General features: G+C 55.3%; 4 protein-coding genes across 28 annotated transcripts; 2 read left to right on the plus strand and 2 right to left on the minus strand.

Annotated features, from left to right (window-relative positions):
- The first annotated feature begins 8,972 nt into the window (after positions 1–8,972).
- NR1H3 (nuclear receptor subfamily 1 group H member 3) lies at positions 8,973–20,036 on the plus strand. 4 transcript variants are annotated; one of them, XM_055142538.1, is made up of 11 exons: positions 8,989–9,029; positions 9,273–9,400; positions 10,057–10,136; positions 10,575–10,760; positions 11,135–11,401; positions 12,303–12,508; positions 12,604–12,783; positions 12,983–13,082; positions 18,350–18,463; positions 18,677–18,771; positions 19,065–20,036. In XM_055142538.1, the coding sequence occupies exons 3-11, from the start codon at positions 10,094–10,096 to the stop codon at positions 19,209–19,211; spliced, it is 1,338 nt and encodes a 445-aa protein (XP_054998513.1). In that variant the 5' UTR covers positions 8,989–9,029; positions 9,273–9,400; positions 10,057–10,093; the 3' UTR covers positions 19,212–20,036. The 4 variants fall into 4 exon arrangements, with proteins under 4 accessions (XP_004619133.2, XP_054998513.1, XP_054998512.1 ...); XM_055142537.1 differs by having other exon boundaries at positions 9,273–9,391; XM_004619076.2 differs by lacking the exon at positions 9,273–9,400 and having other exon boundaries at positions 8,973–9,029.
- A 201-nt stretch (positions 20,037–20,237) lies between these two features.
- MADD (MAP kinase activating death domain) lies at positions 20,238–71,478 on the plus strand. Of its 19 annotated transcripts, none has more exons than XM_055143954.1 (36): positions 20,238–20,357; positions 23,803–23,927; positions 24,641–25,243; positions 25,570–25,873; positions 26,539–26,670; positions 27,226–27,339; positions 29,561–29,641; positions 32,726–32,904; positions 33,210–33,445; positions 34,004–34,163; positions 34,403–34,506; positions 34,592–34,785; positions 35,123–35,247; positions 35,981–36,120; positions 37,510–37,611; positions 38,869–38,928; positions 39,252–39,354; positions 39,676–39,862; positions 39,978–40,128; positions 40,395–40,601; positions 42,267–42,320; positions 43,313–43,413; positions 45,132–45,215; positions 45,478–45,636; positions 50,148–50,256; positions 50,474–50,536; positions 50,920–51,040; positions 51,131–51,236; positions 54,042–54,152; positions 57,454–57,561; positions 65,493–65,657; positions 66,518–66,590; positions 66,677–66,783; positions 68,670–68,739; positions 70,433–70,479; positions 70,697–71,478. In XM_055143954.1, exons 2-36 carry the CDS (start codon positions 23,866–23,868, stop codon positions 70,799–70,801), a joined length of 4,827 nt encoding a protein of 1,608 aa, XP_054999929.1. In that variant the 5' UTR covers positions 20,238–20,357; positions 23,803–23,865; the 3' UTR covers positions 70,802–71,478. The 19 variants fall into 19 exon arrangements, with proteins under 19 accessions (XP_054999929.1, XP_054999928.1, XP_054999927.1 ...); XM_055143953.1 differs by lacking the exon at positions 20,238–20,357 and adding an exon at positions 20,438–20,578; XM_055143952.1 differs by lacking the exon at positions 20,238–20,357 and adding an exon at positions 20,627–20,766.
- A 1,430-nt stretch (positions 71,479–72,908) lies between these two features.
- Positions 72,909–90,457, minus strand: MYBPC3 (myosin binding protein C3). The gene is made up of 34 exons (XM_055142315.1): positions 90,367–90,457; positions 89,204–89,470; positions 87,855–87,971; positions 87,635–87,781; positions 87,390–87,538; positions 86,090–86,207; positions 85,691–85,739; positions 85,515–85,544; positions 85,316–85,369; positions 84,851–84,871; positions 84,447–84,610; positions 83,839–83,971; positions 83,652–83,654; positions 83,430–83,554; positions 83,245–83,350; positions 82,548–82,714; positions 82,101–82,266; positions 81,198–81,304; positions 81,085–81,114; positions 79,812–79,951; positions 79,616–79,696; positions 78,999–79,158; positions 77,634–77,738; positions 77,357–77,545; positions 75,794–75,928; positions 75,512–75,679; positions 74,841–74,929; positions 74,522–74,717; positions 74,284–74,423; positions 73,920–74,079; positions 73,695–73,831; positions 73,364–73,550; positions 73,199–73,229; positions 72,909–73,058 (listed from the first exon to the last, which is right to left on the minus strand). Exons 1-33 carry the CDS (start codon positions 90,389–90,391, stop codon positions 73,219–73,221), a joined length of 3,876 nt encoding a protein of 1,291 aa, XP_054998290.1. The 5' UTR covers positions 90,392–90,457; the 3' UTR covers positions 72,909–73,058; positions 73,199–73,218.
- Positions 90,458–93,369: 2,912 nt separating this feature from the next.
- Positions 93,370–113,690, minus strand: SPI1 (Spi-1 proto-oncogene). Of its 4 annotated transcripts, none has more exons than XM_055142530.1 (5): positions 113,470–113,690; positions 111,206–111,299; positions 95,723–95,910; positions 95,081–95,240; positions 93,370–93,959 (listed from the first exon to the last, which is right to left on the minus strand). In XM_055142530.1, exons 1-5 carry the CDS (start codon positions 113,512–113,514, stop codon positions 93,640–93,642), a joined length of 807 nt encoding a protein of 268 aa, XP_054998505.1. In that variant the 5' UTR covers positions 113,515–113,690; the 3' UTR covers positions 93,370–93,639. The 4 variants fall into 4 exon arrangements, with proteins under 4 accessions (XP_054998505.1, XP_054998503.1, XP_054998504.1 ...); XM_055142528.1 differs by having other exon boundaries at positions 95,723–95,946; XM_055142529.1 differs by having other exon boundaries at positions 111,206–111,302.
- Between the last annotated feature and the right edge of the window lie 1,026 nt (positions 113,691–114,716).

A 114,716-nucleotide genomic window follows, 5' to 3' on the forward strand; every position in this document is an offset into this window, starting at 1 on the left:
ATGGAATTTGGGAGGAGGAGGGGTCCCGACCCGGCTGCCTTCGGATGGAATTTGAGCCGCAGCCCTGGCCCTGTCCTTGCCGGGAGAGGTCTTGTTTAGGGAGGAGCGCGGCGTGTCAACAGCCCTTTGGACTCCCTCTGTCCTTGAGGTCCATCCCAGCCTAGCCTGCCGCCCAGGCCCCGCACAGAACCCTCTTCCCGCCCTTGACCTGCTCTCGCCACCTTTTAGAGGGGGCTTTTATGAGGATCGAGACCTCCCTGCGTCTTCCCATCGAAAGTTGGGTTGCACGGGATGTGATGGGACTTTGCAAGACCACACTGGTGGTCAATCCCTAGGCGAGGGGATTGGGACCCTGGGGGCGGGGGGAAGACAGGGTTAAGGAAAAGTTGAGTGTTGCCAAACATGAGTATTGGCAGGCAGGGTGTCCCCAGGACCAGAGGACCACATAGCTTTGGCCAATAGAGCACAGGTGCACCCAGTTTGACCTGGGGACTCTGTAAGAGTCTGAGAGCTTAGCATGACTCAGAGCTGCAGGAGGTCGGCTCACTGGTCCTTAGGATGCTTTCATCTGCCCCTTTGAAGCAGATGGCCTGAGAGCTTCATGGAAATAAAACCAGATTAGGACTCTGGGAGAAAGCAGGGCCATTATCTTAATTATCTCAGCAGCCCAGATTCAATTGTTGGCAGGTTTCTCAGGATCTAAACTTCGCTTTCAGAATTGAGAGCGTAAGATTTCGGATATGAAAACCCAAAGTCCAGTAACCAAACAGTTCAGAGCCTTTCTGCTTTGTTAAAAGGCTCTTTATGAGTCAATGGATGGAAAGTTAGTGCTTTCTCCCCCAAGTTAAAAAAAAAAAAAAAGAAATCGAAAATGATGGCAAGTTAGTGCTTCCCCACCCCAACCCTCTAAAAAAAAAAAAGGCCCACACGTGCAAATAGAGTTTTGCATATACCAGTGATTCCAAAGACTGTCCATAGGTTTCATAAATAAGTACTTCTGAGTGCCAGGTATGACTTAGTCCCATTACTTCACAGAGAAGAGTGGAAATGACGGGACTGGAGCCAGTGCATTGTGTTTCCTTTGCACATGGCCAACCTGTGCCACATCCCTGGCACACCGTATGGTCCTCCAGCCTGCCAGTAATGATCCCTGTGTGTAAGGCCAGGAGTAAACCCTGAGCACTGGCGGGTGTTACCCAAAACCAAATATGTAATATATGGCTTTCTCAAAGATTGCACCAGGGGCTGGCGCGATAGCACAGCGGGTAGGGCGTTTATCCTTGCACTCGGCCGACCCGGGTTCGAATCCCAGCATCCCATATGGTCCCCTGAGCACCGCCAGGGGTAATTCCTAAGTGAAGAGTCAGAAGTACCCTTGTGCATCACCGGATGTGATCCAAAAAGAAAAAAAAAGGTTGCACCAACTACATTGCAAAATTATTCAATGATCGTCAACAACAACAAAACCCTCCAATAAGAGATTTCCAACAGGGCTAGAGCGATAGTACAGCGGGTAGGGCATTTGCCTTGCGCGAGGCTGACCCAGGTTCGATCTCCAGCATCCCATATGGTCCCCCAAGAACTGCCAAGAGTGATTCTTGAGTGCAGAGCCAGGAGTAACACCTGAGCATCACTGGGTGTGACTCAAAAAGCAAAAAAAAAAAAAAAAGATTTACAACAAAGGTGACTTTTTTTCCCCCACATTAGTGGTGTTAGGGCATGATTAATTGGCCAAATAAGAGTGTTTCATGGGAGTTTTAGAGTATGGTTGTTTGGTTTTTAAAATACTATTACTTTTATTTTATTCTTTTTTTTTTTTTGGCTTTTTGGGTCACAATCTGCGATGCTCAGGGGTTGCTCCTGGCTTTGCACTCAGGAATCACTCCTGGCTGTGCTCAGAGGACCATATGGGATGCTGGGGGTTGAACTTGTGTCAGTCACCTGCAGGTAAACACCCTCCCTGCGGTACTGTTGCTCTGGCCCCTATGTTGGATATACATATATATTTTTATTTATTTATTTATTTATTTTGCTTTTTGGGCCGCACCCGGCGATGCACAGGGGTCACTCCTGGCTCATGCACTCAGGAATTACTCCTGCCGGTGCTCGGGGGACCATATAGGATGCTGGGATTCGAACCCAGGTCGGAGTTGTGCAAGGCAAACGCCCTACCCACTGTGCTATTGCTCCAGCCCCTGTTTTATATTTTTGTTTGTGTTTTTTGCCATGCCTAGCAATGGTTGCAGGCTTGGGAATCATTCCTGGCACAGTGCTTAGGGGACCATGTGGTGCTGGGGATTTTGCGTGGGGCTCCAGCATGCACAGTACGTGCTCCCTCCAGCCTTTTGGACTAGCTCCTTAGACCTATCTCCTTGGACCATGAAAACCTTTTGTTTTCATGTCTCCCTGAACTTGAAACCAGACCATTGTGATTTCACAGTATAAAATCTTGGATTTCACTAATTTTCAGCATATAGAACTAAAAAATTCCTCAAATTTATCTTTTGCTTTTCTTTCCGCTTGTATAAGTATGTCTGTATCTTTGATGCCCACATACATCCTAGGTAGAAGGGACCAGTGAAGCAGATATGATTTATTCTCTCTCTCCCTCTCTTTCTCTCTCTCTCTCTCTCTCTCTGGTGGGGGTACCCTATGCACTACTGGGGATTAAACCAGGTTGGCAGAGTGCAAGGCAAACACCTTATCCCCTCTACTACTCTCTGCCCCAGCAATATGATTTCTGTGTTTCTAGTGAAAATATCAGAGTGCCTGGAGAGACAGAATGCAGAGGTTAAGGTGTTGCCTTGCATGCCGCCAGCCCCAATTTGATCCCTTATCCCATATGCAGTGTCAGAAGTGACTCTCGAGAACATCAGTATGGCCCAACACCACTAAGTGTGGCCCAAACCTCTCTCCTCCAAATTTAGATGGATAAAGGGTTTACCCCAGAAAAGGGATAAATTAGACTCTAAAATTGTGGCCTAAAAAACAACAACAACAAAAATTAGTATCTGCCCCTTGCCAGTACCTTTAGATCTTCTTGGATTCTATAACGGGATAAATAAAAGAATATATAGGAAAGTTATGTATTGGGCCTAAGTAAGTGGTGCTTTTCCACCTTCTGTATCTTTGAGCTCATAAGTTTGGGAAGTCAATATTCCCAGCTTCTCTTTTGTGGTTGGGAGAGTTGGTACACATTCCTTGAGTGGCCTACAGATGACCTGCCACACATTTTGAACCTTTCTGGAATTGTCAAGGGGAAACAGCTACCTCCACCCATTCCTGCAAATCGTGCCTTGCAGCCCGAATCCTGGGAATTTGCATGCTTTCTGGAGCATTCCTAGTAGTCCAGTTGGCCATAGACTGGGGCATGATCCTGGAGTGGCCTCAAGGTAGCCCTTGTCGTGAGAAGCTTCCAGAAATTTGCACGTCGGAAAGGTGCTTTGGAAGGTCCCTGCAGCTGTCTCAAGACCTGGTGCCTCCCTCAGAGCCAAGGGGTGTAGGAAAGGCTAAAAGGATGTCTTTGCATCTGACTACACCTCCCTGCCAACACCCCCAGGCTGGGGTTGCGGGAGACAGAGCTGTTGACCACCTACTCTGTCCCTGTGCCCAGCTCTAGACCCAGGAACTGTTGCCCCCAGTGTGGGTCCTCCCATCTCCCCTCCTCACCCATCCTTGTGAGGGGCTGCTGAACCCCTGAAATCTAGGGGAATTGCTCTGGTAGCGAGTACTGGTAATGCTGCATCCGCTGCCGAAAACGAGGCTGGCTCATCCCCAAGAGGGGTCGGGGAGAGGGTGCCCTGACCTACTTTCTCATTGGGGGACTCTTCTGGGACCTAGGGCTGCTGGCGGAAATTATGGGGGCGAGTCCTGACTCCTGGGAAGACTCCCCTGGGGAGAGGAGGGAGTCAGGGTCAGGGTGGATGAGGGACTCTCCCCAGCTCTCCGAAAAGCAGTTGGTCATCGATCCTTGGGCCCCAAGCCAGGGTCACCTCTATTGTCAGTGGGGTCTTCCGTGACCTGAGAAGGGGGCTGGGTCCTGAGCGGGCTGGGACAGAGCAGTGTGGGGTCCCTGGGTCCATAGTGCTTCCTGCTTCAACTTTCCCAGGACAGCTGGTCCCTGTGAAAGTCGGAGGAGGAACACACGCAGGGTGGATGGCAGACCATGTGTGCAGTGACTCAGCGGTCCGGGCGGGCTGGGGGCCATGCGAGCAGATGACCTTGTGATGCGACGGAACAAGCCCAGAAGCTGGAGGCAGAACTTTGAGATGGGGGTGGGGTGGGTGGTGGGGTTGGAAGGGGCTTTTCTGAAATGTGCCAAGGGCTCCAGGGCCGATTTTGCAATCCCACCCAGCCGGCCGCCTCAGCCTCACTTCCCATCCCCGCCTGTTCCCCCCTGCCCTGCCCTGCGCTTCCTCCCATCTTTCACCGAGATCCTTCTCTGTTTCTGTTCTCCCATCTTCTTCCCCCATTCACGCCCCCACCCACCCCTTCCCAGCTCCATTCCCTCCCTTCTCCTCTTCCCTGGTGCCCTGGTCATCTCCGTGTCCGTCCTTCTGGCGGCCTGCCCTGGGCCCCTGTCCCTCATCGCTTTCATGTGCGTCCCATGGGAACGGGAGTTCACAGCAAAACAGGAAGAGCCGGGGAGCAGGAAGCTGGGAGTGGGGCGGGCGGGGGATAGCCAGCAGTAACCTCAGCGCCCCGCCGTCCACATCTGTACCCAAGCATTCCCCACGGGGGTCGCTGCTGTCCTCCACAGCCCACCATCCAGGGCTCTGGGCTCGGCACAGGAGGAGAGGAAGAGGGGGCTCGCTGGATATTCCAATCCCAGCTTGGCCCCGGCTGTGTGTGGTCTTGGAAGCGGACCCCCGTGAACTCCGTCTGCTTTCCCAGCATGATGGTGCTGCTGTTCTCTACCCTCCGTCCTGGGGTTCTCTGGAAGAGCACAAACCAACAGCGAGGAGTGTGTGTATGGAAAATGAGCCCCACAGGAGAAAAAGAAAGAAAGAGAGAAAAAGCCTTCACCTTAAAAACAAAACAGAACGGGGCTGGAGCAATAGCACATCGGGTAGGGCGTTTGCCTTGCACGTGGCCAACCCCGGTTCCATTCCCAGCATCCCATATGGTCCCCTGAGCACAGCTAGGAGTAATTCCTGAGTGCAGAGCCAGGAGTAACCCCTGTGCATTGCCGGGTGTGACCCAAAAGGCAAACAAGACAAAACAAAACAAATCCTTACTTGCTGCTTTAGGCCTACAATATCACTGTCATCCCATTGTTCATCGATTTGCTCGAGCGGGCACCAGTAATGTCTCCATTGTGAGACTCGTTGTTACTGTTTTCGGCATATTGAATATGCCACGGGTAGCTTCCCGTGTGGGCGAGGTTCTCTCGGTAGCTTGCCGGGCTCTCCGAGAGGGACGGAGGAATTGAACCTATAGTATGTAAAGAGAAAAAAATCTAATCCCAAAGAGTTGAATATCTGCTGTTCAAAAGAGACCTAGATAACCGGTTAGTAGATACAATGTGTATGTATTTTCTTCCAGGAAGTATATAAATTGAGATTCTAAAATTTCTAAAACTTCAGTGACTCCAAACCAGACATTTAATTCTATTTTTCTCAAACTTAAAAATACAAATAGATGAGTATCACAAGACTTAAAAGTGATTCTCTTTTTTTCAAGATTTTATATTGCTCCTGGCATATCTGACTCTTATAAAACTGCACAAAGTGATTCCAGTAAATGTCATTGTCTTAGACGGTATCAATTTTGAGGAGAAATATCTGTCTTTCAAAACTTACTTTGAAGCCTTGGGGCCGGCGCGATAGTCCAGCGGGTAGGTCGTTTGCCTTGCATGCTGCTGACCCGGGTTTGACTCCCGGCATCCCATATGGCACCGCCAGGAGTAATTCCTGAGTGCAGAGTCAGGAGTAAGCACTGAGCACCAATGGGTGTGACCCAAAAACAAAAACAAAAACAAAAACAAAAAAAAACCTTACTTTGAAGCCTTATAGCCCAATATGATGTTATTCCAAAATATGACACTTTGGCATATTGATTACTTGAGGCTGTTGAAGAACAGATGCACAGAGAAGCTTTCTCTGAAGACAAGGGGCTATTTTGGAGGGTTTGTCTCCTGGAAAATGAAGAAACTGAAGTCCCTTCCTCAAAGGGCCTTGAGGATTACTTCCTTGCATATTTAGTGTTTCCCTGTGCTTTGGTCCTCTTTACCTCAAGTTCTTGGAGAAGCCCTTGGTTTCTACATTACAGACTGCAGAGAAACTAGACATTTTTCTGGTAATATAAACCAAACTCTTTAGAAGTTCTTTATTTCTGCTTCTCAGTTTTTCTTTCTCATTTCACCTTCCTCTGGATTGTCCCATTGCCTATTGTCACCACAGTGTCTCTTCTAGAAAAATCCCTCAGGTTAGCTCTAGGGACTTTCTCCAGTGTATCTTACGTTAGGATTTCTAAGAAGGAACCAAAAGTGATTGTTTCAGAATAAGTTTCAGGCGCCCAGGCAACATTCGCTTACATTAGTATATCTGAATGCAGGGCCAAAGAGAGAGATACCAGTACAACAGGCATTTGCCTTGCATACAGCCAATGTGGATTCAATTCCCCAAGTGATCTGCTGAGCCAGAGTAAGCCCTGAGTTCTTCCAGGTGTGAATAATAATATCTTTGCAAGAAATGAGAAAAAGAAGAAAATGCATAGGAGGCAGAGAATGATAGGGATGTTAAATGATGTCCTTATTAAGTAAGGCTAGTTTCAAAAGCTTGAGTCTACTGATGGAAGTGTGGACACTTTGCTGTGTAAGTAACGGTAAAACTATGGGATAAAAAGCAACACACCAGGGGCTGGAGCGATAGCACAGCGGGTAGGGCATTTGCCTTGCACGCGGCTGGCCCGGGTTCGATTCCCAGCATCCCATATGGTCCCCTGAGCACTGCCAGGAGTAATTCCTGAGTGCAGAGCCAGGAGTAACCCCTGTGCATTGCCGGGTGTGACCCAAAAAGCAAAAAAAAAAAAAAAAAAGCAACACACCTATTATATTACATGGGGTGTCCCTTGGCAGTTAAAAAACCTTACTTTTTTAGAATTGGGGTATCTAGCATTTTTTTTTTCAGGATTTTGGAAGCATCCAGTGTGAGATTTGTTGGGCTGAGAATGCAATTTACTCAGAGAGGATGCTGAATGCAATTTACTCAAGAGAGGAAATAGTGATTCTGAAGGAGAGGCTATAGCAGAGACAATGGAGGTTGTGGCATTGGACATTGTGTTCCTAAAACCCTGTCAAAACAGTTGTAAATCAAGGAGAAAAGAGTGGTCTTCAGGGTAAAGTGAATTACCAAGAGCAGAGCAGTAGTGACTAAAATACAGAATTTGTTACCTACAGTTTATTTTCTATTTACTTGAGAATAGCATTTTTGAAGCCTGACCAATTTGGGCTTAAATTCTAGCACTGATTTTTATTGGGTATGTGATAATCAGCAGTCAGCTGTGTTTCCATTGTCTTACCAGTAAATATGATAAAGTACCATATTTACTAAACTCCTACTATACATTTTACTTTGTACTTGTAAAACTTCTGATATTCTGTATCTATTTTTGTGATCCTTATGTTATTGTGTGTTGTAAAAATGATTTTTAAAATGCCCACAATATGTTCTGAATAAATCTGATTTCGCTAGTTAAAAAAAAAAAACTGAGAGGTTGGAACAATAGCACAGCAGCAGGTAGGGCGTTTGCCTTGCACGAGGCAGTGGACCCAGGTTCGATTCCCAGCATCCCATATGGTCCCCTGAGCACCTCCAGGAGTAATTCCTGAGTGCAGAGCCAGGAGTAACCCCTGTGCATCGATGGGTGTGACCTAAAAAGCAAAAAAAAAACAAAAACAAACAAACAAACAAAAAAACCCTGAGCCTCCAAAGGGTTAATGGGGCTCCGATCCAGGTTCCAGATGATGTGAAGGTCCCCAGCTGGGAGGCTGGGGTAAGTCCTGTTCCTGAAATACCTAGGGCATTGAGGTGTTTCCTTCTACCTGCAGGAGTCTTGATGATGTTTCCTATTTTTAAAATAGAGAAGCAGAGGTTCAGAGACGTCTTAAGTAACTTGCTTAATCAAGATCACAGCAGGTAAGTGGCGAGGCCAGGATTGGAACTGAAAATCCCAGCCCCAAGCCAATTGCCAAATCTACCGGCCAAGCTGAAACTGATGGGCAGGACCAGCAAGAGACCAAACTGACAGCGTGTTGCTTGTTCCCCCGCTCTCTGAGCTGAGCGCACAGTACCTGCCCAGAGCCCGCGTGAGCTGGACCCAGCCCAGGGACTCTGGGGGAGAGAAAACCAAGAAAACAGCTCTCTGGCGGGCTGGGAAGACAGGATGCGAGCCCATGCTTTGCAAGTCACTGACCTGGGTTCAACCCCCAGCACCGCAGAGGGTCCCCTGAGCACTGCCAGGAGTAAGCCCTGAGCATAGCCAGGTGTGACCCAAAAAGAAAAGAAAAGATAGCAGGTCTCTACCTTCAGGGGTGAAGCTCGTGTTCCTGGCAACGGGGCCCGCAGTTGAGAAAGGTGCAGCGCACGCCGGCTAGACCGTGCCTGGCTGCGGCTCCAGATGAGGGGACCTGCTGACCGCCCCGGGTCCACCTTGAGCTGGCACCTGGGTGCCACCCCCTCCCCCACCCGAGCTCTGCATGACCCCGCTGGTTCCCCCCACCCACCCCAGCTCCCACACACCGTGTTCAGAACCGGCGGCTGGCCCAGCACCTGCCTCTCCTCCCCGGGGACTCCTCCGGGGTGAGCTAGCGGGGAGAGCGCTTGGCCCCTGCCCAGGGGAGGAGGAGGAGGAGGAGGAGGCAGGCTGGGAAGGAGGCTGAGGCCAGTGTCGCAATCCTGGGCTGTGCCGGGACCTTTGCTCCGCGAGGTGTCTATGGACGGGAGGGCCCCGCCTCTGGAGGCTGCCGGGAGCGGGGTGGGGGTGTCCGGGAGGCCGTCCTTCTGGAAGAGCAGCTAAGAGTCGCAGGGGTGAGGAGAGGAAGGGGGGAGAGAGAGGGGAAATGTGACTGCCGTGGTGGGGGCTGGGGGCCCCCCCTGGGTGGCGCCAGGCTGAGGGGGGGCCCCGCTGGGGAGGAGCCAGGACTGGGGAAGCTGCCTGGGGGCGGGGGCCCAGAGGCCAGGGCTCGTCCATCTGCAGGACCGGCAGGAAGAGGAGGTGGCCCGACCCCTGGGCAGTCCCTCCCCTCATCCCTTCCCCACCTTCCTTCCCAGGCCCCCTCTCCTGCTCTGACTCCTCACTGGCCCCGGCTCTGCATCCTCCTGCTCTCCCAGCCAGGGGGCTCCAGAGACTGCCCGGCCCAGGCGGGGATCCTGGCGGGCCGGGGCGAGCGGTGGGTCCGGTGGGTCCATCCTCAGCACCGGCAGGGGCAGCAGTCGGGGCGGGGGGGGGGGGTGGCTGTTGAGGAGGGGGGCTCCCTGGGGACCGGGGAGAAGGGAGGGAGGATGACAGGAGGGCAGTGATGGGGAGGTTCAGGCCCTGTGGGAGCCGGGGCAGGAAGTGTGTGCCCCGGATTCACTGGACTTGGGAGGTTTGTGCTGGGACCTGGGACATGGCGCGGCAGTGCGAATGCGTCTCTGGGTGGGGTGTCCTGGGGCCTGTGCCCCAGTCCTGCCCAGCTGTGGCTGCCTCCAGCGCCTCTCGCTGACAGGAGAGGGGGAAGGTATGCCCAGATGCTCCCCTGATAAGCCTGGGCAGAAAAGGGGCGTGGGGAGGGCGGCACAGGGGAGACCCTGCAGTCACAGAGACTCGAGTCAGTGGCCCGGCTTGACACGGCCTAAATTGTGTGGTTGGAGGCAACAGACACGCACTCTGAGCCTCAGTTTCCCCAGCCCATAAGGCGACAGTGAAGGAGGCACGCAAAGTCTTCGCAGAGGTCACTGGGCAAGTAGGCATTTGTGGGTACTGGGGTGCCGAGGAAGGCAGGGTTAGAAGAAAGGAGCAGAGGCCGGGAACGGAGTATGTTTTGGGAGTGGGTGACCTGGGTTGTCGCTGCAGGACAGTCCCTGGGTAATGTCCAGGGCGCCAGGAAGAGATGTCCTTGTGGCTGCAGGCCTCCGTGCCCGCCGTTTCTCCTGGTAAGCTTCCCGCCAGCATCCCCAGCCCTCTCCCCAGCATACACCCTCGCTCCTCTCCTCCCTCTGCCCCGTCCCTACCCGCCTCTGCCCTGCCCTGCCCTGGAGAGCAGCGTCCAGAGCCGGCCGTGTGGCCCTGTGCCCGGCCCACCTCAGTCCCGGCTCCTGGCACCCGGGGGAGTGGGCAGGTCCAGCCGCTTGGAGCAGTTCGATCCGGGCTCTGAAATGGAGCCACTGTATCCGCACCCCCACTCTGGGGGTCAAAGGTTAAGATCCCGGTTCAAGGTGTCCAGGTGCGAGGGGCTAACCAGCCCACGCCAGCTCAAGCCCAGGCCTGTGCCGGGGCTCTGCTGCCCTCTGCGGGCGGAGAGGAGTTTGCAGTTTCCCGGGAGGAGCCCGAGCCGCCCTGAGATGCCCTGGGGTCTCTCTTTGGGGGTCCAGACTCAGCGGCGGCGCTGTGGGAGTCGGAGGCTCCAGATGCGAGGGGGCCAGTGCCAGGAGGCGGCAGCTGTGTGCTCGGGGAGACCGACTCACCCCTCTCCATGGGGGGCCCCGTGCAGGGGTGCCTGGAGGCCCCAGGGCCCACGGCCCCACTCCCCAGGGTGGAAACGCCTCCAGATTCCACAGGTGAGGAGCTTCTGGATGTGATGTGTGTGTGTGTGTGTGTGTGTGTGTGTGTGTGTGTGTGTGTGGCGGGGGGGGTAGTCCCTGGACCCGAGATCCCTTGGCGCTCTCCATCCTAGAGGTTCGAGGTGAAGTCAAAGGCTGTGGAGCCCGGGAGACGCATTTCTTGTCTGTAGACTGGGGGAGCAGGCCCGTTCTCTCGAGCACGGGGTGAGGCACGCCATGGACACAGCGATGATCCCTGGGATACCCACGAGGGCCACCAGACGGGCCGGCCTGCATGTCATCAAGGCCCCTCGGGGTGGCTAGGGCAGGGGCCGATGGGGCACCACGCTTTTTCCTCAGAGAGGAACGTGCTGCTCCTTCCCTTTATCCAGAGTTCCGTCCACAGAAACGGAAAAAGGGGCCCGCCCCAAAAATGCTGGGCAACGAGCTGTGCAGCGTGTGCGGGGACAAGGCCTCCGGGTTCCACTACAATGTGCTGAGCTGTGAGGGCTGCAAGGGCTTCTTCCGGCGCAGCGTCATCAAGGGGGCCCGCTACCTGTGCCACAGCGGGGGCCACTGCCCCATGGACACCTACATGCGGCGCAAGTGCCAGGAGTGTCGCCTGCGCAAATGCCGCCAGGCCGGCATGCGGGAAGAGTGTGAGTGTCGGGCAACAGAGCCTGGGGGTAGGTTGGGGGGGGCGTCCGAGCACGGGGCAGGGGTGCCAGCAGCTGAGCCCATGGGCACTCCTGGTCAGCCCATGCATGCAGGTTAAAATCTCCATCTGTGGGGCTGGAGCAATAGCACAGCGGGTAGGGCGTTTGCCTTGCACGCGGCCGACCCAGGTTCGATTCCCAGCATCCCATATGGTCCCCTGAGCACTGCTAGGAGTAATTCCTGAATGCAGAGCCAGGAGTAACCCCTGTGCATTGCCGGGTGTGACCAAAAAAGAAAAGAAAAATCTCTGTCTGGGATGGGAATGTTGTAGGGGAAATAACATTCAAGGCTGGCATTGGCACTTCACATGCAGGAGCCTTGGGTTCGATCCCAGCACTGCATGGTCCCAAGTGCCACCAGGAGCATTATGGGCCTTAAGCACTCCCCAAAGGAACAATGGCAGAGTCTGGAGTGATAGTATAGGGATTAAATTGCTTGCCTTGTACCTGCAGCTGACCCGGGTTCGATCTCTAGCACCCTGTATGGTTTCCCTGAGTCCCTCCAGGAATGATCCCTGTGTGCAGTCAGGAGTAAACCCTGAGCACTATTGGATGTGCCTCCCTCACCCCCATCCCCCCAAAATCAACAATAACAACAACCAAAATCTCCGCTGGGGGCAGGGGAGGGTGAGGGAATGGCTCAAGGAGCTCACACCTGTGCTTCACATGTGATAGCTCCGGGTTCAGTCCCTGCCACCACATCATCCCCAAGCAACGCCAAATGTCACCCCCAAATCGAGAAAATTCCTAATTCAATCAGGTCCTCTCTCTGCCTTCCCTTCCCGTGTATGCTTGGCTCTCCCGGGGCCCCGGCCTCCCCACCTCACTGTGGGCCTGAATGCAGGTGTCTTGTCGGAAGAACAGATCCGCCTGAAGAAACTGAAGCGCCAAGAGGAGGAGCAGGCTCAGGGCTCTGCACCCCCCCAAACTTCCTCCCCGCCTCCAGCGCTGCCCCAGCTCAGCCCAGAGCAGCTGGGCATGATCGAGAAGCTGGTGGCCGCCCAGCAGCTGTGCAACCGCCGCTCCTTCTCTGATCAGCTTCGTGTCACGGTAGCTGCGGGACCCGGGGGACCGGAGGCTGTGCCCAGAGTGCCCTGCTCCGGGTCTGACTCAGACCCATCTGGTTTCCCCGCCCTTCACGGTAGCCTTGGCCCATGGCACCCGACCCCCAGAGCCGGGAGGTCCGGCAGCAGCGTTTTGCCCACTTCACCGAGTTGGCCATCGTCTCAGTGCAGGAGATTGTGGATTTCGCCAAACAGCTGCCTGGCTTCCTGCAGCTGAGCCGGGAGGACCAGATCGCCCTGCTGAAGACTTCGGCGATCGAGGTGGCTGGCAGAGGCCACGGGGGAAGGGAGACTCCGGGAGGGGGTGGATCGTTGGGGAGGGAGGCGGTGGCCCTAGCCCACTCGCTGGGGGACTCAAGGCCCGAGGAAATAGGGCTGAGGGGCTGGAGCCTTTCTCTGCGCTGCCCTGTGCCAAGACCGATCCCCGAGTCCCTGACCCACGGCTGCTGCTGGTGTGCAGGTGATGCTCCTGGAGACGTCTCGGCGCTACAACCCTGGCAGCGAGAGCATCACGTTCCTCAAGGACTTCAGTTACAACCGGGAAGATTTTGCCAAAGCAGGTGAGAACGGGCTTCCCAAAGGGATGGATGCTTCTCACGAGGCCACAGTGGTTCCAGAGCTGCAGGAGCAAGGTTTACTGTGGCAGGAAGGGAGGGATCAGGGCCGGAGCGATATAGTACAGTGGGTAGGGCATTTGCCTCGCATAAGGCCGACCCGGGTTCGATCCCAGACATCCCTAATGGTCCCCCGAACACTGCCAGGACTAATTCCTGAGGGCAGAGCCAGGAGTAACTCCTGATCCCCACTGGGCTCCTGTCTTCTGTTGTATTGGAACAGTGGTCTGCAAACCGTGTTCCAAGGAACTGGAGGGGGTTCCAGTGATGTGTTACCTTTGAAGACAGACTGTAGGTTACAGTTTCTGCATTAGAGAGGGTGCTGCGGCTGAAGGAAACAATTTTTATTTTATCATTTTATTTGTTTTATGGAGCCAGGGACCAAAACCAGAACCTCACCACGTGCAGAGCAAGCTGTTTACTGCTGAGCTTCACCCCCAGTCCTCTAGGAAAAGATTTTATAGCTAGGAAATAAAATTTGACAACCACCACACTGAACCTTCCAGTGGCGGATGGTTGGTGAACAAATCAAATGTGCTCTTTAAGGATCACAAGAGGGCTGGAGCCATAGCACAGCGGGTAGGGTGTTTGCCTTGCACACGGCCCACCCGGGTTCAATCCCCAGCATCCCATATGGTCCCCTGAGCACCATCAGGGGTGAGTCCTGAGCGCACAGCCAGGAGTAACCCCTGTGCATCTCCAGGTGTGACCTAAAAAGAAAAAAAAAAAGGATCACAAGAACTGGTCCCCCGCCCCCTTTGTTTGTTTTTGTGCCATGCGCCCCCAACCCTCATGATGCTCTGGGGCTACACCCAGCTCAGTGATCAGAGGTCACTCTAGCTGGTGCTCAGGGGACCATGCGGTGCCAGGGATGGAATCTGGACCCCCTACTTACAAAGCATGTGCTCCAACCTTTTGGCTTCAGTTGTGTTTTATGATGAGCCCTGGAAGCCAGTGCTGAAATATGGCAAATATGCCCTCCCAGGCTCTTAGGACGATGCTGTGGGTTTCTTTACAGGTAGCTGCTGTTCAGGTTTGTTATGTGAGTGGGGGTGGCAGGTTAAGGCGGGTGTGGAAGGAGGTGAACGGAGGATTGAAGGGATTGAAGGAGTTTATCACCTTCAGAGGCAGGTCTGTGAAATGGGCTGGATGCTCAGACTTCTTTCTCAGGGCTGGTTTCCAAGTCAGGGTCTATGAGATCTTTGATTTCTGGTAACTCGATTCAGCTCACAGGCCCTTTACTGTTCCATCTCGGGGCACTCTGTGAGTTCTCTAGGAGAGAGGACCTTTTTTTTTTTTTTTCTTTTTGGGTCACACCCGGCGATGCACAGGGGTAACTCCTGGCTCTGCACTCAGGAATTACTCCTGGCGGTGCCCAGGGGACCATATGGGATGCTGGCAGTGCTCAGTACTTCTCCTGGCTCTGTGCTTAGGGATCACTCCTGGAAGGACTCAGGGAACCATTTGGGGTGCCGGGATCGAGCTTGTATGGCCTACTCACTGTATTATCTCAAGAAAGCTTTTTCAATTTTATTTTTGGCTTCTTGGTTTCTGAGCAGCCCATCTGTTGCTCAGGTATTACTCACAGCTCAGTGTTTGGGGTTTTTTCTGGGAGGGGCACATATGGGATGCTGGGAATCGAACCCGGGTCAGCTGCGTGCAAGGCAAACGCCCTACCCGCTGTGCTATCACTCCAGCCCCGAGGACCTTTTTCTGATGGGGAGAGAGGGCTCCTAAACAGTGCTCAGTGTGGCTGGGGGCCACTCCCAGTGGTGCTTGAGGACCTCCAGGGCTAAACGTGGTGCTCAGGACCATGTGGTACCAGGGATTGGATTTGGGACTTCAGGCCTATGTCCGAGCCTTTTGAACTCTCTTCCTGGATTGTCAGGGAAGATTTTGTTTTTTGTTTGGGGGAGGGGGTGGGCACACACCTGGCAGTGCTCAGTACTTCTCCTGGCTCTGTGCTTAGGGATCACTCCTGGAAGGACTCAGGGAACCATTTGGGGTGCCGGGGATCAACCTTGTATGGCCTACTCACTGTATTATCTCGAGAAATCTTTTTCAATTTTATTTTTGGCTTCTTGGTTTCTGAGCAGCCCATCTGTTGCTCAGGTGTTACTCACGGCTCAGTGTTTGGGGGTTTTTCTGGGAGGGGCACATGCATTTGCCCTTCAAGTCAGCTTTCAGACCCCTTTATTTTTACTCCTAGAGTTTTATTTAGGAGAAAGAGACAGAAGGAATAGAGATGGAGAGATAGGGAAAAAGGCAGGGCGGGGGAGAGGGAGGAGCCATAAATTACGCACCTGCAGGCTGGCATCTGGTTGACTCCAGAGTGGGACAGCCAGGAAAGCTTTTATTGTTTGTTTTGGGGCCACACCTGGCAGTGTTTAGGGCTTACTCCTGGCTCTGTGCTCAGGGGTCACTCCTGGCGGACTTGGGAGGTGCTGAACTCCCGTCTGCCATGTACGAGGCAAGAGCCCCACCCGCAGTACCGTGGCTCCAGCCCTAGAAAGCTTTGTTAAAACTGAAGGGCCTGACAGGACCGTGATGTCCTCTTTCGCCTTCTGTGGTGCCTGGACAATGCCTGAATCCAGAGGTTTTTCCATTGGTCAACTTCATGACTTTTTCCCCCAGTTTTAAAAGCCCAGCTTTGGGGGCCAGGGCGGTAACTCAAAGGGCTGGAGCATATGACTTGCCTGTGGAGGCTCCAAGTTCAATCCCCGGCACCACAGGGTGCCCAAAGCACCTCTAGGATGACGCTGGTGGCCCCCAGCATCGCTGGCCTGAACAGCGCTGCATTTTGAGGCAGCCCCAAACTTTCAGGCAGAGTACCACTGGTAGCAGTCCTCTGGGAACCTCTGTGTTGGGAAACTCCCCCCAAAATAGCACTGTAGCACTGTTGTCCCATTGTTCATCAATTTGCTCAAGTGGGCACTAATAACGTCTCCATTGTGAGACTTGTTACTGTTTTTAGCATATCGAATATGCCATGGGTAGCTTGCCAGGCTCTGCTGAGCGAGCAGGATACTCTCGGTAGCTTACCAGGACCTCTGAGAGGGACAGAGGAATTGAATCTGGGTCGGCTGCATGCAAGGCAAACGCCCTACTCGCTGTGCTATCGCTTCAGTCCACTCCCCCAAATAAATAAAAATAAAGATCCATCACTGCCCCCTTTGTCTGCCAGCCCACCTTCCCTGGCGGCATGACCCTGTTCATCTTCACCGTGGCTCTCTTCCCATTCCATCCTCCTGCCCACCCAGCCCCAGCCCCCCCCCCCACTCCCACCCCGCCTCCTAGCTACCTTATATCTTGTCTGCCTGCTCCTGCAGCTCAGGCATGCCGGGCCCTTGAGTCTGCCTCTCTATGGGTTTGTTTCTAGAAGCACTTTGACACCACCATATTTGCCTCTCATTTCTCATGTCGTCAGTGAGGAGAAAGGGGGCTTGCTTTTGTGGGGTGCACTTCCTTCATGCCAGCTCCTGCCACCCACTGCGCCTATGCGTGACTGATGACACGAAAGTGGCTGGAGAGGCATCCATTCAGGGAGCAAAAGCTGACTTCACAGGTAGGGGCAGATGCCAACTCTGAAACTAGCTTGTCCCACATACGAAGGGGCCCTTCAGATCCATCCAAGGATCACCGAGAAATGCCCTCTTAAGCAAGGCCTGTACATTGATAAACACGCTTGATAAACATTAGGGTGAAAGTACAGGAAGTGACTAATGAAGAAACCTCGAATGGAAAAGTTAGCAGATGGTTGCTAAAAAGAAATCGAGAAAGCCTAGGGGACAGTGTGGGCTGGGAGGCTTGGCCAGCATTCTTTAGAAGCTTGCTTGCTTTCGCTGCCCCTACTCCAGGCCTGCAGCTGCTCCGCAAGAAGGCGGGTTCTTGTTTTTACTTTAATGCATGCATTTCACAAATGCTTCTTTAGCAGGTATCATTTGTGCTATGTGTTATTTTAGGGACTCTTTCTGAGGTAGCTCCTATTCTTATCTCCATTTTACAGAGGGGGAAACCGAGGCCCAGAGAGCTAAAATAACTTAGCCCAGACCACACAACCTAGTGAAAGGTAGAGCTAAGACTCAGGCTGTCTGGCACCAGCGTCCACCCCCTCAACCACACTGGGTTGTGAAACTTGCATCCTCTCTCTGGTATTTGAGTCCGTAAAGGGACTTGCTAGAGAAAGGCATCTTTATAAACAGAACCAGATTGACTCCATTTCTAGTAATGCGGGGCACAAGAACTCTGAGAAGAAAAACAGAATTGGGGGCCAGGGAGAGAGCTCAAATGGTTGAACCTGGCATGTGTTTGATACCATACGGCATGACAGGAAGTGACCCCTAGTTAAAAGGATGAGTTATGGGACTGGAGCGATAGCACAGCAGGTAGGGCCTTTGCCTTGCATGCGGCCGATCCCGGTTCGATTCCCAGCATCCCATATGGTCCCCTGAGCACCGCCAGGAGTAATTCCTGAGTGCAGAGCCAGGAGTAACCCCTGTGCATCGCCAGGTGTGACCCAAAAAGCAAAAAAAAAAAAAAAAAAAAAAAAGGATGAGTTATTATGATTTAATTCAGAACCTCCTGTGCGCTGGATACAATGCTGAGGATTCTATGTGATCCATCATTTAAACATCACAGATCTTTTTTAGTGGTACTTGGATTTTCTTGAGGAGGGGTGATTTGGGGCTATTCCTGGCAGTGTTCAGGGGACTATATGCAGTGCTGGGGATTAAACTGGGGTCAGTGCATGCATTTTATCCCTGTATTCTCTCTCCAGCCCTTCTGATGGCACTTGGGATCAAATCCCTGCCTGCCATGATTGAGCTCTGCCACTGAGCTACATGCCTGGTCTCACAATAAACTTACACATTTAGAAACTTACATCTCACAGCTGAGATTAAAAAAACTGTCCAAGGGGGACCAAGGAGATAGCTCACAGGGCTAGAGTGCATGCTTTGCTTGTGGGAAGTCCTGTGTTTGATCCCTGGCACCACATGGTCCCCCAAGCACCAAACTGGGAGTAGCCCCTGACCACGATTGGGTGTGGTCTCAATAAAAAGAAAAAACAGAGAAAAGAAAATAAACTTGCCTAAGGTTACACAGAAAAGCCTGTAGATGCTTTTAGAGTTTCTCATATTTTCTTGAGTTGAGGGCTAGGAAGCCAATTCCTCCCGCTCAGGCCACATGTTCCAGCTTCCCTTCTGCCTCCCCAGGGCTGCAGGTGGAGTTCATCAACCCCATCTTCGAGTTTTCCAGAGCCATGAATGAACTTCAGCTCAATGATGCCGAGTTTGCTTTGCTCATTGCCATCAGCATCTTCTCTGCAGGTGCGGAGGAAGGGGCCTGAGGGAACCGGAACAAGAGACTTGCAACGAGGCAGCCGGAAGGCCCTCTGGGGGCAGGAATCGTGGTGGGGTCCCGCGCAAGCTCTCTGGGGCTGGAAGAGGTTGGGTGGGACTTGGTGGTTGTGATCTGGGGGATGGAACCGAGTGAGACTTCAGCCAGACCTGCTACACCTCAACTCTGTTGGTGACCCGTAGATCGGCCCAACGTGCAGGACCAGCTCCAGGTAGAGAGGCTACAACACACATATGTGGAGGCTCTGCATGCCTATGTCTCCATCCACCACCCCCACGTGAGTCTCCTCCCTCCTCTCCACAGGATGCTTCCCTGATGCACCAGTTCCTCCAAGAACCCTTCTTTTTTTTCAGGGTGGGGGGTGTGGGCCACACCCAGCTATGCTCAGAGATCACTCCTGGCTCTGTGCTCAGGAGTGCTGGCGATCGAACCAGGGTTGGCTGCCTGTAAGGCAAATGCCTTACCCACTGTATTATCACTCTGGCCCAAGAATCCTTCTGACCACAGCCTGCACTGACAGTATGCTTCCTTGGGGAGACAAAGGCTGGACTTGCTCCTCTCCTTCCCCAGGATCGACTGATGTTCCCACGGATGCTCATGAAACTGGTGAGCCTCCGGACCCTGAGCAGTGTCCACTCTGAGCAAGTATTTGCATTGCGCCTGCAAGACAAAAAGCTGCCCCCGCTGCTCTCCGAGATCTGGGATGTGCACGAATGACTCTCCTCCCTGCTGCAGAGCAGAGGCTTGGCTGCCTCCTGGAGGTGGTGCCCACAGAGAAGGGCAGACATTGCTGGCAAAAGGCAAAGGAGATGTTCACGTGACATTAAAGGAGCGTCAATAAGGCTGGGAGCTCTGTGGCTGCTGGGTACTGGAAATCCTGCTAAAGCTCCGTTCGACGAACTATACTGACCCCGCCAAAAAGCTGAACCCAGGCTTTGCACAAGTTTCTTCAAGATCCCACCCATCCCGCCCCCACCACTTCCTGTTTCTTCCCCCAACCCGGGCGAGACCCGTGAGAACTTCACTGTCACGCTGCGGCTTGGCCATAAATGTCTCGGGCTGCTTTGCTGACAGTTCTGGCACTGTTTGTATAGCAAGATCAAGATGAATAACAGAGGAGGGGCAGGGCCACGGAGGAGGGCAGCGAGTGTCCTTTGGCTTGGGGAGGGAGTGGGGTGCGTCATTTACAGCCCCCTGGGCGCCATAAGAGTCAAGTGAAACAGGTTTAGAAGCCCCGTCGTTCCCCTTTAAAGATCCAGGTAGGATCCCTTAGTCTTGGGGGAGGGACGCATTGGATTTTCACAGCGCCCCCAGCCATTCTCTTACGCTCACGTTCACGTACATATGAGACCTTCATTTTCCCATTGGTGTTGGGCGGGGAGGCTGCCCAGCTCCGGGTTGGGCCACACGGTAGGGCGGGACTCCATCTCCCGTCCCTTTTCCTGGGCCCGCGCCCTGTAGGTGAGGCCGCAGCCTTCCGGCGCAAGAGGCCCCGCCCTGACCCAGGACGCCCCGCCCTCCGGCACAGAAGCCCCACCTTCTGGCTCCCGAGACCCCGTCTTCCGACGCAGGAGGCCCCGCCTCCCAGCCGGGCGGCCCCGCCCCGGGCCCTGGAGGCCCGCCTTCCGGCTCCGGAGGCTCCGCCCACCCGCCAGGCGGCCCCGCCCTCCGACTCGGCCCACCCCCGCCCCGGCGTTGGTAGGTTCCATCGCCAGGGCGCCGGCTGCCAGCCCAGGTGGCCGGGCGCTTCCAAACGACCGAGCGGGGGGGGTGGAGGCCAGGTGTCAGTGTGCAGGTCTGGGAGACACCCGGAAGGTCTCAGGGGCCGTTTCTCTGGAGAAGTCGCTTCCCGAGGACTCTCTGGTGCGTGGAAACGGGCTCGTCTTCCACGCCGAATTACCGTCTCTGCTGAGGCCGACCCCGCAGCCGGCCCGCGGGGAGCCTCCCCCGGGCGCGCAGTGGCGCCTTCCCGCTCCCGCACGGCTTAGGTGTGCGCGTAGGCGCCCGGCTCCCTCCTCACGTCGGCTCCACCCTGCGGCGCGCGGCGCGGGCTCGCCCCGGCGCCCCCATCCCGAGGGTGAATGGTACGGCCCCCGTCGCCCTCGGCCTCGCTCCCTCAGCCTGTCAGACCGTGTGGTACGAGCACCCCCCGGTGTAGACGCGGAACTGACGCGCGCCCTGCGCGGCGCCCGCGCTCGGGAGCCCCTGCCGCTCCGCAGCGGCTGCCGCGGGCTGTCGGGCGACGCCTGGCCGGTCCCGCGAGGCCGGCGAGGTAGGGAGACCGGGGTCCCCCGGGGGTGCCCCGGAGGGGTGTTAGCCCCACGGAGGGCCGTAGCCGGGAGCAGGGGCTCGGCGGAAGGGCTGGCCCGGAGGCCGGAAAGGAGTGTGAGGGGGCGTGGGGGTCTCGCGGGGAAGGGGGCGGGCCTGGGAAGAGGGGGCGCCCCGAGCCGCCGCGGGGGTGCGGGCTGCGCGTCTGGGCTGGATTCTTGCCGGGCCGCGCCGGTTCCGGGGCGCAGGGGCGGGGGGAGCTGTCCAGCAGGTGGGGAGGCGGGGAGGGGGGTGGCGGCGGCGGGGACGGGCAGAGCCGGACCAGCCGGCGGGCCGCGCCAGGTAAGCGTCTGCGTGTGCCTGTGCCTGCCGCGGTTTTGCTCCCACGTTGGGAGGGGTGGTGCCTTAGACTCAAAGCATTTGTTGTTGGTTTTAAAATTCGGGGTTTCACAGTTGGCTTGCTGGGGAGAGCGGGGACACCATGTCATCGTCCGTGCCACAAGCTCTTTCCCTCTTTCCTCCCCACCCCCCACCGCCCTCCTCCTCCTCCTCCTCTCTCTCCTCGCCAGCCCTGCACGGGGCCTGCCCCTCTGCCCTGCATCTCCCCCACGCTGGACCAGTCTGGGCCGTGGCGCCTGCAAGGTCACTGCCTGGGGAGAGGGAGGAGGGCAGGAGAGCGCGCGCGCGTCAGCAGAGATGTCACATCGCTGTTGGGGTTCCGGTGGTTTTACGCTGACATCCTGCCCCCAGCGAGGGACCAACCCATGGGGCTGGGTAGTGTGGCCGTGGTCAGGCCGAAAAAGATGTATCACGTTGGGAGGCTTGTGGCCGCTAAGTCTGCAGCTGGGTGGAGTGGCTGGTGCGGTAGGACTTGAGCAGATGGGGGCCAAGGCCTTTGGGATACTGGAAACTGGGCACCAGGGGTGGGGTGGGGTGTCTGCTTAGTTAAACAGTTGAGTCTGCATCTGGGGGAGTAGCAAGGCCGAGTGTGTGTTAGAGGAGGACTTTGGGATCTTGATGGGGAGGGGAGAGAAGAGGAGAGAAAACTGTGCCTAGCTTTGCTGCGCAACTAACCAAAGGCAGTTGGTTAGTTGCAGTTCTAGCTTCATCCCTAGTAGCTAGAACAGACCTGCAGTCTGGATCCCCTAGGCAGACGGGCACTGTCCAGCATGCCAATGATCTGAGCTCTAGCAAATGATTCTCAGTGGAGGGGGACTGGGGTCCCACCCCGGTGAGAGGCCTGCTGACTGAAATAGGGTAGTAGAAGACACCTCCGGTGTGAGTTTTGAGATCTGGGCAGGATAGGGCTCCTGGTTTGCCGTGTGAACTGAAATTCGGAGCTTGCATCTGGAGCCTGGGGTCTGTACATTGTTTGAAGGTACAGTGGTGCTTAGCCCTGGGCCTTTTCCGCAGACTCTTTGATGGAGTGAATGATGCTTTCACCATGTCTCTGTTTTCCTTTCCCATGTCATTGTGCTTGGGAGAAGCTCCTTCCTCTCAGGTCTCTGCTTTCTGCGGTTGGCTGCTGGCTCTGAGGCAGAACAGTGAACTAGAACACTTTTTGCAAGGGCTGTGATGCCAAGAAATAAGTATATGGCTTGTTGGGGGAACTTTGTTTTGATTCTACAGAGATATTTCTGTCAAAATCTAGAGCTAGGACAAAGTGCCAGCTAGAGACAGATGGGATGGGGGGAGATAACCTGATAGTAGGTGCTACCAATGGGCGCACAGCCTCTAGATTCAAGACCAGTGAATTGTTCTGGTCCTGGCCGACTCTGGAGTAGCAGCTGCGAGCACTGTTTGGTCACCAGGCAGGGGAGGGACTGTGGTTCTGCTATAAATAGTGCTGGGAGCCAGAGTCGCTATGGAGACAAAACCGAATCCGATTACCTGCAGGTCCTCCATTGGGAGCAAGGGAAGAGGGGACCATATTTTGAGGAGTTGAGAGGTGCTCTAAATAGGTCTTTTTAAATTACTAGTGAAGGAAAAAAAGCTTGTACTCGTGGCCTGAGTCCGATAGGGCCTTCAACGTGCAGGGAGGGTGCCTGTGTATGGGAGTTCACACAGCAGCAAAGAAGAGAGTGGCGTGAGACTACGTGCCGTGTCATGGGATTCTGTGTGTGCATCATGAATAATGTCATCATAAGGCCTTGGCTGGAATCCTGGACATGCTGGGAATATCCCGGGAGGGGTGGGAAGGGCATTTTGTTGAGAGAAGTATAAGGATACCCGATAGAAAGTAAATGACAGAAAGTAAATGACAGTGGCATGTCAGCTTTTCCTGATTTGGGGCTATGGATTCGTCTCCCTGCCCATATAGAAATGTGTTATTTCTGCATCTCATTGCTAATCTCTGTGAGACAGAGAAGGATAAGGCCTCCTGTGGGTGTACTGGTTGAAACCCCGGCAGAGGAGGAAAGACCATGATTCAGCACCAAGGGCAGAGCCCGTGGTGCCGATGGGGTCCCTTCTCTTGTTGAAGAGCGGAGAGAAATGTCTCAGAGGATGCACTTGAGGCCCAGATGTTCTTCATTTGCAGTCACATGGGGCAGAGTAGCCAGCTGCTGTTCCTGTCTGAGTGCAATGAAACTATACAGTCTATATGCTAGAATTCATGTGGCGCCGAAAGTGAAATGCAGGAACAGCGAGTAATTAGGTCGCCTTCTTGGAGCTTGGAGTGTGGGTGAGTGCTGATTAGAGAGCCTGGCTTGATTCGAGCCATCCTGACAGTGCCCTGGCACAGTCCTGCCAGTGACTTTGGTGTTTGTTAGATTAACCCGGTCTCTGTCAGAAACAGAGCCTCAGGGGCAAGACTGGGAAAGCAGTCTGGTGTCTGGGTGGGGAAGGGGCCCATGGCCCTTCTCCTTGACATTTGACTCTAAGCCTACGCAGAGCTGGGGGCTGGGAAAGGTGTCGGGTTCCCTCCGGTCTGCAGCCCTGAACTGGAGGGCTTGTGACCTCAGCTTGCCCCAGAACAAGTGCCTTAGGCTGAGCAGGCACTTATCGGGTGCTTATCAGGACTTTTCCTTTGGACTTGCAGAATTCTTCCCTCAAACACTTGCTGCCTTGCTGTGTCTCTGAGATGAACGGATGAGTCGGAACCATGGTGCAGAAGAAGAAGTTCTGCCCTCGGCTGCTGGACTATCTAGTGATCGTGGGGGCTAGGTAACCAAGGGTTACTTCTTTGGTCTTGTCATCGCACCATTTCTTCCCTCTCCCCTTCCCCTGGTCTCCTCCTTCCTCTAGTGTGGTACCCTGGGAGGGACCCTGATGCTTGGGTAAGAGCAGCCCAGAGAAGCAGGGTGAGAGAGTCTGGGCCTGGAAGAACAAGACCAGGAAGCTCCCTCACACAGTGTTCTGCCCTGGCTCAGAACTCTACTTCATTTGGTAAACAGGAAAAACCGAAGGGCCTCTTTGATAATTGACCAACAGATAAGGCCTGGAAGGTGCTAATCATCTTAAGGTGTTGGTGATTTTACGGTCTCTGGTGTTGTCTTTTGGCCTCGCCCACAGGCTGAAGGTGGCCAGCAGTGCCTCTGTTTCCCAGCGCCTCACAGTTAGTCTATAGCATGGCTCTGTGCCAGCCGTGGTTAAGATGGTTAACATTAGAAAGAGCAGTCTCGGGGCCGGAGCGATAGCACAGCGGGTAGGGCGTTTGCCTTGCACGCGGCCGACCTGGGTTCAATCCCCGGCATCCCATATGGTCCCCCAAGCACCGCCAGGAGTAATTCCTGAGTGCAAAGCCAGGAGTAACCCCTGAGCATCGCTGGGTGTGACCCAAAAAGCAAAAAAAAAAAAAGAAAGAGCAGTCTCTCTTCACGGGGTGGGGCTTGGGGGTAGTGGTGAGTGGGGGCCACATCCAGCTTCCTGCTCCTCAGGCACCCGAGCAGTGACAGTGTGGCTCAGACCCCGGAGCTGCTGCGGCGGTACCCACTGGAGGATCATGCGGAGTTTCCCCTGCCCCCCGATGTCGTGTTCTTCTGCCAGCCAGAGGGCTGCCTGAGCGTGCGGCAGCGGCGCCTGAGCTTACGGGATGATACCTCCTTTGTCTTCACCCTCACGGACAAGGACACTGGCGTCACGCGTTACGGCATCTGCGTCAACTTCTACCGCTCCTTCCAGAAACGCCTGCCTAAGGAGAAAGGGGATGGTGGGACAGGGCCCCGGGGGAAGGAAGGCCCTCGGGCCCCCGGTTCAGAAGAGGCAGGCACTGGGGGCCATGAGAGCTCAGAGAGTGGCTCATCCCTGCAGCCGCCCAGTGCCGACTCCACCCCAGATGTCAACCAGTCTCCTCGGGCCAGACGCCGGGCCAAGGGTGGCAGCCGGTCCCGGAACAGTACCCTGACGTCGCTGTGTGTGCTCAGTCACTACCCCTTCTTCTCCACCTTCCGGGAGTGTCTCTACACCCTCAAGCGTCTGGTGGACTGCTGCAGTGAGCGGCTGTTGGCCAAGAAGCCGGGCATTCCTCGAGGCATACAGAGGTAGGGTGACTGAGGCCATTGTGGGGATGCAGGGGGGTGGCAGCTGGAGAGCCAAGGGCTGTTTGGTCTGTGAGGGCAGATCATGTTTCCTCTGAGGCCCGAGCCTTAAAAAGTCTGATCTCTTCCTAAACTGACTTAGTGAGTCCTCGCTAAGTGCCAGGCGTTGGGCGTCAGGCTGCCACGGCTCCCCTGGGGGCAGGCCAGGGAGCTCTTTCTTCTGCACCTACCTGTGCTCATCTCACCCCCCACTCCCCCTCGGGCACCTGCAGGTCCTCACTGAGCCCAGAGAGCGCTCACAGGTCTGCCCCCTGCTGTCCACCCTTCAGGGACACTATGTGGCGCATCTTCACTGGGTCACTGCTCGTGGAGGAGAAGCCAAGTGCCCTGCTGCACGACCTCCGCGAGATTGAGGCCTGGATCTACCGGCTGCTGCGCTCCCCTGTCCCTGTCTCTGGGCAGAAGCGAGTAGACATTGAAGTTCTGCCCCAGGACCTCCAGCAGGCCCTGACCTTCGCCCTCCCAGATCCCTCTCGGTTCTCCCTTGTGGATTTCCCGCTGCACCTTCCCTTGGAACTCCTCGGCGTGGAGGCCTGCCTTCAGGTGCTCACCTGCATCCTATTAGAGCACAAGGTGAGAGGCCTGACTTTCTAGACCTTTCTCGGGTGAGGGCCATAAAATAAGGCAGAGGCTGGACTGAGAGCTTTCTGAGGACAGCCTCATCTTAGCCGTCTTTTTTTTTTTTTAATTTTTTTTTTGCTTTTGCGATGATGCACAGGGGTTACTCGTGGCTCATGCACTCAGGAATTACTCCTGGCTGTGCTCAGGGGACCATATGGGATGTGCTAGAAATCGAACTCGGGTTGGCTGCATGCAAGGCATATGCCCTACTCGCTGTGCTATCACTCCAGCCCATCTTGGCCGTCTTTCTATCTGCAGGAGTTAGCACAATTAGCTAGGTATCCAGCAGGAGCCCAATAGGTGTGTTCGATCAAGGTCCTGGCACTGTAGGGGCTGTACTCAGGCCCTGGCCACTCAGTGGACTTTTCCTGAACTGTACCAACCTAATGCACTGGGAGTACCGGTAGTTTCACTCCTGGGTGTGGGTTTGGCTTGGGGCAAAAGAACTAGGCAGGGAAGGGGTGGCTGGAGGGAAGATCACTACAGTGTAGGCGAAGGGGGTGGGGGGCATCGAGAACTATGGGGGTGAGGCCCCAGGGGCCATAAGCATGATGAAACAAACGCGTTTCTCTCTCCTAAACACTCTCGCTGCTGCCCATTCTGGAATGCCGTGGCAGGTGGTGCTTCAGTCCCGTGACTACAATGCACTCTCCATGTCCGTGATGGCCTTCGTGGCCATGATTTACCCACTGGAGTACATGTTTCCTGTCATCCCCCTGCTGCCCACGTGCATGGCGTCCGCTGAGCAGGTGAGGTGCCAGGTGGCTTCCCACATTGCCAGTCCTGAGGGAGAAGGCTCAGTGCCAAAAGAAAGTATCCCTTGGTACTGTCCCTCCAAGGTCTGTCTCTTTGTGTTTGGGCCACATCTGTTCATACTCAGAGCTTACTCCTGGCTCTGCTCGGGGCTTGGGGGACTATTTGGAATGCCAGGGATCAAACCCAGGTCAGTCACATGCAAGACCAGCACCTTACCTGCTGTACTGTCTCTCTGCCCCCTCTGATTTTAACTTGTTTGTCTGCACAGTTTAATTTGACTTAAACTGACCTGGTGATAAAACCTGTGCTGAGGATGGTTCTTATTTCTTGTAGCCAGTGAATCTCGGCTTTTGGCAGTTCCCTAATGGGTGTCACCTAACAATAGCATCTCCCCTTTCTAAAGCCTGTAAAGCACTCAGCATTGAAACACATCTCCCTTTACGAGTTTGGGGATGTGAACCTGTGTTCCGTAGCCAGACTGTGTTGCCTCAGTCAGTGACTGTGATTGGTGTTGTTTTTTTGTTTCTTATCCTCTTTGCCTTCCACAGCTGTTGTTGGCTCCAACCCCCTACATCATTGGGGTCCCTGCCAGCTTCTTCCTCTACAAGCTGGACTTCAAAATGCCAGATGATGTTTGGCTCGTGGATCTGGACAGCAATAGGGTAAGTCTCTTTACTGACGCCTACAGAGTTCTAGAAGAAAATTGGGGGACTGGAGCAATAGCACAGTGGGTAGGGTGTTTGCCTTGCACGCGGCTGACCCGGGTTCAATTCCCAGCATCCCATATGGTCCCCTGAGCACCGCCAGGGGTGACTCCTGAGTGCAGAGCCAGGAGTAACCCCTGTGCATTGCCGAGTGTGACCCAAAAACCAAAAAATAAAAAAAAAATAGAAGAAAATTGGGTTTTGTTTTTCTTTTTGAGGGGGGCTAGAGAGGATTGGGGGCTCACACCGAATGTGACAAGAAACAATGGCCGGGACAAAAATCAAAGTAAAGGAGTAAGCACTACAGGTGGGGGTGGGGGCACAGAGATGTTTAGAGGGAACTGAAAGGTCCCTTTTGAGATATACCAAGTCTGCAGCTATGATTTCTCCCCTGGAATGGCATGGGAGAGGAAGCTGGCTCCTCCCATAGCTGCTGGAGTGTAACTCCTGGCTTTGCACTCAGGAATCACTCTTGGTAGTGCTTGAGGGACTATTTGGGATGTCGGGATCAAACCTGGGTCAGCTGCATACAAGGCAAAAACTGTACTACCTCTCCAGCCCCTCTCTTCAATTTTTGTTTTGCATTTTTTTGTTTTTGTTCTGATGATGTTGAGGGGTGGAGGGAACCATGCAGTGCCAGGGATTGAGCCCAGGGTTCCCACAAACAAAGCCTGTGGCCTAGCCCTTTGAACTACCACCCTATTTTTTTTGGCTTTTTGGGTCACACCTGGCAATGCACAGGGGTTACTCCTGGCTCTGCACTCAGGAATTACTCCTGGCGGTGCTCAGGGGACCATATGGGACGCTGGGAATTGAACCCGGGTCAGCTGCATGCAAGGCAAACGCCCTAACCACTGTGCTATTGCCCCTACCACCCTATTTATTTTTTACATTAGCATTCTGCAGTGTGAATACACTCAAACTTCAATGACTCAAACTAGTAAGTCTTTTTGTTTTTTCCATTGTGAAATAAAAAAAATACATAGTGATGGGGCCAGAGCGATAGTACAGTGAATAGATCACTTTTTTTTTTCTTTTTGGGTCACACCTGGCAATGCACAGGGGTTACTCCTGGCTCTGCACTCAGGAATCACCCCTGGCAGTGCTCAGGGGACCATATGGGATGCTGGGAATCGAACCCAGGTCGGCCGAGTGCAAGGCAAACGCCCTACCCGCTGTGCTATCGCTCCAGCCCCTAGATCACTTTTTTTTGCTTTTTTGTTTTTGTTTTTGTTTTTTGGGTCACACCTGGCAGTGCACAGGGGTTACTCCTGGCTCTGCACTCAGGAATCACACCTGGCAGTGCTCAGGGGACCATATGGGATGCTGGGAATCGAACCCAGGTCGGCCGCGTGCAAGGCAAATGCCCTACCCGCTGTGCTATTGCTCTAGCCCCTAGATCACTTTTTTTTGCTTTGTTTTTTTTTCTTTTGTTTTTTGGGTCACACCTGGCAGTGCTCAGGGGTTACTCCTGGCTACGCACTCAGTTATCATTCCTGGCAGTGCTTGGGGGACTACAAGGTGCTGGAAATCAATCCCGAGTCAGCCTGTGCAAGGCAAACACCCTACCCACTGTACTATTGCTCCAGACCAGGATAGGTCACTTCTTTACACATGGCCGACCTGGGTTTGGTCCCTGATATCCTATATGGTCCCCCCGAGGACTGCCAGAAATCATCCCTGAGCATAAAGCCAGGAATAAGCCCTGAGTACTTCCAGGTATGGTCCAAACCATATCAAAACACACACCAAAAAATGATAGGGGCTGGAGTGATAGCACAGCAGGTAGGGCATTTGCCTTGCACGCGGCTGACCCGGGTTCAAATCCCAGCATCCCATATGGTCCCCTGAGCACCGCCAGGGGTGATTCCTGAGTGCGTGAGCCAGGAGTGACCCCTGTGCATTGCTGGGTGTGACCCAAAAAGCAAAAAAAAAAAAAAATAGAGAAACCTCATTGCATTATCTAGAGATAGTCGCAGATAGCAGGAAAGTATCCTCTTAGGAATGTATATATACCACGCTTACATGTGCAAACATCTCGTATACGTGTGTGTAGAACTTATTCACATATGTGTGTTGGCTGTTGGTGCAACTTCCCAGTCTCGCTACTCACCCTTATGTGAAAGAGACTCACAGCATTGCCTGCTGCAGCCCCGCCTTTGGTGTTTCTCTGCTGTAGGTGATCGCGCCCACCAATGCTGACGTGCTTCCTGTCCTGCCAGAGCCAGAGTCATTGGAGCTGAAGAAACACCTAAAGCAGGTAGGTGCAGAGGGAGAAAGCCAGGGGCCGTGGATGCCGCAGGACTGCAGGAGGCCCGTAGACAGACAAGACAGACACTCCAGCAGCTATGGGAGGAGCCAGCTTCCTCTCCCATGCCATTCCAGGGGAGAAATCATAGCTGCAGACCTGGTACATCTCAAAAGGGACCTTTCAGTTCCCTCTAAATATCTCTGTGCCCCCACCCCCACCTGTAGTGCTTACTCCTTTACTTTGATTTTTGTCCCGGCCATTGTTTCTTGTCACATCTGCCATTCTTTCTGGCCTTGCAGCCCTTTCTGTCTAAGGTGGGAGTCATAGTTTGGGCAGTATGGCTCCTTTTTAAATTTCTTTTTGGCATACAACCCTATAGAATCCTGCTAAAATCCCTAGAAAATCCTTCCTTCCAAATCCCTTTCTCTCAGTAATCCTTTAAATGCATTTTCATTGATGAATTTTCTTCTTCTTCTGCATGCTGAACACAGTACTTGAAGGTAAAGCAAGGCAGCTACTCCAACTCCATGCCTTCCTCTGTGCTACTCTCTGTGTTTTGTGGGTCTCCCGGTAGCTAGCTCTCTAGTTATTAGGAATTCCTGCTCTCCTTTGACTTGGCTTCAGGACTCTCTTTGTGTTGTCTGAGTTACTTAGAAGTGCCTTTGTGTTATGTTTTTACATTTATCGGGGCCTTTTTATATAATCTCTCTGCTTCACTACTGATGTAATATAGTATCTTGTTCCTGCAGATCACAAGTTCAATCAGTTCTCTAGCTTTGCTGTGAAAACAGAAGATGTTCCTTTGCTGTGTTTTCATTTTTGGTGACTGCCTTCCTAGGACCAGTGAGATGGAATGGCTGCAGTACTCCTTTATGGAATCATACTTTATCATCAACATTTTTTTGCTCTCCCCTGGGTTTATAATACAAGATCAGTTTCAGGATTAAAGCTTCATACACTTCAAATGTTCCTAGGAATTAAGATCCTTAGCTCCTCGATTCTGTATTATTCATTTGGTTTTTGTTTGGGGACCACACTTCACAATGCTCAGGGCTTACTTCTGGCTCTGCACCCAGGACTCACTCCTGGTGGTGCGTGGGGAACCATATGGCCCAGAACAGTATAGTCCGAAGCAAGCACCCTACCCACTGTACTATCACTCCATTCCCTGTTTTTTGTTTTATTTTTAAAAAAGTATTTTGTTTGCTTGCTTATTTGGGGGCTATGCTAACTAGGCGATGCTCAGGGGTTACTCCTGCCTTTGTACTCAAGGATTACTCTGGAGGTGCTCAGGGGACCATGTGGGGTGCTGGGGATAGAACCTGGGTATGCTGCTTGCCAGGCAAGCATCTTACCTACTGTACTATGGCTTGAGCCCCCAATTAGGCATCTTTTATTTAATTTATTTACAAAGAGAAAGCTAACCACCCACTCTATTTTTATTTATTTATTTATTTTCGCTTCTTTTGTCATGCCCAGTGATGTTCAGGGGTTGCTCCTGGCTCTGTACTTAGGAATTACTCCTGGAAGTACACAGGGGGGACCATATGAGATGCTAGGGATCGAACCCTAGTTTGGCTACATGCAAGGAAAATGCCTTACCCACTGTACCATCTTTCATTAAGTTTTCTCAATAAGTTGGTCAAAAACATTGCTGCTAAATTTTAGCAATTGAAACCCAAATAATATGAGGCACAATTAAAATACTGATTTTGTATTCTCTTTTTTGGGGGCGGGGGCTCATATTGGCATCTCTCAGTGCTGGCTCAATGCTGGGGTCATATGTAGTGCTGCTGGGATTGAACTTGGGTTGCATTCATGCAAAGCATGTGCTCAGCCTGTTTCTGTATTTCTATGACTCCTGATTCTGTATTCTTAGTCTTTTGTTTATTTTTGTTTTGGGGCCACACCTGGTTATGTTCAAGGCTTATTCCTGGCTCTACACTCAAGAATCACTCCTCAGGGACTATATAGGGTACCGGGGATTGAACTTGAGTAGCCATGTGCAAGGCACGCTATATTTTCTCTCTGCACAACTTAATTATTAATTTTTTTTTGGGTCACACCCAGCAATGCACAGGGGTTACCTCCTGGCGTTGCACTCAGGAGTTACTCCTGGTGGTGCTCAGGGGACCATATGGGATGCTGGGAATCGAACCTGGGTTGGCCGTGTGCAAGGCAAACACCCTACCTGCTGTGCTTGCTTCAGCCTCACAACTTAATTATTAATTATTAATAAAATTATAGTCAGCAGCAATAGCATCTCCTGGCCTTATATAAAATGTAGAATCAGGGCTGGAGCAATAGTACAATGGGTAGAGCATTTGCCTTGCACATGGCTGACCTGGGTTCAATAACCCTGCCTCCCCTGAGCACCACCAGGAGCAATTCCTGAGTGCAGAGCCAGGAATAACACTTGAGCATCGTCAGGTGTGACCCAAAAAAAGCAAAAAATAAAGTGTAGAATCACTCCAGGCATATTGGATCAAAATCCTCCTTTTAAAGGCATCTCTGTTTTCCCTGTGCTTGTTAAATGAAGCAGCACTGCTGGGGGCCGGAGCAGTAATATGGTGGGGAGGGCGCTTGCTTTGCACATGGCAGACCCAGGTTTGATCCCCAGCACCCCATACAGTCCCCTGAGCCCTGCGAGGAGTAATCCCTGAATGCAGAGCCAAGGATAATCTCTGAGCACTGCAGGGTGTGGCCCAAAAACAAAAAAGAAAAAAAAAAGCCAGCGCTGTCAGTCCAGAGGAGGGGCTGTGTCTTCCCTGGGAAGTGCCACATTAGGTCAGAAGCACTGAGCATATGAGGCTCGGGGCTCCTCAGGCCCCTCCTGGACTCCATACTTTCACCGTTTAGTGGTCTGTTTTCACATACAGTTCCCCTGAGAAATCAGATTTTTTTGGCTGACCTGGACTTCAGATCTGATTGAGTTGCTCTGAACTAAGGGGACTCAGGCAGCAGGTCTCCATGACACCTGTTGTTTTCTGGATAACGGCGTTATCTCTCAGATGAAGGCTCTTTCCTAGAAGCTGCGGTTGGCTGGCAGCCCAGGAATCTTCCTCCCATGTGGGCTCTCTTCTTGTTGCACAGGCCCTTGCCAGCATGAGTCTCAACACCCAGCCCATCCTCAACCTGGAGAAATTCCACGAGGGCCAGGAAATCCCCCTTCTCTTGGGGAGGCCTTCGAGCGACCTGCAGTCCACGCCTTCCACTGAGTTCAACCCCCTCATCTATGGCAACGATGTGGACTCCGTGGATGTGGCGACCAGGTATGACCCAGTGGGCGGTGCACCCTCAGCTCTTACAGCCCGTCTGCCCGCTCGGCAGCCTGGTATGGGGCATGGCACTTCCCTGAGCCCCTTTGTCCGCTGAGATAAAAGAAATAGTGCCCCTTCCCGGGCCTCTCAGAGAGAACTGAGGAGTCTTGGAGGCAGCTCTCCCCTTGCTATTGGGAGCCTGAAGTGAGGGCTTCAGCAGGGAGGTCTGCACCTTAGGGGTGGGCAAGGGGTGGGCAGGAACCCTTGGCCTGCGGGGTGTGGGATTTGGATGATCTCACCGTCCCCTTCTTTCCCAGAGTGGCCATGGTCCGTTTCTTCAACTCCCCCAACGTGCTGCAGGGCTTTCAGATGCACACACGTACCCTGCGCCTCTTCCCTCGGCCTGTGGTCGCTTTCCAAGCTGGCTCCTTTCTAGCGTCCCGCCCCCGGCAGACGCCTTTTGCTGAGAAGCTGGCGAGGACACAGGCTGTGGAGTACTTTGGAGAGTGGATCCTTAACCCCACCAACTACGCCTTTCAGCGAATTCACAACAGTGAGTCTCTCCTGCCTGCAGCCCCCATGGGCCCCTTTCCCTTTCTCATCTCCCAGCCGCCCTCAGGCATTCCGGGTTTATTTTTTCAAAAATTTTTATTTATTTATTTTTTGCTTTTTGGGTCATACCCAGTTATGCCCAGGGGTTACTCCTGGCTCTGCACTCAGGAGTTACTCCTGGTGGTTTTGGGGGGACCATATGATGCCTGGGATTGAACTCAGGTCAGCCGTGTGCAAGGCAAACGCCCTGCCCGCTATACTATCACTCTGGCCCTATTTTATTAATTTTTAAATTTTGGGGTCACACCCAACGATGCTCAGGGGCTACTTCTGGCTCTGCATTCAGGAATTACTCCTGGTAGTGCTTCGGGAGCTATATGGGATGTCGGGGATCGAACCCAGGTCGGCCTGATGCAAGGCAAAAGCCATCCCCACTATTACTCAGGCCCCTCGCCATTCCTGTTTGACTCTAGAATGCCCTCCTGCCTCACCTTCACGTTTGGCTGGCCTTTCTCCCCTAGTGTTGCTCACTCTCGATTCCTTTCCCCGCTATGGGCAGACATGTTTGATCCGGCCCAGATTGGGGACAAGCCAAAGTGGTACGCTCACCAGCTGCAACCCATCCACTACCGGGTGTATGACGGCAACTCCCAGCTGGCCGAGGCGCTGAGTGTGCCACCAGAGCGTGACTCGGACTCAGAGCCACCGACGGATGACAGGTGAGAGGCTGCTCCCCTCCCCACACCATGCCAGCCCCGTGGGGGCACTCCCAGCCCACGACTTCAGTATCGGATACATCAGCTTGCATGTTGGGCGGTAGTTTTCAGTGACTGGACTCCTTCAGTCTTGCTCCCTGGCCATGGCCTCAGAATGCCCCTCTCCACATTGCCTCATGCCAGTTCTTTTCCCTGTCTTTTCCCACGGCCTTGGTTTCTCTCTCCCACTCGGCCCTCCGCAGTGGCAGTGACAGCATGGACTACGACGACTCGAGCTCATCCTATTCCTCTCTGGGCGACTTTGTCAGTGAAATGATGAAGTGTGATATCAGCGGGGACACTCCAAGTAAGTGCCGTTTGGGAAGGTGGTTGCCTCAGGGCGGGGCCCAGGGCTCAGGGCTGGGGGTCAACTGGGCCATGGTCTCTGGCAGATGTGGATCCTCTGACGCATGCGGCGCTGGGGGATGCCAGTGAGGTAGCGATTGATGAGCTGCAGAGTCAGAAGGAAGAAGCGGAGGAGCCAGGCCCGGAGGGTGAGACCTCTCAGGAAGGCCCCGTGCTGTGCTCTAGCTCCAGCACCACCGCCAGCAGGAGCCCCAGCACTGTCATCCATGGAGCCAGCTCTGTACGTGAGCATCTGGGAGCTCTTCCTGGGGAGCGGGACCTCCTCTCTGGTACCAAAGCGAGGATAAAGCTTGTTGCCACTTTCTGTTCAGGACAGCCTGAAGCCTAGAGCCTCCAAGGTGGACTTTTGGCCTTAGGAGGTCTTTGGGCTTTGTTCTGGGGGTTCTGGAATCCCACCCGGGGTTCGTCTGTGGCCACAGAGAACAGGGGTGTCCACAGATTATTCCTTCCATGTGTTAGGATAGGAATCTGAGAGGCCTGGCATAACCCCAACAATCAGAATACAGAACAGTATCTCTGAACCCCAGGTGACTAGGCTTTCCTTCCGTGACCTCTAGGAACCTGCTGACTCCACAGAAACTGAGGACAAGGCATCCATAGGTGCCGCCAGACCGCTCTCTGCTACTGGCCCCAGCATCGGGAAAGCGGGTGTGGACAGACGTCAGCCAGAAATTGGAGAGGGGTCAGTGAGCCAGGGACCCTGTGACAATCCATGCTTGGAGCCCCAATGTGGTTTTCCCCCTGAGGGATACTGAGGGGAGAGAGTTACTCACCCCACTTCAGCCCGCATGTCAGTGGCTGTGTGAGAGCCCAGGAGCCCTTCTAGCTGGTGGCCAGTGGACCTCCCCACATCAACCTGGGGCAAGGGTTGAACCGTCTGCCAAGCCTGAATGCTCCCAGAGAGTGGTGCTTTGAGCTAGGCTCGATGCAGCCAAACACATTTGACTCCCTGCTTCCTTTTTCAGGAAAAAAAAACAAAACAAAACAGTGCCCTTCTGGAAATCTACCTTCTTCTTCTTCTTCTTTTTTTTTTTTTTTTGCTTTTTTGGGTCACACCCAGCGATGCACAGGGGTTACTCCTGGCTCTGCACTCAGGAATTACTCCTGGTGGTGCTCGGGGGACCATGTGGGGTGGTGGGACCCAAGCCCCGGTCAGCTGCATGCAAAGCAAATGCCCTACCTGCTGTGCTATCACTCCAGCCCCCAAATCTATCTTCTTTAAATGAAAAAAACAAAGCACACAGAGACTTCCTTCCCTCCCCTCTCCCCCATTGTTCCAGTGTCTTCACCCCAGGGTGGGGGTGGTATCACTCAAAGTCCACTCCTCTGGGCTTTGAGAAATGGTGGGAAGGGAGCACCCCCAGGTGGTCAGACCCCCACTGCCTGGGGCTCATCGAGGCCACTGTGCATTCCAGGGCTCAGAAGCTGCTGCGGCCCAACAGCCTCAGGTTGGCCAGTGACTCTGAACCAGAGTCTGACTCCCGGGCCAGCTCGCCCACTTCCACCGTCTCCAATAACAGCACCGAGGGCTTCGGTGGCATCATGTCTTTTGCGAGTAAGTTCCTTCCTTCCACACTGTCGGCCCCTGTCCCCTCGCCTCACCAGCTGGACTTGGCCATGGCAGGCTCTGCTCAGGGCTGCAGAGGGAGAGCTGAGTCTGCAGGGCGCAGCCCTGGTCAGCTGGTGAGGGCGATGGCGAATGCGGTATTTGCAGGTGAGATCAATAAAGAAAGGGGTGGGTCTCATGTTACGCAGAAATCATTTGATCCTGTTTGATTTGGCTATATTTTTAATATCTTTTGTCTGCTGTGAGCAACATTTTCATGGCCGTTTTTATGTACTTTGTTCCAGAAATAGATTGTTTTGAATCTGTATGCGGTTGACTTTTGTTTGTGCTTAGAGATTATTTTCAGAAATGAGGCATAGCATTAAAGAATGAAGAGAGGGCTGGAGATAGATAGAACAGACTGTAAGGTGCTTGCCTTGTATGTTGCTGACTCGGATTTGATTCCTGGCTTGCATATGGTTCCCCGAGCACCTCCACAAGTGATCCTAGAGTCAGAGCCAGGATTAATCCCTGAGCACCACCAGGTTTATCCCCCAAGCAAAAAATAACAAAAAGAGGAATGCAGACAGGCTGGGAATCAGGGAGAGCCATCCTAAGGAAGACCTGTTGTGTATAATTGTGGAGTTACTCAGAAGCTGGGGAGGGGTAGCATCCAGTTCAGATCAGAAGCACATTAAATGCCCGCTTTCAGGCCAGGTTGGCCTGAGGCTGATTTGTTATCATGGGAGGGAGTCAGAGGAAGTTGTTACTAAATTCTGAGCAATCCTGGCAGTAAATTCATTTGTTCTCCCTCTCAGCTCTCTGTCTCTCTCTCTCTCTGTCTCTGCCTCTCTCTGTCTCTCTGTCTCTGTCTCTCTTCCTCCCTCTCTCCCTCCTTCCCCTTTTTCTCCTTTTCTTTCCTTCTTTCATTTGAGCCACACCTATCAGTGCTCAGGTATGTCTGACTCAGGTAGAATCATATCCCTGACTATGCACAGGGATCACTCCTGGTAGTGTATGCCAGGGATTGAGCCCAGTCATATACATTCAAGGCAAGCATTTTACTGGCTGTACTCTCTCTCTCTCTCTCTCTCTCTCTCTCTCTCTCTCTCTCTCTCTCTCATGAGGGGGTGAGGGGGTTACACTCATCTGCATTTACTCCTGGCACTGTGCCCAGGGATTATTCCTGGTGGAGCTTGGAGTACCATATGGGACCATAAGAGGTGCAAAGCAAGTGCCTTACCCACTGTACTATCTCTCCGGCCCCAGATTCTGCTCTAAGATCCATTAAAGACTCTGGGAATTTGCCTGAAAATGGGCAGGTAAAGAGGATGCATTTGTTGGCATCCGCTTTTTTGGTGGTTCCCCTCACATATTGCTGCCATTTTCCCCTTTCAGGCAGCCTGTATCGGAACCACAGCACAAGCTTCAGCCTTTCAAACCTCGCGCTGCCCACCAAAGGGGCCCGAGAAAAGACCACACCCTTCCCCAGTCTGAAAGGTACCAGTTTGTCCACGCTTTGCCAGACCAGGATTCACTGGGAAATGCTTTCGGCCTGGGGGTGCTTGTCAGGAACCTGCATACGACAGTGACTCATCCACCTGGCTGCTGCCCCTTGGGTCGCTTCCCCTGCCTTTCCCTGCACACCATCGGCTCTCGTGTTTTCACATGGAGGTTTTCTGTGCGCTAAGGAGTAGGCCCTTTTGGTTCATTTGGGGCGGGGCAGTGGTGGCTGACTGCTGCCTTGTAAGGGCTTCTGTTAAAGCCCAATGCTGGACATGGGCATCATTACTGCTGCTCTCACTACTGCCCCCGTCCCTCCCCTAGGACCTGGGTGGGTGAAGGATGGTGGGGTAAAGTGTCTGCATTCCCTCCAAGGCCAGGCCATTCCTTTGGCTTCGTGTCCATTTAGGGCCTGTGTGTGGGCAAGGCAGTACTGGTTGCCATCTGGGACCAGTTAGGAGTATATTTGCTTTTCTTTTGTCATCCTGACATTGCGAGTGGCATCTTCTAATGCTACCCAGGCATTCATCTGTTTTCTCTGGGTGTTGTACTGAACGAACGGGGGTGGAAAGTGCAGTGAGGAGCAGATTTTTATTTTTATTTTTCTCCTGACAATCCTTCCTAGTGATTGAAACTGTCAAGGGGCTCAAGGACATTTTTATGGCTGGTAGGGGGATTGCAGTAAGCTGGGCCTAAGGACGCCCAAGCTCCAATTGTCATAACTCCCTGACCTTGTGGTGGGGAGCTATACAGGCCCGGAGTGGGGAGGGGAGGAGTTAGGGCCCCAGATTGGCACTGACTCAGGTGAAGAGGAGAGCGCTTGGAACACTTTCACTGCATGCTGATGCTTCCATTCATTGGCCACGCTTGTCCCTCCCATTCTCTAACCCCCCTCACCTCCCTGCTTCACTGCCCATGACAGCATCTGCAAGAGGGGTCGCCCCCACCCACCCACCTGGCACCCCTCCGGCCCTCCATGCTAGATGTTTCCTGAAAACCAGCGGTCCCCCTCTCGTGCATGTGCCTGTCCCCGAAGGCTCCTTGTGTCATTGACCCCCGGCTCTGAGAGTCCGTAGTCTCGAGGATGATCTTCCCCAGCACCCTGGTGGTCTCCTGGTCACCTGGCTCTCAGCTGCCAGGTTGTGTGCACTGAGCTGTGGGAGCATGCTTGGATTATCTGACTTCAGCTCCATTAAGGGGTCTCGGGGTGGCAATATTGTGGTGCACCTACTAATTGTGTATTTTGTGTCCCAGTATTTGGGCTAAATACTCTAATGGAGATTGTTACTGAAGCCGGCCCCGGGAGTGGTGAAGGTGGGTTTTGCCCGTGAGCTGTGCATGATCTTCTTTTCTCTCTAGCATCTTCTGTGCCTGCCTGCGGGCCGTCCTCCTCCTCCTGGAGCAAGCCGCATCACGCGCGTGACGTGCCCTGCCCCGGCCCCCCCATGACGCCCGTGTCTGCCCATGGGGCGTGCTGCTGGTGCATGTGGTGTGGCCTGAGTCTCCATCCCCGACTCCCTCCACCCCTGTGTGTGGGCGCAGAGCCTCCCTCCCCCAGACCTCCTGGGGGCTGGGTGTGGAGTGTGGCTGCCTAACTCGAAGAGTGACTTCTCTCCTTCCTCCCCTCCTGGCCTTAGGAAACAGGAGGGCCTTAGTGGACCAGAAGTCGTCTGTCATTAAGCATAGCCCAACAGTGAAACGAGAACCCCCGTCACCCCAGGGTCGGTCCAGCAACTCTAGGTAATAAATAACAAGGCCATTTGAAGAGGTTTAGGGATGGAAAGTAGCTGTGTTTCCCACCCACCCCCAAGCTTTAGGGCTGCTGAGCCATGGGGTGAGATGGGCAGATGGGCTCTCTGCGGGCAGAAGGAATCCGTGCTTGCCAGCACCTTCGAGAACTGGCAGAGAACGCCTTGGGCACTAGGGACCTGCCTCTTAGCTCTGAGTTTGGGCTCCTCCCGCCACTCCCCCCGGGGTAGACATCTGTTCTGGTGAGAGGGGACACGGCTTCATGGAGGGCCGATGAGCACAGCTGAGAGCTGAGGTGTGTGCCCCCCGCAGCGAGAACCAGCAGTTCCTGAAGGAGGTGGTGCACAGCGTGCTGGACGGCCAGGGTGTTGGCTGGCTCAACATGAAGAAGGTGCGGCGGCTGCTGGAGAGCGAGCAGCTGCGAGTCTTCGTCCTGAGCAAGCTGAGCCGCACCGTGCAGCCTGACGACGGGGCCCGGCAGGACGTCATCCCAGATGTGGTCGGTGTCTCGGAGGGGCCAGGCAGGGGTTGAGGGCTGGAATCTGTGGGCCAAAGGGACATGGGTACCAGGGGGGAAGTTTTTGCAAACTCTGACCCCTGTGTTCCGGTCCCAGGAGATCAGCCGAAAGGTGTACAAGGGGATGCTGGATCTGCTCAAGTGCACAGTGCTCAGTCTGGAGCAGTCCTATGCCCATGCGGGGCTGGGGGGCATGGCCAGCATCTTCGGGCTCCTGGAGATCGCCCAGACCCACTACTACAGCAAAGGTAGGCTTGTACCCACTTGTCACCCACCTTCCCTTGTGTCTTCACAAGAAAGAGTGACCTGGGCCCCTGGACAAGTTTCCCAGGGCCCCACCACCTCCTCCCAGGCTTGGGGGCCTCACCCTCTAGTGCACGTTTCTGTGTCGCAGGCAGTATCAGCATCTCCTTCCCCACATCCTCCTGTAGCCTGGCTCCACCTACCACATTTCCCTTCCTGAATTCCTCCTTCTCACTCTCTCGATGGCTCCTCACGTTTAATCTTTCCTCAGAACCAGACAAGCGGAAGAGAAGCCCAACGGAAAGTGCACACACGCCCGTTGGCAAGGATCCCGGCCTGGCCGGGCGGGGGGACCCAAAGGCAATGGCGCAGTTGAGAGTTCCCCAGCTGGGACCTCGGGCACCAAGTGCTACAGGAAGGGGTCCCAAGGACCTGGACACCAGAAGCTTAAAAGAAGAGAATTTTGTTGCCTCCATCGGTATGTCTCACCGTGTTCGGGATGACGGAGGGGTTCCGGCTTCCTACGTAACCCTCCTTCCTTCCAGTTCATCCAGACTCCCGCCTGTCTCTCGCCCATGCTTTGCTTTCTAGAGAAGGAGGGAGAGGTCTCTGTGTGTCTCTAGCAGCGTATCTTTCTTTTTCTTGCTGTCTTCAGCCTCATTTATGGCTTCCCTCACCCACCTCTTACAAGGGGAGGGTCAGAAATCTGGCTTCAAGGGCTTGTGAGGCCTCCCATGGGCCCCCCTTTATTCCACCTAGATTATCTTCCCCTAGTGAAGATGACTTCGTGGAGCCACAGAGAAGTGTGGAGATGCATCTTTGGGCCAAAAATGAACAGTCTGGTCTCTAACACCGGTCTCCAAACCATGGTGCTGCTTTCCAGTTGGCTCCTCTGGGGCATGCCTGACACCCCACCTCCTCAGTTTTTGACCCTCGGCGTGTGTGATTCCTGAGGCGGTATTTCTTGAAACCTCTGCTTACTGGATTTAAGAGTGGCTTTTGCTTCTTCGTTCCCACTGAAACAGAGCTTTAGTGAGTTCGGGGGGTCCCCCTGTTCAGTGTTCTTCCCACCAGACATGGCGTCATCGAGGTTGTGTCTTCCTTCTCTTTGCTCCAGGCCTTGGACTTCTAACTGCTGCCTCTTGCGTGGTGATTAGCCTTCCAGGGGCCTGGTGCCAGCCTTGGGGGTGCTGACTTTCTCTAGTCAGCATCATGTTGTAGAGGCAGCCCCCCCTACCTGTCTCTGACCCTATCTCAAGAAACAGCGCTGACCTTTAAGTTTGGAGGCCTAGGGTGTTGGTCTTGTGTCCGCCCCCAGCGGACTCTGAGCAAATGCCTCCTCTGCTCAGGTGCTGTCTCCCCTCAGCAAACTGAAGCCACGGGATCAGGCTGGCTCTAAAGCTTCTTTCAGGGAAAGAAGAGCTGTTTGGTATTCTGTCTGTGAGAATCTGCCAGGATTCTGTTCTTGACCCCTTCATATTTTCTCTCGCCTCTGCCGGAAGCAGTTCTGCAGACACCTGTCCAAGAAGGTTCTCCTGTCAGGGCGGTTGCTGGTTCCGAGAGGGTGGGAAGATTTCTGTGGGTAGCAGCAAGGAGAGCAGCTGATTGCCTGCAGGAGAGGCCTCTGGCCCATCCAGGAGATTGTCTTTGTAGTCATGCTTCTGGAACCCTGTGAGGCTGCTTGAGGTGATCATAGGTCTTCCCTGGCGCCTGTAATGGTGGCGGCCGCTTCCCTCTTATAGCAGAGAGCAGGGGGTGGGTACAGCTGATTGTTGGGTTCCTGATCCTGCTGTTAAGGCCTCTTTGGACTCCGCTTCCTGAGACCAACCTGCGGGCAGCAGATGAGCTGCCCACTCTGTCATGAAGCGTGTACGCATGCAGGATATCCCCCACCGCGTTCAGGGGCGGTGTCGGGGACTTGGCGCCTGCCTTCAGAGGTTGGGGCTAAAGAGTTCGATCTCTTGATTTTCACCAACACCCTCCCCACCACACACACACACACATGGAGATGGCTTTGTGTTTTTAATCTCTTGATTTGTAATCCTCTGTCCCAGACTTGGGTGGGTGGGCGTCCATTCCGTCCGTCTCACCAGCCTCTGACTCTCTCTGTCTTTCTCTCCTGCTTACATTGCCTCTGGGGTAGAATTGTGGAACAAGCACCAGGAGGTGAAAAGGCAAAAAGCTTTGGAAAAACCGAGTAAGGAACAAATAAACGCCCCTTCCTGTTCCCAAGTCTTCCATACCTGCCAACTCCCCGGGCCCATTGTGGGCAGGCTCTGTTTGTCAGCCCCACCCCAAATTTGCTCCTGAGGGGGGGTGGTTTTTGGAATGCAAGCAGGTAGGTGGTATGTGACTTGTCGGCTGCTTCTTGCCCCCCTCCCCTTAGAGCAATCGGACTGTAAACCAGGGCATTTCCTGAGTCAAATTCCTTTGAACGGTGTTTCTCTATTGTCTCAGACTCGGTGGGGAGAATGTCTGTCTATTTCAGCGCCCCTCATTGGCTGATGGCTCCCTCACCCATTGGAGGCCTGTGGGCACAGTTGGCAGAGATGGTTGCTGTCCCTCCGTGTTGAGTCTGTAGCTGCCTGACTCTCTGGTGGCTTGCCTAGGCACGCTTTCTCGCTTTCTGTCATTCTGTCCTTCCACCATATCATTGTGGGTGTGTGGGGAGGGGGAATGGGGTGGTTTTCAATCTCGCGTGGAGAGATGTCAGGTGGGGCTCGGCAGTGTCCTCTGGGCCTGTGAGTGTTTCTTTCTTTTATCACCTTGGGTCTGTCTTTTTCTTTCCCCTTTGGAAGTGTGTTTGGGTAGCAGAGAATGACCTGGGGTGGGGGTGGGGGGCCTGGGGGAATCCCGAAATGGTGTCAGGCCCCTGGGAAGCTCTAACTATGCAAACAATAAAGTGCATTTTAGACATTGGTTTGGAGAACTTTTATGAAACATGATGGGGAGAAGTTTCCTAGCTGGAGAAGATGGCTGCAAGCACCCTTGGGGACCAGGCCTTATTTGTCCAACTTGGTTCTTACAATATCTGGGGACTTCTTCCTGGGGGAGGAGAAGTATTCCCCAGAAGGTGACTGGGATATCTGTGCTGGACTGGCCGGGGCCAGGCTGGGATATGCTGCCCCACTCCCTACACTAGCCTGCCCCAGCCTCTGCTGTCCAGTGACAGAGTCTTCCCCTCCTCAGGGCCTGAGGGCATCAAGCCTGCCTTTGACCTTGGCGAGACAGAGGAGAAAAAGTCCCAGGTCAGCGCGGACAGCGGTGTGAGCCTGGCATCTGGCTCCCAGGTTTGTGACTGCCTCTTGAGAACTAAGAGCTTTGGATGGACTCTCCCAGAATCGTCCTGCAAGTTAGCCACTTAGAGTAGGAAACAGCAGAACTGTCCCTGAATGAAAGGGGGATGACAAGTGATATATATATATATATATATATATATATATATATATATATATATATATATGACATATATATCTGTGCTCTGTAACATTGGAGGCCATTCACAATTGAGTTCTCACTCAGGGCCGGAGAGATAGTACAGTGGGTAGGGATAGTAGCCTGTATTCAGCTGACCCAGGTTCGTTTCCTACCACCCATATGGTCCCCAGAGCCTGCCAGAAGTGATCCCTGAGCCAGGAGTAAGCCCTGAGAACCACAGGGTGTGACAAAAAAAAAAAAAAGAAGAAGATTAAGTGTTCAGAGAGGTACTACAGCTGGGAAGGCACTTGCCTTGTGTGTGGCTGACCTGGTTTGATCCATGGCACCCCATATCGTCCCCTGAAAAAAAGATTTGAGTTCTCAAAAATGAGCCATAATGACAGGGAGGTGTTTACCTGCAGTACTATTCTAGTTGTATGCCTAAAATGCAGAAGAGGGTCAGGGATATAGCTAGCAATAGCGTGCTTGCTTTTCATTTGTGAGGTCCTGGGTTTGATCCCATGCACCGTAAGGAAAAAATTCACATAGAAAAAGCTGGAAGGAAATATATTAAGTATTCACAGTGGTTCCTGTAGGCTGTAAATTTATGGCTTCTTCATATTTCCTAATTTTGTCATGTATTTTTTTTTTTTTTTTTTGCTTTTTGGGTCACACCTGGCGATGTACAGGGGTTACTTCTGGCCTTCTGGCTCTGCACTTAGGAATTACCCCTGGCAGTGCTCAGGGGACCACATGGGATGCTGGGAATCGAACCAGGTCGGCCACGTGCAAGGCAAACTCCCTACCTGCTGTGCTATCGCTCCAGCCCCCATGTTATATATTTTCTATTGTGAGCATGTATTTCTTGAATATTGATTTTTTTTTTTTTTTTGCTTTTTGGGTCACACCTGGTGATGCACAGGGGTTACTCCTGGCTCTGCACTTAGAAATTACCCCTGGCAGTGCTCAGGGAACCATATGGGATGCTGGGATTTGAACCTGGGTCGGCCGAGTGCAAGGCAAACGCCCTACCCGCTGTGCTATCACTTCAGCCCCAAATATTGATTATTTCTTATTGTGTAAGCCATATCTTTTTATTCGGGGGTACATTTTATTTATTTATTTATTTATTGCTTTTTGGGTCAGACCCAGCGATGCTCTGGGTTTATTCCTGGCTCTGCACTCAGGAATTATTCCTGGCAGTGCTTGAGGGACCATATGGGATGCCGGGAATTGAAAACTTCAGTTGGTCATGTGCAAGGCAATGGCTCTACCCACTGTATTATTGCTTTGGTCTCTCAGGGGTGCATTTTTAAAAATTTTTTGTGTTTGGGGGCTTGGTGCTCAGAGGCTATTTTGGGGTCACTCCCTGCCATGCTGAGGGAACTTTATGGTGCCAGAGAACAGACTTGGGGTCTTATGCCTTTGTGCCATCTCACATGAGGGGGATTACTTTTCTCATGGCATGTCTTGGTATGGTAAAGAGGTGTGGGGGTGGGGTAGGGGAAAGTGTCAGCATTTCCAAGGAGGGGGAGGAGAGGGACATCCCTGACATCAGCTTCCATGTCTGAGTTCCACTCTCTGCTTTCAGAGGACTTACCCCGACTCCATCATCGGTGTGAGTCCAGCTGTGATGATCCGAAGCTCCAGCCAGGATTCTGAAGTTAGCACCGTGGTAGGGGAACACCACACTGGCGTCTGGGTGGGCAGGGTCTTTGGGGCCGGGGACTGCTTTCTTCAGGAGGCTCTTCTGAGTCTCAGGTGAGCTCGGCTCTCCCAGCTTGTCCAGAAGGTACTTCCAAGGCTCTCTGGCTGGCAGGCCTTTGAAATTCCATTATTCCTGCACGGCAGCAGCGCTCTTTACCAGGTTGGCATTTCTGGGGCCTTCCCTGTGGAATGTCCCTCACAACCGTTTTTCTTTTTTTTCCTCTTCGCAGGTGAGTAACAGTTCTGGAGAAACCCTGGGAGCGGACAGTGACCTGAGCAGTAATGCAGGGGATGGCCCAGGTGGTGAGGGCAGCGCCTACTTAGCAAGCTCTCGGGGCACTCTGTCTGACAGCGAAATTGAGACCAACTCCGCCACCAGTGCCATCTTTGTAAGTATTGTTTGCCTACCAGAGGGGAGGCCAGATCTCCTTGGGGGTGTGGGTTAGAACAGAGTAAAAGGTTAGGAGGGAGTTATAAGAGATGGAACTTCTTTAGAAAGATGTGAGGGGGAGAGAGAAGAGTATATGTGAGAGAGGGAGAGAGGAGTGAGGGAGAGAGAGGAGAGTGCTCACAGTAGGCCTTTCTCAAGTGAAAATAGGCAGGCATTAAGACAACCAAGGGAGACACGTGTTCAAGGGAGAACATGGGCTTGAAGAGTAAGCCTAGAAGAAATTATTTTTTTTTCTTTTTGAATCACACCCGATGATGCACAGGGGTCACTCCTGGCTCTGCACTCAGCAGTTACCCCTGGCGGTGCTCAGGGGACCATATGGGATGCTGGGAATTGAACCTGGGTCGGCCACATGCAAGGCAAAGGCCCTACCCGCTGTGCTATTGCTCCAGCCCCAGAAATGATGTTTCTTATGGCTTCTTTTAGTCACACGATTCCATGGTCTCAGGCTTCTACAAGTCTGTGTGATGAGTAAAGCTTTATTCAGTGATGAGTAAAGCTCCCAACCTATTTAGATTAGGACTTCAGACCCTATGTAGCCCTAGCCCCCATCTTTATTTTGCTTGCTTTATTTTTGTGGTGCTGGGATGGAACTTGGCTCACTCCTGCAAGGCCAGTGCTTTATCTCTGAGAACTATCCCAGCCCACCATGTTTCACTGAGGCCATGAGACATTGTGCCTGTTGCAGTCCACATTTCAGTGGCAATGTGCCTCTTTTATAGCCCGGTCCAGTTCCGTTCTCATCTCTCCTCTATTGGATGCCTTGAAATAGCATTTCTTTCTAGTATGTTCCCAATGTCATATGAAGTCTTCATTCTTCAGTAAACATGTGATTCACTAAATGCCAGATCCTGCTCTCAAATAGCAGAGGTAAATTTATCCCCCCTACAACAATTCAGTACATTGTTGTAATTGCAGGTTTGGGGAGAAAGCCAGAGGGATGGAAGAACTTGTGGTGAGCTCAATAGTGGGCAGTGATCAGTTTTAGTCCATATATTAAGCTGCATTTGAGTGCAGGTGTACTTCTTTGGGCACCATCAACATTCTGAAACACTTGTGCTTGTTCAGGTTGAAAATAGGTATTTCTTTATTTATATATTGTACCTATCATATATCATAATATGTGATATGTTACATGGTATATATTTACAATGATTTCTTATATTATTTTATTAGTTGTAGAGGACACACTCAAGCATTTCTGGGATAGAACCCAGTTCCCTGCACACTTAAGCTCCACATTTCTGTTTTTTTTTTTTTTGCTTTTTGGGTCACACCCAGCGATGCTCAGGGGTTACTCCTGGCTCTGCACTCAGGAATTACTCCTGGCGGTGCTTGGGGGACCATATGGGATGCCGGGGATTGAACCTGGGTCGGCTGCGTGCAAGGCAAACGCCCTACCCGCTGTGCTATCGCTCCGGCCCCAAGCTCCACATTTCTGGACCAAGAATGAATGAATGTATTATTATTATTATTATTGTTATTATATTATTATTATTTGTGTATGTATGTATGTCTGTGTGGTTTATACTATCCTGGGCGGTGCCAGAGCTTACTCCTGACCCAGTGCTAGGGGCTACTGCTGGTGGTGCCTTGGGGAACCATACACAGTGCTGGGGACCCAACAACGGTTGGCCACATGCAAAACAAGTGCCATAAACCTGGGAGTGTTGAGCCATATTCATTGGTGCTCAGGGCTCATTCCTAGTTCTGCACTCAAGATCATTCCTGGTGGACTTGGGGGATCATATGGGGTGCTGGGGATCTAAATTAGGTTGGCCACATGCAAGGATTTACTGTGGGGTGCTGGGGATCGAACCTGGGTCTACTGCATGTAAGGTGTCCAAGGCAGGCGCCTTACACGCTATTTCTCCAGTCCCAAGAATGGATATTCTTTACAAGAGCTCTTTGATCTGTAGAAAGAATGAAGAATGAGGTCAATTCTGTAGATAGGTCATCATTCTCTATCCAGGGCCTTCTATTTATGTTTCTAAGTGAGCAGGTGACATCAGAGAAGGGAGGGAGGGGAGAGAATCGGAGTCTGCAAAGCCACAGAGGTGAACATGTCTTAGCTCTCCCTAAGTCTTAACAGGCCATTCCCTAAGCTCCCTTTTGATCTTTCCAGTTGGTGTGGTTTGGGGAGAATGAGATGCGTGCTTAGAAACTTTGCCATAGGAAGTCAGCAGTACACAGCCTTCCTCTTCCTGGAACATCTGACTTGTCCTCACTGGTAGTGAAAGACTCTGCCCAGTTGAAATGCTGAGAGCAGTTACTCAACTTCTTGGCTCAAAAAAGGCCTGTTAGGAAATAAATCATATTAAGTTAGTGTGGATCACTGAACAAAGGATTGGGTTGTGAGCAGGAGGTAGACATTTTCATGCACTAATTAGGGATCTTCTGATAACCTTTGGTCAGTGGCTTCTCTGTTATGCTTTTCTCATGTGTTGTCAAACTGGCTTGAGACATACCTCTCCCCTAGTTTAAAACCTTTTCCATTTGGGGGATTTGGGCCATACTTGTCAGTGCTCAGGGCTTAACTCCTGGCTTTGTGCTCAGGGATCACTCCTGGTGGATTTGGGGGCGGAGGGGGCATGTCGGGTGCTGAGGATTGAACCCAGGTCAGCCATTTGTAAGGCAAGCTCCTTACTCACTGAAGTATCTCTCCAACCCCATTATTTTAGGTATTTTTTAATTTATATTTTTGTTCTTGGGCCACATCTGGCTATGCTCAGGGCTTACTCCTGGTCTGTGCTCAGGAATAGGGTTAAGGTTAGGATAACCCTAACCCTCTCTCTCTCTCTCCCTCCCTTCCTCTCTCTCTCTCTGTCTCACATGTACTAACCCTAACCCTGGCAGTACTTAGGGACCATATGGGATAACAGAGATTTAAACCTGGGACAAGGCAAGTACCTTCCCTGCTGTATAGTCTCTGTGGCCCCCCAAATCTTTTTGAATTTTTATTACATGTACATATATGTATGTATATACTTATGTATGTGTGTGGATATATATGTGGGGAAGGTTGGCCTATACCTGGAGGTGCTCAGTGCTTGGTGCTCCTGGTGGTGCCCCCTGGGGGGAGGGGCCATTTTTTAAATTTATCTGTTCTCTTGACTCCAGAATGGACTCTTTATTCTAAATCAACCATGTAAAGATGAGTGGGGTGGGAAGACCTAAGTCTATCTGTCTCCTTGGCTGGGCCCACCTGGATGTCCACATATAGCTCACACAACCACAGGCTCCATTAGCTAATGTCACAAGAGTTCTGAGTGTTGGGACCCATGGGAAGAGGAACAGTGGAACAGTGTTGGGGTCTGTTTTTTTAAAGGTGGGGAAGGAAAGACAGACGATCTCTCATTCCGCAATGCCCAGGGAGGGGCTATTTAATACTGGGCATCAATCTGGGTTGGCTGCATGTGAAACAAACACCTTAACCCCTTTATTATCTCTTCAGCCCAATTGTTTTAGTTTTGGGGTCACACCTGGTAGAGTTTAGGGGCTACTCCCTGCCCTGGGATCAAATCTAAGATTCCCACATGTAAAGCATGCTTTTTAACTCTTTCAGCCATTTCCCCCATCCCAGAAAATCTTTTTTTAAAGGGTAGAAAGTTTAATATTACAGAAATCAGTCACATTTCTCTTTGCTTGTTTTTGGTCCACACCAGGCAGTTCTCAGGCATTATTCCTGGTGGGACTTTGGGGCCCATACATGGTACTGTGGATTGAACCTAGATCGGATACAAGCAAGGCAAATGCCCTACCTACTGTACTATTGCTCCGGCCCCGTCAGTGACATTTCTGAGGGGCAGCTGTTTCTAAGACATGGTAGGATAGAAGACATTAGCAGTTTTCAAATACAAATTAATATTCAGTGTTTTATATGTGTTTAATAGTGTTCCAAGGAACGCATTGCAGCCTTCCTTTCTTTTGCAGTTAGGAAATGGGACTCGAAGAAGCTATAGTTTTGTGCCTGAGATCACATAGTAAGAGGCAAGAATCAGAACCTTATCAATCCGACTTCAAACCCCGTGTGCAGTCAGGGATGTGGCTGAGTGGTCCAGTGCTTGCCTTGCATTTGTGAGACCCTTAGGCAGGTGGGGGTGAGGAAGGAATATAGAACAGAACAAAAAAAAACTGGTGTTCATTCAGCTGCTCTGAATGCTGCTGCAAGAATTTGCTAAATCTCTTTATTTTGAGAAGAGTCTTTATAGAGACTAAAAGTAAAGAACTAAACTAAGTCAGAGAGAGAACCTGGTTACTGTAACGGGAAAGCAGGATTGTCATAGTGGCTTTTTGTCAGATCCTCGGGGCAAGTAGAGATGCACAGGCAGGGCTCATGGAGCAGGACTGGAAGAGATGGTGCCCGTGAGCACTTTGTGGAGCTGCTGACTGTATTTTGCCCCTGCTTGTGGCACTTCAGATAGCTTACCTGTCCCTTTTTCTCTGCAGGGTAAAGCCCATAGCTTGAAGCCAGGCGTCAGAGAGAAGCTGGGGGGCAGCCCGGTGCGCTCTTCCGAAGATGTCAGCCAGCGCGTGTACCTCTATGAGGGGCTCCTAGGTGAGAACGGACGGGGCCTGAGCTGGGGAGGAGGGTGTCTTGCACCACCACCTTCTGCGCTGGTGTCTGAGGGCTAGCGGTCATCGTGGGGCCAGAGAAGGCAGGGGGTGAAAGCAAGAAGAGGCTCATCTCTGGTATTAATCAACAGCTTCTGTCTTTCTGTCTTTCTTTCTTTCCTTTCTTGCTGCTGTGGTCCTTCCTGCTCCCAAATTGGCAGGAAGGGACAAAGGATCGATGTGGGACCAGTTAGAGGATGCTGCTATGGAGACCTTTTCTATAAGTAACCGCCTTTCTGTGTGCTGTGTTCCTTCTTCCTCCTGGGGGTGCTGGGCTGAGTCTCACTTGGAGGCAGCTGGGCTCCACAGGAATGTTAGGTCTAGATGGGGTGATTGTGTTTCCGTTGTCCTAGAACTTGTAATAATTCCCCTTTACTGGAGTCTAGTTTTGATTTTGGTTTGACACCTCTATCATTATTATTGTTATTATTTTTTTTAATTAACTTTGGACCATACCTAGTGGTGCTTAAGGCCTACTCCTGACTTGGTGCTTGGGGGTCTTTGGTACTGGCAGTTGAACTGAGGTCTCCTGCATGCAGAGCATGTGCTCCAGCCCTGTATTTTCATATATTAAATCAAGCCCTAAAATGACCTCTATTCCTCACAGGCAAAGAGCGTTCTACTCTTTGGGACCAGATGCAGTTCTGGGAAGATGCGTTCCTAGATGCTGTGATGGTGGAGAGAGAAGGGATGGGCATGGACCAGGGGCCCCAGGAAATGATCGACAGGTATGAGACATAGGAAACCCTTAAGAAATAAAGGCAAATTTGGCCTTTTCCCAGTGGTTCCCCATCTGAGAGCATACTTGTGCTGCCTAGGTACCTGTCTCTGGGAGAACATGATCGGAAGCGCCTGGAGGATGATGAGGACCGCTTGCTGGCCACACTGCTGCACAACCTCATCTCCTACATGCTGCTGATGAAGGTAGAGTCAGTTTTGCCTCTGCCTGGTTGGTGCCAGTGTGGCAGGGAGGCTTCTTCCTGTTGCCTTTCCACACCTCGAACATTTGCACGTGCTCTATTGATCTGAAGTCACCAAGCCCTGGTAACTTATTCTTTTTCTTTTTTTTTTTTTTTTGGTGTTTTGCATCACACCCAGAGATGCTCAGGGGTTACTTCTGGCTCTGCACTCAGGAATTACTCCTGGCAGGGCTTGGGGTACCATATGGGATACCGGGGATTGAACCTAGGTTGGCCACGTGCAAGGTAAACACCCTCCCTGCTATACTATACTCCGGCCCCTTTAATAACTTTTTTTGTTTTTTTGTTTTTGTTTTTGTGTTTTTTTTTGTTTTCTGAGCCTTACTGTTGACACTCAGGGCTATTCCTGGGTTAGTGCTCAAGGCCATACCCAGCCCCTGTGGTGCTGGAGATTGAACTTGGGCCTCCTATATGCAACGTATGAGCTCCAGCCAGTGAGCTGTCTCTCCAGCCGAGCCTCTGTGGTAAAGATGATTGATGATTCTATACGTGTGTTTGGCAGCACCCAGTAGTGCTCCAGCGCTACTCCCGGTATGCTCTGCTTGTGCTAGGGTTTCAGTTGGGTTCTTACATGCCAAGCATGCACTTCAGCTCATTGAGCTATTTCCCTGGCCTCTACACCGTATTCTCTCTCTCTCTCTCTCTCTCTCTCTCTCTCTCTCTCTCTCTCTCTCTCTCTCTCTCTCTCTCTCTCTACTCTCTCTCTCTCTCTCTCTCCCTTTTTTTTTGTCTTTTTGGGTGACAACAATAACCCCAACAATGTCCAGGGGTTATTCCTGGCTGTGCACTCAGGAATTACTCCTGGCGGTGTTCACAGAACCATATGGGATGCTGGGGATTGAGCCCAGGTTGCCTGTTTGCAAAGCAAATGCCCTACCCACTGTACTATCACTCTGGCCTCCATATTATTCATAATGTTTTCTTTTAGATATTTATTCACTTATTTTTGTGATTTGGGTCCATGCCTGGCAGTTCAGGACCTATTCCTGGCTCTGTGCTTAGGAGTGACAACTGTCCACGCATGGGGGATCATATATGGTGCTGGGGCTCAGACCGAGCTTGGCTTCCTACGAGGCAAGCGTCCTGCTTCCTATGCTGTCTCTCTGGCTCTGTGCTATTGATTTTGAATTTCTGTTGGATTTTCTTTGTTGAGTAGTTTCAGGATGCCAGTAGGTCTCCCCTCCAAATGCAGTGAAAACAGTTTGGGGAGGGAGCCTCCCCAGTGTTCCTTAGGAGATCCGGGAGCGCCTGTTCTCAGCCAACCGAGCTGGCAGTTCAGTGCTAGGGCCGAAGAACGTGAGGCTGCTCGGGGCCGGTGGTGCTGCATCCAGCAATGCTCCAAGGCCTCCAGGGTTGAACCTGGTGATGCTCCGGATGCTCTGCGGTGTCAGGATTTGAACCCAGGTCTGCTGCATGCTAGGCATGCGCCCTAATCACTGGCCCCTAAAATAGTTCTTAAATTATATTTTTAGTAGTAGGTTCTGAAATCGTGGACAGGATGTGGCAAAATCACTCTCTGCCCTCTATCACGAGTTTTACATCATGTGGAAAGAGCTGCTTATTAACCAAGTAATGGTGGTGCTGGTGTGACTTGTTTGAATTGATTTTCATGACTGGAAAGCAGTGTGTCACCAGACAGAGGAATCCTGCCCTGAGAGCAGGACTGGGCTTGGGTGGGTGGGGAGGAGAGTTGTCAAGAGGCTGAGCTGCTCCTCTCCCAGCCTCTCCGGTGTGGAGGACTCTGTTGAATCGCAGGGGTGCCCTTGTGTCCCTCTTGTGAGGTTCTCAATGCACCTTTTGTACCAATTGACTCTGGCTGGAAAGGGGAACAGCCTTAATGTCACCGTTCCAGCCAAGTGCAGAATTTCTGAACATTTCTCAAGGAGCCCCAGCTGTTTCCAGGCTGGGCAAAGGGAGGTCACACTCCGGTTTGCTGGAGCAAGAGCAGCACTGAGCTGTGGAAGCCACTCAGAGGCACAGCCAGGGCTTTGCTCCCCAGCCTGTCAGCAGAACACATGGTTGCATGTCCTCCCTCACACTTGGTGCTCTCTCAGAAGTGCCCTCTCTATGTAGGAGCAGTAGCCACAAATGCCAAGCCTCATGGGACAGGGGAGGAGCTGGTCCCTTTCCTTCCCCCTGCCCCAATGGGACTCAGAGATGACGCCCACAAACTGCCCCCGGCTACTTATTAAGCTCCTAAACGGCCATGATCCAGGGACACACGAACGAATCTTGAACCGAGCGGCTCTCTGCAGAGATCTCACTAGACCCTAATTATTAAATTTTTAGAATTCCAGGAGTGCACAGCCACAAGAGCGGCTGCACAACATTATATGCTATCCATAACAAGCAATACAAAACAAATTGTCTGGCATTGCCTTTTCAGCAGGTTTGAGTGATGGTGGGAAAATTCCAAATAATAATGGTAGGACTGGTGTCGAAATATTGAATGAAATCGAAGTAGAGAAAGAGTATTATGGAAGTTGTCTGCCACACAGGCAGGGAAAGGTTTTGGATGGTGCAGGGGCAGGGGTGGGTGGGTGTGGATACTGGGGATTTTGGTGGTGGAAAATGTACACTGGTGAAGGGATGGTTTTTTGATCATTGTATGATTAAAATTCAAACATAAAAGCTTTGTAACTAAAAAAAAAAAGTGCCCTCTCGCAAAGGAGGCAGTTTCCCAGTAGAGTCCCTCCGCCTCGGGTGGAGGAGAGCAGAGCCCTCAGCAGCCCCTGTCTGGGCTTTGCAGGTAAACAAGAACGACATCAGGAAGAAGGTGCGGCGCCTGATGGGAAAGTCACACATCGGGCTTGTGTACAGCCAGCAAATCAATGAAGTGCTCGACCAGCTGGCCGACCTGGTAAGCCTCTCACAGCCGTCCCGGACAGGTCAGCCTCACCCCCGTAGGCCTAGCATCCGAATCTTGACAGCGTATTTTCAGATTCTCCAGTTTTGAGCGTAAGCAATTGACTGAGGCTCTTGCCCTTCCATTTGGGGATAGAATAGGATCCACTGTGCTCAGATAGAACGATCTTGGCATGGCTGTTTCCATGCGGGACCAATACTAGGACTGACTGGGTGAGCACTGCTCTCGTGGTTCTGAATTGTCATGTGTCCTTTTCACTGGGTTGATGTTTGCACTGCTGGGACGGAGGCAGAGGAGGTGAGGGGCACCCTGGACACCTGATAGGGGGCAAGGCAGTGGTGCCCATCCCCTTTGGTCCTTGGTGCCATGCCTCTTGGTTTAAATCAAGAGACCAGTTTCGGGTGTCCTGCAGGAAGCAATATATATATATATGTATATATATATGTATATGTATATGTATATATATATATATATATACTTTTTTTTTGCATCTCAGTAGCAGATTATTCATCTTTGGAACATTCTGGTTAACAGCAAAGAAATGTGTCTAAAACATTTTTGAGATCCATGAGATTGATGATACTAATGAATAAGGTGGTTTTTGTTTTTCCGGGGGGCTCATTGGCGAGTCTTGGTCAAGCAGACTAGTGGTTCAATGTGAGGACCCGTGGTGCTGAATTACCTGGATTAATCCAGCAGTGCTTTGGGGCCTCCAGGGCTACCCCTTCCGATGCTTGAGTGACCATATGTGCTGCCAGGGATTGAACCAGGCACAGCTGCATGCTGGACATGTGATTTAACCCCTGCACCATCTCCCACCCTGACTGGGATATTTGATATTATATAATGAAATTTATCAATATTTGGAGAGTTGCAAAACTCAGCAGACCAGCATATTACAAGTGACTCATGTGAGATAGTAAAAAATGTATCCCAGTGTGGGTAAAAGATCCATTTGAAATATAAGGCAGGGAGCCAGGGGGTAGCTCCTTAGCAGTGTGCCTGCTCTGCAGACTTAAGGCTGTGTGTTCCTTTCTCATTTCCACCACAAATGTCCGGTGTTACCCTGGAAGAACTGTCATCCATGTTCTCTGGCACCGTAATGAAACTTGTGGTCTTTGGCACACTGCAGGCAAGTGTGTGCTGGCACCACAACTTAAGTATACAACCCTGGGTCAGAGAGATAGTACAGGGGTAAGGCACTTGCCTTGTATGTGGCCGACCTGGGTTCAATTCCCAGTACCATATATATATACCTTCATCAAGTCAGGAATAATTCCTGAGCGTAGAGCCAGGAGTAAGCCCTGAGCACCACTGCATATAGTCCAAAAACAGTCAAATAAACAACACTGACAAAAAATGTGCAGCTCCTGATGTCAAGTCTGTGTGACATCTTGCCAGGGCAGCAATGAAAAACAGAAGGAAAGGGAGAGGTTGCAAGAAAGCAAATTAAAAGTGTGTCTGTGTGTGTGGTTTTTGGGCCATACCGAGCAATACTCAGGGATTACTCCTGGCTCTGCAATCAGAAATCACTTCTGGCGGTACTTGGGGGAACCACGTGGGATATCACAGATTGAACCCAGGTCAGCCATATACAAGGCAAGTGCCCTACTCATCGTACTATCTCTCTGACCCTAAAATTTTTTACTGTAAGATAGAGTCCAGGGTGTGACCCACTGGCAGAGTGCCTGCTTTTCAGGCACAGGGCTATGAGGTCAGTCTCTGGACCACCTCACACGCTGAGATCCAGCAGACACTGCCATTGTTTGACGCCTAGTGCCACAATAAGAGTGTGGGATCTCTGGCACATTGCATCCAAGTGTTGGACCCTCTATCTTCAGGCTAAAGGAAAGGGGGGGAGCTAAAAAACAGAAGCACAGCAAAGGGTTTTAATGTAACAAAAAAACCTTTCATGTGTTTTTGATTCCAAGTTATAACCGACTTACTCTTATGGTGTGAAAGGAGAATAGCCATAGTTCTCTGGTAGAGGCCATTGAAATGTCCCTCTCCCAGATAAATATCCGGGAGACCAGATATTCACTACATACTTGCACCAAAGCAGCAGATCACAATAGATTGAATGCAGAAGCAGATATAGGAATCTACATTTTTTATTAAGTCAAACACTGGAGATTTACAAAAAAAATTATTTTTATTTATCTATTAATTTTTTTGCTTTTTGGGTCACACCGGGCAATGCACAGGGGTTACTCCTGCCTCTGCACTCAGGAATTACCCCTGGCGGTGCTCAGGGAACCATATGGGATGCTGGGAATTGAGCCTTGGTCTGCCGCTTGCAAAGCAAACGCCCTACCCACTGTGCTATTGCACCAGCCCCTACAAAAAAATTTTAAACAATGCAACTTTTCTGCTCTTTTGTATTTTGGGGAGAAGGGGGCTTGGGAAATTATTATTTTACAAAAAATGTTAAATTTTTGTAATATTCCTGGCTCTGTGATACCAGAAATCAAACCAATATTGATGCCAGCCAGGCATACACCCTAACCCCTAAATTATCTCCCCAGTCCCACTTTGTCAGTAAATTTTGTTTTTGAGCTACACCTGGCTGTGCTCAGGAGTACAGGATATACTCCTGGCTCTATGCTGAGGGATCACTCCAAGAAATGCTCATGGAGCCATATGGAGTGCTAGGGGATCAAACCCAGGTCAACCACACGTAGGAGCTCGCTACCTGCTGTACTGTCTCTCCGGCCCCCATTAGTAATTTTTAAGAGGTTCAGGACTCAGGGCTGGAGCAATAGCACAGCGGGTAGGGCTTTGTCTTGCACGAGGCCAACCCGGGTTCGATTCCCAGCATCCCATATGGTCCCCTGAGCACCGCCAGGAGTTAATTCCTGAGTGCATAAGCAAGGAGTAACTCCTGTGCATCGCCAGGTGTGACCCAAAAAGCCAGACAGAAAAAAAGAGGTTCAAGAGGTTCAGGACTCTTCAGACCAAGGCATGGAGGGGGCTGAGGATGTGACTTACATGGTTGAACACACGCCTTGCATGTGCAAGTCTCTGGATACAGTCCTGGCACCGCATGGCCACCTCCTCCACCCAAGCATAGCCAGGTGTGGGTGGTTGTGACCTTGGCAGCTTCTGAGCACTGCACCATATGGTCCCCAAACAGTTTTTGAACGTCTGAGAATACTTCCCTGGTGGCCGTTGGGAGCACCAATGATACTGCTAAGGAAACTGTTAACCAATTTGAATGTTGAATGTTGGGTTCTTGGCCCAAAGCCCCCTAGGAGACAAATGTGTATGTGTCCCTCAGTGACTTCTCTTTCCTCAGAATGGACGTGACCTCTCTATCCGGTCCAGTGGCAGCCGGCACATGAAGAAGCAGACATTTGTGGTCCATGCAGGCACAGATACAAATGGAGACATCTTTTTCATGGAGGTAGGTGTGGGTTCAGGCCAGGAGTCCAAAAGAACATTTGAGAGCCACAAGGAACTCCTAGAATTGATGCCAGAATATTTCCCCCATTTTTCTAATTGAATGCTATGATCCACTTATTTTGCAAATAGTAGAAAAGGTGGTTTCCCATTACGTACATATATACATTCATATATACACCCATCATCATCATCATCATCATCATCCCGTTGATTGTCGATTTTCTCAAGCTGTCTCAGTAACGTCTCCATTCGTCCTAACCCTGAGATTTTAGAAGCCTCCCTTTACTCATCCTTCCCAACGGTGCCACATTGGAGGCTCTTTCAGGGTCAGGGGAATGAGACCCATCATTGTTTATTTATTTATTTTTTTTTCTTTTTGGGTACACCCAGCGATGCTCAGGGGTTACTCCTGGCTTTGCACTCAGGAATTACTCCTGGCGGTGCTTGGGGGACCATATGGGATGCCGGGGATTGAACCCGGGTTGGCCTCGTGCAAGGCGAACGCCCTACCCACTGTGCTATCACTCCGGCCCCCGAGACCCATCATTGTTACTGGTTTTGGCATGTGAATACACTACAGGGAGCTTGTTAGGCTCTCCTATGCAGGCAGGAAACTCTCGGTAGCTTGCCAGGTTCTCTGAGAGGTAGAACTAGGGTATAAGCTGTCCAGGAGCTTGGTTTTATAGTCGCTGGATGTTGGCTGTGGATGGGATTACACAGCGCCAGGGGCAGTTTCTGGGTGTGACCCCCTAGCTACTGGAAAATGGGGGATCTGGGCGAAAGAGGCCCAGTCCCGATCCAAGCAGGCTTGGAGATCTCAGCCCTGGGACCCACACACCTGGGTTCCTCTGCTGGTTCCTTCATGTGTGAGGCTTGTCTGAACGTGTGGAGAGGGCCCTTGAGCATGGCTGCACTGGGTGCCAGAGGTCTTCGGCTGCCGGCGCTCTGCTCGGGGCCGGGAGGGAAGTTCAACCCACCCCTCCAAGGGGCCCTGATGAAGACAGGCGCAGGAGCAAGAAACTGCATATACACCCATATACATGTATATATGTGTACACACACACACATACACACATGAGCACACTAAGCAGTTCATATAGTTTTATTGCCCTGGGCCAGAACGATAGCACAGCAGGTAGGGCATTTGCCTTGCACGCAGCCGACCCGGGTTCGGTCCCCAGCATCCCATATGGTCCCCCAAGCACCGCCAGGAGTAATTCCTGAGTGCAAAGCCAGGAGTAACCCCTGAGCATCGCTGGGTGTGACCCAAAAAACATAGTTCTATTGCCCTTAAGTTGGGACCACATGAAATACTAGGTAGTGGAAAACTGTGCACTCATTCTTTTGTTGTTGTTGTTGGTTTGTTTGGTTCATTTGGGTCACAGCCAGCACTACTCAGAGTTTACTCCTGGCTCTGCGTTCAGGGATGACCCCTGGCTCAGGGGACCATAGGGAAAGCCTGGGATCAAACCTGGGCCAATTGTGTGCAGGGCAAGCTCCTTACCCACTGTACTGTTGCACACTTGCCCCTGTGTGCTCACTCTTTTTTTTTTTTTCCTTTTTTGGGTCACACCCGGTGATGCACAGGGGTTACTCCTGGCTCTGCACTCAGGAATTACTCCTGGCAGTGCTTGGGCGACCACGTGGGATGCTGGGGATTGAACCCCGGGTTGGCCGCGTGCAAGGCAAACGCCCTACCTGCTGTGCTATCGCTCCAGCCCCTGTGTGCTTACTCTTACCCACTCAATTTTCCATCTGCCTCATCCTTTCCTCCTATAGGCAGCCATGTGTATTAATTTTCTTTAATCTTCCAGGTTTTTTTTTTTAATGCCATCACATTTAAACATAAATTCTTTCTTGTTTTGTTTTTTTGGGTCATACCCAGTGATGCTCAGGGGTTACTCCTGGCTCTGCACTGAGGAATAACTCCTGGAAGTGCTCAGGGGACATTATGAGATGCTGGGGATTGAGCCAGGGTTGACCATATGCAAGGCAAATGTCCAACACACTATACTATTGCTCCGGCCCCTGAGCACATACTTTTCATGCATGAGGCCTGGCTTTGATCCCTAGACCACAGGGTCTCCTGAGAACCGCCACACATGATTCCCCAGGCACCAGGCCAAGAGCTGCTCTTGAGCCCCTGAGTTTGGCCCCCATCAAAATAATAACTAAAAATTAATAGGGCCTGGAGATACAGTACAGTAGGGAAGGCGTTTGCCTTGCATGTGGCAGACCCAGGCTCAATCCCTGGCACCCAACATGGTCCCCTGAGCACCATCAGGAGTGATACCTGAGTACAGAGCCAGCAGTAAACCCTGAACACTGCTGGCTATGGCCCCAAGATGCAAACAAACAAAAATTCAGTAAATAAATGTTTTCTGAAGAATCCTTGACATATAGTGCTTCCTCTCACCGTGTGCAAGGGCCCCTCATCCGAATCCCCTGGGGTGCAGACTGGGCCCCTTCCATCTGCCTGACTCTCCTTTGAAACGTTGCCATGCCAGATAAGAACAAGCCTCACTCCCTCCGCCTCCAGCAGCCATTGGAGGTGAGCTGATAGCCCTTTTCAGAAAGCAGCCGGCTGTCAGCATGGTCAGTGATAGCAATTTGCAAAGACTTATAAAAACCATCTTTATAGTCTTTCCTTTTCGTTATAAATGTGAAACAGTACATACTGCAAACATTTCCAACCACAGAACTATAAATAAAGTAAAAAACAAGGGTCTTTCACTTCCTTCCAAAGCTATCTGGGAGGTTGACGTGGATCCTTTTGGATTTTTTTAAACACTGCATAATTGAGGGCCAGACAGAGAGTAAGGAGGTAAGGCTCTTTCTTGCCTGTATGCACTGCATCTGGTCTCTCGAACACCGTTGCATGTGATTCCTGAGCACAGAGACAAATTAATACCTGAGCACCACAGTATGGCCCCAAAACTCAAGCCCTCCCCACAGACACAACCCCCCCAAAAAAAGTATCATCCTTGGACCAGAGGTAGTACAGGGGTTAAGGTGCACGCCTTGCATGCGATAAACCATGGTTCAGTCCCTGCACCATTTGTTCCCCTAAGCATCATCAGGTAAGGCCCTGGAGGCCCATGAGCATTGCCAGAGTAGCCCAGGTAATCCCTGGCACCACAAGGACCAAGCAACTCCATAGCCATGGACCCTTGCATTGAACCACTGGCCTGTTTGGCCAAGAATTTCTGGTAAGGGCCCCTGGCCCACCTGAGTACCACTTGAGCCTCAAGTGGCTCCCACCCCCTCCCACTTTTTCCATCCCCGCCTGTGTGCACACACACACACACACACACACACACACACACACACACTAAAAAAATGCATACTTGTTTTGTTTTGGGGCCATACCTGGCGATACTCAGGGTTACTCCTGGCTCTGCATTCAGGAATTACCCCTGGCAGTGCTCAGGAGACCATATGGGGTGCTATGGATCAAACCTAGACTGGACACATGCAAGACAAGTGCCCTACCTACTGTACTATCTCTCCAGCCCCCAAATGCATACTTTTTAGAAATTTTATGGAATATTGTTTTAGTGTTCATAAAAATGGTGTCAGGGCTAGGAATGTGGCTCAGCTGTATAGCTCTTGGCCTGGTATGTTTGAAGTTCCAGGTTAGATCTCCAACACTTTTCCAAAAAAAACGGTATCAAACTATAAACTTTGTTGCATAATTTGTTTTTTTCTTTCATCTAATTTTTATTTTTCCATGTCTAGTTATTATATAAATCTGTGCGTATGTATGTGTGTATGCATGTGTGTGTGTGTGGTGGGGTGGGTATTTGTGCCATACCCAGCTGTGCTGGGGCTTATTCCTGGCTCTATACTCAGGGATCTTGCTTGGTGGTGCTTAGGGGACCTTACATGGTGCAGGGGACCAATCCCAGGTGGTCATACGCATAACAACCCATAAACATATTTTTTAATGGATAGTTAGCTATTGAGTGTTGCAGTAATATGTCACATTTAGCTTCCTCCCACTAGTTCTTCTATTTTCGACAATATTTTCGACAATGTATCATTGAACGTCCTGGAACCTATATCTTGGCACAGCTCCATGAGAAAGTGTGGGAGCGCTTTGGAGTGTGAGGTTTCTGGATCAAGCTTCTATTCGCATTTATAAGATTTAGATCCACCGGGTTGCTGTTCCCCACACAGTGCCAGTTTGCCCTTCTGCCAGCTGCAGAGGCAGGGCTGCCGCCTTTCTAGCAGCCTTTCTCCAGCCTCGAAACCGTGTCTCCCTAAATAGCTGCCCCTTTCCTTTGCAAGATGTTCTTTCTTTCTAAAATTGAAGCGGCAATGGTTGATAGAAGGTGAATGTCTGCGTCAGGGGTACAGCACACTGTCCCTCCACCACTGTCCCTAGAGCCCTTCCCATATTTTTCCCCCCCTCCACTTGGTTAACATCAGTCTCTGTGGTCAGAGTTGAAGCTCATTGACATTTGTTTTTCTCCTTATGGGTTATTTCACTTTTTATTTGGTTTTTGAGTCACACGCTGCTGTGCTCTGGCTTTACTCATGCCTGTGTGCTCAGGGATGACTCCTGGTAGGACTCACCGGACTAAATGGGGTTATGGGAATCAAGCCTGGATTGGTTATATGCAAGGCAACTATCATACCTGTCATTCTCTTCAGCCCCTCAGTTATTTCTCTCTCTTTTTTTTTTCAAAGCTAATATTTTTTTAATTTTTTTTTAATTTTAATTTTTTTCTTTTTGGGTCACACCCGGCAATGCATAGGGGTTACTCCTGGCTCTGCACTCAGAAATTACTCCTGGAAGTGCTCAGGGGACCATATGGGATGCTGGGAATCGAACCCGGGTTGGCTAATGCAAGGCAAATACCCTACCCGCTATGCTATTGCTCTAGCCCCTCAATTTTTTTTAAATTTTATTTTCGTAAGGTTGTTTAATTGATAACATTCAATATTTCAACACCAATCCCACCACCATTACACCTTCCCACCACCATTATTTCAAATTTTCCCACCAACACTGAAGTCTGTCTGCCTGTGGCAGATGCTGGATAATTTATTTTCTATTGCTTATTATGAGTATCATGAGATGTCGTGCTGCTGCAAAAGCAGCCACGTGCTCCTGGAATTCTAAAATTGTAAATAATTACGGTTCGGAGACATCTCTGTAACAAGCTAATTCATTCCGAGATTCATTTTGAGTTTCTGGATCAAGGCCCTGGATGTGCTTAAATGGCGCCGAAGGCAGTTCATGGGCGTGACAGGCAGGACCCTGAAGGGGCAGGGATTTAGGAAGGGACAGCTGTCCCCATGTGGCCTGGAGTCTTCAGTCCCTGGTCCCGAGTACCTGGGTTTTTCTTGTGGCCACCACGGGTTCATTTGGTGAGCTGCTGTCATCCGGGATTCATTGCTGAATCTGAGTTATTTCTCTTAACATGATACTCTCTAGTCCCATCCATCTTGTAGCAAAAACTAAGCTTCACCTTTTCCAGTACTCCATTTTATCCCTTATCATAACCAATCTTTCTCTCTCTCTCTTCCTTCCTTCCTGTCTTCCTTCCTGTCTTCCTTTCTTTCTCTCTCTTCTTTCTTTCTTTCCTTCTTTCTTTCTCTCTCGTTCTCTCTTCCTCTCTTTCTTTCTTCCTCTCTTTCTTCCTCTTTCTTTCTTTCTTTCTTTCTTTCTTTCTTTCTTTCTTTCTTTCTTTCTTTCTTTCTTTCTTTCTTTCTTTCTCTCTCTCTCTCTTTCTCTCTTTCTCTCTTTCTTTCTTTCTTTCTTTCTTTCTTTCTTTCTTTCTTTCTTTCTTTCTTTCTTTCTTTCTTTCTTTCTTTCTTTCTTTCTTTCTTTCTTTCTTTCTTTCTTTCTTTCTTCCTTGTGCTTGCACCATACCGAGTGGTGCTCAAGGGATCATTCCTGGCAGGGCTCAGGGGACCATATGTGATGTTGGAGATTGAACCCCTGTCACCTGCATGCAGGACAAGTGCCCTCCTGTTTCTCTCTCTCTCACTCGCTCTCTCTCTGTATACCAGTTTCTTAGTTCACTTGGCTGTTGCTGGGCCCTTGGGTTGTCTCCAGTTTCTGATCATTGTAAATCAGGCAGCGATGAATACAGGGGGGCCTTTGTCTTTTTGAATGAATGTTCTTGTGCTTATGGCATAGATGAAAAGGAGTGGAATCTCTGGATCATATAGAAATTCTAATTATACAGTTTTGTGGGGAGGGTCTGCGGACTGTTTCTCTAGGGGCAGAAGGAGTTTATAATCACACACTGTTCTGAAAGGAAAGTGGGAGGAGCAGCCTCCATTTCCCACGTGGAAAGAACCGCAGATCGGCTGCCTGCAGGCCTGAGTCCTGCTCTGCTCCTTGACGTGCTCCTGTGTCAGCCTCTCAGGACTCCCGTGAGCTCCTCAGGCCAGGTGAACCCGAGAGTCTGGCGTGGTCCTGTGTCTTCCACATGGAGATTGAACCCCAGTCACCTGTGTGTCCGGCCCGGGTCCTGTGCTGGGCTCTGCTGGGTGTGGGGCTGAGGCAGTGAGCCAGGGAGCAGTGGTTTCTGCTGTCCTCTCTCAGGTGACAAGCCTGGGGGCAGCTCAGGTTATCACAGTGTCACATGTCACACTGCGAGGCGTGTCCCAACGATGTTTCAGGACGTAGGTGTCTCCGGAACTCAGAGTGGAGCGTGCAGGAGTGTGGACCACCCTCTGAGGTGAGGGGACTGCAGGGGACATTGGCCAGCATACAGCAAGGGAAGAGACCGGATGGGAATGACTGGAGGAGTCGAGGGAAAGGAAGGCATCTGTTTCCTAAGCTGAGAGAGGGCCCCATGTACTCAGGGGATTTAGAAGAAGTCTGGGGGACCCTTGGACTTTAGAGCTCAGTGTGGGACCCTGGGGACCCTTGGACTTTAGAGCTCAGTGTGCCCATTTTGAGGTTCTGCTTATGAGACATCAGGTAAAGGCCCTGGAAGACGGGTCTCTAGGGAACTCAGCAGCACAGTCGGACCAGTGGCCACTGTGTTCCTTCCATCCAGTGGTGCTTGATGGTCCAGATCCATCACCAAGGGATCTCTCGGCTTCTTCTTAGTTGCGTTTCCTTACTGTCACAGCAACTCTGTGATCACGGGTGTCCTCAGAGGGAAATCTAGACTCAGGTTCACTCGCCGCAGCAGCTGTTGCAGATGAGGGGGACAGGCAGAATTTGCACCAGGGGACTTTGGTTGGAGAACCCGGGCTCCTGACCTGGGCTCTTGAATGCCATCTTTTGTAATAACGAGCTGTAGGAACAGGCACAGTTTCCCAGGAGAGAATGTTGGAGCAAGAAGAGAAAGTGAAGTATTTTCATTTATGTCATCCTAAAAATTTACTATCTTTTTTTTTTCAATAAGCATTATCCTCAGGTCACTTGTATCTTTTTGATTTTTTTAGAGTTTTGGGGCTGGAGCGATAGCACAGTGGGTAGGGTGTTTGCCTTGCACGTGGCCAACCCGGGTTTGATTCCCAGCATCCCATATGGTCCCCTGAGCACCGCCAGGGGTAATTCCTGAGTGCACGAGCCAGAAGTAACCCCTATGCATTGCCCGGTGTGACCCAAAAAGCAAAAAAGAAAAAGAGAATGTATGTAACATGTGGGCTGGTCAGGCTTAGATCTGTTTTTCTCCTTGTTTTGGTCAGCTGCAGTTTCCTACCTCTGTGTTGTCACCAGAGATAATCCCCAGAGATCTCCAGAAAGAAGAGACACAAACTCTCCTGAGTGTTTTAAGTAGAGCACTAAAAAAAAAAAAAAAAAAACACCTTGATTGAAGTGACACGCAGAGGCCTCAGTCAGTGTCACCCTGGCTCTGTTCTCAGGCACCTCTGCCCGCACCCCAAGCCGGGCCTGGGCCCCTCCCTCTGAGGGGGTGACCGTGAGGCAGAGCCTGAGAGCCCCATGCGTGCCTGCAGGTGTGTGACGACTGCGTGGTGTTACGGAGCAACATCGGGACCGTGTACGAGCGCTGGTGGTACGAGAAGCTCATCAACATGACCTACTGCCCCAAGACCAAGGTGCTGTGTCTGTGGCGCAGGAACGGCTCCGAGACGCAGCTCAACAAATTCTACACCAAGAAGGTATCGTGCGCGCTGCGCGCCAGGGCCAGTGTAGGCCCCGTCGGGCACTTCTATCTCCTGGGATTTGTGAAGTCACCCTCCAGGGTGCTGGCATCAGTAGCCTTTGGATTAGCTTTTTTTTTTTTTTTTTTTTTTTGCTTTTTGGGTCACACCTGGCAATGCACACGGGTTACTCCTGGCTCTGCACTCAGGAACTACCCCTGGCCGTGCTCAGGGACCATATGGGATGCTGGGATTTGAACCCGGGTCGGCCGCGTGCAAGGCAAACGCCCTACCCGCTGTGCTATCTCTCCAGCCCCTGGATTAGCTTTTTAATTATCTCTTACATGTTTGTTCTTGGCCCACACCTGGCAGTGCTTAGGGGCTGTTCCGGGCTCTGTGCTCACGGGGATTCAGGCGTGGATTCAGACATTCCCGGGGATTGAACCAGGGTTGGCCACGTTCAAGGCACATGCTTTAAGCCCTGCGCTGTCTCTTTGGCCCGACATATTTATCAGTACTGTCATATATATATCATATTTTGGGGGTGGGGGGTATCTGGGCCACACCCAGTGGTGCTCAGGCTTTGCTCCTGGAGGGCTCAGGGATGCAGGGGGTGGGACCCGGGTCGGCTGCGAGCAAACACCTGCCTGCTGTGCTCTGGCTCCCACCCCAAGTACCGTCATCTGTTTCAGTAGCACATTGACGTTGGGTATACCCCCGACCAGTGGCATCACACATGGGCGTGACTTAATCGGCACAAATGGCCGCACCTGCCTCAGTGCGACAGCGTGCTTGGTTTGGGGATGGAGGGGTGGGACTGGGCCGGGGGTGGGAGCCCTGGCGCCGAGGAGTGACCAGCAGGGCCTCTCCCCGCGCAGTGCCGGGAGCTGTACTACTGTGTGAAGGACAGCATGGAGCGCGCCGCTGCCCGGCAGCAGAGCATCAAGCCCGGTGAGAAGAACCTTCCCCTCCCGGGCAGGCCACGGGCCACCCGGCCTCCCGGCCTGCGCCACTGACCCCCGCCTCCCGCACCGCAGGACCTGAGCTGGGGGGCGAGTTCCCCGTGCAGGACATGAAGACGGGCGAGGGCGGCCTGCTACAGGTCACCCTGGAAGGGATCAACCTCAAGTTCATGCACAACCAGGTGGGTGCCATCCGCCCCGAGGAGCCGTGTCCAGGGCCCCCCGTGAGCGTGAGAGAGGCGCCTCTGGGGCGTGTGGGTGTGCTGGAGCCGCCGGACCTGAGAGACAGCCGCAGGGGAGGGCACAGGGCGGCCGGCGGCCACCCCCACGTGTGGTGGGGGGGCGCCTGTGGCAGGAGGCCGGGCCAGCCAGGCCACCCCCCACTGCCCCGTGAGCCTCCGCACAGTGTGAGTGGGAGCGTCTCCTTTGCCTGCTCCCCCACCCCCCACCCCGTGTCTGCCGCCCCCAGGTTGTGCTTCCGCTCGGTGGTCTTGCTTTGCGGGCCTGGCCGGCTCGTCCCCGCACGGCGGCGGTGCAGGCCGAGCAGTGTGTGCGCGTGGGAGCTGCCCGTGTCCGTCCTCTCTCTCGAGCGTGTGTGTTCATCTGCCTCTCCTGCCGCCTCTTCTTCCTGTTCTCTCCCTCCTCCGAGTGTGCCCCGTCTGTGCACCCCCGCTCCGCAGGCCCCGCCACCCCCCTTCTTTGGACTGGGGAGCAGCCGCTCTGACTCCGTCCTCCCTCGGCGCCGCCGCAGTTGACTTGTTTTTCCTCCTCTTGATCTTTTAACGCAGCGTTCGATCCTTTCTCTCTCAGTGGACCATCCCCTAAGCTAATTTCCTTCCGAGGCCGGCGCTGACTCTTCACATAAGTGCCTTCCCCTGTCTCCCCACGCCCCCGCCCCGGGCACGCCCCTAGGCCAGCTCCAGCTCCACACCTTCCATGCCACTCTCCTTTCCGTCCGTTCTTCCTCTTTCGGGACACTCAGGGGCAGCTTGGGTGCGATGGGGACAGTGACTGCAGGGTTCCTGTCAGGGCCGTTCATCCACAGAGGGGGAAGCATCAGGCCTTCAGGTCGCCTGGTCACCTCCATTCGCTTCTGGCCAGGGTGCTGGCACTTCTCGGGAAGCCAGCCTGGGATGGCTCTAGTGACCTGGCTTCCCTTCTTCTTCCGTAGAAGATTCTCAGTAAAACAGCACCCCTGGTGTCCTCTTCAAGTCCCCCCCACCCAACCCACGTGTCACCCCTTCTTCACGACTTCATCTATGCTGGTGTCTGGCTAGAGGACAGACCTCGCAGATAGGGCTGTGGAACCCTGACAAATGACATCTCTGCCTTGGGGTCCCATCTTGAGCACAGCCAGTCAGGTGGGGGGTTGGGGGGACACCGGTGTGGGCTGGGGGTGGGGGCGGCAGCTGGGAAGAGCGTGGATTCTGGAGCCCAGATACATTGGGGTTTGCAGGCCAGCTTCACCCTCCGGGGATAGACACACGTTCTGAGCTCCCGCCGGCCTCCTTGCGAGCACCGCGCCAGGGCCTGAGTACGAGGCGGTGTGTGGGGTGGCCCTGGGACAACCGTCACTGCGCTTCTTGCTCGGGAGAGCCTGGGGCCCGTTTCCAGGAGTGTCTGCGCCTCCCACCCCAGGCACCGTCTAGGGGAGCTTCACGCCTGTGCCAGCCCTCTGCGCCGGAGGAGGATGCATGGAAGGGTCGAGCCGATGGGCAAAACGGGGGCCCCCGGGGGCACAGTGTTGTGCCAGCACTGCCCCAGGCACAGGCAAGGGCCAGCAGCCCAGGCCCGCGGAGGTCGGGTCGGGTTCGAGCATGGAAACTAACACCTTCGTTTCTCTCCCACGCTTTCTCCTCCGGCCAGGAGCGGAAGGTACACGCCCTTTCTGCTGTCTTCGCTTCTTAGAGCTTCTGAGTTGTGTGTGTGTGTGTGTGGATTCCTCTGTCCTCCCTGGGGGAAGTAGGTTTTCTGCGAGGGGAGGCCGGGGCTGTAGCCGGGAGAGTGGGCTTCGCGGGCTGGGGCGGAGCCTCCGGGCCTTACCCCGCCCTCCCTCCCTCTCTTGCAGGTTTTCATAGAGCTGAATCACATTAAAAAGTGCAATACAGTTCGAGGCGTCTTTGTCCTGGAGGAATTTGGTAATTACACTATTTTGCTCATAGGTCTGGACTCACATGGCAGTAACTCAAACCTTGGAGCTCCAGAGAAGGGCCTAGAAGCAGAGAGAAGCCGTGCCCCCCTTGAAGGGAGGGCAGGCGGACAGCGCCAGGGGATGGCGGAAGTGAGAGAAGCCAGAGACAGGCCGGACAGAGCCCGAGAGGCTTAGAGGCCAGCCTGGCCCACCTGGTCTGGCTCGGCCCACGTGGCTCTGAGAGTTCCGGGGCTGTGCAGCTGGGCCAGCCCCATAACTGGGCCGGGTCCGAGTCCGGGTGCGCAGTGGCCCCTGGTCTCCTCGCCTCAGGGCTGCAGGACAGGGTGGCGTGCGGGCCGGCTCTCTCGGAGGACAGGCAGCCTAGGGGGGCCGCAGAGGCAGGCGGGCAGCCGTAGGTGGGAGCTGAGAGGCAGCTGCCCCCCGCCCCCGGCCCAGCGCTAAGGAGGGACTGGCCAAGTCCCCCCGCTCCCCGGGGCTTTGAGTTCCTGCTGTGTCTGTGCTTCACTCCTCTGTGCCCTCGTCGCCGCTGTGAAAACCTTCCTTCTCCAGCAGGTAAAGTGACCTCGGCTCTCTCTCGGCTCCCGCTGCTCCCGCCTGGCCCAGCCTGGGGGCCTGCAGGGGGGGCGGGGGCACACACCCCGAAGCAGCTGCTCCCCGTGCCAGTCTGTCTCTCCTCCTCCCTCCCCCCTAACCGCCCCCCCCTGCCCCGCGCCCCGCACTGCCTCTGGTTCTGTCTCCCCGCGTGTGCTCCCTCCTCTCTTCTGCCCGATGACGAGTATCGGGGCGTCTTCTGACTCAGGAGGAGGACCGGGCTTCCGGCCATGCCTTGGATGAGTTACTCCCGTTCCACCGGGGCTCCTCCCCCCTCTCTCCCAGGGTCCAGGAAGGTGTGGCCAGCTCTCCTCCTCCCTTCTCTGGCCCTCCCGAGTGGGCACCACACCCCTCTGCTCCCCGTCTCCGGAGTGTCCCGAGGATGGCTGAGTCCCGGGGGCCTGCCTCTTTGGTCCTGGCCAGGCAGATGCCCTGCATGGCTGGGACAGGGCTGACTCTGGGCCTTGCGTTTTGGCTGTGGGTCGGTGTGTGTTTGCCTGACGCTCCCTGTCCCTCCTGGGTGCTGTCCCCGCCTGTCCCTCCCTGCTCGCGTGCCTGCTCCAGAGCCCTTGGACGCTCTCCCTCACACAGGCGGGCTGGGGCCTCCGGGTTTAGTGTCGGCCACCACCCCCCCCCCAGCCTCAGGACCCACGCTGAGGGGTTGGGAGAACAGAGGGCCACGCAGGACAGAACCCTGAGCTCTCGGGCATCCAGGCAGGGCGGGCACGGGCTGGAGCCAGCTGTCTTCTCCCCCACCACCCCCAAATCTGGCGCTTCAACCCCTGCTGCCACTCCTCAGGGCCCAGACAGGGCAGTGACCAGGGCGCCAAGAAGCGAGGGGGCAGTTTCAGGCCACTGGGCACAGCGCCTCTCGAACCTCAGAGGTCTGGCAACGGGGCCCGAGCCAGACAGTGTCCTCGGGGGTGAGGGGGCGTCTGTCCATTGGAACCACCACAGCTGCAGATGCCGGGACAGGGCCCAGGGGGCAAGGGGGACGCCGGTGCCAGGCGCTGCCGCCCGGGGGGCGCCGGGCGCTGTGGTTCTTAGTTTTGAACTTTCTGTTTTGTCTCTTGCCCGTCCGGTTTTAGTTCCTGAAATTAAAGAAGTGGTGAGCCACAAGTACAAGACGCCGATGGTGAGTGTGCGGGGACCGGACAGGCCGCTCGGCGCAGGGGGCGGGCGCGGAGGGGTCAGCCCACAGACGCCGAGGCGAGTCTTCAGCCCTGGGCCAGTCGCACTCCTGACCCCCTCGGCCACCGCCCACCCAGCGGTCAGAGCCCACCTCGGGGCTGGCGTTTCCCCTCCGTGGAGGTCCCCGCGACGCCCACCCGTCCACTCTCTCTCCCTTCTAGGCCCACGAGATCTGCTACTCCGTGTTGTGTCTCTTCTCATACGTGGCTGCGGTGCGGAGCAGCGAGGAAGATCTCAGAGCCCCACCCCGGCCTGTGTCGAGTTGATGGAGGGGGCTGGGGATGCCCCCGCGGCTGCTGGCCCCGAGACAAGGGTGACGAGTGCTCGCGCTCGCGCTCCCGCTCCCGGTGACGGTTTCAGTGTGTCTCCCTGCGCCTGTCCCCCCCCCCCCAGCCTGCTGTTGCCTCAGGGCTCCCAAGTGTTCCTCCGTCGGTCTGGTCTGTTCGTCTGTCTGTCTGGCCAGCGGCTTCTAAGGAAAGGTGTGCGCCGCAGAGTGAGCCGCTGGCACTGTCCGTGATACACCTGTGTCGTGGTTTCTTGTCCTTGGTGTTGGGATCTCCATGCCCTGGGACCCGGGGGGCTGGCGGAGTGAGCGGCCACCTCCCGCTTCCTCCCGCATCCCCTGCACCCTCCCCCAGTCAGGGAGCCCTGGGGGGCTGGGCGACACTGTGACCCTCCCTGCAGCAGCTGGCCTTGCCTTCCTGTGCTTGGGGCCAGGAGTGTCCCGGGGAGCCTCTGGCTGCCGTGCCCCGGAGCCAGGGCAAGGTGGGGAAGGGCCGGCTCAGCGCGCACATCTGTGTCTGGTGGCTCTGGGCCTGGGAGCGGGGAGGCACGGCCGGGCCGGGGAGGGGCCGGGAGATGGTTGTAAATACCCGCACTCCGCATTATTTATAGAAAGTGTACAGATGTGTGACTGTGAAATAAACGTCCTTCACCCCTTTGGGCTCCGGGCTGCCCTACTTTAAATGGGGCCGCACCTTGGCCCAACCTGAGGACGGTGTCCCAGGCAATCCACCCCAGTCAGGGCCTGAAGGATGGAGTGAGTGATTACCCCAATCTTCTGTCTCCAGGGGGCTCCATGCCCAGGCTGCTGGAGGGGCCCTGCTCTGCAGGGAGGAGCTGAGGCCGCTGCTATGCTAGGGGTTGGCCACTAGAGGGCGCAACCACACAGGACTTTGACTCCTGAGGCGGCTGAAGTTGGGGTCCCAGCTCCGCAGGCCAGGCTTTGTTGGGCTGGGGTACGTGGGTCAGGATAGAGGCTTGGGAGAGTCCCACGAAGCCATGCCAGGACCAGCCTGTATGGAATTGCTCTTTGTCTTGGCAAACCCTTCTGGCAGCTCCAAACAGAAAGAACTCACCAAGTCAGTATTTCCCACTCTGGGTGAGCCCACCCAGGGGGGCACCGGAGCCACCCAGAGGAGGAGCGTGAGGTGCAACGGGAAGGGGGTGCGCTTTTGTTATGCTTACTCTATTGTTCTTGGGCCACACCCACTGTGCTCTGGACTTAACTCCCCACTCTGTGCTCAGGGATCTCTCCACAGTGTGGGGTGCCGAGCATGAGACCCAGGTTGGCTGTGTGCAAGGCAAGCCCCTACCTGCTGTACTATTGCTCCGGCTTGTCAAGTTCTTCTAATACATTTTTTAACACATCTTTTAATATTTTGGGGCGCCAGGGCCATACCCCGCTCTGCTCGAGGATTACTCCCAGTTCTGTGCTCAGGGGTCACTCTTGGTGCATAGGGGACCATATGCAGTGCCAGGGCCAGCTGCATTCAAGGCCTGTGCCTTAACTCCTGTCCCTTTCTGCCCGTGTTCATTTCTTTTAAAGAAGGCAGATGTCCTGGGACACTGGGGAACTTTTCTGATGGGTGGACCTTCTAGAACAGCAAGCTCCTTCCTCCCCAAGGGGCCTGCTGCAGGGCTCAGGCTGGGGGCAGAGGGCAGGGGTTGCTCCCCCAGCAGATGGGGTTGTGGCTGGGCAGGGGGCTGGCTGCCCACTGGAATCCCAAACCCCACTCCAGGCATCTGTGTCTAGGTAACTGGGGGGCCGGGAAGGGCCATGGGGTGCAGGCCCTGTTGTCCTCCATCCCAGTAGCTGTCCCCTCCAGTGAAGAGTTGTGGGGTGGGGGTACACCCGTTCCTGCCAATGTTAGCGTCTCTTGACGTCAGGGTTCCACGCTGACTTCTGGCGTATCCCCGAGACAGAGCCCCGCCTCCAGCTGCTATAAAGGTCAAATGCCAGACGCCTTGGAAGCTCCGTGTGACTCAGGGTCTTTATTGCCTGTCGGTACCGTTGACACAGCCAGAAGGACCGCCCCCCTGCCATCCCCATGTTTCCCAGGCCCACCCACTTGTAGCCCCAAAGCTCTGAGAGCTGCCAGTGGGGTCTCCAACAGTGCAGCCTGCAGAGTCCTGGCTGCCCCCTCCCCTCCCCGCCAAACAAGGAAACCCCAAGGCACGCCTCTTCCGCCAGCAGGATCCGCCTCTGGGCTTCTGCACGCTTGAACGGGCATCCTCTGGCACCTGCCACACAGCACCCCGTGGCCATGCTGGACCAAAACCCTGCACGGTGCCACCTGCACACGCCCACCCACCCCCACCAACACCTTCCCAGCGGCTACCCCTGGACCCAGAATTTCTGAGTGGGGGTCTGGGCTACACACCTGTCATGCCAGGAGCTCGGTCACTGGGGCACTGTGGGAGAGAAGGAGCCGTGTCCTGCGGCTTGGACCTTACATACCACAAGGTGAAGCCCCCACCCTCTCGCACCCCGGCCCAGCTCAGGACGCGGAGGCCCCATCCCAGCGGGGGGGTCCCTGTCTCCTCACCTCGCACCTCCAGGCGGCACTCGCACTGCGCCTCGCCCTGCAGGTTGGTGGCGCGGCAGACGTAGACGCCCCCGTCGTAGGGGCAGGGCTTGCGGATCTCCAGGGTCAGCACCCCCTGCTTGCTGAACATGCGGAAACGGGCGTCCTCGCCCAGGTCCAGGCCGTTCTTCAGCCAGGAGATCTTGGGCTGTGTGGCATGGGGGCAGGAGGGGGGTGGCTTGGCCTCAGTCCCCGCGTGCCGCACCCGGGGCAGGGGGGTGGGGGCAGCCAAGACACCCACCGGTGATGAGGAAGCAAGGGGTCCCCCCGCCCCCCCCGCCGGGTTCCCTACCTTGGGGCTCCCGCGCACGGCACAGCAGAGGGTGGCGTTGTAACCGGCGATGACCGAGCGGTTCACCAGGGGGTGGGTGAAGCTGGGGGCCTCGGAGAAGTCCAGGTCCTTGTAGTTGGGTGGCTCGTAGGTGATGCCTGTGGGTGACAGGACTTCAGAGAGAGCCAGGCCACGCCAGGCTCCCCTCCCTGCACCCCTGGGAGTGTTGGGGGTGGGGCTCAGCACCTGGCCTGGGGATAAAGACGGGCTCCTTGGTGGTGGCAGCGCTGTCACTAGGCCCCACCATGTTGTGGCTGATGACCCGGAAGTAGTAGCCGTTGCCAATGATGAGCTCGGACACCACGCAGTGGGTGCGGCGGTAATGCTCCAAGACGGTGAACCACTCCTGGGGCACATGAAGGAAAGGGAGGGTTTGGGGGGGGAGGCCCTACTTCCTGCCAGGAGCTGGCATCAACACTCCAACTGTAGAGGGCACCAGAGATGGCAGGGAGGGGAGAGGCCTGTCCACTCTCAACTCAGAGCCAGGGTCCAGTGTGGCCCAGCCCGTGGGAAGGTATTAGGGTGCAGGGGTTGCAGCACCCCAACTCACCATGGTCTTCTTGTCGGCTTTCTGGACCGTGTAGCCCAGGATCTCCGTGTTGCCGTCGTCCTGGGGGGGCTTCCACTCCAGAGCCACATTGAAGCCCCAAGTCTCAGTGACCCGGATATCCTGCGGGGGGCTCGGCTTGTCTGCGGGAGAGAGACCCAGAGGGAAGGACCCGTCGCCCCACGCTGCCCGCAGCGACTGGGCAGGTGAGGGAGGCCCAGTCGGGGCACAGGGCACACACCGACGACCTGCAGGAGCAGCGTGGCCTTGTCCTCCATGCTCTCGATGCGCAGCGACACCTGGTAGGCGCCCGAGTGGGCGCGGCGGGCGGTGCGGATGAACAGGATGGTGTCCGTGGGGCTGTTGCGGATGCTCACGTCCTCCTCGGCCAGCGGCTGCCCCTCCTTGGTCCAGGTCACCTGGGGCCGGGGCTTGCCCTGCAGGGGGGACAGCTTGCCCAGAGCCTGGCTCCCCAGACCCCCAGCCTCCATGCCTCGGGGTCTGCTCGGCCCAAGACCGACCTGCCCCCCCCCGCCCCCAGGCATTGGCCCCTGTCCCACCTGGAAAGGAATGAGGATGTTCACAGTCTCCCCGACTTTCCTCTGGACGGTCTGGCGCAGGTGCCGGGGCAGCTGGAGCCGTGGTCGCTCTGTGGCAGGGAGAGGGCGGCTCAGCGAAGCCCCCACGTGCCCCCGTCCAGGGGCCTAGGCCGCAGGAGCACCCCGCCCTTCATCTCAAAGCGGGGTCCAGAATGCCGCCCCCCCTTGCTCAGCCCCAGACAGTTTACCCAGCTCCTACTTCCTCCCAGGCCTCCCCACGGAGCGCTCAGAGGCAGGGAGCAGAGAGGACAAGCAATTTGGTGGGCGTCACACGGCTGGGGCGTCACATCGCAGGCCAGGATGTGAATCTTTGACTTTGAGACCCCTTGGCCCCCTGCCGTTTCCTCCCCCCACACACACGTCTGCATCTGCCTCTTCACACCCTGAGAACCAGACCCTGCACCTCTGATCCTGGGAACAGAGGGGTGGAAAGTGGGTCCCCGGTGGGGGCCCCGACAGTCCTGAGTGCCTGGACAGGACCTGCCTGTGTGAGTTGAGACCCAGAGGCCAGCTCCGGGTCTCAGGTGACCCTGCTGCAGGACGGGGGAGGGGGCTGGGCATGAAGTGAGGCTCCCTCCTTCCTCAGGGCTCCCGGCTGAGGCCACTTGTGCTGGACCACGAGGACCACTCACGCAGTATCTCCTGCACTGTGACAGGCTCCTTGGTGGTGACGGGGGCCCCGGCCCCCGCCACATTGTGCGCCCGCACACGGAACAGCAGCCGGGCCCCCGTGGGCAGCTCCTTCACCAGCAAGGACGTGCGTTCCGTCAGCCCCTGCAGGGCCGACACCCACTCGGAGCCTACGGGTGCAGCAGGCAAGGTGACGGGTAGTGTCAGCGTCAGCAACCCCACCCCACCCCCTGCTCCCCACCGTCCGGCCTGGAGAGCCGGAGAGGGAGGGCTGGGCCACTCACCACCCTCCCGACAGTACTCCACGCTGTAGCCGTCCAGCCCGCCGGCTCCCACACGCTCTGGGGGCCGCCACTTGAGCGAAACGGTGGTGTCGGACACATCCTCCACCGCCAGATGGGTGGGTTCGCTGGGGGGCCCTGGGCAGAGGGGAGGCCAGAGGGGGGGGTCTGACAGAGCCTGTGATGCCAGGGGAAGCCCCTGCACTAGCCCAGTGGTCACACAGAGAGACCACCCCTCGGCTGCTTTCAGGGGCGCTAGGAAATCTACCCAGACCCAGCGTAGCTCTGTGTGACCGCCCCTGCCTGGCAAGTCTGATATGCCAATATGGACCCAGCACCACCTGATAACGCCAATGTGAAGCCCCCAACAGCGCTGCCCAGGGGTTCCCAGCAAGCAGCCAAGAGTGGGGAGTGCCGGACCTCTGGTCATCACAACCAGAGCTTGAAAAACAAGCTTGGAAAGACAGAGCTGGGTGGGCTGCAGAGTTAGGACAGCGGCAAGGTGTTTGCCCTGCACACAGCTGACCCGGTTCCATGCTCAGCACCACATACGGGCCCCTGAGCTCCTCCAGGAGTGAGCACAGGGCCCATTCAATCCCAGACACCACAGGGTCCACACGGCACACCAGATATGAGCCCAAAACCAGAAGGGGGGGGAAAAACAGTTGGGGAGGGGCAGGAGCCATAGGACATCGGGAAGGGTGTTTCCCTTGCACGCAGCTGACCTGGGTTTGGTTCCCGGCATCCCATATGGTTCCCTGAGCAAACTAAGAGTGATTCCTGAGTGCAGAACCAGGAAAAAGCCCTGAGCACTGCCAGGTGTGGCCCTAAAACAAGCCCCCAGAATACATGAGGGGCTGAGGATAGGACCCACATGGTAGAGTACCTCCTTTGCACATCTGCGACCCTGGGGTGTTCTTTTAGTTTTTTCAGGTTTTTGTTTTTTGGTTTTTTTTGGGTAGGGAACACCCAGTGGTGCCCAGGACTTCAGGACTTTCTTTCTGGGATCTGCACTCAGAAGTCACTCCTGGTCAGGGGACTCTGTAGGGTGCTGGGGATCAAACCCAGGTGGGCAGTGTGCAAGACTGGCACTTTAACCATTCTGTACCATTGCTCTGCCCTCAATTTTGTTTACTTACTTTTTTTTTTTTTTGCTTCTTGGGTCACACCCAGCAGTGCACAGAGGGTGACTCCTGGCTCTGCACTCAGGAGTTACTCCTGGCGGTGTTGGGGGACCATATGGGATGCTGGGAATCGAACCCGGGTCGGCCGGCAAGGCAAACGCCCTACCCGCTGTGCTATCGCTCCAGCCCCTCAATTTTGTTTTCTAAGGGAGAACCACACTCTTCAGGGGTGGAGGCCCCTGAAACGGCTCCTAGCAGACCTCAGGGAAGAGCTGACCAGCGGTGGTGCCCAAGGAAATTGCAGTGCCAGCGTGCACTTGACCCAGCAACAGCCAGGAGAAACGGTTTCCATCCCCATCTCACGGAGAGTAGAAAGGGAAGTGCGAGAACTCCCAGGTTCCGAGTGGCTACGATGGGGTGCAGGGCCAGGCCCCCAGCTCACCGATGGGCATGAAGGGCTGGGAGGCGGGGCTGGGCCGGGACATGCCGATGGCGTTGACGGCGTAGACGCGCATCTCGTACACCACGCCCTCGATCATGCGCCGGGCCTCATAGCGCCGCTCGCGCACCAGGTCGAAGTTGAGTCGCATCCAGCGGTAGCTCTTTTTCTTCTTGCGCTCTAGGATGTAGCCTGCGGAAAGGGGGTGGCAGCTCGGGTGGGGGACCCAGGACCCCAGGCCCCCCCTGCGCTTGCTGGCTCCACGTGCCCACGAGCTCACCCAGGATTGGCTGCCCGCCGTCGTAAGCCGGGGGTTCCCACTCCACCACACACGAATCCTCGCCCACGTTGCTTATCTTGGGGGCCGCTGGCGCATCTGGCACATCTGGGGATGGGAGTGAACGCAGATGAGTCTTGGCTGGGCTCAGGGCCAGCTTGCTTGTGCCCCCCCTCCACACACACACACCTCTCTCTGTCTCTCTGTCTCTCTGTCTCTCTCTCTCACACACACACACACCTAAAGCCTAAGCAATCTTTATTTTTGAAGAGCTTTCTTTTCTAAGTGTATTAAAATGTTTTTTATTTGGGATGGAGCGATAGCACAGCAGGTAGGGTGTTTGCCTGGCACATGGCCAACCCGGGTTCTATTCCTCCATCCCTCTCCAAGAGCCCAGCAAGCTACTGAGAGTATCTCACCCGCACAGCGGAGCCTGGCAAGCTACCCGTGGCATATTCGATATGCCAAAAACATTAACAACAAGTCTCACAATGGAGACCTTACTGGTGCCCGCTCCAGCAAATCGATGAGCAACGGGATGACAGTGATACAGTGACACAGTGATTTTGGTTTGGGGCCACACCCATTGGTGCTCAGGTCATTCTCCTGGCTCTGCACTTAAGGGTCACTCCTGATGGGCTTGGGAGACCATACAGGGTGCCGGAGATTAAACCCAGGATGGCCACTTGCAAAGCAAGCTCCCTACCTGCTGTATTTTTTTTTTCTTTTTGGGTCATACCCAGCGATGCTCAGGGGTTACTCCTGGCTTTGCACTCAGGAATTGCTCCTGGCAGTGCTTGGGGGACCATATGGGATGCCGGGGATCGAACCTGGGTCGGCCGCGTGCAAGGCAAACGCCCTACCCGCTGTGCTATCTCTCCGGCCCCTACCTGCTGTATTATTGCTCCACCCCAAAAGACAAAGACTTGGGGGAGGGCGTGGGGGAGAGGACACACCGGCAGTGCTCAGGCTTACTCCTGCCTCAGCACTCAAGGATCACTCCTGGCGGACTCACTCAAGGGACCCCGTGGGATGCCAGGGACCGAACCCAGGTCAGTCGGGAGCAAGACAAGTACCCTACCGGCTACACTGTCTCTGCAGCCCTTTTGGGGAAAACTTGCAGGTGCTGCTGATGTTGACTTGGTAGTGCAGGGAACGAAGGCATAACCTCGCATGTTAAGCAAATGCTCTACCGTGCAGTTAACCATCTCTCCGGAACACAGTTGTGATCAAAGCCCAGGCCTCCCCACTGCGCACGCGCGGCCAGGTCCGGGCCACCAACCCCCGCAGCCGCGAGGGCGCCCCCTGGTGTCCATTGAATGAATGACAAGGGCCGCGCCTCAGTCTTGGGGGTGGGGGGGGCCTCACCGATGACCTTGACGGTGAGGTTGACCTGGTCCTCGCCCACCGGGTTCTTCACGGTGACGATGTAGACGCCCTCGTCTTCCTTCTCCGCCCCCTCGACGGTGAAGATGCTGCGGTCCTTGGTGGTCTCCACCCGGACCCGACCCTCGGTCTCACACAGCACCTGCGGGCACCAGGGGCGTTGTGGGGAAAGGGGGCAAGTCGGACCCCAGCAGCGGCCGACCCCCGGCTCTGCAATGGGGAGCCGGGAAGAGAAGCGGCCCAGGGAGTCGGGAGGTGCAGCCTCGCCGCAGCGCCGAAACCTTCCGGGGTTTCAGCTCTAACGCCAACACTGTGGCCGAACGTAGACACTCTCCTAACTGCTCCGTGCCTCAGTTTCCACACCTTCCGAGTGGGACTGCCATGACCTCCCAGGGCACGGCTGGGAGGAAGCACGGAGTAAGAAGGAGGATGAGCACCGACCCCCAGCTGGAAAGTTCCCCCCCCCACCCCCAGACCCTTCTGCGAAGGCTGCACAGAGCCCAGGTGGGCTTGTCAGGGTGGGGCGGTGGGGGGCGAGGCTCTGCTGAGGTGTGACCCTCTGCACCCCACAGTGAATGCTGCGTACCAGCTCCGCTCACCTTCTTGTCAAACACCCAGTCCTCACTGGAGCCTGTGTCTGCGGGGGTTTCGGGGGGCGGCCCCGAGGCACCTTTACTCCCCTGAGGAGAGAACAGGTGGGGAGGAAGGGGCCGAGGAGGGCTCCCTACCACAGAGTCCCTGCTCCCACCCTTAAGCCGCACTGCAGTGTGGGGAGGGGATGGGGGCTCCCCACACCTGTGGGACCACCTTCTGCCAGATCACCGTGGGAGCAGGGTCGCCCGAGATGGGCACGTCCAGCCGCAACTTGTTGCCGGCCACAACCACGATGGTGTCCGGCGTGCGGCCAGGGCAGTCCAGGTGGATCTTGGGAGGTTCTGGGTGGAGGGGTGCACAGAGTTTTTTAAAAAAAAAAGGAGGGGCTGGAGCAATAGTACAGAGGGTAGGGCGTTTGCCTTGCATGCAGCCAACCCTGGTTTGATTCCCAGCATCCCATATGGTCCCCTGAGCATCGCCAGGAGTAATTCCTGAGTGCATGAGCCAGGAGTAACCCCTGTGCATCACCGGGTGCGATCCAAAAAGAAAACAAGAAAAAAAGGAGAAAGGGGCCTGGAACTCATGAGAGAGGGGGGCAAGGAAGGACCCCTGGTCTGGGCTTTGTAATCCACAAGCCTGAAGAAGCCTTCCCTGCCCGGCTCTGCCACAGCACACCCAGGCACCACGCGCCAGTCATGATCCAGGAGATTTTCCCCATCCTAGGGCATCACTCCCCCCGACAGGGAGAATGGGTCAGAGGGTCCCTGAGTGGAACATTTCTCAAACTGTGTTTGGGGACACTCCGAGGTTTTATCAGGAAAAATGACAGTTGGAGGGCAATGAAATGAGGACTCCCCAAATTCAGTCAGGGTAAGCTGTCTCCATGCCTCTCGGTGCTAAGGCAGCCCCTAAGCCTATAAGAGGTGTGGCGAAAGGGCCTGTGTTCCCCGGGCTGATTTGCCCCTCGTGCCTGTCTGTTCATGGCCTCAGCCAACACTACTGGCCTGAAGTTTGGGTATTGACACGCCTGATTAAGGTGGGATCCCAAAGCAGGAAAAACTTTCTCAAAGATGGAACTTTTGGGCCACACCCGGTGGTTCTCAGGGCTTACTCCTGGCTCTGTGCTCAGGGATCATTCCTGGCAGTGCTCAGGGGACCACATGGAATTCTGGGGATCAAACACGGGTTGGTTACATGCAAGGCAAGCACCCAACTGGCTGTACTATCACTCCAGCCCCTTGCTTGAAGGTGAAACTTAACCTCATAACTAAGGACATAGGAATAGAGGGTCTCACAGCCCCCTGCCCCTCCTCCCTTTCCTTTCATGCTGTAGAGGGAGGAGGAAATGGAGACTCAGAGTTTGTGTGTGGCAGAGTGGGGGGGGGGTCAAGCCCTGATTCTTCTTTCTGCAAGGGAAAGTGATGGGATAGGGAGTCGGGGTACTGCTAGGAGGTACAAGGGTCCCCAAACTCACCCTGCCTGGGCACAAAGTCGATCTTGACCTCTGCAAAACAAAGAAGAGCCAGTGGTCATGGTCTGGTGATGGGGGTACACAGCATCAGTCCCGCCACCCCCAGCCCTGCTCACCCATGAAGTGGAGCTTGGCAGACAGGTTGCAGGCGAAGCCCTCGGGCACGAAGCTGTAGTCAGCCTCGTCGGCAGGTGTCACATCGTCGATGGTCAGTTTGTGGACCCTGCCGAGCAGCACCAGCTTAGAGGACCCACGCCTCATGCTCCTGGCCTCCCCAACACCCAAGCCAGGTTTTGGGGGCAGGGGCAGGCTGGCTTTAAACGGGCTCATAAATGTTCGAGTGTTTTCTTGAATTTTTAAAATTTTTACAGCAGGGGGCACACCCAGTGGTGCTCAGAGCTTACTCCTGGCTGTGCGCTCAGGGATCACTCCTGCGGGCTCAGGTGGCCATGTAGAGTGCCAGAGATCAAACCTGAGCCACCTCTTGGTTCTGTTTCTTGAGGTTTTGTTTTTGCTTTTGCTTTTTTTTTTTTCTTTTTGGGTCACAGTCCGCAATGATCAAGGTTACGCCTGGCTCTGCACTCAGGAATTACTCCTGGCAGTGCTCAGAGGACCGTATTGGATGCCAGGGATCGAACCCAGGTGAGCCGTGTGCAAGCAAACGCCCTGCTCACTGTACTATCGCCTCTTGGAGTTGGGGCAGAGCTGGTCCCTCTAGTCCCCGTGAGTGGGGACAAGCACCAGAGCGAGGCGGCCAGGAGGAGGCCCCAGCCACCAGAACTGAGCCCCTGTGGGCTGCTACCCTGCTCATGAGTTGAGGGCCGCTTGTTTCTTGTTGCTTCTTCGTCTCTCATGGGCTCCCTCCCCCCATCTGTCTGTCTCTGTACATTTTTTTTCTTTCTCTTTCATTCTATTTCCTGTCTCCTCATCCATCCTCTCTCTGACCCTCATCCATCTCTGCCTCCTGCCACCTCTCTCTCTCCCTCTGTCCTTTTCTCTCCCTGGGTCTGAGCACTCACCGCCCGATGTGAGACACTTTGATGCGACTGTCAGGGACCAGCTCCTTCCCGTTCTTCAGCCACACGCCCCGCACGTTCTCGTCTGACACCTCGCACTTGAACACAGCCTGGTCTTTGGCGCCCACCGTCAAGTCGGCGATGCTCTGATACACCTCCAGCTTCTTCTCTGGGGGGCGGGCGTGGGGGTTGGGCTCGCATGGGGTGCAGGCCAGACACCAGCCACCCATGACCCTCGGGTGTGTGTGGGGTGCAGGCCGAACGGGGCACCCACCCAGGCCCCTCGGGTGTGTTTGGGGGATGGGGTTGGGGACAGCAGACGCTCCCAGATTTCTCTGAAGGCATCTCCAGAGCATCCCTGGGGACTGGCCATAGGAGACCAAAGAGCGCGTCCAAGGGACACGCCCCAGGTCTCAGGACCTGCTTCTTGGGCTTTGTGGGGGGGCTCACCCTGCACGATGAGCTCGGCCAGCGCCTGGCCTCCGCTGGTGCGCAGCGCGTAGTGGCCCGCGTCCTCCAGAGTGGCCTCGTTGATGATCAGGTGGTGTTTGCGGCCGTCCTTCTTGAACCGATACTTGAAGGTCTCCTCCCGCGTCAGCTCCACCCCGTCCTTGAGCCTGCGAGTGTGGGGAGCAGTGAGCATGCCACCTTAGGGACCCCCACCCCCGCCCCACCAAGCTCACGTCACACCACGCCCCCACCATGCCAAGCCCTGCACCACCAAGTCACACCACGCCCCATCATGCCAAAGCCATGCCCCTCTGAGCCACGTCCCACCAGGCTCCACCACGCCCCTCTGAGCCACGCTCCCACCAGGCCCCACCACGCCAAGCCACGCCCTCTGAGTCCAGCCCCACTATGCCAAGCCCCGCCCCACCGAGTCAAATCACTCCCCTCGGAGCCACGCCCACATAAGCCCCAACACCCCCAAACCCCGCCCCTCTGAGCCATGCCCACATAAACTCCAACACCCAAAACCCCGCCCCTCGGAGCCACGCCCACATAAGCCCCAACACCCCAAACCCCGCCCCTCGGAGCCACGCCCACATAAGCCCCAACACCCTAAACCCCGCCCCTCAGCCATGCCCGCCAAGTCACACTCCCAGTAAAGCCACACCCACGTGCCACGCCCCCTTCTGGCTCTCACCATTTGACTTGGGCCCCCTCCTCGGACACCTCGCACTCGAACTCCACCCTCTGCCCCACCATCACCAGCTGGTCCTCCAGGGGCCGCATGATCAGCACCGGGGGCTCTGTCCGGACAGGGCGTGTGTGTGTGAGGCCCTCAGCCCCGGGGGCCCCTCTCTCCCTGGGACAGGGTCCCCGGCCCACCTTTGACAAAGAGCTCGGTACTGCACTTCTCGCCGCCCACCACGCACTGGTAGGCCGCGTCGTCGGCCAGCGAGCACTGGCTGATGGTCAGCGTGCGCTTGTTGCCCACCGCCTCAAAGACGTACCTGCGGCAGGGCAGAGGCAGGGGGCCTCCGACTCAGCACCCCAGCCCCTCCCAGGGGGACCCCCACCCGCGCCTGTCAGGGGCTGGGCCTTCCTTACTTGCTGTGGATCCGAGGGGGTGATGCAGCGTCCCAGGGGAGCAGGCCCAAGAGCATTAACACCGGATGGAGAGTTGGACCCACGCCACAGAAACGGGAGAGTTGGAGAGAAGGGGTTCCAGCGCCCCACAGCAGGGGGCCAGCCCTCCACCCCAGGACCCCAGGACCCCAGGACCCGGCCTGCGCACCTGCCGCTCATCTGGATCTCCTGTCCATTCTTGAGCCACTTGATCTCGGCGTCGGGGTCAGCCAGCTCCACGCTCAGCCGGATCTTCTGGCCTTTGCCCACCTGGTAGGCGGGCTCCAGCTTCTTCTGAAAGGCTGACGCTGCTCCTCAGCCCCCAGCGCCCGCAGCCTGTGCTCCCTTCTGCCCCGTCTCCCTCCCCCTTTCTCTCTATGTCTCTCTACTGTTAACTACTTTTTTCTGTGGCTTTTTTATTTCCGGGGAGAGCCTCCCGAGCAGTGCTCAGATCCAGGGACCACATCCCTTGTGTGATGTCAGGCGGCTGTGCGGCTCTGATGGGCCAATGCTGGAGCGGGGAGGAGGGGGGGTGGGTCCCAGCAGTGCTCAGGGGGGTCTTTCCTGGGGACCTTGCACAGGCCAGGGACTCCCTCCAGTCCTTGGAGCTTTCTGCTCCACCCGCCTCAGTTCCTGTATGGGGGTCTCTGGGTTAACCTTTGCCCCCGTGCACCCAGGCTAACCTGGGCACCCCATAGGCTCCAGAGGGCGTAGCCTGGGGTCTGGGCCGAGCCCCTCCCTTCCCTCTGGCCTGCAGCCTCCCCTCTCGGGGGCTACCTGTGCTCTTCTTCTCGTCGCGCTTCATGCCCTTGAGGCGCTTGAGCATGCCGCGCAGATCCGTGACCCCGTGCTGGAAGGCGATGCGCTCGTACTCCGTGGGGGGCGCCTGCCGCAGGATCTCCCACACGTCCTCCTCCGCCGGAGCCTCCAGCTTCGCGTCCCTGCGCCCCACGCCCGGACCTCAGCGACCCCTCCAGAGGGAACTGCCGCCCCCTCTCCTCCTCTCCACACCTGGGGGGACTGACTGTGCCCCCAGCTCCCAGGGGCGAGGCCTCCCCCACCCTGAATAAGGGCTGTCTGGGGGCGGGACCCGGAACCCCCGCCGGCCAGTTTTAGGACTAAGTGTGGGGACCTGGGGCTGCCAAGGGGCTCCTGGCTGAAGTTGGGGGGACGGCACTCACCGTGGGGTCCGGAAACTGCTGCTCCAGGAGGGGCGGAGAGGCAGGGCAAGATATTAATGGGGGGATCCCCACAAAACTGAGTCCCTCCTCCCCATACTCACACCCCTCCATTTTGGGGGTTCCACCGTGTACCACACAGGGGGGGCAACCTGCGCCCTCCCAGCACTTGGGTCTTGTTTGCTCCCGCTGAGCCCCCACAGGTGGGTGACCCTGGTGGTCTGAGGCCTCCCCACTGAGTCACTGGAGCTCTGTCACCACCCTGGCAATCCCAGCGGGGTCCCCGGGTCCAGACTCACTCTCTGGGGAGACACAGCAGCAGCAGCCGCGACGTGATGGTGGGTGCCGGAGCGCGAAGGGGGGCACAGAGAGGACAGGGTCAGAAGGGCGGGGCAGGCAGTCAGGCCTCGGGGGCTTGAGGCTGGGCCCCCCTTCCCCCCGTGGCTGGGGACAGTGACCCAGGCTGACCTCTTTTTCAGCAGCGAGCTGAAGTCCAGAGTCCCCGCGTCCTCATGACTGTCACTGGTGAGAGGGACCCCGAGTGAGGCCAACAGGAAGGGGTTCGGGAGAGGGAGGGGCAGGGGGTGCACAAAGGGAGGGACACAGACTGGGGTGGGGGCCTGGTCTCATCCCCAGGCTGTGTTTTGGGAGAGGAGTGAGGGGGTACCTGGTCCTCCGGCCGCCTCCAGACAGGCTCCTGTGGGGGTGACACAAAGTTCCTCCCTTGCCAGGGCCTGCCCTGACCTCCCCACCTCACCTCTCCCCAGCAGAGACCCCCCTAAAGCAGCCCCAGGTCTGACCCCCATGCCACTCCCACCTTGATCCCCTGGCCTTCCCACTTACGTGCGGCGGAAAGCAGATCGGAGGTCCAGGTCGCCGGGGCCAATGGCCTCTGGGCTCGGAGAGGGGGCCGAGTGAGGGGGTGACCCCAGAGGAAGCCTGCCCAGGACCCTGCCCACCCAAGACTCCTCGGGATGGGTGTCTGCCCCAGGACCCCAGTTCCGGAGCCCTCCCAGGTCCAGGTCAAGTGGGGGCCCATTATGGTCCCCCAAAGTGGCTCAGTTCCCTGCCTGGTGCTGGGAATCTGAGACTCAAGATCGAGCACGCCCCAGCCCAACCCTGAGAACTTCCACGGGCTTCCGTATGCCAGACCCGCGCAGGCCTGGGCATCGGGAGATGGAGCCCAGCTCCGGGAACAGCCCCGGACCCTGCACCCAGGGCAGACCCCCCCGGGACCCTCACCGTGGACGGTGAGGTTAAAGTTGCAGCTGTCAAATTTGTCTTTGGTCGACACCTCGCAGCGGTAGCCTCCCGCAGAGGTGGTCTGGGCATCGGTGATGTGCAGCTCAAAGAGGTAGATCTGAGAGGGGTGGGGAGACGGGGAGGCTGGGGCGCTTCACCTCGAAAAGCAAAGGGGCGCGGTCTCCAACCTTCTCACCGGCTGGGCTCGCGTTAATAGAGAAAAGAGACACCGCACTGCCCTCTGCTGGCCTACCGTGGTAAAGGCTTCCCTCCGGAGGGGCCCATCACTCCTACCCAGCCCTCCTGGAGGACCGCCCCCCTGGATCTCCTGAAGAATGTTCTGGATAGTCATCCGTCCATCAAGAGCTCCACTCTCGGGGGCTGGAGTGATAGCACAGCGGGTAGGGTGTTTGCCTTGCACGCGGCCGACCCGGGTTCGATTCCCAGCATCCCATATGGTCCCCTGAGCACCGCCAGGGGTAGTTCCTGAGTGCAGAGCCAGGAGTGACCCCTGTGCATCGCCGGGTGTGACCCAAAAAGCAAAAAAAAAAAAAAGCTCCACTCTCGCTGTACTCCAGCTATAGTACAGCGGGGAGGGCTTTGCCCTGCACGCGGCTGACCCGGGATCGATTTCCAGCATCCCATATGGTCCCCTGAGCACCGCCAAGAGTGATTCCTGAGTGCAGAGCCAGGAGTTAAGCCCTGAGCATCGCCGAGAGTGATCCAAAAAAGACAAAAAAGAGCTCCACACTGTCGCTGGCTGGGGCTCCCCAGCTATGTGATGTCCCCGGACTTGCTGGGTCCTGGCCCCTCAAGCTTTATTCTGTGCTCTAAGCTCCCCGCCTCTGTGAACCTTCCCATGCTCCGTGCACATCCCAGCTCGCCCAACCTGCTTCCTGGGCTCTCTGTGTTGCTCCGTGCACCCTCTTTGTGCTTGCAGTCTCGTAGAGCACCCCCTATGCCGCCCTGTGGACCCCACCACACCACCGCCGCCTCCAGTCTCTCCCTTCTCATTTCCTAGAGTCCGGTTCCTGTGGACCCCTGTCCATGCCCCACCCAACCCTGTGTACATACCCTGCGCAGGGCCCTGTGAGCGCCCCTGTGCCCCATGCACACACACCTGCAGGGCCCGTGCACGCCCCCATGCCCTCGTGCACGCACCCCCCACACCCTAGTCCACAACCCCTATGCACACGCCCCACACTCCCCCCCTCCCTGTGCGCGCCTCTCTGCCCCGGGCGCGCTACCCTCAGGGCCTCATGCGCGCCCCTGTGCCCGCGCACGCGCCCCACAGGCCCACCTTGCTGGCGCGGTCGTAGCTGTCGTGCAGCTGCAGGTGCTGGCCCACCTTGCTGCTCAGGTCCACCCACTTGCCCTTGAACCACCTGACCAAGGGCGGTTTCAGGAGGCTGGCCCCCGCCACCCGGGCTGAGAAGGTGATGCTGCCGCCTGCAGGGAGGAAAGGGGTGCCGGGCTGAGCTGGGGGGAGGGGCCCTGCTGACACGGTGCCCCCAGCCCTCCCCAGCGCAGCTGTTCCACACTCACCCACGGTCACTTCGCCATCCTGTGGCCGCGTCACAAAGAGTCCGATGGGGTCCTCGGGGGCACTGGACTCATTGGGGGCACCCAGGCCGTCAGGGGCACCCATGCCATTGGGGGCACTGTGGCCATCTGGGGTGGCTGAGCTTGACCCTGGGGACAGAGGGCTTTGAGACCTGCCCGGGACACGGCCCCCTCGCCTCCCTGCGGGGTCAGCCCCGCTCACCTTCGGGCTGTGGGGCACCTCCAGCGGGCTCCGCTGTGGGGGCGGGGGCTTCTCCTGGGGCTGCAGGGGCCTCAGCCGTGGGGCCCGGGGCAGGGCTGGGCTCCGGCTCCGCCTTCTCTGCAGGGGATTGTGAGTCTGGAGCCCCTTCTAGCACTCAGCCCTCCCGTCCCCACAGAGCCACCCACACCCTGTGCATCGTCCAGGTGCCCCTGGGTCTCACTTCCCGCCCTCCCCCAGACCCCTTCATTCCCCAAGCACACACGCACGCACCCCTCCCTTCCTCTTTCCTCAGTGTCCCCAAATCCCAGATCCCGGATCGCCATCTGGGGCCCACAGTGAGGGACCTCCCTGGCCGGGAACTTGGCCGTGGAGCCGTGCGGATCGGCCGGGCCAGGCCAAGCACAGGGCTTGCACACAGGGTCTCGTGCTGGCCCTGGGTGCCCCTCACCGGAGCCTTCTTCGGGGCCCTTCTCCCCAGGAACCACACACACAGCCAGGGGAGCCTGGCCACCTCAGCCCATGTGGTGCCCCAGGCTTTGGACTCATGCCCTAGTGCTTACACACATTGATGTCATTTGAACCATCTTTCAGCCATCCTCCCCCCTCCCACCCCCCGAAATTTCTTTCTTTTTTTTTTTTTTGCTTTTTGGGTCACACCTGGCGATGCACAGGGGTTACTCTGACTCATGCACTCAGGAATTACTCCTGGCGATGCTCAGGGGACCATATGGGATGCTGGGAATCGAACCCAGGTTGGCCGCGTGCAAGGCAAACGCCCTACCCGCTGTGCTATTGCTCCAGCCCCACCAAGATTTCTTTTCTAGGAAGCATCCTTTTCAGATGTGATAGGGGTACTGGTGCAGGGGGTGGGGGAGGGGCTCAGAAAGAGTTCAAAGGTCACAAAGGAATGGCTGTGGGAACATGAGGGGACATCAGGACATTCGTTCTGCATCATTTTTGTGGGGCTTTTACAAGAGCCAGTTCCGGCATCCACTTTGAGGGTGCCTTGATTCACCCCTTGCTTCTCCCCTGTCCTGCCCCTGGGGTGACACCGGCCCCCAGTATCGCTCCCTCCCCACCTGGCCTGGATCTTGCGCCCTCCTCCCCCCAACTCCCAGGCTGAGGGGGCTTCCTGCGCACCAATCCCCCCCCTAGGGCTCCCCCTGGCGGCACACAGCCCACAGTCGCCAGCTGGCATACGTCTGTGACCCCACGGGGGTCTTGCTGTAGCGAAGAAGAGGCGAGAAGGTGAGAAAGCGGCTCCGAGTGCCCGGGGCCACGGGTGGAGAGGCAGAGGGCGGGTCCCGGCCCCAGAACTTAGCCTCCAGAAGGGCCCACCAGGGTCTCACCTGCCTCTGTGACCTTGAGGTCAAACTTGACCTTGGAGGTGCCGGCGATGACCGCATAGGAGCCCTGGTCGCCAGGGCCCACGTCCCGCACGGTGAGGGTGTGCCGGGTGCCCTCGGCGCTCACGCCGAACTTGTCACTGGCGCTGAGGTCGCTGCCGGCCCGCTGCCAACGCACCTTCACTCCCGCCCGCTCCGTCTCTGCCTCGAACACTGCCACACCGCCCGCCGCCACGGCCAGGGACCGCGGCTTCTTGCTGAAGGCTGAGACTGGGGGAGCACCGGAGCTGAGCCCACGGCCTGCAGCCCCCCTCCCCCGCCCCGTGCAGGGAGCCCCCCCCAATGCACCCTCCCTCCCTGCTCTAGTATGAGTGTGCCCGCTTCTCGGCTGAGCCCCGAGACCACCCAGCCCTGCTCCTCACCTCCCCACAAACCTTGACCGGGTATGTCCCCGGGCTGCCCCCCTGCCGGGAAGCCCAGCCCCCCACCTCTGTCCCCGCCATCTGGGGCCCACAATGAGGGACCAGGACTCTCTTGTCTGCTTGGATGGGGCTAAATTTGGCACCGCGAGCCTCGGGCTGAGATAAGGCCTGGGTGGCGGCTGGAGGCCAGATGCCTGACCGGGACCAGCTCGGGGTTGGGACCTGGGGACCTTCTCTGCCCTTGGCCCTGGCTCGGAGACCTCCTGGCCGTCCTCTCCTTGTCCCCATGGAGGCCATGGGGGCGGAGGGGACAGTCTCCTAAAGCAGGGACTCGTGCAGCTCGCTGCAAAAGAAGCAGCCCAAGCCCTCCACAGAAATGGGGAAACTGAGGCCTAGAGTGGGCTGGGATCTGGTTTCGAGCAGAGCCTCGTCAAAGGGAGGCCAAAGGAGACGAGGGAGGGGACAGGGACAATGGCCACCTGCACCCTGAGAGCGGTGCCGGCCTCGGACCCTTCTTGCCTGGTTCTCCCCCTCTCCATACCCCCCTCCCGCCCTGCATGGGAACAGGAAGGAGAAACAGTGAGAAAGGAGCCGGGAGGCTGGTCCCCCACCCCCAGCTGCCCTAGCTCCTGTTCTGGGGCCCGGCCACCTGGCCGCAGCCACCTCCTCACCACTGCCCCCAAGGCCCAGATGCCCCCGGCCCTTCCCGGGCCCTGCACTCCGCCTGGCCCAGGCCCGGCCTACCTGGCTTCTTCGTCGGCTCCGGCATCTTGAGAGAACACGCCCAGGCACAGGCACCCTGACGGGATCTGAGCAGGACCCCTCCTGTCCTATATAAGGCCTCCCCCCTCCCCAACACCCCTTATCTGCCTCCTGCCCGGCCAGTGGCTAAATATAGGCAAGTTCCAGAGAGCGATCTCAGGGGGTGGGGGATGCATTGTTCCGGCTGGGCCCGTCCCATTCCCCCCCCCCCAGGCCGAGCCTGAGAATACCCGGCCCCCAGGTCATGCGGCTGATTGTGTGGTGGGAGTGTGGGGGACCCCAGAGTCCGGAGGCTGTTCCCCTGGACACCTCCTTCCGGGGCTCCTGGACACGGCAGTCCCAGGGACACAGGTTCTGCCTCTCTCCGCTTCCCAGAACTTTTTGTTCTTCTTCCCTATAAACACGGCTAGTAGAGCAGCACGCGCAAAGGATGGGCTCCTAAGAAAGTGCTCAGCACAGACCTGGCCCGCTGGCCCCTTGCCTGTGTCCTCCTGCTCCCGAGCCTGGACCGGCCTGGAGCTACGTCCTGGGTACACCTGGTCCAGACCAGGTGGGGAGGGAGTGATACTGGGGGGCCGGTGTCACCCCAGGGGCAGGACAGGGGAGAAACAAGGGGTGAATCTCTCAAGGCACCCTCAAAGTGGATGCCGGAACTGGCTCTTGTAAAAGTCCCACAAAAATGGTGCAGAATGTCCTGATGTCCCTCCTGTTCCCAGAGCCGTTCCTTTGTGACCTTTGACCTCCTACTGCCCCCTCCCCCACCCCGTGCACCAACACCCCTATCACATCAGGGACACAGAGTGCCAAGCAGAGAGAGAGGCACGTTCCAAGCAGGACCTAAAGTCGGAGACGGTCACTGAGATCACGTTCAACGCCAGCATCCCGTTGTGCCCTGAGCACTGGGAGAAACCCCAGAACTCAGAGCTGGGAGGAGCCTCTGAGCACCCCCGTATGTAGCCCCCCCCAAGCATACAAAAAGACCCTGCAGCCCTCCGAACACCAGCTTTGTCCTCTCTGCCGAGCTCGCCACTTTTATTCAGCCCGAACCACGAGCCGGCTTTTTGTTGTTTTGTTTTGTTTTGGGCCACTCCCAGTGATGCTCGGGGCTGACTCCTGGCTCTGTGCTCGGGGATCATTCCTGGCAGGGCTTTGGGGACCACAGTGGGTGCCAGGGACCCACCCTGGGTTGGCTGCGTGCAAGGCAAGCGCCCTGCCCGCCGCTGAGCTCCGTTCCGTCTCGAGCCTGGGAGCTGCCGTGCGCCTGCCTGGGCAGCCTCAAGCCTGTGGGGCGAGCAGATGTGGGTGCTGGCGACAGAACTGGGTGACTCTCGGGGTCTGCAGGCTGCCCTGGGGAACCCCTCCCTCCCTGGCTGCTCTTGGAGGCAAGAAGCTCCCAGCTTGCACCCCCTCCTGTCCTGATGGGGAGTTGGGGCGCTCCCAGACCCCACGCCAAGGTCTGGCCTGGGGTCTTGTTAACTGGTTCTTTGAAAAGGCTTCGTGGCCCTGGAGAGTCCCAGGGCTCCACTCCCGCCCCTGGCGAGTTGAGCATGCCCATCGGGGTCTGGGTCACCCAGCTGGGGGTTAGTGGGTATGAGCGGCCCTTGGGACTGAGTGGCCTTGGGCACATGATGTTCCTTTCAGATGGGGCAATACCGGCCTTCTCTCTGCAAGGGTGGAGCTAGCCAACAGCCCGAGTTGTCACCTGTACCATCCCCATCACTGACAGGGCTAGGAGCTGAAGCTGATCAAGTCTCAGCCTCCTAGACGTGTGTGTGTGTGTGTGTGTGTGTGTGTGTGTGTGTGTGTAATAAGGGCCTTCCCAGTAATGTGGGGTGTCTGGGCACAAGTCCTGTTGAAACAGGCCTGACGGTTTGGTGCTTGGACTTCCCCAGCAGTGCGCAGTGACCGCCAGCACCTGGCAGTACTGAGGGACCAAGCGGAGACAGGAATCAAACTGGGTACCTCACGCAGGCCAGCTTTGTGGACATGTCCCTGGCACCCCCCTGTCACTGTCACTGTCACCCCGTTGTTCATCGATTTGCTCGAGCGGGCACCAGTAACGTCTCCATTGTGAGTCTTGTTGTTACTGTTTTTGGCATATCGAATATGCCACAGGGAGCTTGCCAGGCTCTGTCGTGTGGGCGGGATACTCTCGGTAGCTTGTCGGGCATTCCAAAAGGGGCGGAGGAATTGAACCTGGGTCAATAACATGCAAGGCAAACGCCCTACTCGCTGTGCTATCACTCCATTCGGCACCCCACTAAAGGCTTTTTTTTTTAGGGAGAGGGTCCCCAAGCAACGCTCAGGTGACCCTGAGGTCATTCTGGGGAGTAACTGGTGAAGTGCCCCCTGCGGTTTGGTGCTTGGGCTGGAGAGAGGACCCAGCTCAGGCTCCTGACCCGAGTTCTCTTCCCGGCTGAGCGTTGGAGGCTTTGAAGACACCATGTCCGGGGCTACAGAGGCAGCTCAGCATCCCGGGCCCCGGCTCGGCACGCAGGAAGCCTGTAATGCCGACAGTGACCCCCAGGCACATCTGAGTGTAGCCCCCAAGCCAAAATAAACGGCAGGAAAAGAAGGAGCAGGTGGGGGGGCTGGAGCGATAGCACAGCGGGTAGGGCGTTTGCCTTGCACGCGGCCGACCCGGGTTCGATTCCCAGCATCCCATATGGTCCCCTGAGCACCGCCGGGAGTAATTCCTGAGTGCAGAGCCAGGAGTCACCCCTGTGCATCGCCGGGTGTGACCCAAAAAAGCAAAAAAAAAAAAAAAAAAAGAAGAAGGAGCAGGTGGTCAACCAGAGGCTGGTCGCCGGACACGCGTCTGTCCACCTGCCCTAACCCCGGGTCGGGACATGGACCTGTCCTCGTGTGCCCTGCCCCGTCCCCCCCCCAGCACCCCCCGGGGCCCTCAGCAAGCAGCCCTGAGCAGACAGACCCTCCCCAGGGGCGGGCGACTCCACGAGCGAAGGAGACTCTGCTGCCGGGACAGAGAATAACTTTAATGATGTGGGTGCCGGGGCGCGGGGTGGGGGGCTTGACGAGAAGGGTCCACTGTACACGGACTCCACGTCCGCCAGCGCCCGGGCACAGCCCGCGCCCGTCAAGCCAGGCTGCCCAGGGCTGGAGTCCAGGCGGGAGCTGAAGCAGGACGGCGGGGTGCAGCCTGGCCACCACAGTCCTGCGCTGGGCCCCCGGGCAGGGCGAGGGGTTAATGCTATGCCAGCAGGGAGGCCGGGCGGGCGGGCGGGCGGGCCCGGCTCAGTGGGGCGGGTGGCGGCGCTCGGCCAGGCCCCCGCGGCCCAGCACCTCGCCGCTGAACTGGTAGGTGAGCTTCTTCTTCACCTTCTTCACCTCGCCCGTCTTGCCGTAGTTGCGCAGCGCCCTGGCCATCTTCTGGTACGTCATCTTCTTGCGGTTGCCCTTCTGGACGCCCCAGCGGTGGGCCAGCGCCTCCTTGTGCTTGGACGAGAACTGGAAGGTGCCCTTGTCCTTGTCCACCCACCAGATGCTGTCCTTCATGTCGCCGTTGCGGAGCAGCTCCAGCAGGAACTGGTACAGACGGATCTTCTTCTTGCTGCCTGTGGGCGGGGCGGTCAGCTACCCGCCCCCGCGCGCATGCGCGCGCACACACACACACACACACACACACACACACACACACACACACACACACACACACCCTGGGCGGGACCCCACAGGGTGCTCACGGCAGGTGGGGGGGCCTCCCTCAGGGGAGAGTTCCACACCTGGAGCACACACTCGCACATCACACCCGTACACCACCTCACAGACACCCCCGTCCACACCTGCACACACCCGTGCTCACACATGCCCAACACACGCATCCAGCATGTACACCCACCTCGCCTTCAAACACGCTCATTCACACCCACACACACTCATACACACACCCAACACTCACATCCAACATGTACACGCATCCACGCCTTCATGTACATTTATTCACACACACAGATCCATTCTCACACACGCCCAACATTCACATCCAACATGTTACATGCATCCACGCCTTCACCCATGGTCTCACACCCTCATTCACACCCCCACGCACGGATATACCCGTACACATTCACGCCTTCACTTCACACACTCACACATGCCCATACTCATGTCTACAATACTCCAAACATACACATTCATTCCTTCACCCACATGCACATACATTCACATCACACACACACCCCCGACACCCACAATCGCACCTTCACACACACACTCATGGTCACACGTATCAACATGTATACACATCCATACCATATAGACTCACACATACACACATACACACACCCACACCCACATTCATACCATGCCCCATAGACTCACAGGCTCACACACACACACACACACACACACACACACATGTTCCATAGAGGCATGCTTCCACATTCTCCCACATTCACATCCACCCATCTGTGAAACACACACTCACACCGCCACCACATTCACACAATGCTCAGACACACCCACATTCCACTGACACGCCCCTCCATGGCACACGCATTCACACACAGAGAGGGGACCCCCAGCCCCCCAGACACGCCCCTGTGCGCGTACAGCACACGCATGCTGGCATACAGGTGATACCACAGTGTCCACACACAGCGGGAGGACCGGGGCCTCTGGGCCTGGCTGGGGGGGGCCAGGGTCTGGGCTGGGGAGACGGTGGGGGCCCCCCTACCTGTCTCTCCGTGCAGGAGGCCCGGTCCGGGTTCCAGTCCATCCACCTCCCCGTCAGACACTTCCAGTGGGGGGCTCTGCCGCTCCCCCTCCTCGTCGGAGCTGGGCGGGGCCGGGGACAGGGAGGGGTACGGGAGGCACATCCGGGGTAAGTAGGGGACCTTCAAAAGGGAGAGAGACAGGAGAGGGTGCTGAGGGCGAGACGCAGGCAGCCGGGCAGACCCTTGGGTCAAGGCCGGAGAAACGGGGAGGGAGGCTGCAGGCAGGGTGCAGGGGGTGGGGTGAGGGGCTGCTGAAATACCCCGGGGGCTGGCTCAGGGCAGTGGGTAGAGCCTTTCCTTTGTGCAGGAGGAGTGGCCCGGGGCCTAGGAAGGACCGAAGAAGAGGGGGACAAGTGAGGGTGGGCAGTGAGGGACAGCGAGAGAACCAGGCCGGCCAGCGCGCAGGGACACGGAGGTCTGATGGGCCGGGAGGGGCGGGAGTCGCAGAGGGTGGGTCCCATCTGCCCTAGAAGGAAGGGGAGATAAGGGGTGCGCGGCCAGCGGGTCAGGGGGCGGGTGGGGGGCGCCTGGTGGTGCAGGGCTGCAGGAGGCCAGGCGGAAGGGCCGGCTCGGCGGGGGCGGGGGCGGGGCGCGGGGCGCACCTGGTGGCCGAGGCTGGGGGGCGCGGCCGCCATGGGGGTGTCCAGCACATGCATCTGCTCCAGCTCCATGTGGCGGTACAGCTGCTGCAGCTGCGGGGCCTGCACGCTCTGCAGCTCCGTGAAGTGGTTCTCGGCGAAGCTCTCGAACTCGCTGTGCACGTGGTGCGGGTGGAAATCCCAGTAATGGTCTGCGGGGGGCGGCGGGGTCAGCCCGGGATAGGGGTCTGCGGGGGCGGGGGGAGTGCGGGGGGCGGGGTCAGCCCGGGATAGGGGTCTGGAGGGCGGGGGGCGGGGTCAGCCCGGGATAGGGGTCTGGGGGGGCGGGGGGCGGGGTCAGCCCGGGATAGGGGTCTGGGGGCGGTGGGCGAGGTCAGCCCGGGATAGGGGTCTGGAGGGCGGGGGGCGGGGTCAGCCCGGAATAGGGGTCTGGAGGGCAGGGGGAGAGGTCAGCCCGGGATAGGGGTCTGCAGGGGCGGGGGGAGTGCGGGGGGCGAGGTCAGCCCGGGATAGGGGTCTGCGGGGGCGGGGGAAGTGCGGGGGGCGAGGTCAGCCCGGGATAGGGGTCTGGAGGGCGGGGGGCGGGGTCAGCACGGGATAGGGGTCTGGGGGGCGGGGGGCGGGGTCAGCCCGGGATGGGGTCTTCCAGGAGCGTCGAGGTGAGCCCTGGATAGGTGGGGAGGGGTCAATCCAGGATAGGGGTCAGCCCGGGATAGGGGTCAGCTGGGGCGGTGGGGAGGGGGGAGGGAGAGACGCAGGGGTCCGCAGGGATAGTGCTCAGTCCAGGCAGGGGTCAGTGGGGTGGGACAGTCAGCAGGGGTCCGGGTCCACTGCCAGCAGGGGGAGCGGTCCGTGGGGGCGGGTGGGATGGCGGTCAGGGTGGGGTCAGCGGGGGCAGGGGGCCGGGGTGGTCAGTGGGGGCGTCAGTCAGGGCGGGCCTCTCCCCACCCTCCTGGGCCAGAGGGCTGTCACTTCCTACCCGGGCCCACACCCAGGGCCCGGCCTGTGGGGGTGAGCCAGGCAGAAGACAGGGTCCTCTGCAGACCCCCAAGCCCGTCTCTCCCTGGCCCCCAGCACCCCCTGGCCTCCGAGTGGCCGCCTTTAGAAGGAGACTAGCGAATTTATGTTTGTAAAAGCTCCCACCTGGCTGCCAACGGGCCTGGCCAGTGAGAGGCCAGGAGGTCAACTGTGGCACCGCCCCTGCCCCACCCCCTCCCCTGGGCCCAGCCGTCAGGCCCCCCCCTGTGGGCCAAGCGTCTTCGCGTAGATTCCTCTGAAAAAGCGCAAAGGAGGCTGAGAGAATGTTGGGGCCCCACCTCTCCTCAGACCTTCCCTGTGGCTGCTGACAGGACGGTCCACGCCCCACCCCCTACACGCACATGCATGCACACATACGCACACACATGCATGCGACCTCATCCCAGGCCCAGGCAGAGCTGGGATGTTCTCGGACTCTCCCAGCCCCTGCCGGAGCTCTCCTGCTCCCCGGGGAGGACCCGGTGTGGGGGAGGCCCAGGCACGGGGGCACCTGTGCTGGGACCTGGGGCAGGCTTCTCTGAGCTGGACTCAGAAACCACAGGTACCAGATACCACAGGTCTGAGCACTTTCTGGGTGCGAACTGGTCCAAGAGAAGAGAGAGACAGAGAGAGAGAGACAGAGACAGAGAGAGACAGAGAGAGACAAGACAGAGAGACAGAGACAGAGAGAGACAGAGAGAGACAGAGACAGAGAGACAGAGACAGAGAGGGAGGAGCAGCGTCCGCCATACAGACAGGCTGGCGGACAGCGGGAGGGATACCAGGGCGTTGCCGGCGAGGTAAATACACACTGGTGGACGGATGGATCATTGTCTGACTAAAACCCAGCCATGAACAGCTTTGTAACTGTGTATCTCATGACCATTCAATAAAAATAAATAAGTACACTTTAAAAAAAATAAATAAAAATAAAAATCCTTAATCCTTAATCCTGGTATGAGGGAAGTATAAGCACAAAAGTGTATAAATCTGTAACTGTACCCTCACAGTGATTCTCTAATTAAAAATAAATAAAATTAAAAAAAAAAAAATTCCACAGATTCCAGCGCATATGCTGCCGGAACCCATGTGCTTCTTGTGCCCACGTGGTCAAGCTCATTTGGCATCTGAGCACATGCCAGCATCTCCCCTCTTGAAATGTATAGTTTCCTATCTAATGCTGGGGTGTGTGGGAGGTGGGGGGAATGGGCTCTCTCTGCCTTTGGAAAAGCCCATTTTCTCCCTTGAGCATGTTACTATACTCTCCCAGTCTCTCATTCCGTTTTAAAAAATCTCCAAATAAAAATTATTTTACTTAAAAAATAAATAAATAAAAAAAATAAAAATCCGGGCCTAGCAGTAGCACAGTGGGTGGGCGCTTGCCTCCGGTGCGGCCAGGGGGTTGGCTCCAGGAGTGAGCCCCGAGCACCGCCCCCCCCCCTCCGTGTGGCCTCCGCCCCCACAAAACAGATGATACAGTAAAGCAACCAGAGATGCTTCTAGGAGCCACAGAGCGGCTGGATAGTGCTGGTCGAGCTGGCTCTTGCGGACATGCACGTGGCCTTCAGGTGAGGCAGCCCTTGGGTGCATGTCACACATGTGTATGCACATGGATGTGTGTGCCTGTGTCACATATGTGTGTACATACCTGTATACATGTGCCTGTGTGCCTGTGTCACACATGTGTGTGCACATGTGTGCTTGTGTCTCTCTCTCTCCCTCTTTTTTGCTTTGTTTTGTTTTTCTTTGGGGGCCACACCTGGCCCTGCTCAGGCTTACTCCTGGCTCTGTGCTCGGGGTCTCCCTCGGGGGACCATATAAGGTGCCAGGGACTACACCCAGGTGGGCCACATGCAAGGCCAGCGCCTTCCCTGCTCCAGCCCGTCTCCCTCTTTCTTTCTCTCTCTCACATAAGCACACACCCACTCACGCATCCCTAACTGTCACCAGGGGGTGGCTCTGGCCAGATGGTCAGAGGACACAGGAGCAGGCCTGGTTGTGGGTCCCTGAGCCTGACTTCCCCGCGTGACCGCAGAGGGCTGGGCCTGGGGGGAGGGGAGGGGCGGGCAGGACAGCCACCACTTTCTCTCTGTGCGTGTGTCCCCCGAGGCTGTGTGGGGGGCAGAGGAAGCCTCCTTCAGCCACGCAGGGGCCTAGCAGCAGCGCCTCTTTCTCAAGCGCTTAGCAGGCTGGGAGAGACCTAGTGTATTTGCTTCTTCTTTGTCCCTGCTCTTCACCGCCGCTGCAGCAGGGGCCCAGGGCACGGCAGGCCACACTCGCCCAGAGACTGGTGTTGTGGTCCCAACCTCACCCCAAGAGAACTGACTGGCTTTGTTCACCCCTGGTCGGACCCCAACCTGTCTTGAATGTATTATTAAGTGAAGCCATATGTGCTGGTTTCTTAGTTTCTTATGCTCTCTCTCTCTCTCTCTCTCTCTCTCTCTCTCTCTCTCTCTCACACACACACACACACACATACACACACACACACACACACGCACGCTTCTCCACACAATTATCCAGACTCAATCAGGCAAGCTGGAGAGATAGTCTAGTGGGGAAGGCATTTCCTTGCATGTAACCAGCCTTGGCTTGAACCCCAGCACCTCACAGGGTCCCCAGCACTGCCCAGGGTACTCCTCAGCACAGAGTGAGCTATGACCTGTCAGAACGACCAGACCCAAGAAATAACAAATGAAGCTGAGTCAAAGGGAAAATGAGGCAGAGTGTGGATTCCATGTCTGTGGGTTCACAAGGTCCAGGTCCCCATCCTCCCCGCTGGCCGTGGGACACTTTCTCTGGGTCACTGTCCTTTAGAGACTCCGGGGTGTCGGGGTTTGGCTAGGTGGCCACGAATCCCTGAGTCGCCTTCCAGTCCCATCTTGGGCCTGCCTGGTTTGGCCTTTCGCAGCCCAGAAGGACACGCCTGGGTCCTCAGGGAAGACCCCCATCCTCACAGCCCTTCCTCTGGAGATTGGGGGGCTCTGAATGCGTGCACATCTCTGTTGGGGGGTGTACTCACCACCCCCCTCCCTCCAGCTCCTCCCCTCCGACAGCCCTGAGCTCCTGGGCTGGAGCAGGGTGAGAATCGGGGGTCCCAGCTGGGGTCTGCAGTTCCCGGAAGGGGCTCCCAAGAGCCCTGCTTCAGAGTCGGCTCAGGGCTTCGCTGTGCCTCTGGCTTTTAGCGGAGCACCCCGGGGGCCCGGGGGTTTGAGAGGTGCAGAGAGAGGAGCGGGGCATCTGGTTGAGAGCACGGTTCTAAGGAGGTTTCTGGCTCAGTGAACCCCGGGGTCCCTGCCCCAGGCACCCCTTTAAAAACTGCAGAGAAGCTTGACTGAGCTGCACTTGCGGTTTCAAAAGGCTCATTGGAAACTCGCCTTTGCCTGTGACTTGGGGGCCCCCCAAGGACGCAGCAAGTGTGGGCTTGTTCGGTCTGCAAGAACGTTCCAAGGAGGGGGGAGCCTTTCTAGAGCAGAGGTCAAAGGTCAGGCAGGCTCCTTACTCCGGGTGATGCTCACAAATGCTTCCCTTCACCCCTTCATGCCCTGTCCATAGGCTGTTCGGGGCATCCACCACCGCCCTCTGCCTTTCAGCGTGTCTCTGCTCCTTGAAGGGTATTTGCCAACCCCAGTTTGATCCCTGGCATCACATGGTACCCTGGGCACAGAGCCAAGAATGACCCCAAGCACCACTGGCTATGGCCCCAAAGCAATAGCAGAAAAAGAAGAAAAATGTTTGATTTTTGCTTGGTAGGGAGCCATGCCCGGCAATACTCAGGGGTAAATTCTGTCTCTGCACTCAGGAATTATTCCTGGTGCTTGGGGGACCACATGGGATGTCGGGGATTGAACCCAAGTTGGCTGCGCACTAGGCAAGTACCTTCCCCACTGTGCTATCTCTTCGGCCCTAAGAAAATACGTTAGTATGTCTGAAAAGAACTCTAAACCCTTCTTCCTATAGACTGTTAGGTGCCAAACACAGTAGCTATTCATCTGTCATGGACTAAATGACCCCTACAAGTTAATTTCTGATGTGTTTTTTACATACCAGCACCTAATCCCAATACTAAGCACCTACGCAACTTGGTTCCATTTACTCCTCACCTGTGCTCTGACAACCAGGCCATTACAGCACGAGCTTCATTTGTAAGTGAGAAAGCAATGCATCAAATATCAACGTTCAGTCTGTCTATTGGCTGGCAATTATGGGAAAAGTCAGGTTCCAAATTCGCCAAGTCTGACTGAGTCTGAACTTACTGGACTGTGTCTGTGGGGAAATAAGTCTGTCACACACCCAAGAGGACAGACTTTCTGAGAAACTTTCCGTCTTTATCCATTTGTCTGTCTGAAGCCATCCTCCCTGCACCTTCCTTCACCCATTCTCAAACAATCATTCGACCCTTTCTCATCCACTCACCCATATGCATTTCTACCCATCCATCATTCATTATTCCATCCCACCAACCTGTGCTATACAGCCATCATTAGTCATCATCCATTTATCACTCAACCATGACTCTTTCCAGCCTTTTTGGGGGGTTTTGTTTTTTGGGGGGGTCCACACCCAGAAATCCTCAGGGCTAACTCCTGGCTCTGTACTCAGGGGTCACTCCTGGAGGCCTCAGGGGACCACATGGGATGCTTAGGTTGACTACATGCAAAACAAATGCCCTACCCTCTGTGCTATCACTCTGGCCCCTCATCCCATTTTTTAATCTAGTCATTGTTACTGAAGCTACATCCATCCATCACTTACCCATCACATCCAACCTTCATTCATCCCTCATCCAATTAATCATTGCCCATAATTCTGTCTGTTCCCCATCCTCCTTCCATCACTGATTTATCATCTATTTATCATTATCCACTCATCTCCCACACGTCCGTCATTAAACTTTAATCCATTCTGTGCCAGAGAGACGCTCCATGAGCTGAACATAGGCTTTGCCTGCAGGAGGCCCAGGGTCCATCCCCAGCACCGCCAGGAATGACCCCTGAGCACAGAGCTGGGAGTAGGCCCTGAGCACCACCAGCTGTGATAAAAATACACACACACATACACACAAAAATAACCTTCACCCCTTCATCCATCACTGAACATCCATTCATCTACATCGTCCAGCCAGCCATCAAGAAGCCATTCACCTTGATCTCGCTCCTCCTCCCTCTAAACCAACTGCTAATCTGTGATCAAAGTCTCAGCCACATTTCCCTCTTCTTACTCAGTTGTGGTTTTTTTCAGCGGGGCCACCTCAGTGTAGCTCGGGGGTGGGGTACTCAGAGCCAGTGGTGTGGTGCTGCGTGAGCAAGGCCTGCCCCGAGCGAGGGGGTCATGCCGAGCCGGGGAGCAAACTTGGGAATCTCGTGCCAGGGAGACTTGTACCCTTTGAACTATCCCCCGTGACCCTTGACTCGATGTGCTTGGTTTGGTGGTTTTATTTAATATCTGTATCACCAGGGAAAAATTAAAATAGACTCAAAACAACTCATACTTGGGGCTGGAGCGATAGCACAGCGGGTAGGGCGTTTGCCTTGTATGCGGCTGATCCGGGTTCAATTCCCAGCATCCCATATGGTCCCCCGAGCACCGCCAGGAGTAATTCCTGAGTGCATGAGCCAGGAGTAACCCCTGTGCATTGCCGGGTGTGACCCAAAAACAAAAAAAAAAACAAAAAACCAAAAAATAACAACTCATACTTTCCCAGAAAATGAAGCCCTGGCATTGGAGAAATAGGAGAGATAATAAAGCAGGTAGGGTGCTTGACTTGGACGCCCTGCCAGGGGTGATCCCTGAGCACAGAGCCAAGTCAGCCCTGAGCATCGCCATTGTCGCCTACACACACACACACACACACACACACACACACACACACACACACACACACACACACACATTACGCCTGAAGTGTCATTCAGTTATTTTCACCCACTCAGAGCAGAAATCCCCAGCGGAAGCCCAGGGCTCTCCCCAGGGGAGCAGGAGTAAGATCAAAACAGAGAAGGAAGATGAGAACTGAACAAGCAGCTTCTCAGGAAGCCGCTGGCCACTGAGGCAGGGCTCCCGGGCCCAGCCCCTCTGCAGCCTGCACAGGCTGGGGAGCGCGGGCCTAGAGAGCAGGCAGCTCAGGCACTTGTCACGCTCGGTCTTGTCCCCTAATTGTTAGAGTGTCAACTCTTCCCCTTGTGGCCAAGATAAAAGCCGGTGGTGCCCGAGTGCCAGCCATGGCTCCCGAGTAGCGCTAAGCCTGGCACAGATAAGACACTTGGTGGGAATGTGTCAGGCAGCGAAGTCAGTGGAAGATAGTGTGGTCGGGGGAGGGGAGGGTCATGGGGATGGTGAGTGAGTGGGTGGGTGGGTGGCTGGCTGGGGGATGTGTGAGTGCATTGGCCAGTGGTCAGAGACAGCGGAAGAGGAACGGCTACAAAGAAAGATGGAGGGAAGGAGTCATCCTGGGGAGCTCCATTTCCTTCACCAGTTCCATCACAGGTGACTAATCCCGACACCCTCGTTAGCATGGACATCATAGAAAAAAAGACTGAAGATGGCAAAGTGTTGGTGAGGATGTGGGTCTGTCAGAACCCTGTGTACCGTCCGTGAGAACGTACAATCATAGAGCCACTGTGGAAAGTCTACGGTAGTGCCTCAAAATTAAAAAGAGAGGAGCCAAGAAAGATAGTACAGTGGCTGGAGCGAAAGCACAGAGGGTAGGACATTTGCCTTGCACGTGGCTGACCCGGGTTCGATTCCCAACATCCCATATGGTCCCCCACAAGCACCGCCAGGGGTAATTCCTGAGTGCAGAGCCAGGAGTAACCCCTGTGCATCGCCAGGTGTGACCCCAAAAGCAATAAATAAATAAATAAATAAATAAAAGAGAATGAAAGAAAGAAAGGAAAGAAAGAAAGAAAGAAAGAAAGAAAGAAAGAAAGAAAGAAAGAAAGAAAGAAAGAAAGAAAGAAAGAAAGAAAGAAAGAAAGAAAGAAAGAAAGAAAGAAAGAAAGAAAGAAAGAAAGAAAGTACAATGGGTAGGGAGTTTGCCTTGCATGCAGCCGATCCCGTTCAATCCCCAGTATCCCAGGTGGTCCCCAAGTCCTGTCAGGAGTGATCTCTGACTGCAGAACCTAGAGGAACCCCTGAATATTGCCCTGTGTGGCCCCCAAACAGAACAAAATTAAAAATAGAATTAGCATTTGGTCCAGCAATCCCATTTCTGGATTTATGTAAAACAAACAAACTATAACAGCAACACAACCTGGACACAGGTGTCTCAAGACTCTCTGTCCACCCCTGTTCACAAGAGCATGAATCACACTAGCTAAGGTGGGAGCAACCCCAGGGCTCACGGAGATACACTGAGCGACAAGACGTGGGTTGGGCTGCCATGGAATATTACTTGGTGGTGTAAAGGAAGGAAATTCTGTTTTTATTTGTTTTGCTTTGAAATCAAGACAGGTTTTATTTGGAAGTTTTGAGGAGGGCGGAAGAGAGTATGTGTGAGAGAATAATGCACTGAGGAGAGAACACAGGGTTCTCAAGGGTGGAGAGAGCCCTGCACACATCCCAGCGTTAAAACATGGAGGCATGAAAGTACACATCTCAAGAGGGGAGATGCAGGTGACATGTGTTTCACAGCAATTCATGGGCACAGGCCACACCTGGGCGCAGGCGACACATGTGCCAAGAGAGGAAATTCTGACGTAGGTGATCAGAGGCACGAGCCTCTCTCGAGTCTCTTGTGCTCCATGACATCAGCCAACAGGGACAGAGAAACAGTGTGGCTTCATGCCTGAGTGCAGTCAGACTCACAGAAATAGGGAGTCGAAGGCCATCGACAGGCTGGGGACAGGAGGGAACAGCGGGAAATGGTTTACCAGGCACAGGGTGCGGTCTGGAGGGAGGGTGGGAACTCTGGGCAGTGGGGTGCACTCATGTCACAGAACTGTATCTGAGACAGCTAAAATGGTAATTTTTACATTAGGTACAAGTTGCCACACTTTAGAAATAATAATTAACATCCAGAGATGTAATACAGTGAGGAGGCAGTTGTTTTACACGCAGCTAACCCAGGTTCTATCCCCAGTACTAAATATGGTCCCTTGAGCCCTGCCAAGGATGATCCCTGAGCACAAAGTCAGGAGTAACCTCTGTGAACTGCCGAGGATAATCCAAACCACCCCCAGGGGCCAGAGTGATAGTATAGCGCGTAGGGCGCTTGCCCTGGACCTGGCCGACCCGGGTTCGATCCCCAGCATCCCATATAGTCCCCTGAGCACCGCCCAGGAGTAATTCCTGAGCACAGTCAGGAGTAACCCCTGAGCATCGCCAGGTGTGACCCAAAAAGAAAAAAACAAAAATAAAACTAACAACAACAACAAAAACCACCCCCCAAAAGTTTATTCATAAGGAGGTACTAAAAACTTCCTAAAAAACATGGGCCCAGAGCCATAGTACAGCGGGTAAGGCATTTGTCTGGTGTGGCCTACCTGGGTTCAATCCCTGCCATCCCATGTGGTCCTCCAAGCACTACCAAGAGTGATTCTTGAGTGCAAAGTTAGGAATAACTCCTGAGCATCACCAGGTGTGGCCCAAGAACAAATTAAGTTCTAAAAATTTCCTAAAAAAAAAAATTTTCCTACAACACAGAGATAAAAGTAAACAGAAAATGTTAACAACCCAAAGGTATATTACATTATTAAAAGAGGACTTAGAAATGCATCAGGGGGGCTGGAGCAATAGTAGAGTGGGTAGGCATTTGCCTTGCACACAGCTGGCCTGGGTTCAATCCCTGGCCTCCCAGATAGTACCCCTAGCACTGTTAGGAGTAATTTCTGAGTGCAGAGCCCGGAGTAACCCCTGAGCATCACCAGGTGTGACCAAAAAAGCAAAAATAAATAAATAAGAAGAGAAAAAAATGTATCTGACCATATGAAATAAAGATACCAGAGAAGTAGTATAGCAAGTAGGGCACTTTTCTTGCATACAGTTAACTTGAGTTTAATCCTTGGCACCCATGGCCCCCAGAACCCCACCAAGAGTGATCCCTGACCACAGAGCCTGGAGTGAGTCCTAAACACCCCTGGGTGTAGCCCGAAAACAAAAACAAAAGAAACAAACAACAACAACAACAACAAAAACTCTAATAACTATGGGGCTGGAGCGATAGCACAGCGGGTAGGGCTTTTGCCTTGCACGCGTCCGACCCGGGTTCGATTCCCAGCATCCCATATAGTCCCCGGAGCACCGCCAGGAGTAATTCCTGAGTGCAGAGCCAGTAACTAGAGATAGGGGGAAAATTCTCTTTGCTTTTTAAGAGAAACACAAACTTCAATATACATTTTTATACACAACCAAACTACCATCAATCCAGTGAAACCATAGCGACATCTGCTCAGAAAAAGCACAAAATTAAAACTGTTTAATTCAGGGTTAGAACGATAGTACAGAAGGTAGGACGTGTGCCTTGCAGGTGGCCAACTCAAGTTTGGCTATATATGGTCCCACAATCCCCATCAAAAAGTTTCTCTGGGCACAGAGCTGGGAATAAACTCTGAATACCCCTGGGTGCAACCCCAACCCAGACCAAACCTACCAACCCTTTTACTCCCAACTTTCCTTCCTGAGGAGACGGTGAAGTTAAGGATGCAAATCTCTATCTCCCCCTCACGCTTGGCAGGGAGCATCCTGATTTTACATGTGGAGACTATTCTGTGTTTGCAGCAATCCGTGGAATACAGGTGTGATGAAGGCACCAAAGCACAGAGAGGCGAGCGGTCTTACCCCGTGGTCACCCCAGATCATGATAGGGCCTTGGGGTGTGAACCCAGGGCTGCACTCCTGGATCAGGGGCGAGAAAACACAAGTAACTAAAATAGGGTTTCCCTGGAATAGTCACACTGTCATAATCATACAAAACTTGGGTACTAATTTTAACAAGAGTTATTCTACAGCAAAGGACAAATACCATGTGATTTTACTTACATGTGGAATAAAAAACTGACCTGTGGCTTACAGGGGTAAGTGTAGGGCCAGAGCAATAGCCCAGTGGATAGGGCATTTGCCTTGCATGTGGCTGACTGGGATTTGATCCCCAGTATCCTACATAGTCCCTCCGAGTATCACCAGGAGTGATTCCTGAGTGCAGAGCCAGGAGTAACCCCTGAGCATCGCAGGGTGTGACCCCAAACACCAACCAACCAGTCAAAAAACAGAGGTAAGGAGTAAAATATGTATGATATATTTGAAGGTAGCTGAATATAGACCCCAAAAATCCTCATTAGGGAAAAAATGTAACAAGGGGGATGAAGAGATAGTACAAGGGCTTATGTGCTTGTGTACCCTGATTGATCCGACCTCCAAATGGTCCCCTGAGCAGGCTGGGAGTGACCTCTGAGAGCAGAACCAGGAGGAGCCCCTAAGCATTTTCTGGTGTAGCCCCCCCCAAAGAAAAAGCAAGCAAAAGTGTAACTATATGTTGTGTATGTAACTCTAGAAGTGAAGGACATTGACTAAACTTATTTTGGTGATCATTGCACAAAGTTGTTCAATCGCTAAAACGGTGTTGCTTGTCCATTATATCTGTTAGAGGGGGAGAGTTACTATGCAACTATTTTAGTATGTGTGGAGAAGTATGAGAATCATACTATGAAAATAATCAACCATGAAAATTGTCACTTTTCATAGTATAAATGAAGAGGAACAGTGAAATACAGGCAATAAGGTGCCATCCTTGCATGCGGCCAAACCTGGCTCATTCCTTTCCTGGTACTATATATGGTCTATGGCAGAGCCTGGCAAGCTACCCGTGGTGTACTCGATATGCCAAAAACAGTAACAACGATGGTCCTCATTCCCCTGATCCTGAAAGAGCCCCCAGTACACCATCGGGCTACACTAGCACGAGACAGGGAAAAATGGAGACGTTACTAGAGCCCGCTTGAGCAAATTGATGAACAACGGAATGACAGTGATACAGTGATACAGTGATACAGTGATATATGGTCTGAACACTGCCCTGAGCTCTTCTGGGAGGGAGGGAGAAAAGGAGGGAGGGAGGGAGGGAAGGATGGAGGAAGGAAGAAAGGAAGGAAGGAAACAGTGGAACATCACTGTACTACAATTCCATTTTTTTAATTAATAAAGTATATTGGGTGTGTATATATGTATGTATTATATATATGCTTATAAATATCCAGATTGTTTAAACTAAAATGTATGCAAGGATACTAAGGTGCTGAGTCAGAGAGATAGTACAGCAAGTAAAGTATTTGCCTTACATGTGGTTGACCCCGGTTCAATTCCTGGCTCCCTCTATAGTCCCCTGTGCACCATCGGAGTGATCCCTGAGCACAGAGCCAGAACTAAGTCCTGAGCACCGCCAGTCGTGACACAACCTCCCCCTCTCCCCACACCAAGAAGGAAAAAGAAAAAAAAAGAATACTAAGATGCTAGCAAGGAGCTGGGAGATTGAGATGAGAGACATTACTTGATACACTGCTGTGTACTTTTTCTTAAATTTTTGCAATGAGTGTTTTTGTCGGAATAATTAAAGATTTAGAATTTATCTAGTTTTTACACACATGCATGCGTATGCACACACACACACACACACACACACATTTATTCCAACGCTATCATTTCCTTGCTCCGAACACGCCTTTGCCTGCCTTTCAGGGAGGAGAGAATCCAAACTCCTGCCCTGGCCCTCAAGCCCCGAGTGCTCTGCCCTGCCTCCTGTAGGCCCCTCCGACCTCACCTCTCTCCCCTCGGCCCCCACGTATGCTGCTGTCCCTGTGGACACCTCCTGTTGAGGCCTTTCTTGCTTTTGCTCCAGCTCTTCCGCCTCCCTGGACACGCTGCTGCTCCTTCGCACACAGGTTCCTTCTCTTCCAACCATCCCCTCCTCGGAGGCTCTCCCTGGCCCTGCCGCCTAAAGGGCCCCCGCACCTTCACTCTCTGCTTTTCGTTGCTCTCCCTTTTTACTCGGTCTCTCTTCCTCCCGGCAACACAGGCCCGAGAAGTGTGGGGACTTGTCTGCCTTGCTCCATCCCCGCTCGCCCCGAGTGACTAGAGCAGTGTGGCACGTGGCCTGTATCCGAGGGGCAGGTAAGAGGATTGGGTGATTGGGAGCATGTGCGGGTGGGTGGCTGGGTGGGTGGATAGGTGGAAGGGTGGGTGGGTAGGAGGGTTGTGGATGATTGGTAGCCTGGTAAGAGGTCTGGCCGGTGGCTAGGTGGAAGGGTGAGTGGGTGGGTGGGTGGCTGGGTGGGTGGATGTGTGGGTGAGTGGGTGGCGGGGTAGGTGCATGACTGATTGGCTGGCTGGCTGGGTGAATAGGTGAGTGGGTGGATGGGTGGGTAGGCGGTGGATGGTGGGTGGACGGACAAGTAGAAGGGTGAGCGGGTGGCTATTAGCCAGGTCAGCTGATGAGTCTCAGAACTTTCTGGGCTTCCCCCTCCATCTGCTTCATCTCCAGCACAGAGCAATGTATGTGCCCTGCGAGTTTCCTGGCCCTTGTCCCCAGGTCCTCGGCCCTGATGTGACCATCACACTAATCGTCACAGCGCGATGCAGGCTGTCCTGCTCTCGGGATAGCACTGAGGAAACAGGCTCAGGGAGGTGACACCGCTTGCTCCCAGGTCACACTAGTGAGGTGCCCAGGGCCTCTGCACTCAGCGTCACCACCTCTCTGTGCAGACTCGGAGGAGCTGGGGCATCTGGCGGGAGAACACAGGGGTCCCTCTCTGGAGGACTTAGACAGCACCTTAGTAGGAGCTGCAGAGATGGATGGGGGGAGGTGGGGTGGGGCTGGGCGCCTCCCCCCACCCCTGCCGGGGCACTGGAGGAGTCTCGGAAAGACTCGGAGCTCCCAGACACAGCGTGGCGCTGGGCTTCCAAGCAAGAGTCACTGCTCAGAACCCGACACCCCCTTCGCTGCCTCAGCAGGCACCTGCCTGGGCTCTGGCCGGGGAAGCACAGGCATCCCCTAGGCACTCGCCACAGCAGCCCCAGCCCTTGCTGGCGTCTAGACATGTGCACACCATCCTCATACCACAGCAGAGAAACTGAGGCTGCAATAGACACGCCCCCAACCCCACCCGCCCCACTCTCCCAGGGGGAGTTGGGGAAGGAACCAGGAATCTGAACGGAGAGGACCCAGGACGGAGTCGTTTTGCTGCCCAGCGCCGCCAGGGGGCGCCAGTCCTGCGAAGGCTCAGGGCCTGAGAGGAGGCACCCGGGATCCTGACCCTGGAGCTAAGTGGCCCGGTATGTTCCTAGGCCGCCTGGCTTCTGGCAGCATTGTAAATAGACTCTGAGAAAGGGTGAAGGAGGCACTAAAGCTCTCTGGCCCCAGGGTTCCATGTCCCAGATGTGGCCTGGAGGCACCTCCGTGCCAAGGAGTGGCTTCCAGAGGACCTCTGTGATTCCTGCAGGATGTGTCCTGTCACCTCTGTGTGTGTGAGGGTGTGTGTGTGTGTGTGAGTGTGTGTGTGAGCGTGTGTGAGTGTGAGTGTGTGTGAGTGCAAGTGTGTGTGAGTATGTGTACGTGTGTAAGTGTGTGTGTGTGTGTGTGAGCCTGCAAATGTAGGCCCCTTCTTCCCCTGTGGCCCCCAGCATGCCACGCTCCCTCTGGAGCTGTGGAGACCCCCAGGGTCTGGCCCAGGTCTCGAAGTTTTCCTGAGAACCCCCAACCAAGGTCGACACAGTAACGAGGCCACTGAACAAATGTCTCAGGGTGTCCCCTGCTGCCTGTGTGCCAAGACCAAGTGTGCCAAGAGCTTCTGGCCAGCTCGCCTGGGCCCCGACCAGGGCGAGCACCTCAACACTGTTCCAGGATCCAGGCTGACCTGCTCAGCCAACGGGCTGTTCAGGCCTTGCTGAAAGAGGCTCCCCCCGGCCTTTCCCTTAGTCCAGCGGCTCCCCAGAAGGGGACATCTGGCAACGTGTGGAGAGTGCTCGGGGGTGATTGGGGACCTTGAAGGGAGAAGTCCGGGATGTAACCAAAGCGCCACAGAGCCAGGATCCCCCAGCCCTGGGCTGTTGTCAGCCCCAAATATCAGTGGGACCTGCACTCTAGGGTGAAGGGTGCAGAGGAAAGGGGGGAGACAAAGACGGGGGTCGGGATGAGCCCTGGGCCTGGGTAGGTCACAGAACCCCAGAGCCTCTGTTTCCTCGTTTGTAAAAAGGCCACCAGGATGGAGAGAAGCTAACCCAGGCCCTGGCACCCCAAAGATGTTCCCTAAGCAGGGATGTGGGGTGCAAGGGAGCAGGACTGTACAGGTTTAGGTGGGACACGGGTCCCCTGAAATCTAGCCTTATGGGGGCTTTCCAAAGGGCCCAGGACCCTGGGAACCTCCTTTCCTCCCCCAGGCCCCTGTCGGCCTGGTGGAGGGGGGCTTTGGCCTGTTGGGGGCGGGGCTTCTGCCGGTCAGGGGCGGGGCTTCGGCCGGTCGGGGCGGGGCTTCTGCTCACCGCTGTGGCTCTCCCCATCGCTGCTGAGGTACTGGTAATACTCGTGCGACTGCCGCTGGTACAGGTCCGTCTCGTAGGGCACCAGGTCTTCCGACTGCTGGGAGAAGGGACGGGTCAGAGCCGGGGGTGCTGAGGCTCCCCACCCGGCTCTAGGGCTCCCATGGCTCTCCCAGCCTTCTCTCTGCTTGTAATTCAGAGAGGGTGGGAGGGGTGTAGAGAGCCAAAGCCCCTCCCCAGAAAAGGGGTGACAGGGACCCAGGATACCCCTGATTCCCACCCGCCCCTCCATCTGCTCCCCACAGGCCCCTCACCCCCAGAGAGACCCACAAACATGCACAAACATGCACCTGTGCTCTACACGCATCAGAGACACACACGTTTCTACACATGTCCGCACATGCCCACACAGGCACCCATACATACATGTTCCACACAGGTACTCACAAATGCCACCTGTACCCATACGTGTTTCCACATATGCCCACATATGTCCACACATGCATTGCCACACGTGTGTTTACGCAAGTATCCAGCTGTATGTGTGTCCATGCCTGAGAGCATGTGTTTACATGAGTGTATCCACACACGTGCCTCCAGGCCAGCTACAGAGATTCCCTCCCACCCTGCCCCTTGGCGCAGAGGCTAAGGCCCCACATTCTCCCATGGTCCCCACCCTGGCGTGCTGGGGCGCCTTGAGAGGCCAAACCACTACACATCGATGGCTTTGGGGCAGGCCTCAGCCTCGGCACCTCCCTCCGCCTCCCCACAGCCTAAGTCCTCCCTCCCCTTCTCCCCCCTCTCCCTCCTCCCGCTGCACCCCTCCCCTCTCCTCCTCCACCCCTCCCCTCTCCTCCCTCTAGACTCTCCCCCCTCCCTCCTCCCCCTGCACCCTCCCCTCCCTCATTTTCCCCCTTCTCCCCCCACCGTGCACCCCTCCTCCCCTGCTCTCCTCCTTCACTCCTCCCTTTCCCCTCCCCCCTGCACCCTTCCTCCCCTCCTCCTACCCTGCACAGTCTCACGGAATTTTCTCATAGTCACCAGGCCTGTCCCCACCCCCGTGCCCCAGGGTTGCACAACAGTTGCTGGGGCCCTCAGGCTCCAGTGGGGGGGCCAGAGTCTCTTGGGCACCCCCCTTCCCAGGGGGCTTGGGGCTCGCTGGGCTGGGGCAGGGGGCTTTGGGGCAGGGCGGCCAGACAGACAGAGCCCTTGGGAGTCGCTGGGTCAGAGACTGCGCCCAGGCCCTAGGCCAGTGGCCCCCTTCGGGGCCTGGGGACCTTCTCCATCACCCCTTCCTTGGTCCCAGGGGGCAGCAGACTAGGACAGAGCCAGGTGGGGGGCCAGGCGGCTGCAGTAGGATGTGGGCCTCCCTGGGTCCTGGGGCTTAGCTGAGGTGGGGAGGTGCGGGGCAGGGGGGGGGGGCGGGTGGCTGCTGCCTCTGGACAGGAAAGCTGAGTCAGGGGGCTGGCCCTGCCAAGCCCTTCCGGGGTGCCCCCCCCAGTGCCCCTCTGCTGGGTGGGGGTGGGTGGGAGAAGCGACGGGTCTGAGGCCTGCTTCGGGCTGCAGCTGTCACCCAGAGCCATGGCGGGACTCCGCCCCAGCCCGCTGGCCTCCCCCCTCACTGGTCCCCCTCGGTCCCCATCTTCTTCTCTAGCCTTCGTCCCTGCCACGAGCCCCATCCCCACACTAATGGGGTCCAAGCCCAGTCCCGGGAAGCCCCGGCCCTGACGACAGCCCCAGCCCCCAGAACCCCCACCGCCACCCGGTCCAGCCACCCCCACACCCCGGGCCACTGCCCCCGGCTTCTTGGGGCGCCATGGCCTAAGACCCAGCCCTGGAGCCGACAGCCCTGTTCCCTGGGCCCTGGGACCCTAGACACCCAGCAGCATCCGTCCCAGGGGTGCCCAGGCCTGAGCCCGGACCTCCTGCCCTCCACCACCTGCCCTCGGCCTCACTGGGCGCCTCTCTCCCCCGTGCCCGTCCCTCCATTTTCTCCTGGGCCGCCCTCGCCCTTCTCAGCCCAGCACCCTGCCCTGGGGCTCAGGCCTGCACCCCCATCTGGATCTATAAATAACCCTTCAGGCCCCACCGGTCACAGCCGCCCCCCAAGGGCCCAGCCCTCAGCCCGCCTAGGCCGGCTCTGAGGAAGCCCCTCCTGGGGTCTCCGGCCAGGAACCCCACCGAGGGAACCTCTCGACTTCCCACTGGGAGAGGGTCGAGGGGGTGGGCGGGCGGGCGGGCGCGAGCAGAGGGGCCCCGGTACTCACAGGGGGGACGAGGGGAAACCCTTCCATTTTGCAAGTCTGTACCATCCAGCCGAGCTCCCAGGCGCTCAGGTCCCCAGCCTCGGTGGGGGCCAGTGTGGAGCCCCTTGGGCTGGGGCACCCCGTCGGGGGGCTGGACGGACTCGGGGCGGGCGCAGGGCACGGGCCGGTCCCCTGAGTCCTACGGTCCTACGGGAGCCCCCTCCCTCGACATTGCAGAGCCGTGCAAGTTCCTGATTTTATCGAAGGGCCTGTGCTGGGAGATAGTCCCCCCGGGTGACATCACCGGCCGGCCCGTTTGCATAAATCTCTTGCGCTACAGGAAGTCTCTGGCCGGCCGGGGGCAGGTGGCGCTTGGGGGGGCTGGCCTGGGAGGCTGTGGGGTGGGGGCCGGGCCCCCAGCCCAGAGGAAGCCGGGCAGCGAGGGGCAGCCTTGGGGGCTGGGGTGACGGGAAACTAGCTCCACTTGACCGTCCCCTTCCGCGCGTAGCTGAGGCTCTTGAAACCCTAAACCCGCACACACGGACTTCTCTGGAGACCCCCACAGGGCCACTTCCTTGGAACCGGGACCGGGAGGCGCCATCTCTCGGGGGCCTCCACTTTCTGGCTGACCCAAGAAGATGCCAGGCCTGGTTCTTGTGGGCCCTGGATTGGTGAGGCCGAGGTTCTGCCCAGTCTCAGTGCTGAGACCTTCGGCCTTTTCCCTCCTACCCAGGACCATCCCAGCCCTCCCAATATTCTGTGCTTGCTCCAAATTCCTAGGCCCAGTCACACGGCTCCTCTTCTCAGCTCCTTAGCCAGGCCTGATGGACGATCTCGTCTTCTGAGCACCCAGAACTTTCTGGTCCGTCCAGTTGTGCGTCTATTTTCCTGTCCAAGGTTTACCGATTTGCCTGACCATGCACCTGCCTGTCGGGATGGCCCTGGACTCATGTATCTGCTTGTCCAATCATCCGTCCATGCATCCTCTTGTCTCTTAGTTCGTGCACCATTCACCCATTTTTACCAACTTGCTCCTCTCGTGATCTATTGCTACATCTATCCACCCACCCACCATATTGATCCATCAGCCCAGACGCCTCACCCACTGCGTATCCAGCTGTTAGTCTATCGAGCCACTCCTCTACCCACTTATTTATTCTTCTACTCGGTCACCCACCCATCCACCCATCCATTAAGCTGCCTTCCCCCATCCATCCTTCCATCTGTCCATCCATCCCTCCATCCCTCCATCCCTTTACCCATCCTTC

The sequence above is a fragment of the Sorex araneus genome, chromosome 6, assembly GCF_027595985.1.
Source record: "Sorex araneus isolate mSorAra2 chromosome 6, mSorAra2.pri, whole genome shotgun sequence".
In the NCBI taxonomy this organism is placed as follows: Eukaryota; Metazoa; Chordata; class Mammalia; order Eulipotyphla; family Soricidae; genus Sorex; species Sorex araneus.

Bases quoted from the DNA above. Each gene is read 5' to 3' on its own strand.
- MYBPC3 (XM_055142315.1), bottom strand. From the start codon at position 90,391: ATGCCGGAGCCGACGAAGAAGCCAG. The intron at 84,872-85,315 runs GTCAGCCTGGGT...CCCCTCCTGGAG, and splicing joins AGCTCGCTGCTGAAAAAGAG to CAGCAGTTTCCGGACCCCAC. The intron at 79,159-79,615 runs GTGAGCGGAGCT...TGGTGCCCGCAG, and splicing joins ACTGGGTGTTTGACAAGAAG to GTGCTGTGTGAGACCGAGGG.
- SPI1 (XM_055142527.1), bottom strand. From the start codon at position 113,514: ATGGTACAGACTTGCAAAATGGAAGGGTTTCCCCTCGTCCCCCCT. The intron at 111,303-113,469 runs GTGAGTACCGGG...CCCTTCTCCCAG, and splicing joins GGTTTCCCCTCGTCCCCCCT to CAGTCGGAAGACCTGGTGCC. The intron at 93,960-95,080 runs GTAGGGGGGCCC...CCCCGCCCACAG, and splicing joins CCTCCTGCACGGAGAGACAG to GCAGCAAGAAGAAGATCCGT.
- MADD (XM_055143954.1), top strand. From the start codon at position 23,866: ATGGTGCAGAAGAAGAAGTTCTGCCCTCGGCTGCTGGACTATCTAGTG. The intron at 54,153-57,453 runs GTAAGCCTCTCA...CTCTTTCCTCAG, and splicing joins TCGACCAGCTGGCCGACCTG to AATGGACGTGACCTCTCTAT. The intron at 66,784-68,669 runs GTGGGTGCCATC...CCTCTCTTGCAG, and splicing joins TCAAGTTCATGCACAACCAG to GTTTTCATAGAGCTGAATCA.
- NR1H3 (XM_004619076.2), top strand. From the start codon at position 10,094: ATGTCCTTGTGGCTGCAGGCCTCCGTGCCCGCCGTTTCTCCTG. The intron at 12,509-12,603 runs GTAGCTGCGGGA...CCTTCACGGTAG, and splicing joins CTGATCAGCTTCGTGTCACG to CCTTGGCCCATGGCACCCGA. The intron at 18,772-19,064 runs GTGAGTCTCCTC...CTCCTTCCCCAG, and splicing joins TCTCCATCCACCACCCCCAC to GATCGACTGATGTTCCCACG.